We start from the raw sequence: 144,179 nt of genomic DNA, 5'->3' as shown, positions 1-144,179 counted from the left end.
GGCCGGCAAAACGGTACGTCAACAGGGACGTAAGCTTTACGTAAACGGAAAACTGACCAAAGTCTACATGAACAACAAGGTTATCGACCCGCCAGCCTTTATGATGCCTGTGAAAAACTAAGACAGTCAAGAACATATTCAAATTTTATCATGGAATGTCAACGGTCTCGTTAGAAAAATAAGTGATCCAGACTTCTTAGAAATCCTTAATCAATATGACATCATTTTGCTACAAGAAACATGGCTTAATAAAAATGTGCATTTTAATCTTGATATACAAGGGTATATAGGTGTCCACTTGCATGGAAATAAAACACGTAACATTACCAAAGGGAGATACAGTGGTGGACTTTCATTGTACTTTAAAAACATATTCAAAGATAAAATATCTGTGTTTCACCAACATCAAAATGGTATTATGTGGATAAAATTATGTAAAACTTTGTTTGATTTTGATGAAGACGTACTGATTTGTAACACATATATTGTACCTTCAAGTTCAAATGTTATTGACCAAGATAATTTTGATTTTTATGAAGAAATTGAATCTGATATAGAACGATTTAAACATAGAGGTAAAATATTAGTTTTAGGTGACCTAAATTCTAGAACTTCGACATGTAGCGATTTGTTAGATTTTGATAGATATCTAAATTTTGAAAATTTTGATACTTTTGATAATGTTTTTGACATTCCAACTCGTAATAATTGTGACCACGTCATTGACGCCCAAGGGCGACGTCTTATTGATTTATGTAAAAATACATCTTTGGTCATAGGTAATGGCCGGTTGCACTTCGATAAGCATGGAGAGTATACGTTCCATTCATTAAATGGCTCTAGCACTGTTGATTACCTTTTGCTCGATAAACAAGACTTTAAGCTTATATCATATTTTGAAATAGCTGAACCGAACGAATTTTCTGACCACTCTGGTTTACAATGTACTTTAATGTCTAAACAAATTTCAAATACATCCTCGTATGATGATACTTCAAATAAGCAATATATAAAATGGGATCCTACAAATGTGGATGATTTCTTAAATAGGCTAGATGAACAACATCTACAAAATGTCATATCGTCAATTGAAAATGAAGAAACTAATATAGATAATGTTGTCAAAGAGTTTGTTGATATAATACGTAAGCACTCTTTTGATGTGTTTGGCAAAACGAAAACGTTACACAATAAAACAAAACCAAATTGTAATAAACAAAAATGGTTTAATCACGAATGTTTTAATGCACGTAAACAATATAAAATTGAAAGAAATAAGTTTCTCCGAAACAAAACTCTAGAAAATAAACACATATTCTTAAGTGCTAAAAGTAACTATAACAAGATTAAAAATAAAGCAAAAAATGCATATAAAAAGCAAGAAAAAATAGAGTTACAAAGAATGGCCAAAGAAAAACCTAGGCAATTCTGGAAAAATATTAAACGGCAATACAAGAAAAAACCTACTGAGTCCGAAAATCTAAATATAGATGATTTGTTTGATCATTTCCAAAATTTATACGGTGAAGTACCGGAAATACACCAGGTAAATGTTGAAATTGATCAAATATATGACGATTATTTGGATGGAGAAATAAGCTATGATGAAATAAAGTTTGCTGTTTTATCACAAAATAATAATAAAAGTAGTGGAATAGATGAAATTTGCGCTGAAATTTATAAATGTTCATATAATAAGATTGCATTAGTATTACACTCACTTTTTAACAGACTGTTTAATAAAGGGGAGTACCCAGAAATATGGGGCAAGGGAATTATTGTACCAATTTTTAAAGGAGGGAACATAGATGATCCAAACAAATATAGGGGTATATGTCTTATAAATATACTAGGTAAAATATATTCGCAAGTATTATTAAATAGAGTCACAAAATGGTCGCAATTAAATGAAAAATTAAATGATCATCAATTTGGCTTCCAAAAGGGTAGAACAACTACGGATTGTATCTTTTTATTACACTCAGTCATCGCAAAATCATTCAGTTGTGGCAAAAAACTTTACACAGCTTTTGTAGATTATGAAAAATGTTTCGACAAAATAGATAGAACGTTTCTATGGCATAAACTTATTTCTGAAAATGTCAGTTCAAAAATTGTTAAAGCTATGCAATCTATGTATAGTGTAGTTAAACAATGTATTCGATATAAAAACCAATACTCAGACTTCTTCGAATCTCATATTGGGGTCAAACAAGGAGACCCAAGTTCTAGTCTAATGTTTTTATACTTTATAAATGATATCGTCGAAAATTTAAACACAGACATTGAAGGAATATTTACTCTAGACGAGCTAAAACTGTTCATTTTACTATTTGCCGATGATTCGGTACTTTTTGCAAACACTCAAAATGCACTTCAAGATTTACTAAACAAACTAGAAGCTTATTGTGATACTTGGGGCCTAAAAATAAACACCGACAAAACAAAAATAATGATTTTCGAAAGGGGCCGTCATACACAACATAATTTTATTTTATGTGAACAGCAATTAGAGGTTGTTAAATCCTTCAAATACTTAGGAACACACCTATTTAAAAATGGCTCTTGGTACAGAACGCAAAGCAGGATAGCACAGTACGCATCATATGCTTTACACAACTTGTTCATTATTTTCAACCAAATAGAATTAACCAATAAAGATAAATGTAATCTGTTCGATAGCCTAGTTGGATCAGTCCTAAATTATAATGCACCAATATGGGGAAATCACGAATCAAAAGCTATTGAGTTGATACATTGTAAATTTTTACGTAAGGTGCTTGGTGTAAAAAAATCTACAAATCTAGAAGGGCTATATGGTGAGGTTGGAAGAGTACCTATGAAAATATATAGAAAACTATTGATGATTAAATACTGGATTAAAATATTGACATCTACCAATGTATTAATAAGAAAGGTTTATTTTATGTTGTCAAATGATGCAAATCAAAATATTACATATAACAACATGAATTGGGCTTATCAGATAAAACATATTCTAGAGGAAGTAGGATTAGCTGATATATGGATTAATCAAACTAATATAGTCATCCCTTATTATTTCATCAAACAGAGAATCCTTGATATTTATAAACAATCTTGGTACACTAATATCAACAACTCTAACAGATTATCTTCATACTGTCTATTTAAACATACTTTTAATTTTGAAAAATATCTAGAATGTATAAATGAAAGAAAATATCAAATAGCATTATCTAAATTTAGATTGTCTTCTCATCAACTAGCTATCGAAACTGGAAGATACACAAATGTCGATCGACGACTTCGAATTTGCCAAGAATGTAATATGCGCATGATTGAAAATGAGTATCATTTTTTATTAGTATGCCCGAAATATAGTGAACTAAGAACCAAATATTTTAAACCATATTATTGTAGATGGCCATCAATCCAAAAGTTCATAACCCTTCTATCATGCGAATCCTCAAAAAGTATTACCAACGTTGCTAAATTCATATATTCTGCCTTTCAACTACGAAATACCAATAACAATGTTTAAATACACTGGCGATTTCTTTAGTATTTTATACTATCATACTATATAATGATCAAAGAAACGCAATTTTTATAGTTATTTTTTATTTACTGATCTAGTCACAGTTGAAAATTTGTATTGTTTTTTGAAAATTGACTGAATGTACATGTTATCAATATACTTATCCTTTTTGAATTGTTTGATCATGTTCTTCTGTTAAAAATTTCATGTCTGTACTTCTTGCATTGTAAATGGCTATGTATGTATGTAAACACATATTATGCTAATAAACTATATGTTATGTTAAACTATATGTTATGTTATGTTAACGTTACAAAAACAGTTATGTTAATATTAGTGTTCTATATTAAATTAGAAAAGACAATCTGAACAAAATGACAGGAACATTTCTAATTTCATGAGATCCGTAAGGGATTTATATTTTGCGGGTAGGTTTATTTAGCTGCTTAAATATTAAATGCCTAAATCATTATTTAATTAACTCACAACAGTTCAGCATATCTGGTCCGTAACGTGTTTTGTAATAATTTGGAAAATGAAAAACAAAATGTAGCAAAAAACAGCAGAAAGTAGTTAGGCCATGAATAATTGCCGATGGAAACTTTAAGATATACTCAGTCTGAAAAACTAGACAATAATGAAGGGATATTGAGCATGCCGAGCATAAACATGAATTGGTCTATAATGGGAGATAATTAAGTTTCTTTAAGTATTTCATATCATACGTGGCAACAAACTACAAAAAAGGGAAATAAATGAGCCTTAAGTAGACAAAAATGATTTTTTAGGTTTTGTTTTACAATGTCTTCCGATTTTAAGTATGATTCAGTTTTTACAGGTGGTTTTACAGGTAAGATATAATATATTTATCGTAGGATATCACATGACATGATAATATCTTTGTACACTGTATCGACAAAGAGAGTCACGTGATCTGGAAGGTAAACATCCCAAGTGCCCGAACACGATAACGTTTACATTAATCTGTCATAACAGGTTATTCAAGTTCATAAATTATTACGTGTCGCATTTTTATTGCAATATAGAAAAATAAAATGGAAATAGACTGATAAATTTGAGTAGCGTAGTGGTTAGAGAGTTCAGATTATGAAGATCTCAGGTTATGAACATGTTTTTTTTCGAGTTTAAATCAGCAACTGTGCACATATCTTGAGTATGTTTTTTTAACTTTCAAAATATATTTTCATAGTGAGTCACGTAACTTTTCATTTTCTCTTTTATAAAATTTTGCACACATTTTTAACAATGTTGGCTCATTTTTATACACCATATATATATATATATATATATATATTATTGTGTAATGTTCAATCACCTGCATGTGTTTCTTTTTCAGTATCCTACAAATCAACATTAACACCGTAATCAGTAGAACCTGATAGTTCTAGTACAGCAAAAAAAACATTCTATGTCTTGTCTTCTTGTACAAGTGTCTACATGTTTCTGTGGTCACACATTGTGTAAATTCCAGTGAATACATTGCGATAAAATCCCGCTTAAAGAACATTTGTTACATAAAATCGCAAGTATTCTGCATGAATAGAGTTTGACATATCAATTCGTCCACGAGCTTTAAAATCCTTCAACGTATTCATCAACCTTTGTACCATAAGCCGTCTCCGCTTAACTGCAATTCTTTTTCTACTGTACTTTTACTATTTCTTGTGGAGTATACATGACACGGTGACGCCCTTAATAATTACAACGAAGTATCCTCTTTAACTGACGAAGACAAAGACGTATGTTGTGTTGACAAAGCAGAAGTAAACAATTTCTGCGTTATTGAAGTCAGCATGAAAGTACTGCGTAATCACTTCTAACCAGGTTCTTCCGTTTCCAGATGGCAATAGGAATGACACAATTTACTGTTGGCACAGGAGTCACTTTCAATAAAATGATAAAGGCAAACATCAACGGGATATCCTTGAAGATACGACCTTAAAAGAAATAGAAAGAAATGAAGTATAGTGTTATAAAACAAAGAGCTGGGACTGTAAACATGTAATAGTATCATCCACCACCAAAAACTAAACATTATCGTTAGACAAACTGAGCCCCCTGACTAACAGAAATATTTCTGTCAGTTTGCCAACCAGAACAAAATGTAATGATAATCTTTCTCAACCGCTGTTTGTGACACCATGCAATCAATAAAATGTAAAGCGGCACCATATCTGGCGTCTTTGTTAAAACTAACATATCTTAATCGTTTCAACCGTTTGCATGAAAAATATATCAATCGAGATATAATAGTTAACGGAATGTTTAATGTATTATATAAAAATGGTAATTACCTGTAAGCAGCTACATCGAATTTGCCAGTTTTTCTTCGTGTAACAACCTTTTGCAAGAGACCGTTTAATTCAAATATTCGCTTCTTATGTATTCTGTTCTTAATTTTTAAGTATTAAGAATTAATTTTTATATATGAAAGGGACTCCACTGAGGTTTTTTGACACGATGGGACTGAAACTATTTTTTCAAGATACATGTACCATTTGATGTAGGCTTAGACCACTAATCTTTGTGCAAAAATTTCAGATAATTCGCGCACTTCGTTTTTCTAGGATAATTATTCAAATTGTAAAAAAATGACCCAAAATAAAAAGCGTTTAAACGCTTTTCACTCAAATCGGGCTAGGAAAGGCATAAAAATACGATTTTCAATGTATTTCAAAGTATATATTTTTTTAATATCTTTGCATATATTTCTGTTTAATGTGTCCCAGCTCATTTATGTAAGAAATTCAAATGTTATGTTTTTAGGCTTTAAAACCTCAGTGGAGTACCTTTAAGAATTAATTTTTAAATATTAAGAATTAAATAATAAGTTTTAAGTTTTAAATATTAATTTCAAATGTCACTCCAGGGCTTCCATAGCTAATTACATCATTTTCCTTTTTTTAATTTACACATTTTATAAAAATATGATAGTCTAAGCATAGACAAAGGTATAAATTCTGGGAAATCTTAGTAAGACATTTCAGTAAAATATTTGCCTGATAATATGTTGAAAGAGCCATTTATTTAGCTAAATGTGACATATAAGAAACTTGACTAGGATTTACACGCGGCTTTAAGTAGTAGTCCGTACATGCAGTACTAAAAATATCATAAACTATTTAAGTAGTCGCACATTAAGAGCGGAGCTTCAGAATAATGTAAAATTCTCACTGGGGGTCTAGAGGGGATTGTGGGGTATCGACCCCCCCCAGATGTTTAAAAATAACGTTTTTAAGGCCCATCATGCTTTTATTTGTTTTTCTTAAAAGATTTTTTTATTTTTTATTTTCTTCTATAATATCCAAAAACTGCACATTGGCCAATTACCTGAACACTCTTTTTCATCTGTTGCTTTTTGTCAATGATGAGTACAGTTATACTGAATTAGTATTTGATATAGAAGTCAAATACTACATTGTTTTGACTACTTTTATGACAAATAATTTCACATTTATCGCTACTTTATTCAGGTAAAAAGCATCTTACATTTCTATGATACCATTATTTTAACATTATAAAATTCATTTTTGCTTTAATTTTCTAAAGAAGTATGAAAGATTTCCCATTAAAAAAGTCTTTGGCGAACGGCTGTTACGGAGCTTACAAAAAATACTTAACTTTGTTGATAAGCTTAATACATGTAATGTTTTTGTAAAAATCACTATTAAAAGTCCGGTCGAAAAACTTGTTATTTCGCCAGAACATTGCAATAGAGTATATTTATAGTTCTTTGGAAAAAAATATTAACTGCATTTTATTTCATCCCCATCGTCTTTAAATGGGATTCAATATGGCACCAACAGTTATCAAGTAAATGACTGACAGAACGGGATATTTTCACAGCATCTTAATTTTAGGAATACATCCACAATTTATGTACTAGAGTACTTTGTTATATAAACACAATTCTTAGATATTTCAAGTGGTAGAATTAATGAAACATTTATCACTAAAGCATCAAACAAAGTATCGACCTCCATCTTGAACTCCACCTCAAATATTTCAATGTCGCAGATCGGAAATAAGTCAGTACTCAGTATTTAAGCAGAACTCTAATGACACCTTTAGACCTCTGGAACCCAAAGCGCGTTGATATGTAGCATATGAACGCACTTTGGGGTCAATTTCTCGATTTTGACCACAAAGTGCGTTGGACCCCAAAGTGCGATGCGAAGTTTAACGCACTTTGGGGTCGGAGTCCAACGTGCATTGGACCCCAAAGTGCGGTGTTACATAGCTATCCTAGTTACCCGAGCGTTGGCGTAAAGTTTGCGAACCACCTCAAATATTTTCATATTCTATTAACATCTGGCTATGAAACGAGTTGAAATTTTATACTCTTCATTGAGAGCAAAAAATGTCACTCTCTATAGGCCTATAACTGTAACATGGATTAAAAAAACAAAACATTTCGTCTCTTGTTGAACATTGTTAGGCTCTTTTACTATCAAGCACTGAGAATAGTCCAGCGTGATGTTCTTCTGGCAGCTCTTGTTTTTTAATAAAGGAAGAGGACCGAAAGCCTAAAAAACAAAAAAAACTTGGAAACCTTTCATATATCATATAGGGCACTTAGAACGGCAATCTATTAGAAAGGACACGAAGCAGAATGTGAAAATCGATATTGTTAAACACGTTTAAACGCTTTTATTTTGCACAATAGAGATGATTTATGTAGAATAACTGACTTAGCGAATGATTTGAAATTTTACAAACAAGTTATAAGTACAGACCGATATAAAATGTTTTCAATTTATCGAATAACTATTCCCCATTCCGCCATGTCAGTACTTAACACTTAAAAATAAAGTAGTGCACTTAAGAGCCGATAAGATACATTAAGTGTGTGCGCCCTTGAATTTGTTGAACAGATCATCATGGTCTAAAAACAATTTACCATTTACATTAGAAACTTCCACATCGAAAAAGTGTTGATATTTCCCGTACTTGTCCTTTGTTTGTGTCTAGCGCTGTTTCTGTTTAATTCTGTTTAATTTTGACCACTGTTTATTTGCGGTTGTTGTTTTCATTATATAAATGCATTTTCATCTGTACAATAATTTCAGTTCATCTCACTTCTTTCAGAAATTGAAAGGAACTTGAAGTTGTTATATATATTTGGTAAATGACGATTAAAAATTAATTGCTTTTGACCAAACATTACTCAGAAATAGCGAATGTGCAGGTTCTTGGCAGAGAAATTTCACACAAAACCTGTATAAAATATTTTAAGAAAGAAATCAAAGATATTCTTGAAATAAGAAGGGAAGTTCTTGCTATAATTCTAAAAAAGAGTTAAGGATACTTCTAACATGAAATGTAAAGGATCGATTTTGCCTTTAAAAAATGAAATGTAAAGATTTCTAATATAGAATGTACAGTATTTTTCTAACTGTCTAGTTCAATGGCTAAGATGTTTTAGTTTTGTTTGATTGTACATCCCATACAAAACATTTTACAATTCGTTGAGAATTTACTGAGATGATATTACATAAAAACTTCCGAAGATTTAAAGTTTCTTAAAAATAACTAGACCACCAAGAACGTTCGCGATCCTGTTAGTGTACTTTGAATATCGAAATAAAACACATACACACAAACTGACCTTATTAAGTACCCTTAGTTAATGATGTTCAATAAGTGTCCAATATCTAATATGATCATTGATATGTTCAGTTGATATGATATTTATAATTTTCATATATTTTTGTATGTAAATCAAGTTTTCTTTAAATATATATGTGCCTAGTACCTACGTAAATGTTGGTAGTGTTTGTGTTAGAAATTAGGTTCCCTTACCGAATCAAGATAGTTCATCTAAGAACACATACTATTACAGTGTTATATTTTTCATGATTAATAACCATTGATAAATCGTACCATTTATTATTATGTCAATTTTAACAAATTAAGTATTTTTACATAACCACGGTTTTTTTACATTGTCTTTTTTTCTGGATTTTCAGTGTGATATTTCCATCTGTACGTGTTTAAAAAATCGTGGATTTATTATACCAACACACTATCGAGTTAAAAATAAATGGTTCTATTTGTAAATGGAATTTAAACTTGGCGTTAGACCCCAAAAATTCACAAAATGTATATGTATGTTGTGGATCGGGCTATAAACCACTTTTAGGTCCACTTTTAGGTCAATCTCTAGTTATCAAAATTGGTTTTGCTTGTAAAACCAAGACCGATTCAAACAGTTTAACAGTGGTTCACAGTTTTCTTTTTCATCAAAGATGTTTGCTTTAAATAAAACATTAAACATTTATGAGTAGTTTTTTTTTATTTTTGTAGAGACATACATATTAATATGCTTATAATTTTGTGTTTAATTTTTCTTTTCTACAAGACATAATAATGTCATTGTTATGCAAACATTTTTCACATTTTGATTTCTATCGAAATCTTAGAAATAGCATATGTAAGTTAACAAGTTTTATTTTGGCCGAGTACTAGTATCATTTTAAGATACGTATTGTTATTTTTTATTTCTACTTCGCAAATATGATCAATAACCCACTTGACCCAGAGGAAATTATATAAGTATCCTCAAGAATATAGCTGTAATGAACAATGGATTGAAAAAAGTGGGACAGTCCTTTTATATTTTAGGCTTTTGACGATTTATCACTTGACATAGTAACCGTTTTTTCGAGATTGTGCAGTCTACTATGTTTGTCGTAACCAAGCCACCTGTCGGAAACCTAAGAGCATTCATGTCCGCGTACGCGTTCGAAAGTAGTTTCAATAGACAAATTTTTTTATAAAATTATTACGCATCGGAACTCCGCACTTTGCTGCTGTACTTATCAGGAAAAATTTATCGTTTTGATACGGTGTTCCGGTAGGACCAGTGCGTTTGTTCTGAGAACGAAAGCGCGAAGCAAGATGGTGACAGTACGACAGTATGATAGCGAAACACGACAGTACTATGGTGAATGTCCATCGTTTTGTCACAATAGTATTGCCGGATTGTTATAATCGTACTGTAGCGCATCACCATCGTACTGTCACGATCGTACTGTCGTACTATTGTGATCTCACATTGGAATTAAGCTGTAATTCACAAAACCATTTATTTGATATAAATTGCGTTAAAACACTATTATTTTCCTACTAACAGACATCCTTGTTAAATAATTTCCGGGAGACAAAGTTCATTTACGTTTTTTATTGAACGCATATTTATCTATTTTTATTTATTTATTTATTCAACAACATGTTTTGTGATGCGTGACAGTACGATGATGACAGTAAGATGGCGGTGCGCGACTGTACTGTGGTGGCAATACGACAATACGATGGTAAAGCACGACGGAATAATGTTGACGGAACGATGGTGACAGTACAATGGTGATTCGCGATAGTACGATGGAAGCACTACTAATATAATTAATAACTAATATTAAGCACTAATATTTATTTATTTATAATAGCTAAGTAGAGTTATGAGAAACACAATTGTAGGCATAAAGAATCATGGTACATTTCCTACATCCCCAAGAGCATGCACATGTATGATGCCGACTTGCGAGAGATTGATTGTCGTAACCGATAAACTATATGAATTGCACTCAAAACCGTAACAATGTTGTTTGAAATGGGCTTTAACTGACCGAACAATTTAATCTTGAAGTTTACTATACAATGATTTTATGAGGCAATAAAACATTTCTACCCTTCCGTCTGGACGGGTGTAGAAAATTAATTTGCTATTAAATTGCAGAAAACGAGGAAATAAAATAAACAAGCAAGAATAGCATTTATTGAGGAATAACATATTTTCCATCTCATTGCAGTAAGTAAACTTTGCTGTGTTTGTTTTGTTTTGTTCAATGATCACAAATAATTTTACTATTTTCTGTCGTCTGCAATTATTCAAGTGATGACTAACACAGTTCTTCCTTTTCATGAGAAAGAAGAATAATGTATTACAAATATAAATGTTTGACATCAAACGGAAAATAAAGTATTTGTATTTTTCGGTAAAATTATTATTGAAACTATGTCTGTCAATATTAATCAGTTTTAAAAAGCACACAGATGAACAATTAAAAACATATTCGAATTAATGACGACATGTAGACATTTCGTTCGTTCTGATAATAAGTGTACATGTAGAAACAAAGTTCTGTATAAATGTACTTAATTGAAATGGACTTTTACTCGATATATTGGGATAAACTTATTATTAATATTTTCAAGCATTACAAGTCATTACTATTTGTTTAGTCTCTTAGCGTAAGTTAAACTGAAATACCGTGTGTTCTAACTAGTTTGTTTGAGGTTCATAGATACAGAGGACATATTCGAACTTTGGCCCGGTCAAATTAATAAATAAGACAGACATTGTATTTTGAAGATACTTCATTTTTTCATTGAAATTCTTTGTAATTTATTTATAGGAATTGGTCCGTTCTTTTAGGTATTTAACCGAAGCTTAACATTTTGCCCAGCCAGCATGACCATATCGGGCCGACATAGTATTAATGTCGGTATGTCGGCAAAATATGCCGACTTTCGGCCGACGTCGGGCCGCTGCAGTACCGACATATTGAGTATTATGAAAAATTCTAAATGCAATAGCATTGTTTACTTAATAATGTGAATAAATTGTACTGTGTACGATTTCAATTACTAGAACCACACTAACCACATTTCGTGTTACATCAAAAAAGATACACCGGGTCTGCGTCGGGCCTACATGACCTATCAATGCAACTATTTTGTATATCGGATTGACGTCGGTACGATATTGTGTTTTCTGTTAAATTGATTATCATGCAGCAAATAATTGTACATTTTGATAATAATTTCTTAAATAATCATAGTTGAGTTTGGAAATGATATGTGGTTTGTAATTAAATTCAATATTTATGTTTTGAGTACATAAAAATCACTCTTTTATCATATTTTAAATGAAAAGCTTGCAAATATTCACTGCATTCACTGCATCTTATAGAACAGATTAAGCGCCAAAAAGAAAAGCTAACAAAGGAAGGTGATGAAAAGCATGTTTTTTTTAATGTAATGATGATTCAACAAATGTGTAAACGCTGTAAATAAGTTGATTTTTACACTTAAATTATTGGAAAATACAATTTATCTGTTTGTCTCTTTTTTAAATGTAAAATTAGGTTTGAAAATATTTGACACATGATTTCGCGACATGAATTATCATTGTAGTGATTAAAGTTAAATATTCGCCTTTATTATCTTATATTTTGTTAAATAATTATCTTTTATTTTGTGTGTTTGCAGGAGATGACAAATGCTTGTTGCTAGATGTCATCAACATGCTAGCACAAGAATCATACCTGGTCGATATATCTACTGTTGGCTGGCATCGCACCGCTATTGTTTTGATGTAGGCCCGATGTCGGCAAGAAATATCGGGCCTATGTCGTTAAGATATCGGCCCGATATTGTGCTGCCGATGTCGGGCCAACATCATTCCTATTTGCAGCCGAGGTTAAACCCGACATCGGGCCGTCATAGAAAAGCATTGTTACAACCAGTTTTGCAATAAAAACGAGTTTTGCAATAATTTTATTGCAAAACTGGTTGCGTTGACATGATTTTATTGCAATTTGATTACAACCGGTTTTGCAATAAAAAACGAGTTTTGCAATAAAATATTTTTTCTATTGGATTTTATTGACATTATGCAAAAGACATTATAAAATTTATCTATGTATATTAGGATTGGTGCAGGAATTATTTTCTGGGATAATGAGTGTATATGCATATGATCAAACATTAATTTACATTCTCAATTTCATTAGTCTTTTTCCTTTTAATATATATGATGAAAGGATGATCATCATGAAATATCAGGACATGTACATTTACAGCAACAACTGTATCTGCTCAAATTTCGGTGATATACTTACAAGAACTTTTAGTAAGGTCTTAACTTACCAGTTCTTTGATGAAAGAAAAAAAACGGGTTTTACAATAATTTTATTGCAAAACTGGTTGCGTTGACATGATTTTATTGTAATTTGATTACAACCGGTTTTGCAATAAAATATTTTTTCTATTGGATTTTATTGACATTATGCAAAAGACATTATAAAATTTATCTATGTATATTAGGATTGATGCAGGAATTATTTTCTGGGATAATGAGTGTATATGCATATGATCAAACATTAATTTACATTCTCAATTTCATTAGTCTTTTTCCTTTTAATATATATGATGAAAGGATGATCATCATGAAATATCAGGACATGTACATTTACAGCAACAACTGTATCTGCTCAAATTTCGGTGATATACATACAAGAACTTTTAGTAAGGTCTTAACTTACCAGTTCTTTGATGAAAGAAAAAAAACGAGTTTTGCAATAATTTTATTGCAAAACTGGTTGCGTTGACATGATTTTATTGTAATTTGATTACAACCGGTTTTGCAATAAAATATTTTTTCTATCGGATTTTATTGACATTATGCAAAAGACATTATAAAATTTATCTATGTATATTAGGATTGATGCAGGAATTATTTTCTGGGATAATGAGTGTATATGCATATGATCAAACATTAATTTACATTCTCAATTTCATAAGTCTTTTTCCTTTTAATATATATGATGAAAGGATGATCATCATGAAATATCAGGACATGTACATTTACAACAACAACTGCATCTGCTCAAATTTCGGTGATATACATACAAGAACTTTTAGTAAGGTCTTAACTTACCAGTTTTTTGATGAAAGAAAAAAAACGAGTTTTGCAATAATTTTATTGCAAAACTGGTTGCGATGACATGATTTTATTGCAATTTGATTACAACCGGTTTTGCAATAAAATATTTTTTTCTATCGGATTTTATTGACATTATGCAAAAGACATTATAAAATTTATCTATGTATATTAGGATTGACATGCAGGAATTATTTTCTGCGATAATGAGTGTATATGCATATGATCAAACATTAATTTACATTCTCAATTTCATTAGTCGTTTTCCTTTTAATATATATGATGAAAGGATGATCATCATGAAATATCAGGACATGTACATTTACAGCAACAACTGTATTTTCTCAAATTTCGGTCATATACATACAAGAACTTTTAGTAAGGTCTTAACTTACCAGTTCTTTGATGAAAGAAAAAAAAACGAGTTTTGTAATAATTTTATTGCAAAACTGGTTGCGTTGACATGATTTTATTGCAATTTGATTACAACCGGTTTTGCAATAAAAACGAGTTTTGCAATAAAATATTTTTTCTATCGGATTTTACTGACATTATACAAAAGACATTATAAAATTTATCTATGTATATTAGGATTGACATGCAGGAATTAATTCTGGGATAATGAGTGTATATGCATATGATCAAACATTAATTTACATTCTCAATTTCATTAGTCGTTTTCCTTTTAATATATATGATGAAAGGATGATCATCATGAAATATCAGAACATGTACATTTACAGCAACAACTGTATCTGCTCAAATTTCGGTGATATACATACAAGAAATTTTAGTAAGGTCTTAACTTACCAGTTCTTTGATGAAAGAAAAAAAACGAGTTTTGCAATAATTTTATTGCAAAACTGGTTGCGTTGACATGATTTTAACGCAATTTGATTACAACCGGTTTTGCAATAAAAACGAGTTTTGCAATAAAATATTTTTTTCTATCGGAAATTTACTGACATTATACAAAAGACATTATAAAATTTATCTATGTATATTAGGATTGACATGCAGGAATTATTTTCTGGGATAATGAGTGTATATGCATATGATCAAACATTAATTTACATTTCTCAATTTCATTAGTCGTTTTCCTTTTAATATATATGATGAAAGGATGATCATCATGAAATATCAGGACATGTACATTTACAGCAACAACTGTATTTGCTCAAATTTCGATGATATACATACAAGAACTTTTAGTAAGGTCTTAACTTACCAGTTCTTTGATGAAAGGAAAAAAAACGAGTTTTGCAATAATTTATTGCAAAACTGGTTGCGTTGACATGATTTTATTGCAATTTGATTACAACCGGTTTTGCAATAAAAACGAGTTTTGCAATAAAATATTTTTTCTATCGGATTTTACTGACATTATACAAAAGACATTATAAAATTTATCTATGTATATTAGGATTGACATGCAGGAATTATTTTCTGGGATAATGAGTGTATATGCATATGATCAAACATTAATTTACATTCTCAATTTCATTAGTCTTTTTCCTTTTATCATCATGAAATATCAGGACATGTACATTTACAGCAACAACTGTATCTGCTCAAATTTCGGTGATATACATACAAGAACTTTTAGTAAGGTCTTAACTTACCAGTTCTTTGATGAAAGAAAAAAAAAACGAGTTTTGCAATAATTTTATTGCAAAACTGGTTGCGTTGACATGATTTTATTGCAATTTGATTACAACCGGTTTTGCAATAAAAAACGTGTTTTGCAATAAAATATTTTTTCTATCGGATTTTATTGACATTATGCAAAAGACATTATAAAATTTATCTATGTATATTAGGATTGATGCAGGAATTATTTTTCTGGGATAATGAGTGTATATGCATATGATCAAACATTAATTTACATTCTCAATTTCATTTGTCTTCTTCCTTTTAATATATATGATGAAAGGATGATCATCATGAAATATCAGGACATGTACATTTACAGCAACAACTGTATCTGCGCAAATTTCGGTGATATACATACAAGAACTTTTAGTAAGGTCTTAACTTACCAGTTCTTTGATGAAAGAAAAAAAACGAGTTTTGCAATAATTTTATTGCAAAACTGGTTGCGTTGACATGATTTTATTGCAATTTGATTACAACCGGTTTTGCAATAAAAACGAGTTTTGCAATAAAATATTTTTTCTATCGGATTCTATTGACATTATACAAAAGACATTATAAAATTTATCTATGTATATTAGGATTGACAAGCAGGAATTAATTCTGGGATAATGAGTGTATATGCATATGATCAAACATTAATTTACATTCTCAATTTCATTAGTCGTTTTCCTTTTAATATATATGACGAAAGGATGATCATCATGAAATATCAGAACATGTACATTTACAGCAACAACTGTATTTGCTCAAATTTCGGTGATATACATACAAGAAATTTTTGTAAGTTCTTAACTTACCAGTTCTTTGATGAAAGAAAAAAAACGAGTTTTGCAATAATTTTATTGCAAAACTGGTTGCGTTGACATGATTTTATTGCAATTTGATTACATCCGGTTTTGCAATAAAAACGAGTTTTGCAATAAAATATTTTTTTCTATCGGATTTTATTGACATTATGCAAAAGACATTATAAAATTTATCTATGTATATTAGGAATGATGCAGGAATAATTTTCTGGATAATGAGTGTATATGCATATGATCAAACATTAATTTACATTCTCAATTTCATTAGTCTTTTTCCTTTTAATATATATGATGAAAGGATGATCATCATGAAATATCAGGACATGTACATTTACAGCAACAACTGTATTTGCTCAAATTTCGGTGATATACATACAAGAACTTTTAGTAAGGTCTAAACTTACCAGTTCTTTGATGAAAGAAAAAAAACGAGTTTTGCAATAATTTTATTGCAAAACTGGTTGCGTTGACATGATTTTATTGCAATTTGATTACAACCGGTTTTGCAATAAAAACGAGTTTTGTAATAAAATATTTTTTCTTTCGGATTTTATTGACATTATACAAAAGACATTATAAAATTTATATATGTATATTAGGATTGACATGCAGGAATTAATTCTGGGATAATGAGTGTATATGCATATGATCAAACAATAATTTACATTCTCAATTCCATTAGTCGTTTTCCTTTTAATATATATGATGAAAGGATGATCATCATGAAATATCAGGACATGTACATTTACAGCAACAACTGTATTTGCTCAAATTTCGGTGATATACATACAAGAACTTTAAGAAAGGTCTTAACTTACCAGTTCTTTGATGAAAGAAAAAAAACGAGTTTTGCAAAAATTTTATTGCAAAACTTGTTGCGTTGACATGATTTTATTGCAATTTGATTACAACCGGTTTTGCAATAAAAACGAATTTTGCAATAAATATTTTTTTCTTTCAGATTTTATTGACAATATACAAAAGACATTATAAAATTTATCTATGTATATTAGGATTAAAAGGCAGGGATTATATTCGGAAATAAATATAGTCTCGTTTCTTTTAATATATATGATGAAAGTGATATACATACATGACCTTAAAATAAGGTCTTACTTACCAGTACATTGAAGAAATAGACAAATACGACTTTTTATTACTTCAAAGCTTACAAGTAATTATACAAAAGTGTTTACAATATTATTACAAAACAAACTCGTTGCGATGACCTATTTTTGTATCATATTTTCACACCAACTTGTACAATAAAAACGATATTTGCAATAATAACCCGTTGCGTTGACATAATTTTATTGCAATTTATCCCAAGCAATTAAGCGCAAAAAAAACGAGTTTTGCAATAAAATATTTTTATATCGGATTTGATTGAGATTATACCGTTGACATTATAAATTTCTTATGTGTTAATAAGAACTTGCATGCAGGGCTTATATTCGGGAGTATTGTATACATGTATATGATTAAAACATTCTAAAAGTTGCTTTTTTTCTTTTAGTATTTTTGATGGAATAATGATCATCATGAAATATCAGGGCATTACATGTTCAACAACAACTGTTGATGATATTCTTACATGACCTTGTTATAAGGTTGAAACTTACAAGTGTTTTTCAGAATTTAATGATAACAATATTGCAAAACGCCTTGCGATGACATCATTATGTTGCAATTTTTCACACCCAGTTTTCAATAGAAACTAGTTTGGCAATAAAATATTCGCTATATCAGATTTTTTGAGATTATACTCTAGACATTATAATGTTTATCTTTGTCTATATGGATTCACATGCAGGGATTCAATTCAGAAATATGCACATAAAATCTATGGTTAAAAATATTTTTATTGCAAATATGATAATGGAATGATTTTTATTGAAAACGAGCGCATTTACATTATCTGAAACAACTGTGCTTTTGCAAACTCTTTGGAGCAAAACTCTGTGATATACATTCATGATATTGTTAAAGGGATATTCAGGCAACATAATGTCAAAAATATTAAAATGATCTAATGTACTCAAATCAAGCTAAAGTGACTTTTCTTGAAGTTTCAGCATGAATTTCTGTTTAAATTCTATATATTTTGGGTTAGAAGCATAAATATATCTATATAGGTTGAACAAAATTTAGACGTCAATAGAATCACCAAATAGTTTTAAACAAGTCTGGTGACTTGAACAAACCCTTGAAGTTACAATAACAGATATTCTGGATATTGTGTGATTGAAACAAGCCTAAGTCAATCATTTGACATTAAAAGGCACTTGTTCATGAAGAATATGACCTTATAATGCAACAATATCATTTTTTTATCAAATATTTGGTAATAAAACATATTTTTGTTTAATACGACAGATATATTTCAATCGTGTTCGTTTTCCGAATTGATTTAACACATATCAATCCTAATTGCAAAATTAAACTACATATAAGAGCTAATTAAAAAAAATATCATAACTTAAATATCTAAATATAAAGTAGTTTGTTACACATTATTTCATTGTATCGAGTTTTGCAAAAGTTAACACCTTTTTGAGAAAAATGTTGTAAGTTTCTAAATCAAAACGCAGACATGTTTGTACTTCGAATAGTTAGCGGCAAAACTTGACATTATGTTCCTTACCTTTTTCGCCACATATAAATCCTGATGTATAAATATATGTATACACTATAATATCTTCAGTACGGTGTAAACATAAAACATATAATTTTATTTCATTGCCAAACTTCATCGTTAAGAGTTTTGCAATAATGTTGTCAACACTTTTCAAAAGTACTTGTAAATTTCGACAATTTATAGGAAGACACAGGCAAAATTTTCATTTCTTAGTTTTGAATTTTTCATTCATTATTCTGTAAATGCCCTCAAAATAAATATATTAGACAGTCAACGGAACAAAACTTTTCTCTAAAGAATAAAATGGTGGTTTCCTAACTTGACCCACGTGGGTCAGGTTGGAGCGCTAGCATTTCACAATAGTTATCAAAGTGAACTCTTTAAAGAACATGTCAAATGAATGACTTACTAATAGGCTTGTTTCAATCACACAATATCGACACTGTCTGTTATTGTAACTTCAAGGGTTTGTTCAAGTCACCTGACTTGTTTAAAACTATTTGGTAATTCTATCGGCGTCTAAATTTTGTTCAACATATATAGATATATTTATGCATCAAACCAAAAATATATAGAATTTAAACAGAAATTCATGCTGAAACTTCAAGAAAAGTCATTTTAGCTTGATTTGAGTGCATTAGATCATTTTAATATTTTTGACATTATATTGCCTGAATATCATGAATGTATATCACAGAGTTTTGCTCCAAAAATTTGCAAAAGCACAGTTGTTTCAGATAATGTAAATGCGCTGGTTTTCAATAAACATCATTCCATTATCATATTTGCAATAAAAAATATTTTTAACCATAGATTTTATATGCATATTTCTGAATTGAATCCCTGCATGTGAATCCATATAGACAAAGATAAACATTATAATGTCTATGAGTATAATCTCAAAAAATCTGATATTATAGCGAATATTTTATTGCCAAACTAGTTTCTATTGAAAACTGGTTGTGAAAAAATTGCAACAAAATGATGTCATCGCAAGGCGTTTTGCAACAATGTTATCATTAAATTCTGAAAAACACTGGTAAGTTTCGACCTTGTAACAAGGTCATGTAAGAATATCATCAACAGTTGTTGTTGAACATGTAATGCCCTGATATTTCATGATGATCATTATTCCATCAAAAATATTAAAAGAAAATAAAGCAACTTTTAGAATGTTATAATCATATACATGTATACAATACTCCCGAATATAAGCCCTGCATGCAAGTTCTTATTTACACATAAGAAATTTATAATGTCAACGGTATAATCTCAATCAAATCCGATAGAAAAAATATTTTATTGCAAAACTCGTTTTTATTGCAAAACGGGTTGTAATCAAATTGCAATAAAATCATGTCAACGCAACCAGTTTTGCAATAAAATTATTACAAAACTCGTTTTTTTTTCTTTCATCAAAGAACTGGTAAGTTAAGACCTTACTAAAAGTTCTTGTATGTATATGACCGAAATTTGAGCAAATACAGTTGTTGCTGTAAATGTACATGTCCTGATATTTCATGATGATCATCCTTTCATCATATATATTAAAAGGAAAACGACTAATGAAATTGAGAATGTAAATTAATGTTTGATAATATGCATATACACTCATTATCCCAGAAAATAATTCCTGCATGTCAATCCTAATATACGTAGATAAATTTTATAATGTCTTTTGCATAATGTCAATAAAATCCGATAGAAAAAATATTTTATTGCAAAACCGGTTGTAATCAAATTGCAATAAAATCATGTCAACGCAACCAGTTTTGCAATAAAATTATTGCAAAACTCGTTTTTTTTCCTTTCATCAAAGAACTGGTACATGTAAGTTAAGACCTTACTAAAAGTTCTTGTATGTATATCACCGAAATTTGAGCAGATACAGTTGTTGCTGTAAATGTACATGTCCTGATATTTCATGATGATCATCCTTTCATCATATATATTAAAAGGAAAAAGACTAATGAAATTGAGAATGTAAATTAATGTTTGATCATATGCATATACACTCATTATCCCAGAAAATAATTCCTGCATCAATCCTAATATACATAGATAAATTTTATAATGTCTTTTGCATAATGTCAATAAAATCCGATAGAAAAAATATTTTATTGCAAAACTCGTTTTTTATTGCAAAACCGGTTGTAATCAAATTGCAATAAAATCATGTCAACGCAACCAGTTTTGCAATAAAATTATTGCAAAACTCGTTTTTTTTTCTTTTATCAAAGAACTGGTAAGTTAAGGATTACTAAAAGTTCTTGTATGTATATCACCGAAATTTGAGCAAATACAGTTGTTGCTGTAAATGTACATGTCCTGATATTTCATGATGATCATCCTTTCATCATATATATTAAAAGGAAAACGACTAATGAAATTGAGAATGTAAATTAATGTTTTATCATATGCATATACACTCATTATCCCAGAATTAATTCCTGCATGTCAATCCTAATATACATAGATAAATTTTATAATGTCTTTTGTATAATGTCAATAAAATCCGATAGAAAAAATACTTTATTGCAAAACTCGTTTTTATTGCAAAACTGGTTGTAATCAAATTGCAATAAAATCATGTCAACGCAACCAGTTTTGCAATAAAATTATTGCAAAACTCGTATTTTTTCTTTCATCAAAGAACTGGTAAGTTAAGACCTTACTAAAAGTTCGTGTATGTATATCACCGAAATTTGAGCAAATACAGTTGTTGCTGTAAATGTACATGTCCTGATATTTCATGATGATCATCCTTTCATCATATATATTAAAAGGAAAACGACTAATGAAATTGATAATGTAAATTAATGTTTTATCATATGCATATACACTCATTATCCCAGAATTAATTCCTGCATGTCAATCCTAATATACATAGATAAATTTTATAATGTCTTTTGTATAATGTCAATAAAATCCGAAAGAAAGAATATTTTATTGCAAAACTCGTTTTTATTGCAAAACCGGTTGTAATCAAATTGCAATAAAATCATGTCAACGCAACAAGTTTTGCAATAAAATTATTGTAAAACTCGTTTTTTTTCTTTCATCAAAGAACTGGTAAGTTAAGACCTTACTAAAAGTTCTTGTATGTATATCACCGAAATTTGAGCAAATACAGTTGTTGCTGTAAATGTATATGTCCTGATATTTCATGATGATCATCCTTTCATCATATATATTAAAAGGAAAACGACTAATGAAATTGAGAATGTAAATTAATGTTTGATCATATGCATATACACTCATTATCGCAGAAAATAATTCCTGCATGTCAATCCTAATATACATAGATAAATTTTATAACGTCTTTTGCATAATGTCAATAAAATCCGATAGAAAAAATATTTTATTGCAAAACCGGTTGTAATCAAATTGCAATAAAATCATGTCAACGCAACCAGTTTTGCAATAAAATTATTGCAAAACTCGTTTTTTTTTTCATCAAAGAACTGGAAAGTTAAGACCTTACTAAAAGTTTTTGTATGTATATCACCGAAATTTGAGCAGATACAGTTGTTGCTGTAAATGTACATGTCCTGATATTTCATGATGATCATCCTTTCATCATATATATTAAAAGGAAAAAGACTAATGAAATTGAGAATGTAAATTATTGTTTGATCATATGCATATACACTCATTATCCCAGAAAATAATTCCTGCATGTCAATCCTAATATACATAGATAAATTTTATAATGTCTTTTGTATAATGTCAGTAAAATCCGATAGAAAAAAATATTTTATTGCAAAACTCGTTTTTATTGCAAAACCGGTTGTAATCAAATTGCAATAAAATCATGTCAACGCAACCAGTTTTGCAATAAAATTATTGCAAAACTCGTTTTTTTCTTTCATCAAAGACCTGGTAAGTTAAGACCTTACAAAAAGTTCTTGTATGTATATCACCGAAATTTGAGCAAATACAGTTGTTGCTGTAAATGTACATGATCTGATATTTCATGATGATCATCCTTTCATCATATATAATAAAAGGAAAACGACTAATGAAATTGAGAATGTAAATTAATGTTTGATCATATGCATATACACTCATTATCCCAGAAAATAATTCCTGCATGTCAATCCTAATAGATAAATTTTATAATGTCTTTTGTATAATGTCAGTAAAATCCGATAGAAAAGATAGTTTATTGCAAAACTCGTTTTTATTGCAAAACCGGTTGTAATCAAATTACAATAAAATCATGTCAACGCAACCAGTTTTGCAATAAAATTATTGCAAAACTCGTTTTTTTTCTTTCATCAAAGAACTGGTAAGTTAAGACCTTACTAAAAGTTCTTGTATGTATATCACCGAAATTTGAGCAAATACAGTTGTTGCTGTAAATGTACATGTCCTGATATTTCATGATGATCATCCTTTCATCATATATATTAAAAGGAAAACGACTAATGAAATTGAGAATGTAAATTAATGTTTTATCATATGCATATACACTCATTATCCCAGAATTAATTCCTGCATGTCAATCCTAATATACATAGATAAATTTTATAATGTCTTTTGTATAATGTCAATAAAATCCGAAAGAAAAAATATTTTATTGCAAAACTCGTTTTTATTGCAAAACCGGTTGTAATCAAATTGCAATAAAACCATGTCAACGCAACCAGTTTTGCAATAAAATTATTGTAAAACTCGTTTTTTTTTCTTTCATCAAAGAACTGGTAAGTTAAGACCTTACTAAAAGTTCTTGTATGTATATCACCGAAATTTGAGCAAATACAGTTGTTGCTGTAAATGTACATGTCCTGATATTTCATGATGATCATCCTTTCATCATATATATTAAAAGGAAAACGACTAATGAAATTGAGAATGTAAATTAATGTTTGATCATATGCATATACACTCATTATCCCAGAAAATAATTCCTGCATGTCAATCCTAATATACATAGATAAATTTTATAACGTCTTTTGCATAATGTCAATAAAATCCGATAGAAAAAATATTTTATTGCAAAACCGGTTGTAATCAAATTGCAATAAAATCATGTCAACGCAACCAGTTTTGCAATAAAATTATTGCAAAACTCGTTTTTTTTTTTTTCATCAAAGAACTGGAAAGTTAAGACCTTACTAAAAGTTCTTGTATGTATATCACCGAAATTTGAGCAGATACAGTTGTTGCTGTAAATGTACATGTCCTGATATTTCATGATGATCATCCTTTCATCATATATATTAAAAGGAAAAAGACTAATGAAATTGAGAATGTAAATTATTGTTTGATCATATGCATATACACTCATTATCCCAGAAAATAATTCCTGCATGTCAATCATAATATACATAGATAAATTTTATGTCTTTTGTATAATGTCAGTAAAATCCGATAGAAAAAAATATTTTATTGCAAAACTCGCTTTTATTGCAAAACCGGTTGTAATCAAATTGCAATAAAATCATGTCAACGCAACCAGTTTTGCAATAAAATTATTGTAAAACTCGTTTTTTTTTCTTTCATCAAAGAACTGGTAAGTTAAGACCTTACTAAAAGTTCTTGTATGTATATCACCGAAATTTGAGCAAATACAGTTGTTGCTGTAAATGTACATGTCCTGATATTTCATGATGATCATCCTTTCATCATATATATTAAAAGGAAAACGACTAATGAAATTGAGAATGTAAATTAATGTTTGATCATATGCATATACACTCATTATCCGAGAAAATAATTCCTGCATGTCAATCCTAATATACATAGATAAATTTTATAATGTCTTTTGTATAATGTCAGTAAAATCCGATAGAAAAAATATTTTAATGCAAAACTCGTTTTTATTGCAAAACCGGTTGTAATCAAATTGCAATAAAATCATGTCAACGCAACCAGTTTTGCAATAAAATTATTGCAAAACTCGTTTTTTTTCTTTCATCAAAGAACTGGTAATTAAGAACTTACTAAAATTTCTTGTATGTATATCACCGAAATTTGAGCAAATACAGTTGTTGCTGTAAATGTACATGTTCTGATATTTCATGATGATCATCCTTTCATCATATATATTAAAAGGAAAACGACTAATGAAATTGAGAATGTAAATTAATGTTTGATCATATGCATATACACTCATTATCCCAGAATTAATTCCTGCATGTCAATCCTAATATACATAGATGAATTTTATAATGTCTTTTGTATAATGTCAATAAAATCCGATAGAAAAAATATTTTATTGCAAAACTCGTTTTTATTGCAAAACCGGTTGTAATCAAATTGCAATAAAATCATGTCAACGCAACCAGTTTTGCAATAAAATTATTACAAAACTCTTTTTTTTTTCTTTCATCAAAGAACTGGTAAGTTAAGACCTTACTAAAAGTTCTTGTATGTATATGACCGAAATTTGAGAAAATACAGTTGTTGCTGTAAATGTACATGTCCTGATATTTCATGATGATCATCCTTTCATCATATATATTAAAAGGAAAACGACTAATGAAATTGAGAATGTAAATTAATGTTTGATCATATGCATATACACTCATTATCGCAGAAAATAATTCCTGCATGTCAATCCTAATATACATAGATAAATTTTATAATGTCTTTTGCATAATGTCAATCAAATGCGATAGAAAATTTTTTTATTGCAAAACCGGTTGTAATCAAATTGCAATAAAATCATGTCAACGCAACCAGTTTTGCAATAAAATTATTGCAAAACTCGTTTTTTTTTTCTTTCATCAAAGAACTGGTAAGTTAAGACCTTACTAAAAGTTCTTGTATGTATATCACCGAAATTTGAGCAGATACAGTTGTTGCTGTAAATGTACATGTCCTGATATTTCATGATGATCATCCTTTCATCATATATATTAAAAGGAAAAAGACTAATGAAATTGAGAATGTAAATTAATGTTTGATCATATGCATATACACTCATTATCCCAGAAAATAATTCCTGCATCAATCCTAATATACATAGATAAATTTTATAATGTCTTTTGCATAATGTCAATAAAATCCAATAGAAAAAATATTTTATTGCAAAACTCGTTTTTTATTGCAAAACCGGTTGTAATCAAATTGCAATAAAATCATGTCAACGCAACCAGTTTTGCAATAAAATTATTGCAAAACTCGTTTTTATTGCAAAACTGGTTGTAACAAAGCATGTCGGTTTGATGTCGGGCCGATATAGAATGTTGGCTGGGTGGTAGCTCTGTATGTATTTGTGACTTCGAATGGATGTTTAAAAGATGAAAATTTGGCATTTACAATTTGCACTAAACAAATAAGAACTTTGGATAAATTTTGTGAAAAGAAATCTGAAAGTTAATTGGACATTTTTGAAATTGCAATTGAATGCACTGTGTGTAAGGGATACTTCTAAATGAATCGGGTAGAGTCTGGAGTATCCTGCATAAAGTATCATCAAGATGGCCCATATTGGTTCTTTATTTTTAGGAAAAATGTATGCAAACTGTAATTTTTTATTATTACCCCTCACTTTTTTCGTAATGTTAATTTCCCATAGGCCTCTGGCAGTTATTCATACTGCTAATGCAAGTGTACCACGTGACTACGAATTTTATACTGTTACATAGGTAACAGTATTTTTAACAGTATAAAATATGGTCAGGTGGTCTATTTTTTAAATAAAATGAAATAAAATGGCCGCCATTTTTTCTCTCGATTCTTTCTTATTTTCGACGATAGGGCATCGCCGAAGTAACTATTACTCTGATAAAATTTAGTTCTTTGCACCCTAGAGTCCCTTTCGCGTATTAAATATCTTTTTGTTGAATAGTCAACAGGAAACATCCGTTTTCAACGGAAGTAATTGTAATGTAAATAAGTTTGTGTCAAACTGGAACATGCAGACAATTAAAGCATGCAACAAAGGATAATTTAACAATTTTAACCAGTGAAACGTTACAGATACAGTTGGTGGACAGACATCTGTAGGACATCATCGTTATTTTCTAAATGCACTTTGTCAAAAACCATGCGAAGAATATTCTAGATGCAGAAGGATCAGATTTCACAGATCATAACCTTATAAATGGGTTAGTGTTTTGTTTTCTGAATAAAACACAGCTTATTTTATGTTTATGACTGGTAGATATCATCACTTGCCTAAAGAATAAAAGAAAAACAGCTTCTCAAGTAGGCCTACAGTGCACTTAAACTTGCAAGGTAAGGACAGATTAGTTATTGGTTCTCTTTGCTTATTTTTGCTACAGTTAGATTTAGTTGACAAATTCAGATCATCACAGTATTTGTTCGGGGTAATGAAATAAATAACACATGGGTTTGTGGGTAGCAGTAAAAATAGCATCCCTCGTATAAATACTGTTACCCTCGGCTACGCCTTGGGTAACAGTATTTTCCTCGGGATGATATTTTTACTGTTACCCACTAACCCATGTGTTATTTATATAATGTATGTCCTATATCATTGACTAATACTGTGCAACTGGTTATCTGCCTGTGTAAAAGATTTTGAAATATTTCGAATTGATGTTTTAGCATCAATTGCTTATTTTTAGGTAAACTGATCCCAACCCCACCTTATCCTATGTTTGACGGAACGGCCGAGAATAGCCTTTGCTGGGTTAATACTGATTGAAAGTACTTTTAACACATGCGTTTACATGTAAATGAAAACAGAGAGTGTAATCTTTGTAAGATATAACGAATGGACATTTGACATCCAGAGAAAAATAACGTCAGTGTTCCGATAGAACAATGACAGAAAATATTTCTGACACTCATCATTTAACAAATTACAACATTTTGACAAAATGTTATGCGTACTCCACGGGGTGCGACGTGGCGTTTTACTTGTTTTTCAAAAGAGGGTCATGCGTGAATTTATTGTGTGTGATTTTCACAAAAAGCAAACAAACAAAAACAAAACACGTAAAAAAAATATTCAAATAAAATTATAACTATTCTAAAACAAAATCCCGGTTTGGGTGTCATAACGCCTAGCTCCCATGGATACGTACATGTGATATTGATGTACAGGGGCAAAAGGCTAAGTTTTTGTTCATTTTCTCTTTATGAGATAACCGTGATATAATATATCTTAATTGATGTAAACTAGAACCCATCCAAACTTTTTGACAAGTTTTGAAGCTCCGCCAACAATATGTGGACACGCTACTGCAGTTTCTATAGCATATTCAGTAAAACTGTAGGTTAGGACACTCCCCTCTGCCGTGATTAAAAATTAGAATTATTTATTATGACGATTTACTTTATATATACTACTTTTATATAGCAATTCAACCCTTTTTTTAATTTCAAGTACAAATGTTGCAAATAGTTTCACACTGTTTTAATTCAACATGCAATTGAATAAAAGGCAATCCCTAAAGAACGTCCCAGACGGTAAAATTATAAATGTTCCAGGCTCGATTGGATTGGGTCTGTTTATTGCCAGAAGCTACCGTCTACCCGCCAACCCCCACCACAGCACCAACTTGTTGTGAACATCTGAAACAGATTGTTAGTTTGTCTGTGTGTTAATGCTGAATATACTAGCAAAATTTCCATTGTTGGTTAATGTATGGCTTTAAATAAAAATTGTACGAAAATCCCAACACTAGACGCCTATATTTTAAAGTTTGAGCATTTATAAGAATTGTAGGTGTCAAATTTTATTGTTAAATACATGCGCTTATATGATTTAAGCAATAATCATGGTTATAAATCTATTTAGCTGCATTATACATAAATCCTGCTATTGTAATTATTGCGGGGAAATATGGTTTAAATTTCCTCCTTTAAAGCTGCAAGCCTCCAGATTAATGCTATTTTCATGAAAATTATGAATATGTTTATAAAAGTCAAATTGTATGAAGCGAGCAAATACAGTTATATACACATTTTATACGACACTTCCAATCCATGTAAATTACCAACAAGACGTAAACATATACAACACAGCCCTTGCTCCGTTAGTCCATAGTCTGATATTTAAGAATCTGTAGAATCTATTACGATATTTCTGTTAAAATGTTAATCATTACTTAAATCTGGAATTATTTTATGTTTTTTTAAATTCTGTATTTTTCCTAAATATGTTTTTCAAATTTGATTTTCTTGAAATATTTTGGCTGTTCTGGAGGCATGCGGCTAAGTCACATAACAATATTATACCTAACATATATTTTATATGATCACGGAAATACATGTATCTACTTCAATAGTTTCATTATGTCAGCCAGTTTAAGAAGGGAACAGGAAAAAGCTTTTATCCTCATTTCATTGTTTGATAAGTGTCGAAACCGGAAACATTTATGATACATGCAATGATAATTAAAATGTCTTAAAGGATATATTTTCAATCTCACTCTCCTGTTGATCAGTTTGAAGTATGCCGCTATATATTTCTGAATATAGCTTCGTTTATGCTATGTACAATCATTTTAAAACATAATTTATATATATTGGATAAATCTGTACGAGAATATTAGTTTTATATTTTTCAAACATTATCTTATTACTGATATTAAACAGATACTTTTGTTTGACGCTGCAGGATCGCGTATGTTTTCTGTATCTGACTGCAGGATCCAATATATTTCTTGTATATTTTTTGAAATAGGTATCTGACTGCAGTTTCACGTGCATTTCTAGTATCTTACTGCAAGATCCAATATAATTTCAGTATTGAACGCTGCAGGATTGCCTATATTTCCTGTATTTGACTGCAGGATCCAATATATATTCTGTAGTTACGTTGCATGATCACACACATTTCTTGGATCTGACTGCAGGGGTCAATATAATTCCTTTAGTTCAGGCTGCAATATCATATAAATTAAACGCTGCATGATAAATTTTGTTTCCTGTATCTGCCTTCAGGATATATTTCCCTTATTCATCGTAGCAGGCTCAAATACGGTTCCTGTATTTGACTGCCGGATCACAAATATTTCTGTATTTGTCTGCAAGATACTTATACAATTCCTGTTTTTATCGCTGTGGGAACACTTATATGACAATGGTATTGAATTGGTCCTGACTGTCAAGGTCAAGTTATTGATTGTCCTTACTTTGTTATCGACTCACATATTACATTCATACTTCGACTAAAGAACTCGTGACAAAAGTGAATCATTCTTATATGAGTTTGACCTTTAATTGACATTGACCGTGAAGTTCAAAAAAGAAAGACATTTATATGTTACAGATAATGATGTTTTGTAGGAGAGGTCTTTACTAAAATATTCTTCCTCTCTTGTATTTTACTAAATAAATAAGAAAAAGTGGAGCGTGACCCCTGCTAGACGATGGCTCTTGTTAAATCATTGCAATAAATGAATACGTATTAGAAAGACTATTATTTTGTCTAAATGTTTTAATCATTATTACATGGCATAGTGGAAATCTTATTAAACGCACAGTTTTTATACATAAAACTAGGTTAATAAGGGAGTTAATATTTTTTATAATACAGGTTGATATCTCTTTAGTAGTTTATCAATGTTAAGGAAGAAAATGGATCTAAAAGTTGTGAAAATGAATTAAATCAGTAATATCTATGATGAACCTGTGCAAGATCATAGCATCTAGCATAATGGCCTGTTAAAAGATGAGAATGTGTAACCCTATTGTGTCATGTTGAACATCTCAGAAGACCAACCTGATCATGATGGTTTATAAGAGATAGAGATTGTGAGACGTTCGGTCAGTGGTTTATGTCATTTGTTCCAATTTGATTTCCCTTCAGATGATATAAGTCTATTTATTGAAGGTTAAAAGTCACAATTTTGGTAACAGTAAAGGTTGAGTTTTTTAAGGTTTCTTAAGACAAACTTTTCATTTCCTTGTACTCCTTCGTGGCCTTGGATCCAACATAATTTTACTGCCTTGGTTTTTAATATATCATGAAATCACAACAAGAGCTTCTTTATCATAATATTATCAAATTTTCTATTTTTGATTGATATTAAATAGCACGGAAAGTGAATCTGAAAAAGTTACAAATTATAAAAATGTTTGACAAGGCTAAATAAAAAGCTTTTTTGTTTCAGCAGTAAATATAGATACATTATCAGGTAGTCTCATTCATGATGTATAATGATTTTTATAGACAATGCACCTTGTTTGCAACAATCTTTGGAATCGTCTGTGTAAATATGAGTAAAATCTAGATATTCTTTGAAGTGTGAAAAATGTTCTTAAATAACATCAAGAGAAATGGATGACTTTTTAAAATTTGAAATACTAATTTGAACTTCTGGAGAATTTCAGTCCACAGAGAAACATCTACAACATTTCGAAGAATATACTTTGGGTCTACTTAAAGTTTTTCTTAACTACCTTTTAAACGAAGGGGCTAGCGTCCTTTAGTTTGATAAAATATTGTAGCTGTAATTTGGTTTAAGCAGGTCTTTTGGTGATACCCTAGCTGCATATTGAAAGGAAACTTTTCATCAGAAGTTGAACCAAGTCTTAATTCTGAATAAGCCGGTGCTAGGAGGCGTGGACGGTAGTTTGCCCTTTACAGTACCGTCTATGAACAGGCTCAATCAAACCGAGCCTGCAACATTTTTCAATTTTGCCGTGTTGGGCATTCTTATGGGATTCTTATTTCTCTCTATTTTACTTTAAAGTTTCTATCGACAAGAAAGGTAGAAATAAAGATTGGAAGTCTACAATTTAATCCTGCATCCTTTATATCTTAAAGAATACCATGTTTTTATGCTGTATCATAAGGTTTTACAAGATCAAATCAAATTGAAGCCGTGTGTTGTTTATTTATTAAAGATTTTCTTATAAAAATCGGGATGAATATGATGATTGTTTGTACTAAGTTGTTCACAGAAACATAACTGAAAGATAGAAATTATTGCTTTAACTTCTAAATGCCATACCAGGGGATTATTTACCATTCTATCAAATGTTTTGAATAAGAGGCTTGTAAGTGAAATTGGACGGTAATTTGCAAGGTCAGTGCTATCCCTTTCAGGTTTAGGAATTAGGATAACGAGAGCTCCTTTCGAACTTTTAGGGAAATTCACCAGATAACAAAATGTTTTAAATATGTTAATAAGGGCACAAAATGGCAGTAATTCAATAGATTGATGTGGAAGGTGTTAAAGAAATCGTAGTAAATGTCATCTGGACCTGCTGCTGTAGACTTTTGCTTTCTTGATCGAATCAACTAATTATAAAATCTTTTCTTGAGAAAAGAGAATTGTGAATTTTGTCCTTTGCTGAAGTAAAATTTATTTGTTCTCCTATAACTTTAAAAACTTAATGCTGTAGAAATACATTTGAAATGATTATTTGAAGAAAATGTTTTTTTTTGCAAATGGTTTCTTAATGACATTTTGCGTTTTTGCATCTTGGCAATAATTAGATTTCAATTGACTAAGTAGTGGGATATTGTTTTGATTTAAAAACTGCATCCCATACTTTTTTTATTTGCATTTATATCTGAAACATACGACGTGCATGACTTGCGCTCAGATGATGAATTGATTTACTAGCTTTGGCTCTTAGACTAAATATTTCATGATGTTTTAGGTTTGTTGATGTTGGACAATGCTCGAATTTTTTAAGATAAATTGTCTATTGACTTACGGCTTTTTAACGTTTATCATTGAACCATGGTTTCCTTATTTTGCAATACATTGTACGTAATTATTTTGGTGGCCGGAATACTCTTGTCAGCAATCTGATATATGCTGAAGAAAAGGTATCAGCTATTTTATCAGAATGAAAATCAAAATCAGTCTGATTTCTTTTTAAAAATCAGACTACAGTAAGAAATCAATAAAATCAGCAATTGAATCCGATCAACTTAAGAAAATTATGTCACAGGTACCAATGTAAAGGGATATATTTTTTGTGTTTATCATGATTTAACCTTTTACCTCATATAGACATGTTTTGACGGCTACTCTTTTTTCTTGAGGCCTCAAACAGTGAAAAATGCCTTAATTAGGCCCCAAATACTGTTTTTGGTATGAAAAATGTTGGTAAAAAAGTGAGCAGTTTAAAGGCGCCGCCCCCATCAAAATAGTGCATCAAGAGGTTGCCAGAAGGGGAATGTGTCCCCTTCTGTTCGGGGCAGACCCCCTCATCACCAAGAAAATTTTGGACATGTGAAAGGCTAAAATGACCTCAGGTCGATCTTAATGTAACGTGTAACCAATGCTGAAAAGCCTTTTACTCTATCTCGAGCCATTGAGAAGTTGCAGGACTTTGATGAGAAAAACAAAATAGTGAATTTTCGCAATTTTGAGATGTCCCGTCCCCTTTGCTATAAAAACAGGAAATTTAAGATTGAGCATGCAGTTACAGAGGCTATGGTCCAGTTAACATTTGTGCCAAGTTTCATCAGTATTGAAGCATTTTTCATAGTAGTTTGAACTTGTAACAGGAGGCCTTTGAAAACGGCCATTTTTCACCATATGTTCATGCGGCAAAAGGTTAAATATATAAAAATGAGAAATTATACTTATAATATACCATAAACTTGTTTACTAATGATTGTTTGATTTACATAATGGCTAATTTGAAGCACCAGTAAAAGTGAAACTTAGTTTTTGGTAATTAATTCGATTTTTCATACATTTTTTTCAACTATAAAATGGCTGAAAATTTGTTATTTTATCCTTTTTTTTTCATGAAAAATCAGTTCATTTAAAAAAGACAGTTCATTTTCAATATTTATATTTAAAAAAAATGATACGAATATCCTAATTTGGTAGTTTCAACATAAATATACGAGTATGTGAATATATAATAAAATTCAGCCGCCATTTTGGCGGCCATTTTAAATTATGGGAACCACATTGATTTTGAGCTTGAAATTTGATGGGTCAGATATCATACTTTTAACATACAAAGTGATTTGCTTGTAGAATTATCTGAACAATTCTTGTATTTTTCACTCGGATGGACTCTAACTATATAGGAGCCTCGTAAGCCGTTCGGCCAGGCTGTGACGGTGTTTATAAAAAGTTGAGGTACATTTAGCGATTGTCATTTGTACAAATACGGAAACAATCAGATCAAAGGAATGATCCATCGGAAGGAATGAAGAAACAAAATTACATCAAAAATGTAGACTCAGTTTGTTCATGAAGAATAATGGACAAGTGCAAAATGCCTAATGCCCTTAGCACTGTCTTAAATAGTATTCCATCTACTAAAACATATTTCATTAATTAAGTCATCTATTTAATAATGATATGTAACGATTTTATTCAGCAAAGCAAAGCAATAATGAAATTATAAAAGTAAAGATGAAGCTTGTTTTTATTTAAGTTTGTTTAGAAGATTAAATGCACCACTCCTTCAAAATATAAATATTAATGCTATTTATCTACAATTCTATACGTGTTTCATTTGCATACAGCTGAATCATTAGTTTGAGATTTTGTAAAATAAATGTATTAAAGGTATATAAGAATGAATGTTCGTTCTTTCTGACCATAATTTATTTCCGAACACATAACTTCGCATCAAGTGTGCTTACATTAAATTTGACACCATGCATCTGAACCATGAAGTCTGGACGATAATTCAACAGCAGTTGTTCTCATTGATGAATGGTGTTGTCTATATCACGGCCCGATGTTAACATAATCTAAGCCAATTATCAACCAACACGAAGCCCGATATCAATATAAACTATGCTGGATTTCAACATATTTATTTAAACTAAGACCGGTATCAACATAATTTAGCTCGATATGAACGTTAATTTAGCCCAATATTAGCATAAACTAAGCTCGAATTCAACATAAACTTAACCCGATATTAACATGAACTTAGCATGATGGACCCAATATCAGCATCAACTAAGTCTGATGAACCAGATAAAAAATAAACTTAGTCCCATGTCAACATAAACTAAGTCCGATGTCAACAAAAACTAAGTCTTATATCAACATAAACTAGACCCGATGGATCCGACATCAACATTAACTAAGTCCGATATCAACATAAAACAAGTCCCATACAACAGAAACATAGTCCGATATCAACATAAACTAAGTTCGATATCAACATAAACATAGTTCGATATCAACATAAACTTAGTCCGATATTAAAATATACTAATTTCGATATTATCATAGACTAAGTCCGATATCAACATAAAGTAAGTCCGATATCAACACAAACAAAGCCCGATATCAACATAAACTAAGCCCCATGTGAATATAAACTAAGTTTGATGTCAACATAAACTTAGTCCAATATCAACATAAACTAGACCTGAATGACCTAATTGACACGATATCAACATAAACTAAGTCCGATATTTACATAAACTAAGTCTGATATCAAGATAAAATAAGTCCGATATCAAAAAACTTAAGTCCGATATTATCATTAACTTAACACAATTGACCCAATATCAAAATAAACTAAGTCCGATATCACATAGATCTAGTCTGATATCACCATAAATCTATTCCGATTTCAACATCAATTAAGTCCGATATCAACATAAACTAAGTCCGATATCAACATAGACCGATGGACCCGATACATCAACAAAACAAAGTCTTATATCAAAATAAATTGAGTCCGATATCAAACAAGAACCAGTTGAACCGGGTTATGCTCCCCGAGAAGGTTTTGGACACAGGAAAGTATATAAAAATGAACAAAGGGCAAAAACTCCAAAATTAGGCAAGGCGAAGTTTTTTTTTGCACTGCACTTCTATTCAATGAGATCTATCTATCTATAAAGTTTTCCTGATGATATCTCTTATAGTTTCAGAGATATGTCCCGGGTAAAATTCAAAGTGTGAGAATGAACAGAGGGCAATAACTCAAAAATTAGACAAGGCTTTGTTTAGGTTCTTTAAGCATTGCAGTTCTATCCAATGATATCTGTCTAGCTACAAAGTTTCATGTTGATATCTCTAATAGTTTTAGAGTTATGTCACGCACAAAAGTCAAAAAGTAAAAGTAAACAAAGGGCAATAACTTCAAAATAATGCAAGGCAGCGATATGATTTTTAAGCACTGCACTTTTACCCCATGAGACATATCTATCTACAAAGTTTCATGTTGATAACTCTTAGAAGTTATGTCCCAGACAAAGTTCAAAGTGTCAAAATGAAAAAAGGGCAATAACTCCTAAATTAGGCAAGACAGAGTTACGGTTGTGCACTGCATACCTACTTAATGAGATATATCTACCTACAAAGTTTCATGTCGATACCTCTTATAGTTTTAGAGCTATGTCCCGGAAAAAGTTCAAAGTGTGAAAATAAACAAAGGGGAATAATTCAAAAATAAGGCAAGGCAGAGTTACGGTTCTTTTACACTGAACACCTTCTCAATGAGATCTATCTACCTACAAAGTTTCATCTGGGTACCTCTTATAGTTTTAGAGTTATGTCCCGGACAAAGTTCAAAGTGTAAAACAAACAAAGGGGGATAATTCAAAAATAAGGCAAGGCAGAGTTATGGATCTATCTACCAACGAAGTTTAATGTTGATACCTCTTATAGTTTTAGAGTTATGTCCCGGACAAAGTTCAAAGTGTAAAATAAACAAGGGGGATAATTCAAAAATTAGACAAGGCAGAGTTACGGTTCTTGTGCACTGCACACATACTCAATGAGATCCATCTACCTACAAAGTTTCATGTTGGTACCTCTTATAGTTTAAAAGTTATGTCCCGGACAAAGTCCAAAGTGTAAAATAAACAAAGGGGAATAATTCAAAAATAAGGCAAGGCAGAGTTACGGTTCTTTCGCACTGCTCACCTACTCAATAAGATCTATCTACCTACAAAGTTTCATGTTGGTACCTCTTATAGTTATAGAGTAATGTCCCGGACAAAGTTCAGATTGTAAAATAAACAAAGGGGGATAATTCCGAAATGAGGCAATGCAGAGTTACGGTTCTTGTGCACTGGACACATACTCAATGAGATCTATCTACCTACAAAGTTTCATGTTGATACCTCTTGTTGTTTCAAAGTTATGTCCTGGACAAGAAAAGCGGACAAACGGACGGACGGACGTTCCAACATTTTGGCTTCAGGGGCTATTTTCTTTGTTATTTTCTTTTTTCTTAAGGGCTACTAGCCCCTTAACCCTTTGATCACGAAATGAACCTATTGTTCTCTTTTTTTCTCTTTACTGTTCTATAGCCCCTAAACTAAAAATGTTTGCTCTGAAAGACGGACGGACGGACGGACAAGGCGGCTACTATATGCTCCCCCGAAATTTTTCGGGGAGCATAAGATACGTCCGATATCAACATCGACCAAGTCCGATATCAAGATAAACTAAGTCTGCATTGAAAACAAAGCAAGAAGTTTGAAATAATTTATAGGCTTGGATTTTCCCTTTTCCTATATCTATAAATTTTCAATTGTAATCATCATTGTAATCATTATTATTATCATCATCACTAAAGATATCCATCTCTCTGCTCGAAAAAGTTTCACGAAATTTCAAGATTTATAAACGCTATGCTGAACAATATGTAAAAATTTAAAATATCCGTCTAAAATTATGCTACATAAACATCCTAATTGTCTAAATATTTTAAAGCTTAAGTTTATTTATGTTTGTATACATTTAATTGTATTACGATGTTATACGTTCAGATAATTCAGATTATATATATGAAATATTTGCTTTCAATTATACTATTTATTTATATCTCACGTTCTTCTGCTCATGGTTTTTAATTTGCTGTTTGCTTGTATATTGCACATTTAAACAAGCTGTACAACAAAATGTACAAGTACTGCAAACACTTAATCATTAATAGGATCAGGCATGTGAATTTCTCGTTTAACCGTGCTTTTTATGTATTACAGATATTTTTCTATAATTTATTTTTTCTCTGTAATCATACAGTAACATATCGTACATAACATATAATAAACCTCTGTCCAGATAATACAAAAGCATGGTCACAAAGAGTTGGGTTTTTTTACACACAAACACACGCACATGCACGCACACAGATCCGCACCCATACACTCACATTCCAATTCATAAATACCAACAGGATTTATAACTATACATATTTTGAACATACTGCACACACAAAACAGCACACATACATTTCGGGTACTATCAGCAATACGATAGTCGTATTAGTGTAAACTAATATTTAAACAAAAACAAAAAGGGAAAGTAAAGAGGGTGAAAATTAATACAAAAGAACAAGAGAATAAAAAAAACAGAAGATACATTTACAGTTTTTGACTGCTTTTAAACATAATTGTTTTATATTTCATGTAATTAAGATATTTTCATATATTATATATTCGTATCTGAGAAAATTCTATTCCATTTTTGAAAATGAATTTCCAGTTTATCGCGATTAAATGCAATACATTTTTCAATACATAGTCTGCTCCGATAATAATGTAAAAATAAGTTAAATTGTGGTGTGCGTTTTCCAATTTTGCAACTATATATGTAATATATTGCCATCAAAAGAATAAAGTTTTTTGCATCTTTTTGTGTATCTGTGCTTGTAATTAAGTGGGATAATATTTTTAAGTTACTTTCTATACTTATATTTTTTGGAAATATTCTATCAAATCTCTCCAAAAAAAGTGGCGTGTAAGAACATTGCCAAAAGAGGTGTTCAATAGATTCAATATCCATTGCACAAAAATCACAAAGACTCGAGGAAGAAAGGTTTTGTTGTAGAAGACTTTTGTTTGTAGCAATTATTCTGTGTAGATATTTATATTGAAAATTTCTAAACTTAGTGGTTTCATTTGTTTTAATAAATGACGGTAAAATATTTTTATTAGGGGTATTGATATTGACGTTGTCTAGATTGATACCTGTTATGACGTCAGGATGTATATTTCTTATTAAAGTCAGATATTTGAGGTAATCTGCATCAGGGATTTGATAAATTATTTTAAACTTTTCAAAAGTGTAAAATTGATTAATTCTAAAGTCAAACAGATGTTCCAAATACACAATACCCTTTTCATACCAAGACTTATAAAATAATGATTTTTCATTTGATGTTATTTTCATATTATTCCAAATTATTTGTTTATTTGGGTTGTTACATTTTGGTATGACTTTTATTTGGTTCCAGGAGGGAATTATATCTCTTTAAAACGGATAACTTTTAAATTTGCTTTGTATAACTTTGTCATTTATTTCACATTCAAAAAGTAACTTTCCTCGGTATATGTCTAATTGAGATAAGTATATAGATTTTATTAAAGATGTCGAGTCATCATTTATATTTTTTTTTCACCCATCGGGCTTTTATGGATAATATATATTTTCTCAAATCAATCATTTTTATTCCCCAATTTTCATACTTTTTCTTCAATGTATCTCTTTTTATCTTTTCTGGTTTATTATCCCAAATGAAATCAAACATACATTTCTCTAAAGTTTTTATAATTTTTAAGCTAGGTAAAGGTCATACAGATAAAGCATAGATCAGTTTTGGTAGTTTTGAGCTAGGTAAAGGTAATACAGATAAAGCATAGATCAGTTTTGGTAAAGCAAAAGATTTGATGACAGAAACCTTTCAAAGAAGTGTAAGTTTTCGGTGTTGCCATTATTTTAAACAATTTTTAAAAGCATTAATTTTAAATTCTATTGGATAGTTAAAGAAGAGTTTGTACAAAATGTCATACCTAAAGATTTTGCATTGTCAGAAGTCCTTTGAAAATTTCGATTTCGGCAGTATTTAGTTTCGGAGTGTCTTCATGAGTCTACTTTTAATACGTTACATTTTTTTTCATTTAATTTAAGGCCTGATATTTTGTTAAATCATCGAGTATTGCAATTAATGTTTTGATAGATTCTTTTGACCCATCAGATACAAAGGTTGCATCATCCGCAAATAACACATTTTTAATCTCGATTCCATTTATGTTTATGCCTTTAATTTTTTCATGTTTACCTATACAGTTTGAAAGGAGTTCAATGCATACAATAAATACGAGTACATATAGAGAAAGTGGACATCCTTGATGTACACCTCTATGTATTTTAAAGAAATCTGACATGTGTCCGTTATTGATAACACAGCTTTGTGGGTCAATGTATAAAAGTTTTATCCATTGGGTTATTTAATAGCCAAAATTAAAAAAAACCAAAACTTGAAAAATAAAGTTATGGTTGATACTATCAAAGGCTTTTTCAAAGTCTGTGAAAAATAAAAGTGCATATAAAGATTTTTTATAGAAGCGCTTCTGCTCTTCTATTATTTCATTTTGTTTTCAGATTATTCGGCCACTAACTTCTATTTGAATCATATCTTTTTGTCAGAGTTTCTTTTTTCTAAACTTGCAAACATTTTACTATTTTTCGCATTATATTCAACATTTAACGCTTTTGATCTTAATATCATTCCATTTATCTTCTTATCCTTATCGTAGATTTTTTTATTTGTTTCTATTTCTGATTTTGTTTTATCAATATCACTGTTTAAGGAACAAGAACTCAAATTTTGTTCTAAGTTAATTAATTTGAAATTTATTTCTTTTTCCTTTTTTCATCATCTTGTTTGGTTTTACTTGCAAACTTTATAGTTTCGTTTCTAATATTTCCTTTCATTATTTCCCACATTGTATTTGGATTTGCACCTGCATTTATCATAGCAGTTTCTTTAATATTTTTTCGTATAACGTTTTGGTATATATGTTTTAGTAGTAAACTGTTATTAATTTTAAAGTACCCTTTTCCTTTTGTATGAATATGTGTGTTCATTGATACGGTAACTCTAGAGTGGTCCGATTTATATCCATTTTCAATTTTACATATGCAAACATTATTTAAAAGATTTTCTGAAATCAAGAAAAATTCAAGTCTGTTTATCATGTGAATGCCATATGAACTGGCGTTTATATGGGTTTTTAGTTCTCCAAATATCAAAAACGTTATATTTTTCAATTATGTCCTAAAGTTTTTGTCTGCATTTTTGTGGCCATCTTTTCTACCATTCTTGTTGTCTATTTCTGTATCTAAAACAGTGTTGATATCACCACCTATTATATTTTTTTCTCTTCATGTTCCAAAATAAATTGATCTAGCTGTTCAAAAATTGAGATATCATCATTATTTGGTCCATACATATTTATTACTATATACGTGTTCATTGTCGGTTCAAACTCAATTGCTATTAATCTACCACAAACTATTTCTGTATATGTTATGTTTTTGCAATCGAATTTGCTGTTAATTAAGAAGCATACGCCGGCACTATTATAAGTATTTCCACTGAAAAAAGCCTGTCCATCCTAATCTGATGTCCATTTAAGATATTGTTTTGTGTTTAAATGCGCTTCTTGTAAAAGACATATATCATACTTTTGTAAATTAAAAACTTGCTTTCTTTTCATATAATTTCTCAAACCTCTTACATTAAAAGTACAAAATTTCATACCCATTTCAATTTAATGTGAAACTTACGTTCCAAAATAGTAGATGATCTTATATAAAAAAAGCTTAAGAGACAAAATCATATTGTTGAATTTACAAATAAAGATCCATCATGTCGCAAAAAATAATAAAACAAAACATCAAAAGCATATATTTACTCACGCACGCACAAACGCACACGCACACGCACGCACACACACGCACACGCACGCACGCACGCACACACGCACACACGCACACACACACACATGTTTTCGAGAAAATCACGTTTCAAGATTGAAAGTTACATATCAAATCAGTTTTTTTACAACCTAGCGGAGCAACTTCACATATATTTAGATAATATTTAAATGTACATGCTCAAAAAGTTTGAAAGCTTATATATTACTAATAAGTGATAATTAATCAATTAATGCAAATGGTTCCTTTTTGCACTTATAAATATTTTAACTGACAAAGGCAAGAAGGTACCATATGATCGCTTGGCCCCTTTTTGCATTGTATGATTTTTAACATTTGCTGTAAAATGTATCACGATAAGGTACCATATGGCAGGTGACACCTTTTTGTCCCAACAATATTAACAAAAATCATTTGGTCACAGTGTTATTATACAATGATTTGCGAATATGATATGAAATTATTGTGTTTTCAGTAAATGTGTGATACAACTATCACCGGGCATGTTTTGAAAGTCTTCCTCTGTGACCGATCTTAATGCCAATGTCAAAATGTCTAACATATTGTTATTCACAATCAGAATCATTCTCGTCTGATTCCATCGTGACATAACCCTTTTCTTTCTTGTTTGTTGGTTAAGTGGCATACTAATAATAATAAAACTCTTTTGGGATAACTTCCTTTGCACACAAAGTAACCAAGTCATTTTTCTTTTGAATTGAAATTGGCGGTTTGGTATAATTACTTCATATCTTGTTCACTTTTTGGCCACTGAGACATAATTCCTTTCCCTCTCTAGGGGTTCTATATTCTGAACTTCTATTTCCTTAAAATCTTCAGCATTAAAGCTGTAATTTACAAATACTTACTCTGGATTTCCTTCGGTACCTGTATCGATTTCACCTGTAGGCAGTTTATTCTTTGTCCTTCAATGGATGTTTTGAAACTTGGACGCCGTTTTTTCATGAAGTCTTTGAAATCAATAACATGGTTATATTTATTTGGCGCAGCAATGTATGGCTATAATTTTCTGGCCAGTGATATAAGAGAACACAGTTGAAAAGTACATAATTATACAAGCCTTATTTTCTTCGCCCCTTCAATAGTCAAATTATCACTCCATCTGTGAGTGACCCAATACAAGAAATTTGTGGATGGATGATCAATCTTAAATTTGGAAGCTACAAATCAATTTCTGTTTTGTTCCCCGCATGAATCTGAAAAATATATGACTTATTTGACATTACCACTCTGGCAAATAGAGAAGGGTTTTTTATTAAGCAGGAAGCTATTTCACATGCCCCTCATTGCAGTTGGTTTTATCCCATACAATACATTTTTCTCTCCTAAGGAATATACTGTCAAGTTGTGTAGCAACAGAGTTTTCTTAAATAGTAAAGCTTACTCACTCATGAGCAAGGGGTTATTAAGACGGCCTTGAGATCAAAACATAAAACGCATGTGTCACTTTTTGCTTCAGCTTCAGCCTTTCCTTCTGATGATGTTCAATATATTTTTCCTTGAGCGTACCATCTAGTGTTCCTACTGCCTTCCTCTATTGTCCAGTGTACATAATAAACATTGATCTCTCTTGGGTTTGTAAAATGATAGATTGTAATTTTCACAAAAGATCTTCCTAACACTGGATTTATTTCCTTCTTTTCACATTCAATAGTTTACAGTTTCCAAATCTTTTTAATGATTAAGTCATGGAAAAGGTATTGTTTCTTTCAGTTTTTTTCTTGTATAATGAGATTACATTTTAGGAAATGACTCTTTATAGTGCTGTTTCACCGATTTAACTGAATCATAATCTAGTTTATTTGCAGATGTATGCTCGCCTGTCGTGTTTCCCCTTTCATATACATCACGTTTCTTGTTGGCAAGAGTATAGTCTCTTTACGTCCAATGTTTTTGTGATGAATTCATTTATACACTATCATTATCTTTACACTGTTATCATTACTAAATTTAAAACAGAAACAATACTATGTGATGCCCTTTTCAACATCTAGATTGTGTTTTCATTAAAAAGCTAAAAGGTACCGAGTAAACAATTTGCTTTATAAAATAATCATTAGGTTTGTAAATTCTTTGTGTGCAGAAAGGGACCATATGACACATAGTTCTTTATGCATTAAAATAACTGCACAAAACTTATATAGTCAATCAATGCAAAAAGGTACTTTGTGACACTTGATACCTTTTTGCTCAAACTGGTATGCATATAGTACCTTTTTGCATAACTTAATGGAAAAATATGTACATTGTACCTTTTACATAACCTTATATGTCTGTAAATAAACATGATACAACAGAGATATTTCTACAGATTAAAGATTACATTAAAATGTAATGATAAATGTTAAAAAGTCATTTTTGGCCAAAATGTTCAAAATGTTGCTTGGTACCTTTTTGCTTTAATGAGGCGATAAATGCATGTGTACCAGTAAAAGGTATTTACACATTAAGCACAAAAAAATCTTTCTTCAATGTATACAGTGAGTGAGAAAAAATGTGATCTGTACATTTTTCCGGATGTTTTATCAAATATTTTTGGAGAATTGCTTCTGGTTGGGTATAAGGCAAAAAGGTTTCTGTAAGTTATTTTTCTATTCAGCTTTCAATTTTGTAACTTTTAGCAAAGGTGAAAAAAGGACTTATCGCTATAATGCAAACAAAAATAACATTTTGGAACTTATCATTCATTGTTAAATTAAGTCAGTTTTGCTCGTAACATAAAGGAGTATTTTGGATAAGTACACAGCACATAAAAGCATGATTATATTCAGAAACAAAAAGGCATAACAACATTTATATGACACAACTTTACCTAAGATAGTTTAGCAAATGATATTTATTGATTTTCCCAACACAAAGACATCAAGTATAATGACAATATATTATTTTTAAACATAATGTGTTTATGTTTAAATGTGTTTGTGTTTGTGTTTTTTATTGTGTTAACTTAATCTGTAAAAAATATAGAAGAACAAACGACAGACAAAGGATTTAGTAATCATTGTTGACCAATTTCTCTCTCATTAATTAACAAAATTTTCAAATGAATAAGTGTAAAATATTAATTAAAAAGGGGAAAGAAGTCATCATTTCACCCTTATTCTTTATATATTGAAATTAATATATGTGTAACAGCTAAACCAACCATGACAGAAAAAAACATTCATATGTATTTTTGAGCAAGTACTTTTTATACACCCCCCCCCCCAAAAAAAAAAACAAAAAAAAAAAAAAAAAACAACAACAACAAAATAATATTCAGTGACAAAAAGGCAAATACATGTACATAACTCAATTTTTACCTAGGACAGTTTTTAGGTTTTTCTTGGAGAGATTATTCTGGTCATATTTCATATTATAAATTTTTGGTTCTGCCTTTTGGTCTTTCTTCAGTTTGTTATGTTTTTACAAAACTGACAAGGCCGCTTATCTCAAAGTGAAGGGATGAAGGCAAGTTTGTTACTATGTTTTTAGATGATGGTTTTTGTTGTAACAATTCTAGTGACGGCAGGATTTTTGTACCCGTAGAAAAAATGCTCAAGGTTAAAAATACAATAGCCGATATTTTTACGTCGCTTAAAGTACACAGACGCGTAGGCGTGATAAAATGAACACGCTTAGTAGGTCAAATTATTTCAATGTCAATCGTGATTGGTCACGTGACTCAGATAATGACACGTTGTTTAAGTATTGATATAGTACAGGCGTTTAGTTGGGATTCGTATATTACTTTATCAGAGGAAAGTTTGTCTCAGATTGATTTTTGGCAGAAGCATTTGGAATGTATAAATGGTAAAGATATTTATGAATCACACAAATGTACGAAAATTGTATATTCTGATGCAAGTAGTACTGGCTATGCTGGGTATATTGTAACAACAGCAGATGGTGTTTCTCATGGTATTTAATCTGTAGAGGAATCTGCTAAGTCCTCTACATGGTGCGAACTTGTCGCAGTCTATAGGATTCTTAAATGGTACATTTGCTTGCAAATCAGAGAGTAAAATGGTTTACAGACAATCAGGGCGTAGTTTCCATAGTTTCTAAAGGTTCTATGAAATCAGATCTTCAATCATTTGCAATGGTCATATATAAAATTTGCATGATAAATTCTGTTGTTTTGGATATCGAATGGATACCGCGTTATGAAAATGAGAAAGCTGATTTCTTGTCTAGAATTTTAGACTATGGTGACTGGGGTATTTCATCATCACTTGCGCTTGCAAAATGAATATGGTATTTTTGAAGTAGATTGGTTTGCTTCGGAGCATAATGCTAAAGTTTCTAAATTTTACTCTCGTTTCTGGAATCCTTCGTCTTATGGCATTGATGCTTTCACAGCATTTTGGGGTGATAGTTTCGGCCTGTATGTAAGCTGTAAAAATGGCAAAAGAATTTTTGGAAATATGAATCGTAAATTAAGAATGTTAGCATTATATGTTAATTTTACACATTAAGATCTATTGTTAGATTACACATGTATATAGTCAGGATCGCCAACAATCAGTATTGATAGCCGATCTGGTATCAGACGGCCGTTTTTGACATGCGTATCGCTAGTCAAGTGTTTATGTAAATATTTGTTTATAGACTGTTGTATTTTGATGACACATGTTTAATTTTTTTTCTCTTATAAAAATGTTTTTTCAGTGTCACAAAGATGATATAGAAGTCCTGGTGGGCAAAGCGGAACTACTCCCGGATATTATCTTATTGTCACGAGCACCTGGCACTAGTCAGAAGTGCGAGTATGGATTTAATCGATGGAGTAAGTGGGCTCTTAATAACGGTTTGGGGAGTGGGGATATTTTACCTGCCAGTGCATTTCCGGTTGCACTGTATCTAACATCTTTAATTCAGTCTGCAAATAGTGCATGTCCAGTGATTATTGCTTATAGGCGACGCCGGTGAGCGGCGTCGTCTCTTATGGAATGCTTTTTATTTTGGCCTATAGAAGGAGCTGTTGTTATTAGCAGTTAATGTCATGTTGTGTTAATTAGTTTTATTTTGATTCGTAAAAATCAAGTAAACAAATATGTTGTTATATTTGTATTTAATAACTTTATGTAAAAAGCATGTGCATTGTGATATTATTTTCTAACAAAATTGCAGGCTTCAGTTTAAACAGCTTGTCCCCTTAGTTTAGACAATACTAAAACCCGGATTTCGAATATCGTTGTGGTCTACATTGATATGCCGTATCCATTCATTCATCCATTTATATATTTTCAAAATGTTCCTACAAGAAGAAAGTTCACCTGCAAATGAGTATTAGGATAAGTAATGAACTGTTGTAAACGATTATCCTATTGATATTATCCATATAATGTTTATCTGTTGCACAGAATGGTCGTTTTTTAAACAAAGTGTACCAGTATCTGGATGTTGAAAGCTATCCGATTTTTCTGCAATTACTGCTGTCACATGGCCATCTATTTTTTTATGAACACTTTACCATTAATTTGCATGGATTAATAAAACTGAGCCTGCAACATTCCATAAATTTTGCTGTTTAGGCTGTTCTTTTGGTTTTCAAGATTTCTCTATTTTAAGGGGAAGTAACTCATGTTTACTAAAATTATTTGTTCTTTTCTGTCTATCTTAAGGTATTACTTACTATTTTTGTTGTATAAAATTTACCAGTTGTAAGGTCATCAAAAGCATGTTAATGTTAAATGTTAGGATTTCATATTTATTTAACAGAAACTGGGATCATTAATGCTATGTGCATACATGTATATCTTAGTTTATTGATATGATGAGACTATTTCTGAATTAAAAGAGTTACAGTTATGTCATTATTATCAAAGGGATGAGACTTTCATTTAAAGTTATAAATGATAATACATGTATTGATTGAAAATGTCTTTAAACTTGGATCAAGCAATATAATTAATAAAGTCTCAAAAAATCATATTCGAAATAGTTATTCTATTTTTTTTCTAACATGTGCATAGTTTTGAAAAGGACAGCTTCTGTCTTATCTATTTGTAATGGAGGGGGACAACGGTATCAACCTCCAGGTCTCCTGAGTCAACCCGACAACAGACTTTTCATAGAGTAGATTGTAACTTGCCCTTGAATAAATTTGTGTACTAAATTTTATAGTGGGTGGTTGTGCCACATGAAAACCGACATAGTACAAAAAGTAAAAACCGGGCGCCAGCTGGAAAAATGAAAATACAATCTACCACAAAGTGGTTCGTTTTCGTTGCATATTCATGTTTTCGCCCGGTGCTCTTGATGCAAAATACAAATCAGCCTTCATAAGATTTCTTATCATAGAAAAAAGGTTAGTTTTTTATATGTACAACAAAAAAGATATTGTACATGTATTAGCACAGTTATGTTCACTTTCAACCAATAAACTGTCTAAGCCCTTTTTAGTAAAAAAATATTAGAATAATATTTTAAATTGTTATTTTAATTAATAGACTATGAGTATGTAGGTTTTTTTTTTCTTATTTATTAATTAAGAAATTTAATTATCTGTTAATTTAAAAATCTAAAAGTATCTGTCACAGTTTAGATTTGTTCACCTATACAGGGGAGAAATGTGTAAGCAGCCAGATAGATCAATCGCTACAAGCTGCGGTGCATTATTCTGTGGGTCACAGGCTTGAGTTTGGTCAAGCTGAAAGTTGTTTTCATCATGTGACTGCATATAAGCATGAGTTCAATTCACTATGCTCTGTAAACATAAGAAATTCAAGGACACAAATCAATATAGTTTGGAAATATGTTGTGGTTAAGAACTGTTTCATTATTAAAAGAGAAAATGTGTAGCCAGCCGGATAGCTCAGTTGGTCTTCTGAAAGTCATGGGTTTGAGTCATGGTCAGGTATTTTCAGTCAGGGTTTAGAAAGTGGTTTTTCAACTGACACATGTTTGATTCATTTAACAGATTGCATTAAATTTGAAATGGACAAAGGCAGTATTGCATGATCCTTTTAGATCTACAAAGGGCATACGATACAGTTGATCACACTATACTGCATGAAGAAGTTCTTCATGAAACCTCAAGCATATGCCATATGTAATGACATTCTTACATGGTTTAAGTCTTATCTCTGATAGACAGCAGCTGGTGGATGTTGCTGGTACCCCTCATTCTACTACTGCTCTGAGTACCTATTGTGTCCCCTGATGTTCATTTTAGGTCCTCTTTTATGTCTAATATATGTCAATGGCATGACTGCAACCCTAAGCAATAAGCGTTTATTATATTTACAGGCACGAGTATCAGACCTGGAAGAACAAATATGACCAGATTGATAAAAGTAACCTGTGTTCATCTTAAAAGTGTCAAAACCAAAAAAATGTAAATAATGACCCCTTTTTAAAAAATATATTTTAAGTTAATAGTATATTTTTAAAGGGGGTTGTTTATTTACATTTTTGTTTTTGTTTTTATGAACACAGTTTTTTTATCAATCTGGTCATATTTTTTTCTTCCCAGGTCCGATACTCGTGCCTGTGATTATATGTATCTGGTAAAAAATAAAGCTGAGTCTGATAAGATTGATTAATTGACTATTAATTGTCTTTTGCATCTTGGCAAGACAGAGTCTATTGTTTTTTTTAAGTTTAAGTTTCAACTTAAACTGGCCCTAGCCTCCAGGTCACATGTAATGGTACTGCTATAAAGTACACATCTTTTGTTAAGTATTTAGGTGCAAATCTGGATCAAATTCTTTTGGCGTCGCCCTTTGATGCTTTGCATCAATGCTTTTCTTGTTTATATTTTAATTGTATGTACTTATTGGGTAAATAATGCCAAATTTAATGCAATATCAATAATAAAAATAATACGTTGAATTGTGTTTAAATTTTGCATACAAGTGTCCTTCAAGGCATATAACTGTCCTGTGTTGCCAATTTTACAGTTTCTTATAGTGTCATTTAGAGGTAGTAAAAGTTGAAAGTTGAAAATTGACCCTGTAATTATTTCAACCTAGAATGTTGATACAACAGCTAAACCAGCCATTGAAATTTCATCAGTTTTGGTTATTTTAACGATATCTACAATGTAAGATTAGCATAGGATACGATATGTTTACAGCAGAGAAACACTAGAAGGCTGGATTAACATGTTTTCAAAAGGCCGAAAGACAAGATCTAATAATGAATATGTGAAACAATGAATTCGTAATGAAAGTTTAGTTCAGACGGGTGTGTGCATAGTCACTCGGAGGTCATATCCGGACCCGCACCTTGATGTGCTCGTGTTTGTACCCAGTGAAAGCCCTCAACATGATTTTTTTTTTAAATTCCCAATTAATATCAAGTTGAAATAAATTACTTAAGACTTTGAAGGTAAGAGGATTTTTCTGTGTTTATTGTAAGTTTTCGGATTTATATTTTGTTATGCATGCGTTCTGGAATGCAAGAAAATCGTGAGAGTTATGTTGCACTGAGGAGTTTTTCCCCCTTAGCTTCACAATTATCATTCTTTAAAAGGTTGTTGTATTTAAAAAAGAAAAATATGACCTCAATATAATCGAACTATTGCATGTTTTCCTACAGAAGGTTACATTGTGGTACAATGAATAAAACGTTACTAAAATGTTTAAATGCAAATGGTAAAAAGAAAAATTGACCATTATAAATCATTTAACCTTGGAAAATATGTCATTTATTACACTTGATACTTTACAATCTCAAAATATTACTAACTTCAGTATATCAACGATTTGTTTCTTCAACATAATTTACGTGAAGATCTGTTTTATCCATACAACACATTGGGCTTAGTCAATGGATATTTTATACAGAAGCAACATAATTATATTTGTCCAATATGTAATTAATATGGCCATTAAAATTTATATAAGTCAATTAATGACATTTTTAAAACCATATCCTGCCAAATAATATAAAATGATAAATAATTATGTAACTGATTAGGAATTCAAAGAAATAATAATAGGCCCACAAAAGGGGAAGGGGACAGGAGACCGGGGGAAAGGGGGGGGGTGGGGGTTAATCAAGAAATACACATCAGAAAAAGAGAGCAATTTGTATGTTCTTATATGTAAAGGAAAGTTACCCTTCTCTTAAGTATGTCAAAGCAGGTTTTTTTGGCAATATACCGTACACAACTCGTATTTGAGAATATAAAAATAAACTTCTCCATAGTTGTCATTGTGTGAAAATGTGGGTTTTTTGACACTCACTTTTTCAAAATAGATCTACACGAATATCTTCATACATAAAAACATTCCATTAACAGTATGAAATTCACTTTCTACCTTTGTCATTACAAAAAGGACAAAGCCTTTCATTTACTGGTAGGCGTTCATATCTACCTGTCTCTATTTTTAGTGGTGCAGTTCCACATCTGAACTTAGCAAAAAGCGGACCTGTGGCAACGCGGAAGTATGATTTTGCAATATTCCTCAGTTCCAAAAGTTGTCTTAAACTGTCTATATGTGCGCAGTTTGTTGCCACCGACCCCGCTTCTTACTTCTTTCAGATGTAACATTAACATTCCACTTTGCAATAAAACTTTGCATTGTTCTAGATTGAACTTTTTCTAACATAGCTTTTTTTGATACTATATTATCAATATTACAAAATTCTGTACATTCAAGATCATTAAAAATTTGTTTTGTTCTGAAACACCAGTTTTTACATCTTGTACTACCAACTGAATTAGCATACCTAAAAAACTTTGTAGTTTATTCTGGACCTAGGCATCATACATAGTCTGTGCCAAAAATTAGAAACACTTATCATCTGTCTACTGAAAGTTGGTTGCCAGCCCATATCACCTATCAGGGCTGCTGACGGAGAGAAACGGGATGTCCCTAAGAAAAGACACATAGCACGGTGTTTTTAATTGAGTCAATACAGGAAAACGATTTTGTTTCCCCATATAGCTGCTCCATATGCTACCTACTGACCAAACCAACGAGTCAAATAACTTAGTGAAGACATTGTAAGGCATTCCCCCTAGAGACTTGTATTTAACTATTAAGAGACCTAAAGCTCGGCTGACTGACTGAGCAACAAACTTTGCTGTGACAGAGTAGTCTAAATTCTCTTGAAGTGTTAAACCTAAGTATACATATTTTGGAACACATTCAAGATTATCTGGTCCACATTTAAAGACAAAATTGGTCCTATTTACATTATTTGGTCTAAAATGCATTACATTGCTTTTTGTCGAATTAATTTTCATATGAGAGGCGCATGAATTGCATTCATACAGAACATCTAACATACTTTGCAAATCTTCTCCTCAGTTTCAGCAATGAAAACAATGTCATCAGCATAAAGAAGTATACAAAGCTTTTTTTTCGTTTCCAATGTCAACACCTAGGCCTAATGCCTTTAGTCTCACAGCAAGATCGTTAACATAGAAATTGAAAAGGATTGGTGACCAAGCCACAGCCCTGACGAAGGCCGTTGTTTACATTAAACCAATTTGTATGGCAAATTGTTTACCGTACACAAGCTGTTACATTAGAATAAATAGATTTTACAGCTAAGAACATTTTACCATTAACACCAAACATTGGCTAATTTCTTCCACAGAATGTTCCCTATTGACGGAGTCGTATGCCTTGCTAAAATCTATGTATGCTACAAAATGTTGATTTGCTTGGATTTCAAACGTGTTTCAACAATATTGGTCAAAGTTGACAATTGGTCAATTGTACTACAAACGTTTCCGAAAACCATTTTGTTCATCTTCAAGCTTGGCATTCGACTCTGCCCATGTTGACAAACGTTGGTTGAGAATACTACAATACAGTTTTTTACATTGTATTAGCTAATGGCAATACCTGCTTATATGAAATAGGGTCTTTCCCCTATCCCTTGAGTATTGACTTTGGGAAATCGGGTTGATGGATACATCTTTCCCCCAATCAGAAGGATAACCATACCTTTGGAATAACAAATATTAAAAAAGAATTTGGAGACAAGAGACTGAGGCGTCATTTCTAAAAACCTCATACGGCAAGGCATCACTAATCCCACTAGCCCTTGTTTATTTTTGGCCCGCTTAATTTAGCATTCCTGACTTCTTTTAAAACATCAACCTCCCTTTTCAAATTCTAAAACATGTTTTTTTGTCCAGGAGGTGTATCCTCAGCCCGGTCTACATGGTACAAAATTGTTTCTTATATTATTATTAAAACATTATACAAATTCTCAAAAAAGATGTTTTCCATTTATCAAGTACAGATGGAATATCGGATACAAATTCTCCATTTCATCATTTTACAATTTTGCATAGGAATAGTTTTTTGGAATTTAATGAGAAACAACACCAACTCTACCAATATTTTTCCCAAAATGACTGCGGGTCTTTTTAACCTCATTTAAAAACTGTTTTGTAAAATTGTACCCAAAAATACCCTTTTAGCCTTCTGTACAAGCCCTACTAAAAATTCTTCCTTTCCTGGCAGTAGGTCATGTCTCAGACGTTTCTTATTTTGGACATTTGGTGCAATTTACAATAACATTCTTTCAGCAAAACATACATTATTCCTTTTTAACAGTAAGGTCATCAAGACCACCATGGTTTTTATAGCATTTTCTACCTTTATTGTTATTTTGAAAATTAAGAAGTCTTTTGTTTCATCCTAGGGCAGGCTTAACAAACATTTCATTTTTAATGACATTGACACAACTCAAACATATGATCTATATCAGATTGAGCTCTGTAACTGGCTTTCTATAAGTAAGAAGGAAAAAGTTTTAATACAGTTTATCACATCCTTTTAGATAAAATCAGAATCATCAGTTTTTCAGGTATTTCTTAAACATATGGAAGCGAGTGCAGACTATGTAATGGTAAGAATCACGGTGAGTGTGTACATTAGGTTCACGAAATTATGCTTTTAGACAGCATTAATAAGTTTTCCATGTTAACCTGAGTGAAACTTGGCATGGATATATGGAGTAGAAAATTTATTGGACTAAGTCAGTACATTTAAAACAATCAGTAAAAAATCTATTAAATGCATCTATTGACTGGTCAAACCATAGTCAACAACCTGAGCAGCCGTGAGGTCTAACCACATGTGTTGTTCATTGGGGGCGCCATAGCCCCCATGTAATATACGATAATTCAGCTTACTACCTTCTGAACGGCGTTTAGGCTATCTTGCTGCGCTGAGCAAAAAAAATAGTTCCAACTATTTTACCATAATATTCAGATCATCATAATAACCTTATCTAATTTAAAACTTGACTGGTCATTTGATATTACTTAATTTTAAATCCTTTTATCACAAAATTACAATACCATTTGCTTTACGCGATTTGAATATTACTACGCTAAGCAGTCGATAAAAATGTTAATGAGAACCAGTTTATTTGTTCTAACTTCTGGTTCCCGATGCATGAGAGCCAAAGTACTTTACAAAAATTTGGTGCCAATTTTATCAAGTCATAAATTAACTAACTATCATAGAACACAATAATTCAGGAAGATGGAATACGATTTTCAAATTAGATAACTTACAACAGTTCAGCTTAAAATGGTTAAAAAGTGTGAATGACAGAGTAAATTTGTATGCGTATGAATACGAACTATTTTCCCACCTTGACGTCATTTTCCCCGAAATCGCCATCTTGGTCAGTTATTCCGAGTAAAGGTTGAGAAGATCTGCTATCTTACAATATAGGAAGTCACAGCTATTGCAGTTGATATTTTGGTTGCAATCAATTCCGTATGTATAATCAAGTTTTCTTCAAAATCTGGTAAAGCTATTGATATATTTCGCTTGATAGACTGCTAATTTTAGTGCATGTAGCGGCTGCGGCCCTAAAACGTACTCGGCCCCGTGTCAGCTTCGGCCTTTTTTCAACTCGGTCCACTTTTCAATTTATTAACATATTAGGTTTTTCTTATCATTTTTTATTGTTGAAACCACATAATTAATATCTGGACTTATTCAGAAAACCTGGAAAGATATTTTGTTAAATTATTATTTACATTTTTGACTACTTTTTGAACACATCTCTATCAGTCTATTACTCAATTTACTGTATTAGCTATCTAAGCTTAACAAGATAGGCCAAAACTTGTCATGATATACAGGTAAAATGTAATAATTGGTGAAAAATGATAGTTTTCAATTTTATGATCTTGATTTTTGCAAGCGACTGGAGGTACTGCCCAGACCTGTAATGAATAAAATCCTATCCTATGAGAGGTCCAAAATTTAAAGGACTAGTATAATAATTATAATTGTTAAATACAATATGACCCCTGCAGGACAGGGCAGACTGTGAGACAGGGCGGACCGTACCAGTGCGGACTGTGACTTGAGACTAGGCGGACGGTATTTTGGGACATCAAATAATTTAATACTTTTATTACATTAGTCCACATATAAATACTTTTTAAATCACGGTCCGCCTAATCTTGAGTCACAGTCCGCCCTGTCCGTAATTCAATATGACTTAAAATAAGATATACTTATTTCATACATGTAGATCTGATTTTCACAGTTTTGCCTTCATCAGATGTAGGATTTTCATGATATTCATGGTCAGTCCATAATTTTATAGATTTTTTTTATTTGTAAATTTATAGATATTTATATCTGAAAAAAGTAGTTGTATTAAAAATTCAAAAACCACAGGTCGATAATAATAAGAATTAAGATAACTGATTATATTATTAAATGTAACAGATTCCAGATAATGTGAATATTGGCATATTTTACGCTTTAAAATCAACTAAAAAACGTACAAGGTTTACCGTTAACAATTTGTTGCGTTCATTTACGCACTCTGTAAATTAATTACGCAAAGAATGTGAATTTGAAGTGTGTTTTTGGTGTGTACTTTCATTTTCGAAACAGCTGATTGACCGCTTCCATTTAACAGTTGAACTGTGTATCTAATTCCAATTAATACCTGTCAAGATACTTTCAACTATTTTTCTCTGTAAACCAGTCAAAGTACGTCTTTATTGCTTAACGTGCTTGATAAAATAATTGTTCTATTTTTCTTGATAATTGTAAGGATTTATTAATACACATGTTGTGCATGGTTTGCTTCAAAGGGCTAATCAAATTGACATTTTTTTCACACAACACTGTTGCCGGGGGAAACTTGATAAACTTACTTCATAACCTCAGATCCCTTTCAAAATACCATTTTATTTAGTTCCGCCCATTGTTTTCTCGTTTAGGGCACACGCATTTTTTTTACTTGGGGACCATATGCCGCTTTTCATGGAATGGCACTAACGTGTCACATTGAAGGTTCCATGATAACCGCCATATGAACACATCTGCGGATGTTTCAAAATTCTAAAATTTTAACCAGTTCATGTTAAATGTTGAATTCTGCTTAAGCCGGTGCTAGGGGGCGTGGACGGTAACTTGCACTTTCCAGTACCGTCCATGAACAGGCTCAATCAAACCGAGCCTGCAACATTTTCAATATTGCCGTGTTGGGCTTTCTTTAGGGATTCTGTATTTATCTATTTCATTACCCTCTGTTGATATAACAATCAATAAAAACAACTTGTCTTTAGCAGCGGAATTTTATATACATCATATTAAGTCATCATTACTTTTATTGTTTAACATCTATTTGATTATTATACTAATAGTATTCATGGAATTGGTAGAGGAATAGGCAGTGGCTAGCAGTATGAACCAGTATTGGCTGTATGCGAGTCAAATACGACTAGCACATACTCACTGTTGAGGCTAGCTGTACAGCATTTTAAAAATGAGTTGCCTAAAAACAATAATAATGCAAACTTGTTTTTTCTAAAAGAAGATTTTATTGAATATCATATACAATTTCAGTCAATGCGAAAGTAAAAAAAAATTCCACCCGCAAGGACTGGTATCCTTAGACTGATGATTTTTCCCACGCCCGGACTCTGACAGGTTTTTTTTTGTAGGTATGGGGGAGGGATATTGCCATAATTATAAAGAAAAATATTTAGCATATATGAATTATCAGACTCAACTATAAGATACTAAAGAAAAAAATATACAGAAACATATTGATAAAACATTAGTATAATTCACAAGAAAACAATACACAATCGCAACTACTCGGCCTTTCCGTCAGTCTTCGGATAAGGACTCGAACACAATAGTATGAATACACAGAACGGATGCGGTATTTCGGTCTAACCTACGCTAAGAAAATAAAACATGTAAACAAAAAGTAATTTAATGCTGGGCGTTGTTTTACAAGTTTATTTCCAATATATGTAGTAAACGATCACCTTAAATGAGTGATATTATAGGTACAAAAGCAAACAATTCATTATTTATATGTTTATATATTATGGTTGTAAAAACCGAAAGTACAAAAACCAACCTGTTGACATTTCGTCGGATTTGTTTAAAATTGAACATCAATAGGCATATCTAAATTACAAGTTTTCAAGCAAAAGAGTACCGGAACAGGCATTAGATGTCAAATATATACATTCGATTTACATTATCTCTGTTTTGTTTACATCTGAAACCACGTGGTAGAACTACTTTCAATCCGTATTGTTTCCGAGGTTAATATTGTAGATAATAGCCGAGGCAGTTCCGAATGAACAATACATGTACATCTTTCAAAAGGTTTAATTTTGAAGATTGGAGAAAAAATATGTTTTGGTAAAGAAATTAAAACCGAGACAAGATGGTGGCTTACATTACTTAGCAAAAACTGGTCGTATCCTGCGGTGATTTTGGTTATTTTGGTCTGTGAATACAAGCAAAAAATTAAAAAGATAGATTGATCTTTGAAGCTTTGCATATTTCAGAAGGCCAAAAATTGTTTCAAACTGGCTGAATTTTTATTCCGACATGACAACTGACTGTATCGAAATTTATGTCGACCCTACGATTTTTAGTTGGCGAGGTCCGAGGACCGACAGCCTTTCGCACAGACTGCAATTTACAGTTGGTATAGTAATTTGTAGTGTTTGATGATCAAAAGATTTTTTTTCCTTCTGAAAATCATGGAGTTGAATAATATAAATCTGTGTGAAAGCGCACAGAGAAAGAGACTGTAAATTAATTTATTATATTTTTATGGACATTATTATATAGATACATTTGTAATCAAACATGTGGGTCAATTTCCAACAGTAGTTGAATTATGACAAAAGTATTTTTAATAATTTTATTTCACTTTTAGCTACTTGAAAATTTCATGCTGGATGTTTGCTTACCATTACATTTTGCATAAGAGCTCTATGATTGACATTAAAGTTCCACGGGCCAATTCATTTCTCATATATTCTTTCCGATATCTTGTTATAATATAAAAGGCTGAACGTCATCGTAGAATTGTTAGGAAAAAATATATATGTTCATTTTTTGTAAAAATGTTAGAAGACTTGCAAGTTACCAATTTTATCATTGCATTTATTTATTATTGAAAAATGCTGAACGGCTATCCTCAACAGTGTGTATAGGCTAGAACTTTCAGTTTGCATTTAGGGTCAAAATATATTGTTACAGTCATGACAGCTTTCCCGTTGCTGTCAACAAACTTTAACCTTTCATAACTTTTCAGATCTTGGTGTATTGTCTTCATACTTGGCCACAACAACCCTTCAAATAGACCAGACTAAACTTGACCTCCATATAAACATTCAAGGTAAAATATTTAAATTTTCCTGATTTTTTGCTATTAGTGGCTATGACTTTGTTATTTTTGAATGGATTGTCTTCAAACTTGTACGCAACAAATCTTTCAGGATAGGACCTGATTCACTCATTAATGTCCGTGAAGCTTTTTTGTGATCAGAAGTTGTGTAGAATAATACAAATACAGAACAATTTCATTTACTTGGTTTTGCAATTTCTGAGACAATGGATTTTAAAGATAGTTGTTTTCTTAAAATTTAAGGACAGTATAGTAGATAGTAAAGACATTTAATACATACTGTATATACACTATAATTACTATAGTATACTATAAAAATCTTTGTTCTTGGACAATTTTGAACAAATTGTTTCTTAAACAGTGTAAGAAATTAGGATTTGAATCGACTAGCCTGGTCGGACTACCAGATTGGAATATTAACCAGCCCAAAAGACATTTCTCTGGCACGATTAATTTGTTCAAAACAGTTGTTTATATTGCCTCTTAAAATACAGTGGCTTGGTCAGGCCTGTTACTGTGAAAAGTTGGTAGCCCGAGGAGAAATTTAGTATTCAGGGGCTATAGGACTACTGCTTATTTCTAACACTGCTTAAATTATTGATTTGACTATTGATTTCAACTAACATAATTATTGGGATACTATATGTATATCTAATAATAATTAATATTTTATCTTTCCAACTTTCTGTTTCAGATGGTCGGCCTACATGTCAGATTTGTAAATGTGAACGGCACGATATTGATTTTAAGGATGCTTTAGGGTCAATGAGGATGAAATAAAATGTGAGACTGTCAATCTGACAAACCTTGCAGTGAATAAATGGTAAAATGTTTCTTTCAGTAGCATGGCATTTAAAGAAGCGGTACATGATAATTTAGAAGTGGTTTTATATGATATTTCTTAATTATTATATTCTAATAGCTTTTATTTCTTGACTTGTTTAAAGGCTGACACAGGATAGTCTATTTTAAGTCAGTGAGCTTCTGTCACTGGATAGACTATTGTCACAAAAATCCAAATTTATAAAAAGGAATTACAGTGAATTTAAATATCATCTTATAGAATAGAAATTAGGAACAAATTAATAACAAGAACAATTGTGACATGTAACATGTATTTAGGAATTCAGCTTTCCTTTCCTTTTCACCTCAGAAGAATTCACATTAATTTAAAATAATGAATATTCACAATAAGCACTCCGACATATCTGACATATATGATTTCACTTAGCTGTCTATAGCTTATCAGAATCACTCACATTTATAAATTTAAATGATTTTGAAAAAATTGCTGCTTGGCAAATAGATAAAATACTTGGGGTGTCTGTGGCGATTGGTTGACTTTAAACCTTTAAGCCTTTCACTGCTGTAGGTTCGTGCTCTGCAAGTGTTTACGGATCATTTCATGTGAGAAAGCTATCTAGCTCATTTATGGAACATTGATAGTACCCAGGTGCCTGAAATCATACACATAGGTGCACCAAGGTCTTCATCAAGCAGTAAAGCTGGAAATTGTGCTTTAAATTGCCCCACCCCCCTCCCCGAAAAAAAAACAACAAAAATAATGGAATTTTTTATTTTGCTGTAAACTTTTTCTAAACAAATATTTCAGGAAACAGTGGCGTTTGTATGATAGAACAGTAATAGCAGGAGTGATAAGGACAGATGCATGTAGATGTGTCTTCATGTCGGAAACACTAGAGAAATTGACACATTTGGTTTTTCAAAACTGAAAGAAATTGGAATACCAGGAGACTGCTTGCCATTTGCAATGTTGGAATGTGTGATGTCGAAAGCCTCATGAATATAGTAACTTGACTTAATCTAATAAGAAAAAGAAAAGACATTGAGGAGAAAACTAGTCACCAGTCTTTCACCTAGAACATGAGATAACTTTCCAATATTTGAAATATTATAATATGTATAGAACTTGAATGAGTGACATGATATGTATTGATATTGAATGAGCGACCAGTTTTTCACCAGGAAAATAAGATCACTTATCTATTTTTGAAATATGTATGAACAGAACTCTATCAACTTCAAGGTGAGAGTTTATCATGAAGAACATGAGATAACTTGTGTATGAACAGAACCACATTTGAATATAGAGGCGCCAGTTCATCACAAAGAAGATGAGCTAACTTATCAATGTTTGAAATCTGTTATACCCCTGCACAACAAAGTTGTAAGGGGGCTACACTGGAATCAGACCTGGGGTAATCATTAATTGTAATCATTGATTTTTTAATTGATTACATGATTATACTGTAATCATCATGTAATTGATTACCTTGCCCAAAAATGATTAATTTAATTGTAATTAATCAATTACAGCTAAAATTCAGTCAGTAATTATGATTACAATATGATTGACATTGATTACTTTCAGATTTTACAGGAAACTATTTTAATTCAAAGGATGCCTTTATTTTACATGATACAGTTTAACTTTTGTTTTACATTTATATAGTATAAAAAGCGCTTAAATAAGACCATCATCTGGACTGGACCAAAGTGGTCTTAATTGTGAATATTCTTATCATTGCTTACATACTTTATGACCATGGTCTGTTTTAGTCATTTTGTATAAAAAAAAACAATATGTGTCTTAAGCTACAAATACAATATAAAAGACACTATAAAAGTATGCTTTGATATCGGATGAGAGGAAAACATATTTCTGAAGAAATTTAACATAAAATTCTCTTTGGTCATATTTCAATATCAATTAATATATGATGTACATAAATCACCTTATTCCTATCAAATAAAAATTAATTCCTCACAAAATAAATTTGCTGAAACCAAAAATAAACCACTCTTAAATTTACATTCTCACCCTATTTCATACAATGACCCAATAATAACAGTTTTTCACACCTTTTGAAATTAAGTGTCATGCAAAGCATTCAAGCAGATCATAACAACAAATTTAAGATCTGGATAGGTGTTGACTTTAATATTAGTGGTCTCAATAGTTGGGTCAAAAAGAATTTGGACTGGATCAGGTGGTCTTAGAAGTGGATAAGCGGTTGTTCTTAATTCTGGATCATGTAACCATTGACATAGGGAACCTTGTAAAAAATAGTCTTATTAACAGTTGGTCTAAATTCAGGGGTGATCGTAAGTAGGGATTCTACTTTACATTGAATGTAATCAATTATCAATCAATTACTCTCTTAAAATAATTGTAATTCAATTGATTACAGAGGCAAGTGTGAGTAATCAATCTTAATCAATTACAATAAAATATGAAAGTAATTGTAATTAAATCAATTACTGGTCAATGTAATCATCCCCAGGTCTGACTGGAATCAGCTTGTCCGGCCGTCGGGCGTCCGTCGCTTTTTTCATGTCCGTCCATAAAATTAAGATTCCTTTGACCCACAGTCTTCATATTTGGCATGGAGGTAAGTCATGATTAGTAGATGACCTCCATTAATTTTGAGAACACCAAGTCAAAGGTCAAGGTCACAGGGGTCTTGACTGAAGAAAGCTTTTCTGCCCAATAACTTAAGAATCCTTCGACCCACAGTCTTCATATTTGGCATGGAGGTTAGTCATGATTAGTAGATGACCCCTATTTATTTTCAGGTCTAAGGTCATGGTCACAGGGGCCTTGGCTAATTAAAGCTTGTCCGCCCAATTACCTAAGAATCCTTAGACCCATAGTCTTAATATTTGGCATGGAGGTTAGTCAAGATTAGTAGAATACCCCTATTGATTTTGAGGTTACTGGGGCAAAGGTCACAGGAGCTTTTATTACAAAAAGCTTGTCTGCTCAAATGGTCTCATATATTCATCATAAAACACCTCCAGGCAAGGCTGCATGAAATGGGGGGGGGGGGTGTTATTGAAGTCATTCAATGGCAGTTTTAGTTTTGAGGTCAGTAGGTCCAAGGTAAAGTTCACTTTGAGCTTTTCTACTAAATCATGTAGAATATATAACTTAGCAATGCACTGGTTTACTTCCCTCAGATTTGGCTGAGCTGTAAATGACTACTGTTGATTCTGACAAATTGGTATGTGGGGGTATTCACGCCATGACAATGACAGTTCTAGTTTGTACAGAAAATATCAAGATGCAAGTTTCTTTTATTAAGAATAGACTTATTGATTAGATAACTTACAATATTTACAAACATTTATAATACCACAACCCATTTAAAGTATTTTCAGCTGAGAGTGTATTATCCAAAATACATGTATTGTTATAATGTACTTTATAGTATATTTATTGATATATTTATTGTAAATTTTGATTCTACTAAATTTTTAAAAACATTTAGATTTTACTAGATCTTGAAAATATTTTGTTCCATGCTCTTTCATTTAATTTTGAATAATGAATCCAATAAATACCCATAATAAGTATAGGATTAAAATTGATAATGTTTTCTATCTTTAACTTATATAAAAAAGTAATGTTTAAACTGCTGGTTAGATTTCAAACAGGACTAAACAGGGGTGTACAGTGCCATTCTTAATTGTGCACATTGTTGGCATGTTCTCATTGTCAGATACCCATGGCCGAACCATTAATATTCATCATTGATTGCATGTTATGTGACATGTTTATCAATTGTGGGTATCCAAAGATGGCAGCCATGTCCTGTTTCTCTCTGCACAAAATGGCCGAAGAGTTAAAAAAAGAAAAATCTATCACATGTACAACTGCCCAAAAATTCAAAAAGAGTGATCAGAACCATACACAGTTTTGGGAGACATGTTTTTGTGACAAAAGCCCTTCAAGTTCATATATGACCTTGACCTTTATTTGATATAAAATATCTTTGGAGTTAGCTGGAATTGTCATTACTTTGTTATTTTTTACAGATTTGAATCATGCTTGAACAAACAAACACAGAACCAACATGTTGAATTTTTTTGATATATTTTGACCTTTAAATGACCATTTACCTCCAAGGTTAAACAATTGAAATTCACTCACATTGTCATAACTTTGTTTTTTGTCTATGATTTGATTCATTCTTGGACAAAAGAACAATTATCATTCAACTATGACCTTTACTATTCAAATTTGAAATTTACTTTATACATTTATATTATGTTTTCTAGGAGTACTCAAATAGATATTACAATATTCTCCTACTGATGTGTTTGACTTTCAATATAAGAAAAAGCCAAAGCATGGCCCAAGCTAGATAGTGGCTCTTGTTTTCAATGCCAACTTGATTATATGTATCTTATTCCAATTTACATTCTCACATGTATTATCTATTGTGCTTGAAAGGTTTTCTACAAAAAATAAGTTTGTTCTTACAGTCCTGGTTTTATTTTAGAAATATTTTATAGACAGTTAAATTTTCTGTTTATTTTCTATCTGCATAATCATTTCTTGGAATAAATATAGTAAGTACACTGATTTTATGTGTTATACATTCACATAAGGAAGTACTTTACATGAAAATTGGTTAAGCAACTATAGTTTCCCAACAAAATCCAATGTCATAATTTTAAAAATGTTTATTCATGATATATATGATATCAATTATGCATTTTGCCTGGGTTTGTTAGTATGTTCTTGGTACATGATTTTCAATTTTTACAAGAGTTTGGAAGCGATACTATAATATTGTGTACAAAATGGGCACTTATTCAACTTTGAAAGAAGAATGATATCAGATTGGAACACCTAAAGTAGATTGCTATACAAATCTCGAATTTAGCACATATTGCGCCCCCATCAGTGCTTTCAGCACTTTGATTTTTAACTGTATTACGACCGTTGACAATACAAAAATTACAATCTATCAAAAAATCTATCATAGCTGAACCATACTCATTTACAATATGATCAACAACGCCTCTTTCAGGTAGACTATCAACACCCTCTATAAAATCATATAAACTCCCAACCCTTCCATTGAAATCACCACAAATATATATTGTACCTTGATTCTGAAATTCATATATATCAGAAAGAAGACAATCATAAAAAAGACCTACATCAATTTGTCTTGTTGAAAATTAAGGTGGCAAATAACAGACAGCCGCAAAAAGTGTATACGATTCAGTTTTCATACTTAATTTCAGCCAAAGAATCCCTTCATTATCACATTTGCAAACAGACACCTCAAAATCCTCAAGAACACCATTTTTAATGAAAAAACCTACACCCCCTGACCCATTTCTAGCGTTTTTATGGAGATAACCCCTATTATATCCAAACCATGTATATCCCTCTAAAAATAAAGTATCCTGATGTTTGAGGTGACTTTCTGCAATACCTAAAATATCTAACTGTAAAGCTCTAACTACATTTTCACGAAATAAATAATTGTCAGAGTTGCGATCACAGTTCCAGCCATTTACGTTCCAAAAACCTGCTGACAATCAGTTGTTTCCTCTTCTACCCCTCCAATTTTGACCTGAAGAATAACTATTGTGTGTTTTTTTTGTTTGTATTAACATTTTTATTATCAGACATATTCATTTTATTCCTTCCTGAAAAAAGAAGCACTGTTAGTTTGTGTTTGATTTCGACTTTGATGTTGGTGTTCATGTGAGTTGTCAGGACGATAATTACTTCCACGCGAATTGTCACGATAATTGCCTCTCCTGCTAGAAATACCACGAGCACTTTCATTCGAGTTATCACGACCACATGAACTGCCACGCCTTTGAACTGCCTCGTGATCACTTGGATTATTGTTCCTGCCATTTCCAGATCCATGGGGGTTATCAGGACGACCTGAATTATTTGTTGAATGATTGTATACCCTAGATCCTTTCATGGTAACATTTCTAAAGTTCCCATTTCTCATCGCTCTAACTAGAGTTCTAAGGTTGGCTTCTTGTTTTCTGACCGCAGCTGGCTCATCGGAATTCACATATACCTTTTCATAACGAGTTTGGTGAAATAGTCTTTTTTTGTTCCTCAATATAATATTTTTATCTTCTTCAGATTTACACTTAGCAACAATGACTCCATGTGTGTGCTCATGTTTACTTTCCTTTCTTGTTGCAGACAACACAGTTATATCAGGGATATGTAAGCCATCTTTAATTAAAGTATTTACCTTGTTCACGACGTTTTCATTTGCTGTACTTGGTAAATTCCTGATCACAATATTACGTGATATGTCAGTACTGTCACCATTTGCAGGGATATCATCTCTTTCCTTATTCTCATCAATTCTATCATCTAATCTATTTATATCTGCTTGTATATCCTGTCTGAGCTCATTAATTCTAGAGGTAAAGTCATTTTTAAGCTTTGCTGCCTCAGAGCTAACCCGTTTATCCACTGTTTTTGTAATTCTGTCTGCCAGACGTTTTTCTGACTCATTTATTTTACCTTCAATTGCTCCAAGTCTCTCATCGAAACTGTCACACATCTTTTGAAGTTTTGCGTAGCAAGCAATAGGGTTTTTCTTTGATAATGAAATTAAATAAAAAGGTTATTTTTTCTTTTTCGTGAAATATGGTATTTATTTTCACTCATCATGATAAAATGCCACATATTTTCACTCGCCGTCCCGGCTCGTGAAAATATGTGGCATTTTATCATGATGAGTGAAAATATATTCCATATTTCACTCAAACGAAAAAATATCCTCTTAATATTGAACGAATTTTAAATCTTCTTTGGGGACTCGCATATAGATGGTTAAAGACGAACAAGGTCATTATGACAGCCAGGTTTATTCTTGTTGTGTAAATTTCTAAGCTTGCGCAAGGTTTTGTTTTCTTTTCTTGCTGTTTTATTTAGTAATTTTTTGTTATTTCAGAAGATCGTAATTCAGTTAGATTTTTTATTATAATTCGTTTTATAGAAATTTTATTTTGCATTTTGACAGTATAATTTTTTTGTTCTCTAATTTTTCGTCTTCTGAAGATTTATGACTCTAGTGTTTCATTCATTACTTGGATATTGGTAATCTGTTTATTATCATTGATAGCGGTGTATTTAGGAGGCATCCGGTCTGGCTTCATATATCTTTTATATCTTACAACGTGCCAAGATATATAATCAACGTTAAATTTATTTTACCAGTGTGTGTGGCGTTCCATAAGGGACATTATATTTTTAGAAGCTTTGTTTATAGATTTCGACAACGTTCCGGCTATTCCAAGGGACATACTTATACCCTTATATTTGTGTACCATGGATATTTACTGTGTTTTATATTTTGTAGCTTCTACTCGGAGGATTTGCCCTCAATTTTGAATCACGCATGTGTTCAACATAGCGAAGATAGTGGAGATTGTGACGTAGCGACGCAGTCTTGGAGACAGTACAGAATCGATCTTTCTGTTGTGGATGGGTCACATCTCGAGCATCAGTGAATATTTGTTTTGAGTTTCGCCACCGGGAAAAAGTGCTATTCGACAGGACATTAGAAACTTGACACGGAACTTTTATTTATTTTATTTTCTTTTCATTCATTCATATCATTTACTTTCATTATAAATAATCATTTATTTTTGTAAAAAAATTGTTAAATAGTTTGTACTGAGTTTTGCTTTGTTTTTAGCTCGACTTTTCTATGAAAAGGGGAGCTATCCTACTCGCCCCGGCGTCGGCGTCGGCGTCGGCGTTGGCGTCACACCTTGGTTAAGTTTTTCGTACCACCCCACTTTATTTCAGAAGTATTACAAGTATGGCTTTGAAACTTACCATACTTGTTCACCATCATAACCTCCATCTACAGACAAGAGTACATAACTCTGTCAAGGTTTTTGACAGAATTATGGCCCTTTTTTGACTTAGAAAGTGTATTGAGCTTGGTTAAGTTTTTTGTACCACCTCACTTTATTTCAAAACCATTGGAGGTATTGCTTTGAAACTGACCATACTTGTTTACCATCACGACTTCATCAACAGACAAGAGGACATAACTCTGTCAAGGTTTTTGACAGAATTATGCCCCTTTTTGACTTAGAAAATACATTGAATATGGGTAAAATCCACTTATTGCCTTAACCCTTTGAGATATTGCTTTTGAAACTTTTAATGCTATTTCACATCATTACCCCCATCTGTACGCAAGAGAAGGTAACTCTGTCAAGGATTTGTTTTAAAAATTAAGGCCTTTTATCGACTTAGAATCTTGGTTAAGTTTTTAGTACCAGTCCACTTTTTGACTGAACTGTTTGAGATATTAATTTGAAAGTTGGAATACTTGTTTACAATCATGATTCCCAAACATGTCCAGGAGAAGGTAATTCTGTCAAAGATTTTATTTGAATTATGGCCCTTAACTGTCAATGTTTTGTATTATAGGCAAGCACTAAAAAACTTAAAAAATCTAAAAAAATTCATTCCTATCCACTTGTTCACTTTACCATAAATTATGTCATATAAACATTGCTGTAATATTCAAGGGTATCAAACAACTAGTTATTTTTCTCTTTTTGTACTTGAAATTAAAATCAGTAGTATATGCATATTTCACATTTTATCTCGCCTATTTGATTGGTGGACAAGTGACCAGCTACGGACAAGAACACATAGGCTCAACTCAGTTTTTTTTTCTTTCTTACCAGCCCTCTTTTGACTTAAACATTTCAAACTTTGCTGCAGTGTTCAAGGGTATCACACAATTCAGTAAAATAATTCTTCACTAAATATCTTAATGCTCATGGCCATTGTTCACTTTAAAAATACAGAGATTCTTGTATTGCCTTTTACTGCAAAAACTTTTTTTATTGGCAAGCAATAAAAAAGTCGAGCGCGCTGTCTTACGGACAGCTCTTGTTTATGGTAGTTGTGATCAGCCTGTGTTCCATCGTAGTCCATATTGTGACAAATATTAAGAGGATATTTTTTCTTTGAGTGAAATATGGAATATATTTTCACGAACATGATAAAATGCCACATATTTTCACGAGCCGGGACGGCGAGTGAAAATATATGGCATTTTGTCATGTTGAGTGAAAATATATACCATATTTCACGAAAAACGAAAAAATAACCTTTTTATTTAATTTTATTATCAAGGAAAATGGTTACGAACCCCATTGCTTGCTACGCAACTGCAACTGTACAGCGCGCAGTAATATATTATTGCGTTTTGTTTTACACGCGATATTTGGCGCTACATTGTGACGTCACGTAAACAACTCTTTAAACGTCTGTACAGCGTTAATTACTGAATTAAAGATATTGGTGTTCGGATTAATTTTCTTAGTTAGACCATTTTCTATCATGCTAGATAGTTTTCAAAACAAAATTCAAGAAAAAGTTGTTTGGTATTTATCAGATTTTTCAAACAAAACGGCGAAAGAAGTCCCTTAAGATAAATATGAGTTTTGACTCCGCCCACTTTCATATTTATATTTCATATTTATTTTTAAAAAATATGAAATATATTTGACTGATATAGCACCATATTTCATGGGTAAAATTAAATAAATCCTTTTATTCAATTTCAAAATAATCTTTTATATACAAAGCATAGGGCACCATACAAATAGCGTTCTTGAAATATGCGCGTAAAAACAACTCGTAGAAGTGTAATAAACCTGTAAAACCATTTTACAAATAATCTCCGAAACATTGAATATTTTGCCTAGAGCATGTTTATACTCACTTAAACCATTATATTAGTGTTCATTACAAAAACTGTAAAGCATTATACTCTTAACCTACTGGAACGGAAAGTCAAATACCTTTGCCACCGAAATACAGCCAAACCAGGGTGTTGCACCTTTTCATTATCCCTTTTGTACAGACTCAATCAAACCGAGTCTGCAATTTTCATGTAATTTTTTTGTTATTTATGCTTCCGAAGGATCACACTTTACCAAGGTTTTTATACATCACAACACAAGTATCAAATGCTGGTGGCAACTGTAAAAAGTTGCCGCGTACGCTCTTCACACTTCAGTGTTGTTATATTTTTCTGGTCCGTGATAATTGGTTCTAACGCTTTTAAGTGTTGAAAATTCAGTACCACTCAAGCGGGTGCTAGGGGGGGGGGGGCGTGAGGCATATTGCACTTTTTTATTATCCTTCATGTACAGACTCAATCAAACCGAGTCTGCAGTTTTCATGATAATTTTTTGTGATTAATGCTTCCGAGGGATAACGCTTTATACAGATTTTTTTTTACATATGTGTAATCTAAACAAGGTCCTGTGCTGTTGGTAGCTCATAATTTACATTAATTAAAATCCAAAATCTTCGGACTTTTCCAAATTTAAGGAAAGGCACGATCAGACGACTATAGCAGGCCAAAATCAAATACGATGTCACCGTTTGAAAACGTTTGCTTTCAAGTTGCGTTCGTTTGCTTACTAATTCACGACCAAATTCGAGTTTGCTTTAAATAATGATTTTCACAGAACAGCAAAGTTAAGATCCTGTCACCCCACATCCCTCTTTCGAGACAATTGTCATTTATTACATGTTTTTCGATGGTTTATAGAAATATATCAGTGATATAAAACTGGTAATTTCACTGTTTGAAACAGTGAAATTACAACTTTGATAATTTCACTGTTTTGAATTTAAGCCCCTTACGTTGTTTCAGTGAAATACCAGCGTGCACAGTACTGGGTACCAACTTAATGACGTGACGTCGTAAATGACGTCACGTTGTATTATTATTTGGCGCGCTTTTCATTCAGTATTAGGTTTAATGTCTTTTTTAAACGTTTCTTTGCTTTTAATAAAAAGAAAATGTGTTTAGTTTAGTGTAAGATCGAAATATATTTAATCTTGTGAACACCAGAAGTTCAAATTTCACTCGTAGCTGCGCCACTCGTGAAATATACCTTTTGGATTCTCACTCGGTGAAATATATTCCGATCTTACACTGAACTAAACAAATACCCTCTATGTCTTAGTAACTTTTATCAATATAACAAGAATTTTGCATCTGACCTAATCAATTCTATTTCCAGATAAATGTAAAATGTCATACACCTTCAACTTATGATACTTGATAGTATCTCTATACGATTTTGTTTCCTATTCTGTTTCCTATTCACGTGGAAAATTGAATCAAACCGAGTTGTGTTTACATGTAAATGTTAAAGGATACTAAAAGTTAATATTGGTCTCGCAAAGTGCGGTCAGGACCGTGTCAGTGATAATTTCTACATGCGAGGGATGATCCAGAATCACTTAGACGTTTGCAATATCTGTTATACAAGGCAAGGTTTTATATATACAATGTATGTAACATAACAGCAGGATGTATCACTTTCATGAAAGTTATGAAAATGTAATAAAAGTAAAACAATTATCGAGTCAATAAAGAAAGTACATGTGTGTAATTTACTTTTTACAGACTGCACTTTCCATCCACGTAAATTAAAATATATGTCAAAATATGCAAAATCCTTACATCGTTAATCGCGCAGTTAATATGGTCACACCGCACTAAAAACTGCGAAATTAGTCATTCCATGATTCAGGCATAATTATAACAATTAAATTGTTACTTGAATTATATTTTACTTTCGTTAAAAATCTATATACATTTTTCTTAATTTTGATTTTCTTAAATTGTTTTTGCTCAAAGGTTAGTCAGACATCACTAACATTACAGACAAACTGTGAGACGTATTTTCTGTCAGCTGATTAATCCGTGTACAGCGAGCAGCTCAAGACATTGCCTTAGAAATAATATTAAAAATCTGGTTTTGTCAATTTTTCATTTTGGCTCAGTATTTTATATAAACTGTGAATGTTACAAAGCTGGCGAATATTTCAGCACATGAATGCTTAAAAGGCGATGAATCGGTGTATTTCAACTTAGTACAGCACATTTAAAAATTGAATACCCATTTTTTTCTTTTAGTTTAAAATTGCAAACAATTTAAAGACGTGAAGATCTTAAATATTTTTTATCCAAGAGTCACTTTGTAAAAAGTAGTGTTAAGTTGGAAATATGAAAAGTACTTATTAATAGGATTTAAGCCAGTAAATAATTGCAAGCACAATGGTCCGTTGCAGTGTGGTTAATGCCGTTGACTGTTCACCAATTACCTCTCACAACTATGCGTTCACATCCTACCAGATACTAAACTTATTTGATGTGAAGCAGTTATCAAGATAATGGAACGTCAGTGGTTCTTCTCGGGTGCCTGCTTCTGTGTAAAATAATTCACAGAACGCCACTTGAGGTATTCCTGTACCAGTAAAGCTGAAAAGTCGCCTCTCATGATCTCTTCTGTTAGTGCGGCGTAAAACCCAAGTAAAAACTTCGTTCACATTGTCAATGGTTAACAAGACACCATTTACATTTCAGCTCTAGCCACCGCTGTATTACGCATACCAAGAAGTAATTGACTGCAAAATTGATACCGGACGACCACTTAGCAATGTAAGATACCAAGTGATTATTATGATGCAATCATTTGGTTACGAGATGTTAAAATGTTTTGTTACCTCGGAAAAGAAGGGCTTACCATTATAATACTAAATAACAGCATGGAAAATCAACTAAGAATGCTTCAAAGCATATTTACAGTTGATCATGTTAGTTTTTATGGAAAATGTTTCTCTCTATAACTCTTCCATTTTCAACTTCAAAACCTTTAGAAAAAAAAACATTTTTCAATCTGAATTTTTATATTTGCTTTTCAAGCAATTTTAAGTACGCTTCCAGATTTTAACCCATTACTTCATGAGCATTTTGTGAAAAATGGCTGTTTTCATTGAAAAGTCTCTCGTTACAAGTTCAAATTGCTATAATACAATAAAACTGCTTCAACACTAATCAAACTTGGCACAAATGTTGACTGGACCAATGCCCTTGCAACAACATGCTCAGACTTAAATTTTCTGTTACCATGGCAACGAGGGGACATCTCAAAATTGCCAAAAATCACTATTTTGCGTTGATTTTTTCCATCATAATTGATTTCAAAGTGCTGCAACTTCTCAATGGATTGAGATAGAGTCAAATGCTTTTCAGCGTTGGTTACACGTTACCTTATGATCAATCTGATGTCATTTATAGCCTCTCACAAGTCCAAAATTTTCTTGGCGATGAGGGGGACTCCGCCCCCCTTCAAACCCCCCAAACAGAAGGGGGCACATCCCCCTTCTGGCAACCCCCTGATGTATCTTTTGATTGGGGGGACACGCCGAAAAAGTGGTCACTTTTTTTAACAACATTTCTCAAACAAAAACAAGTGTTGGGGGCCTAAATAAGGCATTTTTTTACCATTTGAGACAACAAAAAGGGGGGGGGGTGAAAAAGGCGTTAAAAGGCGTGTATATGAAGTAATGGGTTAACTGTATTATCTTAAAATGAAAATAAAAACAAGTTATATTCTATGGTGTTTATTTCACATCATTGGACCCCCAAGTGTAAAGAAATGTCTTCGTTTTTACATAGGTCTTGCACATTATACAAATTGTGATGGACAGTTCAATGATTAAAGGATCATCCTTAATTATGCCTCAAAATATTTTTAATTTTTTGTCTCAAAAGCACTTTTTTCAAACAAGAGGGCCATGATGGCCCTGAGGTCGCTCACCTGTATATAGCAACCCCCGCACCCATAAGAAGATGTTTCATGCTAAACATCTAAGCTCTAGCTCATTGGGCTTTTTAAAAGAAGATTTTTTTAAGTTTTTACTATACACATATAGTTAAAAACAATGACACCCCTGGGGCGGGGCCAGTTTTGACCCCAGGGCTTTTATTTGAACAAACTTTGTAGACACTTACTAGAAGATGTTTCATGCTTAATATCTAAACTCTAGCTATTTGTGTTTTTTCAAAGAAGATTTTAAGTTTTTGCTATACACATATAAGGAAAATCAATGACCCCCTGGGCGGGTCCAATTTTGACCCCAGCGCTTTTATTTGAACAAACTTTGTAGACACTCACTAGAAGATGTTTCATGCTTAATATCTAAACTCTAGCTATTTGGGTTTTTTAAAAGAAGATTTTTTTAAGTTTTTACTATACACATATAGTTAAAAACAATGACACCCCTGGGGCGGGGCCAGTTTTGACCCCAGGGCTTTTATTTGAACAAACTTTGTAGACACTTACTAGAAGATATTTCATGCTTAATATCTAAACTCTAGCTATTTGGGTTTTTTCAAAGAAGATTTTTTAAGTTTTTGCTATACACATATAACGAAAATCAATGACCCCCAGGGCGGGGCCAATTTTGACCCCAGGGCTTTTATTTGAACAAACTTGGTAAACACCCATAAGAAGATGTTTCATGCTTATTATCTAAGCTCTAGCTCATTGGGCTTTTTAAAAGAAGATTTTTTTAAGTTTTTACTATACACATATAGTTAAAAACAATGACACCCCTGGGGCGGGGCCTGTTTTGACCCCAGGGCTTTTATTTGAACAAACTTTGTAGACACTTACTAGAAGATATTTCATGCTTAATATCTAAACTCTAGCTATTTGGGTTTTTTCAAAGAAGATTTTAAGTTTTTGCTATACACATATAAGGAAAATCAATGACCCCCAGGGCGGGGCCAATTTTGACCCCAGGTCTTTTATTTGAACAAACTTTGTAGACACTCACGAGAAGATGTTTCATGCATAATATCTAAACTCTAGCTATTTGGGTTTTTTCAAAGAAGATTTTTTAAGTTTTTGCTATACACATATAAGGAAAATCAATGACCCCCGGGGCGGGGCCAATTTTGACCCCAGGGCTTTTATTTGATCAAACTTGGTAGACACCTATTAGAACATGTTTGATGCTAAATATCTTAGCTCTAGCTCTTTGAGTTCTTTAAAAGAAGATTTTTTAAGTTTTTACTATATGCATATAGGGAAAATCAATGACCCCCTGGGGCGGGGCCAATTTTGACCCCAGGGCTTTTATTTGAACAAACTTGGTAGACACTCATTAGAACATGTTTCATGCTAAATATCTTAGCTCTAGCTCTTTGGGTTCTTTAAAAGAAGATTTTTAAAGCTTTTACTATATGCATATAAGGAAAATCAATGACCCCCTGGGGCGGGGCCAATTTTGACCCCAGGGCTTTTATTTGTCCAAACTTGGTAGACACTCACTAGAAGATGTTTCATGCCAAATATCTAAGCTCTAGCTCTTAGGGTTTTTTAAAAGAAGATATTTAAAGTTTTTCTTTCGGTTGCCATGGCAACCAGAGTTCTGCATGGAATTAAATTCTTTGAACAATTTTTAAAGGTGACCACCAAAGGAACATTCCTGTGAAGTTTGGATGAAATTGGCCTAGTGGTTTATGAGGAGATGTCATTTAAAGTAAAAGTTTACGGACGCCGGACGAAAAGCGATCACAAAAGCTCACCCTGTCACTTTGTGACAGGTGAGCTAAAAAGTTGCTTATTGGCCAAATAACAATCTGTTATTTCTGTTACCTTTTTTGCAATTAGCGCAGTTACAGTGTTGTATAAAAGTCAAAATATTACTTGTTTACATTTTGCTACTTTCATGACAAAACAATAGATAATTTTACCAACTTTCCTCAGGTAACAAGCATCTAAAATGCTTGTTATACATTATCTAAAGGTATACTTCTCATGTCTACTTAGTCTAAAGAAGTAAAAAATTAAATCGTTTTTGAGGCATAATGTGCGTTTTAAAAATCCTGTTTCACAATTTTTTAATGGTTTTTTATCATAAATTTAATTTATCAATATTGTAAGTTCCAAAAAGCATTATTTGTAAAGATATTACCGAATTTACATTTCAAGAAATATTTAGAAATAAATTATAATAATAATTATATAATTAGATTTTTTTCTTAAAAGAAATGAATGCATATATTTTAATGATTACATAATAATGTGGACCATTATTGCAGCACAAAGTTTACATATTCTATTCTTCAATGTTTGAAAATTGTTTTAGAAATATATATATAATTACAACATACAGGATCTTTAATAAGATGTTCAAAACATAATTAATAATATAATACATTTCACCCTATTATTATAGAAAGATATTTTAACATTTGTTAGGATAAATGTAAAACATTATTCAACTCATCTAAATACAGTAAATATAATTACAATCAAAGGCATACAAAAATCAAAGTCTGAATAATACATAGATAGCTATTTATAAAGCAAAATGTTCCATGCAGCCATAACTTTTAGTTTTTAATATAAAATATTGATTCATTATAACATATTTATTCATTAAAAACTTTATTTTTAACTACGTGTTTTTAAAATAGCTTTTTATGTTTATTCAAATGAACAATATAAAATGATTCCAACTGAAAACATTAAATTTGATATTCTTACAATTATCAACTAAAAAACTAGAAAATCTGCAAAAGAAAATAAAGTAATATACTCAGAAGTTAAGAGAAGATCAATAGTAAGTCAATCTTATGCCTGGTTTGAATGAAAGGCATTATATATTTTTTTTATTTATTTGCATACAAATGATTTTTCTGGTAAAATGTGATGAGGAAATGGTTAAAACTTGCACACAAGTTACTGGTTCTGACCTTCATCAGAAATGTATACAAACCACCGAAAATATTTCCTGCCCCGTAATGTAAAAAACAAGAGGGCCATGATGGCCCTGAGGTCGCTCACCTGTATATAGGCCCCCCACCCCCGGGCCAATTTTTACCCAAGGGCTTTTGTTTATTTGAACAGACTTGGTAGACACCCATAAGAAGATGTTTCATGCTAAACATCTAAGTTCTAGCTCATTGGCTTTTTTAAAAGAAGATTTTTAAAGTTTTTACTATACACATATAGTTAAAAACAATGTCACCCCTGGGGCAGGGCCAGTCTTGACCCCCGGGCGTTTATTTTAACAAACTTTGTAGATATTTACTTAAAGATGTTTCATGCTTAATATCTAAACTCTAGCTATTTGGGTTTTTCCAAAGAATTTTTAAGTTTTTGCTATACACATATAAGGAAAATCAATGACCCCCCCCCCCCCCCCCGGGCGGGGCCAGTTTTGACCCCAGGGCTTTTATTTGAAAATACTTGGTAGACACCCATTAGAACATGTTTCATGCTCAATACCTTAGCTCGAGCTCTTTGAGTTCTTTAAAAGAAGATTTTTAAGTTTTTACTATATGCATAAAGGGAAAATCAATGACCCCCTGGGGCGGGGCCAATTTTAACCCCAGAGCTTTTATTTGAACAAACTTGGTAGACACTCATTAGAAGATGTTTCATGCTAAATATCTTAGCTCTAGCTCTTTGGGTTCTTTAAAAGAAGATTTTTTAAGTTTTTACTATATGCATATAGGGAAAATCTATGACCCCCTGGGGCAGAGTCAATTTTGACCCCAGGGCTTTTATTTGAACAAACTTGGTAGACACTCACTAGAAGATGTTTCATGCCAAATATCTAAGCTCTAGCTCTTATGGTTCTTTAAAAGAAGATTTTTTAAGTTTTTACCATATGCATATAGGGAAAATCAATGACCCCCGGGGCGGGGCCAATTTTGACCCCAGGGCTTTAATTTGAACAAACTTGGTAGACACTCACTAGAAGATGTTTCATGCTTAATATCTTAGCTCTAGCTCTTTGGGTTCCTTTAAATAAGATTTTTTAAGTTTTTACTATATGCATATAGGGAAAATCAATGACCCCCTGGGTCGGGGCCAATTTTGACCCCAGGGCTTTTATTTGAACAAACTTGGTAGACATTCACTAGAAGATGTTTCATGCCAAATATCTAAGCTCTAGCTCTTACGGTTCTTTAAAAGAAGATTTTTTAAGTTTTTACTATATGCATATAGGGAAAATCAATGACCCCCAGGGGCGGGGCAAATTTTGACCCCAGGGCTTTTATTTGAACAAACTTGGTAGACACTCACTAGAAGATGTTTCATGCCAAATATCTAAGCTCTAGCTCTTATGGTTTTTTAAAAGAAAATATTTAAAGTTTTTTCTTTTGGTTGCCATGGCAACCAGAGTTCTGCATGGAATTAAATTCTTTGAACAATTTTTAAAGGTGACCACCAAAGGAACATTCCTGTGAAGTTTGAATGAAATTGGCTCAGTGGTTTATGAGGAGATGTCATTTAAAGCAAAAGTTTACGGACGGCCGGACGCCGCACGGTCGGACGCCGGACGAAAAGCGATCACAAAAGCTCACCCTGTCACTTTGTGACAGGTGAGCTAAAAAACAACAAAAAAACAGTGGGGTGCCTTTAATTTAAATGTTCAATAATGCTTTTAATGGTTTAAATCATTGCCAACTCTAAGCTGCATACCTTTGTGAGACATAAATATCATACTACTGTCATAGAAATAATCATTCTCTTGTAACAGACAAATATTTAAGGGATACATATACAAAATCATAATTATAATTCTAATCATACAAAATAAATTAGGATAAATAAACAGAATTATTCTGAAAATACTTATACAAAATCAATAAGGTGCTTAAAAATTCCGAGGGATGACTTTGTTACCAAATTTTTATTCTGCACAACAGCAGGTGATAAGTGCTGTGTGGCAGCTGTAAAAAGTTGCCCTGTACTTCACTTCAATGTTATATTTTTCTAGTGTTTTGGGATCATTGATACTAGCACTATTAAGTATTGCGATTTGAGTACCACTCAAGCTGGTGCTAGGGAGCGTGAGGGATGTTGCACTTATTCATCATCCCTCATGTACAGACTCAATTAAACTGAGTCTGCAATTTTCATGTAATGATGATCCATTTGTTTCCAGATTTTTCTTACCCTCTTATACATATGCACAAGAATAAAGGGCCCTGACAGACATAAAAATACTTGTTTTAAATACAAATCAAACAGAGATGGTGACATCAAACTATGTGGGTCTCACAGCTCTCAATGTATTCATATTCTCCAGAATTTCATTAATTAACATATCTACATGAACTTAAGGCAAATGTTATTATACTACTTTATAAAAACATGTTCTGTATCATACACAAATAAATGATATTTTTATTAAAGTTAATGTTAGAATTTAAATTATTAAAGTGACAATACGTTTGCTTGTTCATTGTCAAGCTGAGCCTAGGATACGTTTGCTGAGCCTCGGATCATAAGTAGAACTGAAATGGCTATACATGTATATTTAAAAAAGATTGACTCTGTTAATGGGGACTGACCAAAAATTTATCATAACAAGATAAGAATAAAATATAACAACTCTCTAAAATATTAAAAAACTGCCCCACTCTTTTTATACATTTAATGTTACCTATATATTCCAATGGATATTTATGGAATTTTGTGTAAGTCACATTGATTATTGATTATACACATGAATTTCACAAATGCAGTTATGGCATAACCTAAAATTATTTTGCCATTGTCCTTTACCAAACACCATTAACACTTTAATGGACATAATGTCCCTTTAAAATTTACATAACTTATGTTAAGCATCACAGATAAACAACGAGTCATAAAAAAACAAATCTATTTCATCCAATGTCATAATCTATCGTCTTCTTGAACGATGGGCGGAAAGGGCTGGTATATCATCAACAGTGACGCCCTTAATTTTCAGTTCGTCAGTCACTCTGTCTAGATATGTAGGGTCAGGATAACCAAATCTGTGAAATATAAAAAAATAGTGAACAATATCATTGCAATTTTACCCTTTTTATTACACTTTATTATACACATGCACAAGGTACAGAAGTAAAAAATAACCTATGTGTGCTAATATGGTAGGCAAAATTATGTTCGGCAAGGACTGAATTTCATCAACTTTAAACGAAAGATCCTAGCTTGATTATATATTTTTAGCTTTTTTTATTTGTCTGGGTTATGTTTTATTTTGTCTAGTTATACCTGTAAAGAAAGACCTATAAAGGTGCCCATTCCAGCGTTATTTCAGACACAAAGCTGCATCTTGGCAGAACTTTCAATGTTCTGTAACAATGGATACTATGTCTTCGCGCACCTGCAAAATTCCCCCAATCAAAGTTTTTGTGGGTTTTTTTGTTTTCTTTTTGGTAAATGTCACCTCGACATGAAGCTAAAATATATTTTTATTCTAGAAATCGTTAGACTATCAAAACAAAATAGTGTAGCACACCAAAGTTTGGCTTGATAACTTGTCGTTAAAAGACATTTAAAGTTTTACTGCCTAGTTAAGTCCTGAAAACAAAATAATTTTTTTTCAGAGATGAACTCGAAACAAAATTTATCATGTTTACAGGCTTGTATCAGACAGTAAAACTTGAAACGTTTTTCACAAATATATCCAACTTTTGTGCGCTACATTATTTTTGGTAATCTAAAGATTTCCTAAAATAAAAACATTTTATCTTCGAGTTGACAGGATATCAGTCCAATTGGGAGCATTTTGCAGGTGTGCGATGAGGTAGTATCCTACCATAGTCTTAGCTAGCTGGAAAGTTTCCTCACATGAAGGAAATCCAGACCCTGGAGGGATTCGAACCCACAGCAGTGAGGACAAGATTGTCTTAACAACTATGCAACAGACACCTCTAATATCAAACAGAAGGTACATGCAAGAAGAGAAGTATGATAAGGCAGATGGACAACAGATATAACTCAGTTTACTTATAAAAGTTTGTGTGCATATTGTATGATGTGGATACTGTATGGTGTGTTTTAAGCTACATTACAATTTCTTGCATTTTAGTAGATAATTTTTTGGATACATACTGTGTGTTTGGTTTTTGATCTGTTTTATGATGAATATCATTCCAAGTGATTACACCTTCAGCTCCAGTTGTGCGGGAGTTTCCAATTGTGAAAACCAGTTTTCTCTCAAAGGCAACCTGCAGCATTTCACAGATTTCCTGCCCTCTTCTGTTATTTGGTAGGTATGCTTTTCTTGTGATACCTTTGAACCTTGCATTTGGACGTGGATGGGTAGGCTGTGAATACAGATCATGAAAATCATTAAAAATTGTATTTAATTACAAACAATTCACATACACAAAAGGTATAATAATATTCATCAGATCTGCACTCTGAAATTTTGTAACCAGTAGGAATTGTTTTTCATTATGATAAATTATCTACTTATGGAATAATAACATAAATTAAAATACTGTTACTTCATAAAGTATATTACCCCTTGTGTTCCATCAGGAAATTTGTATGTTATTTCTATCCTACCACATCCTTCAAAACCAGCACATGAAGCCCTGTTATTAACAAACACATCCATGTCACCTGATGGTTGGTCACCTGAAAAAGTTCATTTGGTTATCATTAAATCAGCCCAACAATGAATCATTACTTCAGGATTCTTCTGTCAATTTAATTAGTATACCTTATATACAATAACGTTAAACGCAAAAAAAGATCAAACCTTTTTTGTGGATATTGTGAGAAAATATTTTCTCAGATAAAGTGATTCATTACTAACTGAAAATATCAAAACCAAAAGTTACATAAAATTGAGGTGATTACATCTAACTAAGGAATACAGAGATTTGTAAATTGAGGTGATTACATCTAACTAAGGAATACAGAGATTTGTAAATTGAGGTGATTACATCTAACTAAGGAATACAGAGATTTGTAAATTGAGGTGATTACATCTAACTAAGGAATACAGAGATTTGTAAATTGAGGTGATTACATCTAACTAAGGAATACAGAGATTTGTAAATTGAGGTGATTACATCTAACTAAGGAATACAGAGATTTGTAAATTGAGGTGATTACATCTAACTAAGGAATACAGAGATTTGTAAATTGAGGTGATTACATCTAACTAAGGAATACAGAGATTTGTAAATTGAGGTGATTACATCTAACTAAGGAATACAGAGATTTGTAAATTGAGGTGATTACATCTAACTAAGGAATACAGAGATTTGTAAATTGAGGTGATTACATCTAACTAAGGAATACAGAGATTTGTCAGACATTTTCCATACATGTTTCATTGACTTGAAGAAATCATTAAAAAATCCAACAACCCATGTTTTTCACTAATAAGATATTAGTATATTGAAGAGATTGTTTCAGTGATTACTGCTATAAATTAGAAAACGTTTGCATGACCTTTACTCTGAAATCCACTTTCAGTCATTAAACAACAACCAAACTTCAGATATTGAGGATATGTGGTAAAATACACCTTCTGTACTACATTTGCTGAATCTGCTTCATAATGAACTGATCTAAGGTTAAAGAATATACACCAGATGCATTCAATGTTACACTAACTTACCACACATTTTTTATCATATCAAATGAATTAATTAGTTATCCAAGGGAATAAATAGCTACAAGTCAAGCAACCACTAAAATACTAACCTGTTATTATTCCGCAAACCTTTCCACATGTTGGGCATGCTTCTTTATACGTAAACTGTGCCTCTATACATTCTGTACAAAACACATGTCCACATGAGAGCGTCTTTGGATTAGATATATCATCCATACAAATAACACATGTTTCAACTTCTTCCTCCCCATTATCTTCTTCCTCATCGGGTACAATTTCTGAGGGTGCATCATCATAGACCTCTTCTTCTTCATCATCATCATCATCAACAACATCTTCTTCATCATCTGTTTTATCAAAACTATCTTCTATACCGATAGGTTTTGCAACATTATTTTCTTTAGCCTCTCCAAATGTTTTACTACTAAGAGTATCAGTTGGTTTATTTTCTTGCTTATCTTTTGTCTCCTGAAATAAAATTAGCCATAAAAGTTTTATAAGATATGAATACAAGCTAAAATGAAATTAATTATATTCCTATTCTAAAGTCAAGATGAGCCAATTTAGCTACATGTCAAAAGATTGTCTATTTCAATGATGATTGACAAATTAATTATGAGGTCAAATGTTCAGTGTAAATTATAACAAGAACCACTGCCAAGTGTGTGGGAGGGATAATTAATCATCATATCAGTTTTGTCGTAAGTGTTCTTGTCATCCAAGAATGAATCAAATACATATATAACTAAGCAAGTTGACAATTTTAACAAAGTTCAATTATATAACCTTAGGTGAAAAGGTTATGGCAAATAATTATTATGAGCCAAAATCAAGTAAAATCAAACATGTCACTTTGAAGGTCTTGTCCAAACAATTGTTGTGTCCAAGGATGAAGGCAATCCATCGAGAAATAAAAAAATATAACCAACATTAAAGTTTTTGGATGGGAATGCAATGGCTACCGCAAAGTCACAAGCAACAAAACTGAAGAAAAGGTATTTTTCTTCAAAAAAAGCCTAGAGCTAAAAACTTAATAATAAATAACATGCAGCCCAATTCTTTTTTCACTTGAAAATAACCAAAAGATTCCTCATAACATTAGATTATTTTTTTATTTTATGCCAAGTAGAATCTCAAATTCGAAACTAATTGAAAGGATCAGTGAAAGAAGGTGTGCCTTAATTCATTTAAGGGTAAAACTTCAGTCAAGACCAAAAAAACAAGAGGGCTATGATGGCCCTGAAATTGCTTACCTGAATATAGAAACTTTCCATGACAAAGAACAAGTAACATTGTAAACTATAAACAAAGCTGATATAAAATCTAAGTCTTAAACTGATCATATTTGTATCTGAAATAGTGCATGTGTAAATACATAACTGGTTGTGTTTGCTAAAGAAAAACAAAAGTTCCAAAAGATGTGTTCATATCAGGAAAATCAATGACCCAGAGTCCGTGATGGGGCCAATTTTTACCCAAGGACTTTGATTTGAACAAACTTAGCAAACTTGGTAGACACTCACAAGCTAAATATCTATGCTCTAGCTCTTTGGGATTTTTAAAGTTTTTAAAGTTTTTACTTAACAACAAGAGCCAGGTGAACCGAGTGATGCTCCCCACACAGAAAAGTATATTTTTTGTAGTTTCAGAGTAATGTCAAGGCAGAGTTACTGTTCTCATTTATACTCCTTGTAGTTTCACAGTACTGTCCAGGACAAAGTTCAAAAAGAAATAATGAATAAAGGGCAATAACTCCAAAATTAGGCAAGGCAAATTCATGATTCTTTTTCACAGCTTATCTATGAAATGAGATCTAGCTCAAAAAAAGTTTCTTATTCATACCTCTTATAGTGTCAGAGTTATGTCCCGGACAAAGTTAAGTGTAAAAAAACAAGCAAATTCGTTGAATTTATATCCCCCGCCGAGTACTGGTTATTATTAACACAACAACTGAAGACATAAGGCTTTATTTATATATTAATCATGGCATAAACTGTAATATTCTTTGAACTTGAAGCCTTGTACCTTCAAACAAGAAGAATTTTTAAGTTTTCACTATATACATATAAGGAAAATCTATGACCCCCTGGAGTGGGGCCAATTTTGACCCCAGGGCTAAAATTTGAACAATTTTGGTAGAGGACCTATAGGTTATATCATATACCAAATATCAAAGCTCTAGGCCTTGTACTTTCAGACAAGATTTTTTAATTTTACATTTTTGAAATTCCTTTTCTGGCCCTGTGACCTACTTATGCAACAGACCGGAACCATTTGATCAACTTTGGCAGGGGACCACCCTAGGATCATTCCTGTAAAGGTTGGTTGCTGTGCAGTCATTTGTTTCTGAGGAGATGTTGTTTAAAGAAATTGCTGACGACGCACGACGACGGACGGTGGGGGATCACAATAGCTCACCTAGATGTAAAAACATCTTAATCTCCAGACTTCATTGCCATATTCAAGGCATCAAGAAGGATTCTCACTATTTTCAAATATTTTTAAATGTTATTGTAACAAATCATTTTAATTCTTCTTTAATAAAAACTAGAAATGTGTCCATAGGATACGGGTGCCCCCACTGCGCCACTGTTCTGTCAATCTTATGACTCAAGGTCAAATATTTTTTGAAAACTAAAAATCTTTTTACTAAGTAAAGGGCAAGAACTTTACAAATACTGAATAAATCCCCAAGCAAACCCCAAGTTGAAAATTGCAAATCTATACTACTGTAATTCAAGGGCAATAACTCTAACAAAACTGAAAAAAATCCACATGCAAAGTCCAAAGTTCATAGCTTCACAGTGAGGTGAATCATTATTCCTGTAATTTAGTGATGTTGATCATTATTCCTGTAAAGTTGGTCGATTCTAACTCAAGCACTCAAGGATCAAATAACATCATAATGAAATGGTTTTTACTAAGTCAAGGGAAATAACTCTACAAATACTGGATAAATCCACAAGCGAAACCCAAAGAACAAACTAAATATGCTGAGCAACTTTCCAATAAGGTTTAATGACTCTATGTCAAATCCTTTTTGAGTTACATGCGACATGTTGAAAATTGCAAACATTTTCTAAGTCAAGGGCAATAACTCTAAAAATACTAAATAAATCCAGACGAAAATACCCAGGTGCACAACTACACATGCTGATCAACATTCCTGTAAAGTATCATGACTCTAGGTCAAATACTTTTTGAGTTACATGCGACACAAGTTGAAAATTGCAAAATTTTACTAAGTCAAGGGCAATAACTCTAAAAATACAAAAATATCCAGACGAAAATACCCAGGTGCACAACTACACATACTGATCAACATTCCTGTAAAGTTTCATGACTCTAGGTCAAATACTTTTTGAGTTACATGCGACACAAATTGAAAATTGCAAAATTTTACTAAGTCAAGGGCAATAACTCTAAAAATACTAAAAATATCCAGACTAAAATACACAGGTGCACAACTACACATACTGATCAACATTCCTGTAAAGTTTCATGACTCTAGGTCAAATACTTTTTGAGTAACATGCGACACAAGTTGAAAATTGCAAAATTTTACTAAGTCAAGGGCAATAACTCTAAAAATACTTAAAATATCCAGACGAAAATACCCAGGTGCACAACTTCACATGCTGATCAACATTCCCATAAAGTTTCGTTGAATTCCAGCCATTAGTTGCAGAGAACTACTCCGGAAACAAAATTCGGACGGATTTTACTAAGTCAAGGGCAATAACTCTAAAAATACTAAAATTATCCAGACGAAAATACCCAGGTGCACAACTTCACATGCTGATCAACATTCCCATAAAGTTTCGTTGAATTCCAGCCATTAGTTGCAGAGAACTACTCCGGAAACGAAATTCGGACGGACGGATGGACGGACGGAAGGACGAACGGACAACGCCAAAACTATATCCCCCTCCCGATTCCATCGGCGGGGGATAATAACAAATATTTTCTACAATTATACTTTTTGTACGCCTCAGATTATAATTTTGTATTAGATTTCTCAAAAGTTCATAGGGTTGATTAAAAATTGTCAGGAAATATGTATTTTGTGTGCATGGAAATAGAACCTTTCAAATTACAAGATGGCCCTAGATCGCTCACCTGACCCATCAAACTCATCCAAACAATTACCTAGAAAAGCATTCTGACAAAGTTTCATGACAGGTGAGTCAAAAATGTGACCACTAGAGTGATAACAAGGATTATCCATGTTTGAGCATTGTGACCTAGTTTTTGACCCAAGGTGACCCATATTTGAACTTGACCTAGAAATCATCAAAACAAACTTTCAGATTTCCAGGATATTTGGATCAAAACAGTAGCCACTAGAGTATTAACAAGATTTTTCTATTTTTAGCTCCTGTGACCTAGTTTTTCATCCCAGATAACCCATGTTCAAAGTTATCCCAGCAATTACCAAGACAAGCATCCTGGCCAAGTTTGATGACAATTGAGTCATTTTTTTTAATTCGTTTATTTAAGGTCACCGCCGGAAAGCCCATATGGGCGACCGTACACTATAGTCGGGCCATCCTATAGCGTCCGGCCCAGATTTTTCGTCAATTTTTTTCCAGCTTTATTGGTGGAGGAAGACCCCAGGTGCCCCTCTGGGCATTATTTCAGGCACAAGCGGGCACCTGGGTAGAACCACCGACCTTCCATAAGCCAGCTGGATGGCTTCCTCACATGAAAGATTTCGACCCCAGTGAGGATTGAACCTACAGCGGTGAGGGACCTGTGATCTCAAATCAGCGACCTTAACCACTCGGCCACGGAGGCCCCTCCAATTGAGTAAAAAATGTGACCACTAAAGTGTTAACAAGGTTTTTCCATATTTGAAGTCAAAAACTAATTGTGTGACCTAGTTTTGACCCCAGATGACCCATATTAGCACGTGACCAATTTTCAAGATATTTGGATCAAAACTGTAACCATGAGTGTTAACAAGATTTTTCAATTTGTAGCATCTGTCACCTAGTATTTCATCCGAGATGACCCAATTGTTCGAACTCATTTGAGCAATTACCTAGACATGCATCCTGATCAAGATTGATGATAATTGAGTCAAACATTTCACCACTAGAGTGTTAATAAGGCATTTCCATATTTGGGCAGTGTGACCTAGTTTTTTACCTAAGGTGTCCCATATTAAAAACTGTATCTAGAAATCATCAAAACAAACCTTCAGACCAATTTCCAGGATATTTGGATCAAAACCGTAGCCACTCAAGTGTTAACAATATTTTTCTATTTTTAGCTCATGTGACCTAGTTTTTCATCAGAGATGAGCCATATCATTCAAACTCACCTAAGAAATATACTAGACAAGAATCCTGACCAAGTTTGATGACAATTGAGTCAAAAAGGTGACCACTAGAGTTTTAACAAGGTTTTTCTATTTTAAACTCCTATGACCTAGTTTTTAATCCGAGATGATCCATGTTCGAATTCATACGAGCAATTACCTAGACAAGCATCCTGACCAAGTTTGATCTCATCCAAGCAATTACCTAGACAAGCATCCTGACCAAGTTTGATGACAATTGAGTAAAAAAAAGGGATCACTAATGTGAACAAAGTTTTTCTATTTTATGCTTCAGTGACCTAATTTTTCATCTGAGATGACCAATGTTCGAACTTATCCAAGCAATTACCTAGACAAGAATCCTGACCAAGTTTGATGACAATTGTGTCAAAAATGAGACCACTAGAGTGTTAACAGTCATTCTTATTTTTAGCTCCTGTGACCTAGTTTTTCATCCGAGTTGACCCATGTTCAAACTTATCTGAGCAATTTAACCTAGAAAAGCATCCTGACCAAGTTTGATGATGATTGAGTCAAAATTGTGACCACTAAAGTGTTAACAAGGTTTTTCTATTTTTAGCTCCTGTGACCTAGTTTTTCATCCGAGATGACCCATGTTCGAGCTAATTCAAGCAATTACCTAGACAAGCATCCTGACTAAGTTTGATGATAATTTTGTCTACTATGTGACCACTAGAGTGTAAATAAGGTTTTGCTATTTTTAGCTCATGTCACCTAGTTTTTCATCCAAGATGACCAATGTTCGAACTCATTCAAGCAATTACCTAGACAAGCATCCTGACCAAGTTTGATGATAATTGAGTCAAAAATGTGACCACTAGAGTGTTAACAAGGTTTTTCTATTTTTAGCTCCTGTGACCTAGTTTTTCATTCGAGATTACCCATGTTCAAACGGTGTACGGACATAATCCCCTTCGAACAAAATCCCCTTCATGTATTTTTGTATATCTGGACATAATCCCCTCCATGGGTGGACATAATCCCCTTCATGTGTGAAATTTTGAAGTGGACAAAATCCCCTTCATAAAATTGCTACCTAGGACAAAATCCCCCTCAGATGAATTTTCGGTTTATAAAGTGGGTATGAGAGCGACATACTGCATTATGCTGTGTGGTAAATATCTTAATGTATAAATAAAAAGAAAATATTTCAGCAGAAAAGCACATTCAATTAGCACATTTTAATCACATTAAAATTGCTTTGTTAAAGCATTAATTCATAACAATCAAGTTGTGCAGTGATCTTGGTTTGATTAAATTATCACTCTTTCATCAATAGAAATTTTAACAATGGATAATATGTATCAATTAGAAGTATCAACTTATACAATCAATGAAACAATTATGGCTAATAAAAATGTTTTTCATACTTATTAATTTAAAACAATTAAAGAAATTGCCTAATCAAATATGTGTTATGCAGTTGATAATTTAAACTTCTAAACTAAATAAAGGTTAACTATTGATACATAATTATAAATAAAAAAACAAAAGTTCATTATTCATCAATTTTTAGGGAGTATAATGATACATTATTCATAAATTTTTATGGAGCATAATAATACATAAGAAACCTATGAAACAAGGGGATTTTGTCCGGGTAGTGAAGGGGATTTTGTCCAGCCTTGCAAAAACACGAAGGGGATTATGTCCACCCATGAAGGGGATTTTGTCCGGGTATGCGAAGGGGATTTTGTCCGAAGCTTCACCTAGGGAAGCATCCTGACAAAGTTTGGTAATGATTGAGGCAAATTTGTGACCACTAGAGTATTAACGAACAAGTGTGAACGGTTAACGGACATTTAATGATCCTAAAAGCGCACCCCGAGCTAGCTCAGGTGAGCTAAAAAAGACAACGGTTGTATAAATGAATAATAATACATTTAAGCAGGTATAAAATATATGTTTTGACATCTTTTTGTATGAAAGTATGTTTTTGTGGACGTAATCTAAATAATGGTTTACAAGCAAAATATATATTCTGATATATTAAAACAGTAAAGGCTTTCATTTGTTACCTTTGTACTTGTTAATTTAGTTATCAATAAATAGTCAATAAATAAAAGATTAATAACCAAATGTCAAAGAATTTTTGTTGAATTTACTTCAAATTTGTTAATAATTTTTTATTATACCTATTATCTCTCAGAACTTTACACATCTTTCTTGCAAAACATATTCTTGTATTTCAAAATATTTTAGAAATCTGACATGATTCTAAAGGTATATCCTTTTAAATCCATTTCGATACAAACCTCAAAAATTTTAAGATTTCCCTTTTTTTCCTTTGATAAATTACTGTGGACCGCTAAACTCTCAACTGCAGAATCAGGAATAGTTTCTGAACATGAGCTCTCATAAGGCCCATTTTCTCTCTCCTCATCTATTTTAATAGAACTGTCATTGCTTTCTCTTTCATCAATATCATCTGTATTAGCTTTAGGTTTTTCAACAACACCATCCAAATCTCTATCATATTCACTTTGCCCGCCTTTAAACTTTCTAGTGGTGGAACTACCATAGTTTAATTCCTCAACCCTTTCCTTATCTTGTAGGTTCTCATTTTCTGACTGATTCATAATTTGAGATGGTGTCATGTAACTTGAATGTCTTTCGTTTTGTTTATGTTTTTCTGAGCTGGTAATATGACCGCGCTTTTCAAAGACATTTGGACCTGCAGACTTAGGTCTAGCTCCATTTTCAAATCTTGTATTACCAGTATTTCGTTTTCTATGATTTGTAATAACTTGCAATGGACGTATATCTCGACAAGCTTTGCTAATTGTTTCTATAGCCTTCTCTGTGCTCTTTTTGTCATAGTGAACCAAGTGAACTTTTAAATCATACTCTTTATGGTAAGAGGAAAACTCACAAAGTGCTTCAAAGAATCTCTCTCCGTAGTAAACTGGATCAGCTTTGCCTTTACCTTGGAAAATTGATATCAAAAGTAAATAATTATGTTGACAGAAATTCATACTTAGAATATTTATCTACTTATACTAAGAATATATTTGTTCAAAAGTAAATGTTCTCAATGAGCATACTTATTAGATAGATTGATGAAACAAGTGAGTCATTATCACTCACCTGATATTCACATAAAAACAAACTAGGTAGCAATAGATTACCGAGTCAAACTCAAAATAAATAAATGTAAAATACTGTATAAGTACTATTTTCTGCGGGAACTTTATTTCTGCTATTTCTGCGGCTCATATCGACACTGCAGATTTAAAAACCGCTGAAAATTAAGCTCTGTATGTCTATGTCGGAATATGTCAACTACTGGTATTGTATAATTACAATACCATATACCGTTATCAGCTTTTGTAGAAGGGAATTTTTCTTATGTATCTGTCGTGAATAAAATATTAGAAAAAAATGTTACTTTGCTTGTTCTCTTTGCTTAAATAAGTATTATGTTTGTATGATTTTCGCTCACTCTTAGCTTGATTTTTTTTGTAAAATCGAACTATTTTAGTTTGACGGGTGAAATAAACATACCCTTTTGTATTTGTGTGTCAACGTTCGATTTTGGCATTGTTAATTATTCACACTTCATATTTATACACATACAGTATTAAAATTGTTATCATTGCACGTTTATTAACATGTATATACCGATACATGATAATTACGACGAAACACATAATCAGTCGTCTGCATGTTAACCGGAAGTAATGTTATATCAACATTAATCTTAAAATGTTGTCTGTTTGTGTAGGTTAATTTTGAAAAGAAGTATCTTAATTAAAATGTAGAATTAAAAAGCATCAAGGGGAGAATGATGACACCGCAGAAAACCCCTTATTTTAACAAAAATCGCAGAATATTAAGCCCGCAGAAATAAGTACTTATACGGTAAAGTTTTCACATGCTTGTGTTCAAGTGATTCTCATTATATCCTCCTTACTGACTTACTTTCTTTCTTAAATGCTTTTTGTATTATTGTACAAACAAGATTAATCAAAGCTCTACCCTTAACTGTTGACTATTTCATTTTTTTTCTCAAACAATAAACTAACATGCTCACATAACAAGAAATGACACAATACCACTAAGCAAGATTTTCAAAGATTTTTTTTTCACAGGAGTTTCATCATCAAGTGCCCCCAGGTGCACAATGTAGAACATTTGACAATTTGTTTACATATACATATATATATTATATATAGATGAATATTAAAGACAAAAAAACAACTTATTTTAGGATTTTTTTAACAAGCGGCTTTACAAACAAACCTAAACAAGAGCCACCGCCAGGCGGGGGCAACGCTCGACTTTTTACTTTCTCTAAAAGCAAACAAACAAATGTTTTAACAAAATCTTAACGTTTCCTTTTTATAAAATTAATCGGTCTGTCTTTTCACATCAGTTTTGTCTATATATTTTGTATATATACATATACTAAATTATATATATAAATAGAAACACGCAATTCTATAAATAGAAATTTCTATAAATAGAAACATGCAATTCTATAAACAAGCAATTCTATAAATAAACAATTCTATAAATAGATACACGTGGAGGAGTCACACATGGTTGACACGTTGTGGTGTCACGTGGTGAAGTCACATGGTGGAGTTACTTGGTAAAGTCAAGTGGTGAAGTCATGTGGTTAAGTCACATAGTAAAGTCACATGGTGGAGTCACGTGGTAAAGTCACTTCGTTTAGTCACATGGTAAGGACACGTGGTGAAGTCATGTGGTAAAGTCATGAGGTTGAGTTACGTGGTGGAGTCATGTGGTGGTGTCACGTGGTAAAGTCATGTGGTGGATTCACGTTGTAGTCACGTGGTGGAGTCACGAGGTAGTGTCATGTGGTAGTGTCACATGGTGGAGTCATGTGGTGGTGTCACATTGTGGTGTCACGTGGTGGAGTCACGTGACACCACCACGTGGTGGAGTCATGTGGTTGTGTCATGTGGTGGAGTCACGTTGTGGAGTCACGTGGTGGAGACACGTGGTGTCACATGGTGGAGTAATGTGGTTGAGTCATGTGGTGAAGTCACTCGGTGGAGTCACGTGGTGGAGTCATGTGGTGGAGTCACGTGGCGGAGTCATGTGGTGAAGTAACATGGTGATGTCACATGGTGGTGTCACGAGGTGAAGTCAGGATAAACAACAAGGTCTTGTCCTTAAGTATGTTCTGTTATAATATGAAGTTGATCCCTTCAATAAGACCAAGTTACAGCCAGTTACAGCCAAAACAATGAAAATTTCAATAATTTAAACTTCAAAGTCAAGGTCATTAATGAGTGAAGGTCAAGGTCTGTTTGGTTATTTTTAAGGGATATCCTTGAAGATTATTATGTTCAAGTTTAAAGACAATCCATTCAAAATTAACAAAGTTACAGCCAATAACAGCATGAACAAGCAAAATTTTGACTTTTAACCTTGAAGGTCAAGTTCATTTATGGATGAAGGTCAAGGTTAGTGTGGTCTACTGAAAGGTCTTGTCCCAAGGGTTGTTGTGGCCAAGTATGAAGACAATACACGGAGAAATAAAAAAGTTATGATCCTGGGATACAAGTTTGCGGACGGCAACACACAACGCCGCCGCGACTATAGCAATACCTCTACTTTTTTTTTTTCAAAAAAAAAAAAAAAAAAAAAAAAGTTGAGCTAAACAAGAGGGCGATGGCCCTGAGGTCGCTCACCTGTATATAGGCCCCCGGAGCGGGGCCAGTTTGAACCCCAGGGCTTTTATTTGAACAAACTTGGAAGACACCCATAAGAAGATGTTTTACATGATGTTAAGACTTTACTACACACTTATAATGAAAAACAATGATCTGCCCTCCCCCACCCCCTGCAGGGCCAATTTTAACCCGAGGCCTTTTATTTGAACAAACTTGGTAGACACCCTTAAGAAGATGTTTCATGCTAAACATCTAAGCTGTAGCTCATTGGATTTTTTAAAAGAAGATTTTTTAAGTTTTTACTATACACATATAGTTAAAAACAATGACACCCCTGGGGCGGGGCCAGTTTTGACCCCAGGGCTTTTATTTGAAAAAACTTTGTAGACACTTACTAGAACATGTTTCATGCTCAATATCTAAACTCTAGCTATTTGGGTTTTTTCAAAGAATACTTTTTAAGTTTTTGCTATACACATATAGAAGGAAAATCAATGATCCCCGGGGACCTCAGGGCTTTTATTTGAACAAACTTGGTAGACACCCATTAGAACATGTTTCATGCTAAATATCTTAGCTCTAGCTCTTTGAGTTCTGTAAAAGAAGATTTTTTAAGTTTTTACTATATGCATATAGGGAAAATCAATGACCCCCTGGTGAGGGGCCAATTTTGACCCCAGGGCTTTTATTTAAACAAACTTGGTACACACCCATTAGAAGATGTTTCATGCCAAATATCTTAGCTCTAGCTCTTTTGGTTCTTTAAAAGAAGATTTTTTAAGTTTTTACTATGTGCATATAGGGAAAATCAATGATCCCCTGGAGCGGGGTCAATTTTGACGCCAGGGCTTTTATTTGAACAAACTTGGTAGACACTCACTAGAAGATGTTTCATGCCAAATATCTAAGCTCTAGCTCTTTGGGTTTTTTAAAAGAAGATATTTAAAGTTTTTTCTTTTGGTTGCCATGGCAACCAGAGTTCTGGATGGAAACAAATTCTTTAAACAATTTTTAAAGGTGACCAAAGGAACATTCCTGTGAAGTTTGGATGACATTGGCTTAGTGATTTATGAGGAGATGTCATTTAAAGTAAAAGTTTACGGACGGACGCCGAACGAAAAGCGATCACAAAAATGTGACTAAACTGAATGTCAAATTTAACACAAAATTGACAACTTTCTTTTCATTTTTCAAATGTATTTTGGCATGAAACGATAAATTTTATAGAAGTATTATTAAAAGAAAAAAATAAATTCCTTTGACCCACAGTCTTCTTATTTGGTATTGAGATTGGTCAAAATTAGTAGATGACCCCTTTAGATTTTGAGATCACCAGATCAAAGGTCACAGGGGCTATGACTTAAAGACATTTTTGGTAGTTTTTAGTGCGCATCATTATGCGATTCCAAAAAAAATAATCACGGATAATTACTCTTCAAAAAGAAGGTGAAAGTGAATAGTACTCGGATAACTGTTTAAATTTCGGCTATACGCAAATAATGAGTAAATAATACAGAATAGATATTTCTAAATGTTCAGAAGGAGATTGGTTCAAAAGAATAAGAGCTCGTTTAAACAACATCAGATTAAGGATTTCTCCTAACATGAGTAAGACAGCATTGATGATGATTCTGCGCGTGTTACCCCACCTACTTGTGGTATAGTGACAAAAGTGCGTCGCCACTTGATTACTGTAAGACAAGTGGGCAAAGAAGTTTAAAATGATATATTTTAAAAATGTTGAATAAATAAAAAAAATAATCTATAAGAAATGTTCCAATTTTCATTATTTTCATTGTAAATTTCTGAATACTTGTGAAGAAATAATATAGCCTTATATAACTTGTTTTAAAAACATATTCAGTATCATTTACTTCAAATAACATAAACAAGAGGGCCATGATGGCCCTGAGGTCGCTCACCTATATATAGGCCCCCCCAACCCCCCCCCCCAAACGTTGCAGGGCCAATTTAACCAAAGGGCTTTTATTTGCACAAAACTTGGTAGACACCCATAAGAAGATGTTTCATGCTAAACATCTAAGCTCTAGCTCATTGGGCTATTTAAAAGAAGATTTTTTTAAAGTTTTTACTATACACATATAGTTAAAAACAATGACACCCCTGGGGCCGGGCTAGTTATGACCCCAGGGTTTTATTTGAACAAACTTTGTAGACACTTACTAGAATATGTTTCATGCTTAATATCTAAACTCTAGCTATTTGGGTTTTTTCAAAGAAGATTTTAAGTTTTTGCTATACACATATAAGGAAAATCAATGACCCCGGGGCGGGGCCAATTTTGACCCCAGGTCTTTTATTTGAACAAACTTTGTAGACACTCACTAAAAGATGTTTCATGCTTAATATCTTAACTCTAGCTATTTGGGGTTTTTTTTCAAAAAAGATTTTTTAAGTTTTTGCTATACACATATAAGGAAAATCAATGAACCCCGGGGCGGGGCCAATTTTGACCCCAGGGCTTTTATTTGAACAAACTTGGTAGACACCTATTAGAACATGTTTGATGCTAAATATCTTAACCATAGCTCTTTGAGTTCTTTAAAAGAAGATTTTTTAAGTTTTTACTATATGCATATAATAGGAAAATCAATGACCCCCCGGGGCGGGGTCAATTTTGATCCCAGGGCTTTTATTTGAACAAACTTGGTAGACACTTATTAGAACATGTTTCATGCTAAATATCTTAGCTCTAACTCTTTTGGTTCTTTAAAAGAAGATTTTTTAAGTTTTTACTATATGCATATAGGGAAAATCAATGACCCCCTGGGGCGGGGCCAATTTTGACCCCAGGGCTTTTCTTTGAACAAACTTGGTAGACACCTATTAGAACATGTTTGATGCTCAATATCTTAGCCATAGCTCTTTGAGTTCTTTAAAAGAAGATTTTTTAAGTTTTTACTATATGCATATAGGGAAAATCAATGACCCCCTGGGGCGGGGCCAATTTTGACCCCAGGGCTTTTCTTTGAACAAACTTGGTAGACACCTATTAGAACATGTTTGATGCTCAATATCTTAGCCATAGCTCTTTGAGTTCTTTAAAAGAAGATTTTTTAAGTTTTTACTATATGCATATAGGGAAAATCAATGACCCCCCGGGGCGGGGCCAATTTTGACCCCAGGGCTTTTATTTGAACAAACTTGGTAGACACTCACTAGAAGATGTTTCATGCCAAATATCTAAGCTCTAGCTCTTATGGTTTTTTAAAAGAAGATATTTAAAGTTTTTTCTTTCGGTTGCCATGGCAACCAGAGTTCTGCATGGAATTAAATTCTTTGAACAATTTTTAAAGGTGACCACCAAAGGAACATTCCTGTGAAGTTTGGATGAAATTGGCCTTGTGGTTTATGAGGAGATGTCATTTAAAGTAAAAGTTAACGGACGACGGACGCCGGACGGACGACGGACGACGGACGGACGCCGGACGAAAAGCGATCACAAAAGCTCACCCTGTCACTTTGTGACAGGTGAGCTAAAAAAATAGTAATTTATATTACAACATGTTTTTGTTGTATATATGACAATGCATTTAGTATAACAATGATATTTCTCAAGAAAGCGTGGTAATTTTTACTATTGGCATATGCGGTAACCATGGAAACTGCTCATTTACAAAACAACTAACATGTCAACATATATTTTATTTCTATTTTTGAATCCACCATAAAATTTTACTTCATATATCAAAAATGTAGAAAATTCTATGAAAGAAATTTTTTGATAGTTTTAATTCATAATTTACAGAATTCATGTTTAATTTCTCCTTTTTTGTTCAGTTAAGAAGCATAAAAAACTCAATCTTTTTAAAGAAATATGTTCAGATTATCGTTTGTTTCATATATTACCCTTAGATAAAGCAAGTTTTGTTTAAAATTATGCTTATTGTGTGTGTAATTAGCTGTTTTATACATTTTTATAACACAGCGTGGCTATTTTGACAATTTTGAGATATACGGTTTACCTGGAAACTGTCATTTTTTCAAATAACCCAACACGTCAACATTTATTTTTCTTTTTATTTTTGAATTCCTCATTCAATTTTACACAACATACAAAAAATTTGGAAAATTCTATTAAAGAAATTTTTCAATATCTTTAATTATTCACAGAATTTCGTGTTTATTTTTCTTATTTTTTGTTCATAGCATAGAAAACTCACTTTTAAAGACATATTATATATGTTCAGATTATCATTTGTTTCACACAGAATAATTGGATAAGGTTATCTTGCATAAAACAATGATAGTTCTGTGTATTAAGCTATCTTATACATTTTCTATTTGTTACAACACAGTTTGGCTATTTTGGCAGTTTTTAAGTATACGGTTACCATGGAAACTGCCATTTTACAAGAAATCCAACACGTCAACATATTTCTTGTTATCTTTGAATTTGCCATTTAATTTTACTGATCATAAATTTTTTTTAGAAAATTCTATGAAAGGATTAAAATTTCATAAAACAGTAGAAAATGTCTTTAAAACAAAAGGGTCAAGATGGACCTAGAGTGCTTACCTGACCCATCAAACTCATCTGTACAATTACTTAGACAAGCATTCTGACCAATTTTCATGACAGGTGAGTCAGAAATGTGACCACTTAGAGTGTTAACAAGGTTTATCCATATTTGAGTAGTGTGACCTAGTTTTTGACCCCAGGTGACACATATTTGAACTTGACCTAGAAATCATCAAAACAAACTTTCAGACCAATTTCCAGGATATATGGATCAAAACAGTAGCCACTTCAGTGTTAACAAGATTTTTCTATTTCTAGCTCCTGTGACCTAGTTTTACAACTGAGATGACCCATGTTTAAAGCTATCTATGAAATTACCTAGACAAGCATCCTGACCAAGTTTGATGACAATTGAGTCAACAAGAACTGTCGGAGGACAGTAGCGCTAGACTATTTGAAAAGTTGTCACAAGGGTGTTTCATTGAGTATAATAATGATTACCTATATGAATACATAAAATTGTCCGAAAAGGTACAAAGGCTTGTTATTAAGATGTTTGATCGAGTTATCACTGCTTTATTATTATGAATGCATAAAATTGTTCTTAACAAGAGCGATCAGTAATCACATGTGTCGCCTCATAATGGCCAATTTCATGTTAGGACAAATTTTGTAACAGACGGACAGACAGACGGACAGTGCACAACTAGACTTGGTACTGATCAATCATGTAAAGTTTGGATAAAATTGCACCAGTAGCTTATGAGGAGTAGTCCGGACAAGCTATTGTGTATCTGGCAACACACAGAAAAAAACACCTTTTTATCAAAGGGCCATAACTCAGCCAAAAATCATTCAACCGGAAAACCCGTGCAATATGCGCAAGGACTTGAGCTACAGATCAATCCTGTAAAGTTTCATTGAAATTGCATAAGTGGTATAAGAGAACTAGTCCGGACAAACTTTAAAAATAAAAACTATTAAAGGGCCATAACTCTAACAAAAATCATTGAACCGGAAAATGCTGACAATATGCACAACTAGACTTGGTACTGATCATTCCTGTAAAGTTTGGATGAAATTGCACCAGTAGTTTATGAGGAGTAGTCCGGACAAGCTATTGTGTATCTGGCAACACACAGAAACACCTTTTTATCAAAGGGCCATAACTCGGCCAAAAATCATTCAACCGGAAAACCCTTGCAATATGCGCAAGGACTTGAGCTACAGATCAATCCTGTAAAGTTTCATTGAAATTGCTTCAGTGGTATATAAGAGAAGTAGTCCGGACAAACTTTAAAATTAAAAATTTCTAAAGGGCCATAACTCTGACAAAAATCATTGAACCGGAAAATGCTGACAATATGCACAACTAGACTTGATACTGATAATTCCTGTAAAGTTTGGATGAAATTGCACCAGTAGTTTATGAGGGGTAGTCCGGACAAGTTTTGTGACGGACGGACAGACGGACAGACAGACGGACAGACAGACGACGGAGAAGTGATCCCTATATGTCGCCACTACTCCGTAGAGGCGACACAAAAAGGCACAAATCCTTCAGTAGTTATGGAGATACCAGCTTACAAGCAAAAACTTTACCAAGAATTTCTCATTCGAAAAAGGGGCATAATTATGCAAACAAGAGCCGGTTGAACCAGGTGATGCTCCCCGAATAGGTTTTGGACACAGGAAGGTACACCTGTAGTTGTGTCAGAGTTATGTCACAGACAAGGTTCAAAGTGTAAAAACAACCCAAATGTTTGGCATGACACCTTGTCTCAATATGGTGATCATTTCTGTGAAATAGTTGTAAAATCCGACTTTAAATAATGAAGTTATGGGCCAGACACAATTTTGCTGCAAGGTCATGCTGTGACCTTGACCTTTAAGGTAGCGACACTAATGTTGCATGTGACACGTCAATTCAATATGGTGATCATCTCTGTGAAATAGTTGTTAAATCTGACTTCAAGTAACAAAGTAATATCGGCCGTACACGATTTTGCTGCAAGACATGATATTGCTGCAAGGTCATGCTGTGACCTTGACCTTCAAGGTAGCGACCCAAATTAAGCGCGTGACATGTCGTCTTAATATGGTGATCATTTCTGTGAAACAGTTTTAGAATCCGACTTCAAATAATGAAGTTATGGGCCGAACACAATTTTGCTGCAAGGTCATGCTGTGACCTTGACCTACAAGGTAGCAACTCAAATGTTGCACCCAATACGTCGTCTCAATATGGTGATCATTTCTGTGAATTAGTTTGATAAATCCAACTTCAAATAACAAAGTTATGGGCCAAACACGAATTCGGGACGTAGGTACATCTTTTACGGACAGACTGGCGGACAAACGGACAACCCAACGACTATAATTATGCTCCCCCGAAATTTCCCCCATAAAAAGCAAATCAGAGTTATGGGACTTGTGCCAACCATCTTAGATCATCACAGAGAACAAGTGTGTGAAGTTTCAATCCATTCCCTTCAGTAGTTATGGAGATACCAGCTTACACGCAAAAACTTAACCACAGGGACGCCGACAAATGGGTGACTTTATTTAAGCTCGATTATTCTGCAATAAGTCGTGCTAAAAATGTGACCACTAAAGTGTTCACAAGGTTTTTCCATATTTAAGCGGTGTGACCTAGTTTTTGACCTAAGGTGACCCATATTTGAACTTGACCTAGAAATCATGAAAACAAGCTTGCAGGCTAATTTCCAGTATATTTAAATAATAATAGCCACTAGAGAATGAACAATATTTTTCTATTTTTAGCTCCTGTGACCTAGTTTTTCATCCAAAATGACCCATAATCGAACTCCTCCAAGCAATAAACTAGACAAGCATCCTGACCAAGTTTGATGACAATTGAGTAAATAATGTGTTAGAGTGTTAGCAAGGTTTTTCCATATTTGGGCAGTGTGGCCTTGTTTTTAATCACTGATCACCCATATTTAACCTTGACCCTTAACATCATCAAAAAAAAAATTTCAGGATATTTTGATTAAAACAGTAGCCACTAGAGTGTTAGCAAGATTTTTTCTATTTGATCAAGTTTTTGACCCGAGACAACCCATATTTGAACTTGCCTTCCTGACAATTTCCAAAAAATTTGGATCAAATTTGCAGCCAGTAGAGAGTGTTAACAAATGTTTTCAAGTTTTTAGTTCCTGTGACCTAGTTTTTGACCAGAAATGACCGATATTCAAACTTGACCTAGAAATCATCAAGAAAACCTTCCTGATCAATTTCAAGGATATATGGATCAAAACTGCAGCCACAAAGAGTTTTAACAAGATTTTTTTATTTTGAGCTCCTGTGACCTAGTTTTTGGCCAGAAATAACCCATATTCGAACTTGACCTAGAAATCATTAAAACGACCTTCCTTATTAATTTCCAGAATGTTTGAATCAAAACTGCAGCCTCTAGATTGTTAACTTTCTCAGCTCCTGTGACCTAGTTTTTTAGTTGGGATGGCCCATATTTAAACTTGACCTAGAAATCATCAAAACAACTTTTTCTGGTCAATTTCCAGGATATTTGGATGAAAACTGCAGACACTACAGTGTTAACAAGATTTTTTCTATTTTTAGCTCCTGTTACCTAGTTTTTGTCCCAAGATGACCCATATTCCAACCTGACCTATATAAATTTCATTGAGACAAACATTATGAAAAATTTGTGACTGCTAGATTGTTAACGCGATGGTCCCATCACTATACCTCACCTTGACCACTTGTCCACTTCGTGATCAGGTCAGCTAAAAAGCTTGTCAGCTCAATTGCTTTAGTATGCTGTGGTCAACAGTTTTCATATTTCACTTTTTAGACATATAATTATGTTCTCATGTATTCATCAGGCAAAGCTGCATAAACGAGGGGGGGGGGGGATTCAAGTTATGCAGTGGCAGTTTCAGTTAAAGGTCACTTTAACCTTTGCCACTAAAAACATGTAGTATACATAACTTAGCAATGCACTGGCTTAACATGTAACCCTCAGATTTGGTAGAAAATCAATGGCCCCCAGGGTTGGACCAATTATGACCCCAGGGCTCTCATTTGAACAAACTTTGTAGACACTAAATAGAAGATGTTTCATGCTATATATCTATGTTTTCTAGCTCTTTCAGTTTTTTCAAAGAAGATTTTTTTAAGTTTTTACTATATACATACATGTATAAGGAAAATCAATGACCCTCTAGGGCGGGGCCAATTTTACCCAAAGGACTTTATTTTAACAAACTTGGTAGACACTTGATAGAAGATGTTTCATGATTAATATCTAAGCTCTAGGTTTTTTTCTTTTTTTTTAAATTTAACTTTTTTTCTATCGGTTGCCATGGCAACAAGAGTTATGCATGGAAATAAATTATTTGAACAGTTTTCAAAGGTGACCACTAAAGAAACATTCCTGTGAAGTTTGGATGAAATTAGCTTAATGGTTTATTTGGAGATATCTTTTAAAGTAAAAGTTTACAGATGCCTGAAACAGAAGACAAACGAACGGACGTCGGATGAAAAGCGTTTACAAAAGGTCATCTTGTCACTTTGTGACAGGTGAGCTAAAAATAAATCAAGGCTAATAAATCCGCAAAAAATGTTCACTTAACACTGACAATATGCACCAGGGCTTAGTAATTTTATGATGATGCACATTGATGCTTCTGTACAATTTGGGTGAAATGCTCTTGACAAAAATTTTTCTTTTTCTGTACGAAATCTGCTGTGGTCATAGTATTATTTTTACAAAATTTTGTTTGCTGATCATGATCTTGCAACAACATAATTAGCTAAAGAAGCAGAAGCTTGTTTTGGTTGAGTCTATTATGTTCTGTTTAGGGGTGAATTGTCATACTCAAATTTACAAGTTATATGCATTTATCATTTTCCAATGATTTTTATTATTGTAAATAATATAACATTGTTTTATAAATTTATTTGTACATACAATTGTTATATGTCCGATAAACGGCATAATTTTAATCAAAATTAAATAAGCTCACACCTTAATGTGTGCTGGGATCACGTGATGGTTTAGCCAATGACAAAACATCAACATAGTCGGGCAGAGAAAAAGTTTGCAATTAGTAAATGATAATCTTTATGTAGCAAACAAACTTTGAATTTCAAGTATTAATTTCATATGTTTTCGGCAGAAGAAACTGTCTGAGGAGGGCCAGTCATTTTGTATCGTAAGATGGCTGCCGTTACAGTATCATGTGATTATCCCAAGCACTATCACGACTTAATGCGGGAATTATATATAAAGCTAACATGGGCGCGTCGCATAAAAGGAAATACCTTTTTATATTTATTTGTAATAAATCTTTTGGGTTTTATTGGATCAATCGATAACAAATAATGATGGTTTTTTTTGTAAATAAATAATATTTTCTCAAATCTGTGACTATGATTTTCAATGAAATTCTATACCTTTAATATATTTGAATGGTTTTTAATGCTCTGTAAGATAAAAAAAAGAAAGAAAAAAAATCATGTCCGTGTTAGGTATGTTTTTAATAAACCGGTGACCAGATTTAAGAGTTCAGAAACAAAGAAATATGCGGGGAAAAAAACGGGGTTTTATTGTTTATATTTCTATTTCTGTGGGTTTGCAAGATTTTCATATAGTCTGTTCAGTGGAAGATGTGTAATTTTGTGTTAATGTTTTAAACGCATGAAACTATAATATTATGATAATTTTTTTACATTCCATAAAAATGTTTAAAAATATGTTCAGAATATGTTCAGAATAGAAGTGTATTTTAATGTGCTTTTTTTTTAAAAAAAACTAACGGCCATAATTCTGTCAAAATTTTGAATGGCAATTTACAATATGTGTCAAGGCACTGAATGACAATGCTTCTGTTAAAGTTTGGCCAAAATTGCAAGAAAAGTAGCAGTTGTGAATGTGTATTACCTTTCTTCTTTGAAAACAACAACAAAGGGCAATTATTCTGCCAAAAATGTTTGAATAGCACAACACTCACAATATGCGCCAATGACACTTGATTAAATACTCTGTTAAAGTTTGGTCAAATATCTTAAGCAATGAAGAAGAAGTTAAGCGCAGAAGTGTATTTTTCTATTTCTAGAAAAACGAGCCACCGCCGGGCGGGACAACACTCAACTTTTTACTTTCTCTAAAAGCAAACAAAGAAATGTTTGAACAAAATCTTAACGTTTCCTTTTTATAAAATTAATCGATCTGTCTTGTCACATTAGTTTTATCTATATATTTTGTATATATAAATATACTAATTGATAAATATATATATAAATAGAAACAAGCAATTCTATGAATAGAAAATTCTATAAATAGAAACACACAATTCTATAAATAGAAAATTCTATAAATAGATACATGTGGTGGAGTCACGTGGTGAAGTCACGTGGTGAGTCACGTGGTGTAGTCACGTGGTGGAGTCATGTGGTGGTGACACTTGGTGGTGACACATGGTGGAGTCACGTGGTGGAGTCATGTGGTGGTGACGTGTGGTGGTGACGTGTGGTGGAGTCACGTGGTGGAGTCACATGGAGAAGTCACATGGTGGTGTCATGTGGTGGAGTCATGTGGTGAAGTCACCTGGTGTCATGTGGTGAAGCCACGTAGTGAAACATGATGAAGTCACATGGTGGTGTCACGTTGTGGTGTCATGTGGTGGTGTCATGTGATGACATGTTGCGAAGTCATGTGGTGTCACATGGTGAGGTTATGTGGTGTCACGTGGTGGTGTCACGTGGTGGAGTCACATTGTGGAGTCACATGGTGGTGTCACTTGGTGAAGTCACGTGGTGGTGTCACATGGTGTCACGATAAACAACAAGGTCTTGTCCTTAAGTATGTTCTGCTGTAATATGAAGTTGATCCCTTCAATAATAGCAAAGTTACAGCCAGTTACAGCCAAAACAATGAAAATTTCAATAATTTGAACTTCAAAGTCAAGGTCATTAATGCGTGAAGGTCAAGGTTTGCCTGGTTATTTTTAAGGGTTATCCTTTAAGATTATTATGTTCAAGTTTGAATACAATCCATTCAAAAATAACAAAGTTACAGCCAATAATAGCCAAAAAAAATGAAAATTTCAATAATTTGACCTTCAAAGTCAAGGTCATTAATGAGTGAAGGTCAAGGTCTGTCTGGATATTTTTAAGGGATATCCTTGAAGATTATTATGTTCAAGTTTGAAGACAATCCATTCAAAAATAACAAAGTTACAGCCAATAACAGCATGAACAAGCAAAATTTGGACTTTTAACCTTGAAGGTCAAGGTCATTTATGGGTGATGGTCAAGGTTAGTGTGGTCTACTGACAGGTCTTGTCCCAAGGGTTGTTATGGCCAAGTATGAAGACAATACACCAAGAAATAAAAAAAGTTATGGTCCAGGTACAAGTTTGCGCCGCGACTATACCAATACCTCTTCTTTTTTTTTCAAAAAAAAAATTTGAGCTAACAAAGGGCCAAAATTTTGCCAAAAATGTTTGCATTGCACAACAATGACTGTATGAGCTAGGGCACTTGATGAAAAAGCTTCTATGACAGTTTGAGGAATGAATGAGTTGCTCACAAAAGATTTTTCTGTGTGCTTTTCAAAAAACAAAGGGAAATAATTACACCAAAAACGTTTGAATCACAAAACACTGACAATATGCATCAGGGACTTCATGACATAGCTTCTGTGAAAGTTTGGTCAAAATCCCTTGAAAAATGTAGGATACCCCTAACCTGCTGACATAAACCATTCCGATAATCAGATTTTACCTCTGTAAAACCTGGTTTACAAGAATTTGCCATTGAGTAAATACCAACGTCCCCCGCCTCTGGCAAGTTTTATAAGAAGCATAAAATTGTGCAATTTCAAAAGATTGAGGTATGGATCTAAGTACTTTCAGTCCAAAATTATGATCAATTCTAGATCTGCAAATTCAACATTAAATTTATTAAAGAAATAAAAAGAAACACTGAATTTAAAAATCTATCATGTTAAGCTTTGACCTCTAAGTGTGACCTTGACCTTGAAGGTAGGGGTGCAGGTGTTATGCATGACATATTGTCTTATTATTGTAACTATTTGTACCAAGTATTTTCAAAATCCCTTGAACTATGAAGAAGTTATAGATGGGACATAAAATATACCCTCTAGTGACTGTTAATCTTTGACCTCTTACTGTGACCTTGGAGGTAGGGACCTATGTTTTGCACCTGACACGTTGTCTTATTATTGTGATTATTTGTGCAAAGTATTTTTAAAATCCCTTGATCTATGAAAAAGGTACGGACGGGACACAAAATATACCCTATAACAGACTATGTAAATCTTTGACCTCTACATGTGACCTTGACCTTGGAGGTAGGGACACTGGTGTTACGTATGACATATCATCTTATCATTGTGACTATTTGTGCCAAGTATTTTTAAAATCCCTTGATCTATGAAGAAGTTATGGACAGGGCACAAAATATACCATATAACAGACTCTGTTAACTTTTGACCTCTAAGTGTGGCCTTGACCTTGGAGGTAGGGGTGCAGGTGTTGTACTTGGGCCATCCTTAAAAAAATGTTTGTTTGCAGTAACGCGACCGACTCACAAAATTTGCCCCTACTCAAAAGTTTTTTTCATGGTCTGGATAAAAATTTATTTTTTTTGAATCAGAAAATTATGCCTTGTGCTTTGTTTTTGTTCTTTTAAAGGTTAATAGAAGAAATAAAATGTAGGTATTATTTAATTAGAATTCAGTTATCAATTTATTAATTGTTACCAGATTATCAAAGCATATATTGTCCAGCATTTTGAAATTCCATGTTTATTTGGGAGTACAGTTCAATAAAAAAAAAATAAAAAAAAATATAAAAAAATCGACCTACCTACCCACCTTGAAAATTCTGGGTCGGGTTACTGCAAACAAACATTTTTTTAAGGTTGGCCTTGACATATCGTCTTATTATTGTGACTATTTGTGCCAAGTATTTTCAAAATCCCTTGAATTATGAAGAAGTTCTAGATTGGACACAATATATGCCCTTTAACAGAATTTGTTAATTTTTTACCTCAAAATGTGACCTTGACCTTGGAGGTAGGGATGCAGGTTTTGCACATGACACATTGTCTTATTATAGTGACTATTTGTGCCAAGTATTTTCAAAATCCTTTGATATATTAAAAAGTTATGGACCGGACACAAAATATACTCTATAACAGACTATGTTAATCTTTGACCTCAAAGTATTACCTTGACCTTAGAGGTAGATGAGCGATTGTTGTGCATGACACATCATCTCATTATTGTGAAAAATTGTGGCAAGTATTTACAAAATCCCTTCAATTAAGTTATAGACCGGACACAACATATACCCTCAAATAGACAATGTTGACCTTGAATGAGCAAGTGCGTTCTTGACCCTGGAGGTAGGGGTCTGGTTGTTGCACATGACACATCCTCTTATTATAACAAACATTTGTGCCAAGTTATTTCAAAGTCCTTTGATAAATGACAAAGTTATGGACCGGAACACGAAATATACCCTGTAACAGACTATGTTAATCTTTGACCCCCAAGTGTGACCTTGACCTTAGAGATAGGTGACCGGTTGTTGAGCATGAAACATCTTCTCATTATTGTGAGCAACTATGGCAAGTATTTACAAAGTCTCTTCAAAGATAAAAAAGTTATGGACCGGACATGACATATACCCTCAAATTGACAATGTTGACCTTGAATGAGCAAGTGCGACCTTGACCCTGGAGGTAGGGGTCTGGTTGATGCGCATGACACATCATCTTATTATTACAAACATTTGTGCCAAATTATTTCAGATTCCTTTAATAAATGACAAAGTTATGGACCATACACGAAAGTGTGACTGACGTAGCCCATTTCTATATCCCCCTTTTTTCTTCGAAAAGGGGGGGGGGGACAAAAATTGCATACATACCAGTTCCTACCAATGGCAGAGCTATTGAATGGCAATTATATGATTTCATTGCAAGAAATATATTGCGAAGAGAAGATGTCACTTTGAATTCCCTATCATCTTTGCTGCAGTGAATCTTCTGGTGTAAAATGGTATGTGCAACCCATTTGAAGTTAGGTAGGTCACTTTTACATACAACTACATCCCCTTCTTTAGGTCTTGGAACAAACATTTTAGTCATTTCAGATTTATAAACATTACCACCTCTTTGTTGGATAGCATTTGCTAAATATCCTTTGGTTTTGCCTGTTGGGATATTACCACATGCTATCATATCTTTACGAGTTATATTGAGAATATCTACTGTATAAATATACAAATTTTGACCAGGTCCAATACAACAGGCAAATTCTTTCTTTGAATGTCCTGGTGGGTAATCCCTATGATAGTATGGATATATCACTAATCCAGATTGTCCTTTTTCAAATCTATGGAAGTCATCAGCATTGTTCTTGCCAGGAGTCTGGTCCTGCTTTCTTGGACTCAATTTTCTATCTGGAAATTAAAAGAGACTTTTGATGAACAAATATATTATTTAAAATGATTAAAGATATATTATGCTCAAATTTGATGTTAGAAAATATTGAAAATTGTTTCACAGTCTCTTTATAAATAAAATGTATAAAGTAAACATGTTTTGACTTTACACAAAGTAGATATGTTCTGTTTTATCTGTTTTAAACTCTACACAATATAGGTAGGTACAATATGAATTTATAGAATCATTAAAAAACAAGCAATTATCATAGTATTGCAAGCAATCCATAAGTCCCCTACCAGTTAGAACCCAAGCAACATTCTGATGGGCCATCGGCCATTCAATTTTACCAGTGAATGAATGACATGAATGAACTTAAATCTTTTGAGTTGTAAGTTTGTCTATATCACAGTAATGTGTTAAGTTTCCCTGCCTAGTAAGGAAATAATGTTTATACAACCTTGTCATATTATTACAATGTGGGATTTTAAAGTAAATCCTATAAGGAATAAAGAAGTTGGAGTGAAAAATACCAATTTCTCGAAAAAAAATCTAAGTTCAAGGGGGACATAATCCTGGAAATAGTCTTGCTAGAGTATTTAACCTTCTCAAAAATGTTGAGTGATAATAAGAAACATATATATGAAGTTTGAAGTAGATACATTTGGAAATAAAGAAGTTATTTAAAAAAGACAACATTTTTTTTCATAAAAATTCTAAGTTCAAGGGAGGTAATACTGATAATTTTTGTGCTAGAGTTGTAAACCTTGTCACATATGATGTGGTTGATGACCAGAAACTTATATTTAAAGTTTGAAGTAAACACCTTAAGAAATAAAGAACTTATAGTGAAAAAGCTGAAAAATTTAAATCAGAAATCTTGAAATTCAGGCTATTTGTTGCCATAGCAACCAGAATTTTTAACATAATTAGGAAGAAAAGAAAAAAGCTGTGCATAATCTCCAGACTGCCATCTACCCATATTTCAAGTTTCATAAAAATATTTTTAGTACTTTTTGAGTTATCACTGGATCCAGTTTATGTGTTAAATTTGCCATATTTTCAGACTATTAGTTGCAAAAGCAACCAGAATTTTCTACATAGGAAGAAAATAAAAAGACTTTCATAATCTCCATACTGCCATCTATCCATATATCAAGTTTCATAAAAATATTTTCAGTACTTTTTGCGTTATCGCGGGATCCAGTTTTGTGGACGGACGGACTGACGGACTGACAGACGGACGGACAGACGGACAGACGGACGGAGGGTAAACCTAAAGTCCCCTCCGGTTAAACCGGTAGGGGACTAAAAACTGGCAGTTTTTTTAAGAAAAGGCCAACTTTACTTGACCTGTAATAGGGAACACAACTACAAATACATAATTAATTTATTCATTCCTTTGTTCAAATTAGACATATTCAGTAAGAATCTTATAGATTTAAATAAATTTCCTTGATATAAATATTTTACTCAAAGATTAGCAAGTTAAGATTATTCTTTTAAGATGCCAGGTATGTCACATAAAAAACATGCTCTATATGCTAAATTGTTCATAGTAAAGCAAGAGTCTGCATGACTGGACTTTTAAAAACATTGATGTGATAATTCAGCAAAAATACATTGTACCATTAAGTTTCTTAGTTAAAAGGATATATTGAATAAGTTCTTCTGTTATAACTAAGTTATCTTAAAATAATGGTTAAATTGTATATCCATTTCAAAACAGAAAGTTAACTGGAGGGTGTGAGTATTAGATACCTGTACTCCAGTAATTGCAATGCCTGTTACAGAGTAAAACAAGAACATGTTTGGTCAACGCAAATGCCCTAAGCTAAGATTCTAGTCAGTTACAATTTTTCAAAAAAAAGATTACCCCATTCACTCAGTTATGGACAGAATAACTGCCAATAAAAACTGTAAACAATGTTATATAACCTAAAACAGTCATGATGTTTTGTGTTGTTCAGCAATATTGACCTGAGACTCATTAATGTTCAGTATTTTTTTGTGTTGGTTTCTGTTATTCATTAAGGTTTAATAACTGATCTTTAATGACAGGAAAGTTCTCAATACTTTATTTTAAATAAAGTCCCGATGGCCTAGTGGTAAGTAGGATATCATACCAATCCTGAAGTTGCAAGTTCAAATCCTCTATTTTTTTTCCAGATTTCTTTATTATTTGTTTTAACTTTATGCAGCATTAGTGGATGAATAATTTCTTGAATTTCTTTTCTTTGAAAAAAATCATAACTAAATTGATATAACTAGAACTGCCACTATCATGGCATGAATACCCCCGCATACCACTTTGTCAGAATCAACAGTGGCCATTTAGAGCTTAAGGACAACCTCCCTGCAAAATCTGAGGTTACTAAGCCAGTGCATTGCTAAGTTATGTAATCTACATGCTTCAAATGTGAAAATGTCAAAATCAATACATTGCGGACAGGACATTCTTTAGCAATTGAGAAGAAAAGCTTTTTTTGTCAAGGTCCCTGTGACCTTGACCTTTGACCCAGTGACCTCAAAATCAATAGGGGTCACCTTATAGTCATGATCAACATCCATGCCAAATATGAAGACTGTGGATCAAAGGAATCTTAAGTTACTGGGCAAACAAACTTTTTGAAGTCAAAGTCCCTGTGACCTTGACCTTTGACCTGATGACCTCAAAATCAAAAGGGGTCATCTACTTATCATGACTAACCTCCATGCCAAATATGAAGACTGTGAGTCAAAGGAATCTTAAGTTATAGGGCGGACAAGCTTTTTGAAGTCAATGCCCCTGTGACCTTGACCTTTGACCTGGTGACCTCAAAGTCAATAGGGGTCATCTACTTATCATGACTAGCCTCCATGCCAAATATGAAGACTGTGGGTCAAAGGAATCTTAAGTTATTGGGCGGACAAGCTTTTTGAAGTCAAGGCCCCTGTGACCTTGACTTTTGACCTGGTGACCTCAAAGTCAATAGGGGTCATCTACTAATCATGACTAACCTCAATGCCAAATATGAAGACTGTGGGTCAAAGGAATCTTAATTTATTGGGCGGACAAGCTTTTTGAAGTCAAGGCCCCTGTGACCTTGACCTTTGACCTGGTGACCTCAAAATCATTAAGGGTCATCTACTAATCATGAATAACCTCAATGCCAAATATGAAGACTGTGGGTCAAAGGAATCTTAAGTTATTGGGCGGACAAGCTTTTTGAAGTCAAGGCCCCTGCGACCTTGACCTTTGACCTCAAAATCAATAGGGGTCATCTACTAATCATGACTAACCTCTATGCCAAATATGACGACTGTAGGTCAAAGGAATCTTAAGTTATTGGGCGGACATGCTTTTTGAAGTCAAGGCCCCTGTGACCTTGACCTTTGACCTAGTGACCTCAAAATCAATTGGGGTCATCTACTAATCATGACTAACATCCATGCCAAATATGAAAACTAAGGGTCAAAGGAATCTTAAGTTTTTGGGCGGACAAGAAAAAACCGATGGACGGACGGATGGACGAGCTGATTCCTGTATACCCCAATAACTTGTTGTGCGGGGGTATAAAAATGTATATGTAAATTTTCATAATTTCAATTTGTACAGTCATATAATGGGTGATTTGCATGCACAAAAAAATTAGTAGTCAACCTTTGCAAAATATAACAAAAATACAAAAAAAATGCTTCATTAAGATTCGAATATGCAACCTTTAACTGGAATTTAAAAGTGTTAACTCCTTATCCTCGATGATAGCTAGGCAAGTATTGTTGGTAACTTGAAGATATACATAAACCATTTGTACTGCTTTGCAAAATTAATTATCTGAAGATGAAACTATAGGGTAGTGCAACTCAGGTTATTCAAGGATTTATTTTTATGCATGCAAATTACATTCAAGAAGTTGATTTACTGAAGAAGAGGTTCGGGCAGTCCCATTAAATCATTCATGCAAATATACAGGCCTAACTAAAACCTGCCCACTCTGAGTAATACTCTACACAGTATGAGAATTTATATAGACAAAATAAGAAGCCTATATCCATGGATTGGAGTATCTAGGCCGGTTTCAAAATAATTATGGACTGCTTTTAGTACCAGTCATTATAGACAAATATCCAGGAGAAATTCACAAGAGTTTGGCATGAGAACATGGCAGCCATAACTGGTTACTAGAGACTTTATGCAAAGTGTTATACCACAAACTGAACATCTTGGAGGTCGGACAGACTACAGAAGATTTAGATAGTTAAAGACCTAAGTGTAACTTCTCACCCTGGTAAGACAGAAGCAAGGAACTAAAATCACATGACACAGAAATCAGCACGCAAAATGTTTGATAACCAGGAAAAGTGTATTTTCTGCAGCCAATTTCACAATGCCAACGATTGTACAAAAGTACGGTACCTGATGTAAGAGCTTGAAAAGCCATTATAAGAAATAAACATTTATAATATATGTTTTAATTGTTTAAATATTCACAACCAAGTCATTAACAGTCGATCATACAACATGTGCTTTAAATGTAGAAGAAAACATCATACTAGCATATGTCAAAGTAGTCGAGATTCAAATCCAAATATCTGTACTAGAGAGTCAACCAAACCTTCAACCAACAAGAAATGTGTTGTCACGCCACAGACACCACCGCATGCAACCAAAATTTCAGATGTTACAATATTCAGTTCCAAATTTGTTTGCACAAACTATTTTTTTCATTTTAAGTGCAAAGTCCTTAAAACTATTCAATGTAAACACAAACCATTTTTAAACAAAATTTCAAGGCACTGAAACTATTCAGTGTTAACCTTTTGTAAATTGCATATTGAATATTTTAGCAAAAATAATGACTACATACATTTCCACAAAAGTATGAGTGCTGAAACTGAAAAATCAAAATTTTTCCAACATTCAAGAGAGATAACTTTGTCCAAAATCATTGAACCACGACCAAATTCCAACTTGAACTGCTTATTCCTAAGATGTATGTATATGTCAAATTTGAGTTGAATGTGAACACCATTGGGGAAACTAAAAAATTCAATTTTTTTTTTCAAAGTTCAAGAGGGATAACTCAGCTATCATTAAACCATGACCAAATTTAAACTTGAAAAAATTCTTATGACATATCCATACATTAAATGTGTATAACTATTGGGGAGATGATGAACGAAAATGAAAATTTCCTTTCTTATCAAAGTGAAAGGGGGCATAACTCTGCCCAAAATCATGGAACCATGACCAGATTCAAACTTGACCTGCGGATTCCTTTAACATATTGATATGTCAACTTTGAGTTGAATGTGTAATACTGTTGGGGAGATAATGAATGGAAACTAAAAAATTCATATTATTTTCAAAGTAAAAGGGGCATAACTCTGCCCAAAATCATCGAACCATGACCAAATTTGAACCTGACCTGTACATCCTTCGACATATCCATTTGTCAAATTTATGTTAAATATGTACAACTATTGGGGAGATAATGAATGGAGATAATGAACGGAAACTGAAAATTTCATATTATTTTCAAAGTGAAAGGGGCATAACTCTGTCAAAAATCATCGAACCATGATCAAATTCGTACTTGTATTTTCTCATGATATATCCATATGTCAAATTTGAGTTGAATGTGTGCAACCGTTACTGAGATAATGAACGGAAACTTATGATGACAGAATGATGGAGTGACGTAAGGACGGAACAGGATAACACTATATGCCCCAGCAATTTCTTTTCCCAAGAATCTTTGGGATTGGGCTCAAATGTATGTGCCGTGAAATAATGCCAAAGTATGTGTGTCCTTAGAGTAGTTACTTCCTATGTTTTGTAGTTTGAAACTTTAGTAGTATTGAATAGACGTATAAAACAAACACAATGTATTGAACATTATTTTTCCTAGCATAGTATTATCCTTAGATAAATTGATAATCATGTACTTTGTATTGATACCTATGTGTGGAAATTAGATGATATGAAGCCATTTATACAGACAGAACATATAATAAGATATAATATCCACCTTGTCATTTAGGTTAACCTCATATGGACAGACGAACATGCGACAGACGGACATGCAACCAAATAAGGGTAAAGGGCCATTTCTATTCTATATTTTTTTTTTTTATAGAGGGCCATTGGCCCCTTCATCTATTGTTACGGAATTAACTTTTTCTCTTTTGTTCTGAATTGAGCTTGATGCTCCCTTTTAAAAGATGAAACAAAATTGTAAAAACCTGGTACATAATATTATCTTACCCTTTCTATATGTAGCTACTGATTTCACATATCTCATCTTATTGTAGGATTTGGGAATGTGCTCATTGGGTATCATTGACTGAAATGTATTGTGCATGACCTGTACCATTTCCATATTTGTATCCACAAAGTGAATTTCCTTCAATGGTGATTTTGAACATCTACTATAGTCTACCACAGCTTTGGCATACTGGATACTACATAGATCAAGCGGACAGCCATAAATTCCTGCAACATAAACATGATTATACAGTGCAATACACCTGACATCACTAAATTTAAGTCAACATTAGTCTTGCGGTAAATATGTATTGCTATCCAGCTGGTGTATATCTTAGTCCAATAATTATAAACAAGAAGGCCATGATAGCCCTGAAATTGTTCACCTGAATATGAAAACTCTCCAAGACAAGGAACAAGTTATACTGTAAACTATAAACAAAATTAGATATAAAATCTAAATCTTTTGATCTTAAGAAATAAATTTTCAAATGATTACTATATAAATACTGGCATGCAAGCAGTTCCCGTACAAAAATCGTAGTTACTTATTTTTTATTACGCTCACACACCAAACAAGAGGGCCATGATGGCCCTGAGGTCGCTCACCTGTATATAGGCCCCCCCACCAACGGGCCAATTTTTACCCAAGGGCTTTTATTTGTTTATTTGAACAGACTTGATAAACACCCATAAGAAGATGTTTCATGCTAAATATCTAAGTTCTAGGGTTTTTTTAAAAGAAGATTTTTAAAGTTTTTACTATACACATATAGTTAAAAACAATGACACCCCTGGGGCAGGGCCAGTTTTGACCCCCGGGCTTTTATTTGAACAAACTTTGTAGATATTTACTTAAAGATGTTTCATGCTTAATATCTAAACTCTAGCTATTTGGGTTTTTTCAAAGAAGATTTTAAAGTTTTTGCTATACCCATATAAGGAAAATCAATGACCCCCCCCCCCCGGACGGGGCCAGTTTTGACCCCAGGGGCTTTTATTTGAACATACTTGGTAGACACCCATTAGAACATGTTTCATGCTAAATATCTTAGCTCTAGCTTATTGAGTTCTTTAAAAGAAGATTTTTTAAGTTTTTACTAATTATGCATATACTGGGAAAATCAATGACCCCCTGGGGTGGGGCCAATTTTGACCCCAGGGCTTTTATTTGAACAAACTTGGTAGACACTCATAAGAAGATGTTTCATGCTAAATATCTTAGCTCTAGCTCTTTGGGTTCTTTAAAAGAAGATTTTTTAAGTTTTTACTATACTGCTATATGCATATAGGGAAAATCTATGACCCCCTGGGGCGGGGTCAATTTTGACCCCAGGGCTTTTATTTGAACAAACTTGGTAGACATTCACTAGAAGATGTTTCATGCCAAATATCTAAGCTCTAGCTCTTAGGGTTTTTTAAAAGAAGATATTTAAAGATTTATCTTTCGGTTGCCATGGCAACCAGAGTTCTGCATGGAATTAAATTCTTTGAACAATTTTTAAAGGTGACCACCAAAGGAACATTCCTGTGAAGTTTGGATGAAATTGGCTCAGTGGTTTATGAGGAGATGTCATTTAAAGCAAAAGTTTACGGACGGACGATGAAGGGAAGGACGGACGCCGGACGAAAAGCGATCACAAAAGCTCACCTTGAGCTAAAAATTGAATGTTACAAATCAATATTCAGCTGTCACACAAATCATGGAAATTCCATAATTTTCTAAACATAGAATAACCCTATTTATGAGGCCTCATATGGGTTTCCGAAATTATTCATTATTTTGTATGAAGAGAAGTAGTTCCCGTACGTAAAATATAACCCATAATAATTATACAAATTTGTTATATCAGACCTATTTTTCTTTTATAATTGTTGAAGAGACCATTTCTCACAGGTAGGTAAATGTAATTAATGATATAGAGCGTAGACTTAACACTGGTATCTATTTCCCAGTACTCAGGTACCCCAACGCAATCACGTACAATGGCGTGCTAATAATTATAATAATGTATGCATGATATTTTTCTTCATTAAAACCATTAAATTATAAAATATAATAATATAGGTAATTAAACAGATTTTCATCGCATTGCCTACTTATTTGTACGCAGGTTGTATTTATGCAAAACCCTCACCTGTAAGTATTTTTTGCGCATGCGCGCAAGGACGGAATCCCCCAAAGGTTACAAGGTTATGTTTTCACAACACAGGTGAAAGTGATTTAAAATGAAAACTTTCTATACGAACTGCCGAACTGACACCTATATTTTCTCTCGTTTATGCATCTGCTTGATTAGAAATCAATTTTTGAAGTATGCAAGTAAAAATCAAGCGTTTAAACAAAAAATACGGGTACTGCTTCTGTACGGGAACTGCTCGCATGCCAGTACATGTATAAGGAAAATCAATAACCCCTGGGGTGTGGCCAATTTTGACCCCAGGGTTTTTATTTGAACATATTTGGTAGACACTCACTAGGAGATGATTCATGCTAATAGAAATATTTAAGCAGTTTTTAAAAGAAGATTTTTTAAGGTTTTACAATACATATACAGTATAAGGAGAATCAATAACATCCTTGGGCTGGGAAACTTTGAAACCAACTTGCTTTGATTTGAATAAACTTGGTACACACCCACTAGAGGATTAATAATATCTAAGGTCTAGCTCTAGCTCTTTGGGTTTTTTAAAATAAGATTTTTTAAGTTTTTTTCAATATTATAACATACAGTGCACTCCGGATACAATGAGATCGTCGGGACTTCGGATGATTCCTCGTTATAACCGGGTCTCGTTATAACTGGGAAAGAACAAATTGAGAAATCTGACACCGTCGAGCATCATTTATTTCTACTTTTGCGTGCATCCTTTTTGAAGAGTATATAATGGGAGGTAATTCTTTGCAATCAGAAGTTTTTGTTTTATTTAAATATACATGTATATAGATATATCTAGCTATCAAAGAATTTAAACAAAACATGAAAACACAACCTACGTCTAACTGCGTGTGTTTTTTTATTAATATGTACATTTTAAAATTTGTTTTCAAAAGTCACGCAGTGCATTTCTCACAAACACCAAATAACACTGCAAGAAATTAGCTGCTTCCTTTGTGCTAATCACTCAATGAAATTGTTTTGTTAAGACATTTCGTCACCTTAACGGCAATTTAGCCCAGAGTGCTGACAAAACAAGGCTGACAGACTTGATCGCTAATTGCTCGAACCATTATCTTGTCCCGCGTCAATAATTTCTTCCTTAATTGACCTTTATTATTGGTCATCATTTTTTTTCTCAAGGTGACAAACTGATGCAGACGAAGTGCAAATGAAGTGACCTCGTTAAAATTCTGAAAAATACGCATGGGACGGCGAAATTATGTACGTTGTAACCGATATCTTGCTAGAACTGATCTTGTTAAAAACGATAAAAAATGAAAGGAAAATAGAAGGAAAAAGGCCAGGACACAGTAGAATGTATGTTGTAAGCTATACCTCATTAAAATCGATCGCGTTATATATAAGTGGTGTAGACTGTATATAGAAAATCAATGACCCCTGTGGCAGGGCCAAATTTGAACAAACTTTGACCCCCGGGGATTTATTTGAACACGCCCACTAGAAGATGTCTCCTGCTAAATATCTTAGCTCTAGCTCCTTGATTTATTTAAAAGAAGATTTTTTTTTTGTTTTACTATATACAATATATAATATGTATAGATACATATATACATGTATAAGGATAATCAATGACCCTCTGGAGCAGGGCAAAATTTGACCCCAAGGCTTTTAATTGAACAATATTGGTAGACTCTCACTAGAAGAAATTTCATGATAAATATCTAAGCTCTTAAGCTCCATGGAAGATTTTTTTAATTTTTACTATATACACATAAGAAAAATCAATAACCTCCCGGGATAGGGCCAATTGTGACCCCTGGGCTTTTATTTAAATAAACTTGGTAGTCACTCACTAGAAGATGATTCATGCTAAATATCTAGGCTCAAGATCTTTGGAGTTTTTAAAATAACATTTTTTAAGTTTTATTAAGCACATTTTAGGAAAATTAATGACCACATTAGCGTGGGGCCAATTTTGACCCCAGGACTTTTATTTGAAAAAACTTAGTAGACACTCACAAGAAGATGATTTGTGCCAAATATCTAAGCTCTATATTAAGCTCTTTGGGTATTTTTAAAGAAGATTTTTTTTTAAAGTTTTTTCTGTCTGTTACGATGTCAACCTGAGTTCTGCATTGAATCAATTTTTAAAGATCAGCAAAGTAAAAATTACTTTGAAGTTTGGATGGAGATGTCGTTTTAAGTTTAATAATAAACAGACGACAAATGTAGGGATGACAGAGGGATGGACATGTGACTAAATTGAGAAAAAGGGTCATTTCGACGGATAGAAGATGAACAAATTGTGATTACAAGAGCTCGTCTTGTCACTTTGTAGCGAAAAATAAGATCATCTTTAAAATCATGCAGTTTTCCCAAAAATCTGAACTCAAGCCTTATTTTTTTTCTTTTTCTTTTTTTTCTTTTTATTCACTCAAACCTAATTTTTTACTTTTTAAATTAGCAATTTTAGCGGCATTTTTTCCCAAAATCAAGTGGCTAAGGCCTCTTCCTAATTAAGTGAGAAAAAATTACTGGGACCACTGGCTAGGAGCCTAGCAGGACACCAAATACAAACTTGACAGGGCACAAGGCAAAGCACAGACATGTGATTTCTATAATAATACATAAGGGGTAATGATAAACCTTTTATGACAAACCTTTTTTTCTACCCCTAAAAACAAAATTTTCAACAAAAAAATGTCACACATCAGAGAAATAAAAGATTTTTCTTATGTATGTGAAAGGATGTCTAAACCTCTGTTTAAAATTCATCTTTTCATTCTTTAATGTTCCCATTGTCTATTAAAAATTCAAGTGAACTTTTACTAAAATGCTTTTATTACATGTACATTATTCTGAGACTTGATAAAACTTTAAATAAAGGTACAGTGGGTCAAAAAGTAGAACTCTCCATTTTATTTGACTGAAGCAGAAGTAGTTTGTTACTTCAAAACAGACATTTTAAACAGTGTCTAAACATATAGAAGGATAGAATATTGCAGTAAAGAAGATTCCTAGAAAACATCATTTTCTTTGACAAATTACAATTAAAATTTCCTATTTGACCTTGAAAGTCAAGATTGCTTATTATATCAAAATCATACTTAAATTATTCAACATTTTGGTGTTGCCATAACAAATCTGTCCATTATAATTCATAAATTAATCTAAATTTAACAATATGACCTTGAAGGTCAAAGTCATTCAAAAGCCAAAGTCGCATTTAATTAACCATTATATCAGTTTTGTCATAATATTTATTGTGTCCAAGAATAAATCAAATCCATAAATAAGTAAGTTAATTAAAATAAATGAAGAAAAATACTTAAATTCAACCTTGATAGTCAAGGTTACTAAAAGGTCAAGGTCATAATTAAATCATATAAAATGCTGGTTTTGACTAAACATAAACTAGAACTATCACTAAATGTGATTTATACCCCCGTAGGACTGCCTCGGTAATGGGGAAGTTACTAGTAACAGAATACCTTGCAAAAGAATTGAAATAGAGTTATGGTTTTGGGCAATTAAAGATAGTTGTGGTTCTTAAATGTTGCATTTCCTTTCAATGTGGTTGACCATTGATTAAGTTTTATTTAATCACATGTACTCTGTTATAAGTCCATAAAGAGTTACCCTTCCTCTCATTGCACTTGACCATTGAATGAAATTGTTTTGAATTCCAACCAGTAGTTTTCAACTTTATAATGCTCCGGACAAGGAAAAGAAACAAAGGGCAAAACTCTGTAATTAGTCAAGATTGAGTTATGATTCTTGTGCACTGCACTTCCTCGCAATGTGCTTGACCATTGTATGAAGTTATATTGAATTCCAACCATTAGTCTTTTGTTATGCTCCGGACAAAAAAAGTAATGGAAAAGTAACAAAAGGCAATAACTCTGTAATTACTTAAGATAGAGTTATGGTTCTTGTGCACTGCACTTCTCTTTATTGTGCTTGACCATTGTCTGAAATTGTTTTGAATTCCAACAAGTAGTTTTCAAGTTATGCTCCGGACATGGAAAAGTAACTAAGGGCAATAACTCTGTAACTATTGAAGATGGAGTTATGGTTCTTGTGCACTGCACTTCCTCTCAATGAGCTTGAACATTGTATGAAGTTGCATTGAATTCCAGCAATTAGTCTTTAAGTTATGCTCCGGACAAGGAAAATGCAAACCAACCGACTGACCACCAAGTGACTCCTATATACCCCCCCCCCCCCACACAAACTTCTTTTCGGGGGTAAAATAACAAAGTTATGACAATTAAATCAAATTTCAATAATTTCATTTCAACATATGAGTCAATGTCATATTAATATAAAGCAACATATTGGATTTGTCATATGTATTCTTTTGTCCAAAGATACATTAGATCATTCTCTAAATAAAGAAGTTTCATTTAAGAAAATTTAAGAAAATTTTGATGATTTGTACTAAAAGGATGGTCAGATTGGATCGCTTTAATCATGTACGTTTCTTGTCCAAATATAAATCAAATCTGTGATGATATTAAAAATTTAGATAATTCAAGAACCTTTCCTATTTTGGTCATTTACAGGTCCATACAAAAATTTTCATGAACTTATGTCTTGTGTGATGGATTGTTATGCTGAGGTATGAAGACATACAAAGACTTAAGTTATAGCCAATTATAGCAAAACAAAGGTCAAGGTAATTATGATTCAAGGTTAAATTGAGTTTGAATTTCTTTGAGATATTGCCCTTAAGGTAGTTACGTGCAAGTTTGAAAACAATCCATTCATAAAAAAAGTTTTAGCCAACTAGCAAAAAACAAGCAAAATTAAAAAATTAGACATTGAGGGTCTTGGTCATTTATGAGACTAGGTCAAGTTCAGTTTGGTTTACTTAAATGTCTTCTCCAAGGCTTGTGTCCAGGTATAAAGAAAAAATATTAAGAAACAAAACAATATGACTAATGTTAAAGATTTTGCACAGCAAAGGTAACTGAAACAACAACCTAACTGTAGCAATCACGCGAAAATTTTCTTATAAAAAGACGAGCTTACAAAATGTGTATATTCTGTTTTCACTGCAGTAATATATTTTGTTTTAACTGTATCGGTACATCATTTTTGTAATAAAGTGATAGCTAATAATTATACCTGAACTAATAGAAGACACTGCAATTGTCGCCATTTTCAATTTTTCTGCCTCAGATAAACTGTTTATCACGGCATTGTATAAATCTGTTTCACATCTCTCAACATCTCTCTGTAAAACATATCAAATATTTGGAAAGTGATTCAACAATATGTGCACATACATGCAATGATATATTCAAACAAGCAATTATCATAGTATTGCAAGCAATCCATAAGTCCCCTACCAGTTAGAACCCCAGCAACATTCTGATGGGCCATTGGCCATTCAATTTTACCAGTGAATGAATGACATGAATGAACTTAAATCTTTTGAGTTCTAAGTTTGTCTATATCACAGCAATGTGTTAAGTTTCCCTGCCTAGTAAGGAAATTATGTTTATACAACATTGTCATATTTTTACGATGTGGGATTTTAAAGTAAATCCTATAAGGAATGAAGAAGTTGGAGTAAAAAATACCAATTTCTCTAAAAATCTAAGTTCAAGGGGGACATAATTCTGGAAATAGTCTTGCTAGAGTATTTAACCTTCTCAAAAATGTCGAGTGATAATAAGAAACATATATATGAAGTTTGAAGTAGATACATTAGGAAATAAAGATGTTATTTAAAAAAAGACAGCATTTTTTTTCATAAAAATTCTAAGTTCAAGGGAGGTAATACAGTGAAATTTGAGAAAACCGGACGCTGAGAAAATCGGAACTCTCTAAATACTGGACGAATAAGTCAGTCCCAAATTTTCCCTTCTTTAAACTATTGTATTAAACATTGACAATACCGGAATCTGTAAAAACCGAATATCGGACGGTTGAAAGGGGACTACAAAGTCCATTATATAGACAATTACCCTGACAATACCGGACGACAAAGGTGTGAATAACCTTGTGTACTTATCAATTGGTTGTGTCTTATACGCTAACTGGGCGGTAATGGAACAATGATTATCTGATTTGTTATTACAGTTTGATTCATTGTAAGGTATAGATGTTATCGTTTTATATAAATGCCGAAATGCACGAGAAATTGATAAGTTAAAATCAGAATGAATGAAAAATAGAATATTATTATACTGCATTGCTTTTTGTATATTCATTTTCCGAAATGACAACGCAACGGAAACGACATTTATCAGCGCTAAGTTCTATTCCATGGCCTAAAAGAATCGACGAGAGCTGTCTTTAAGTGACAAATTTAAATTAGTTAAAGACAGTGAAACTTTGCCGAGACCTACATCTGACAAATATGGTATAAGCAATATTTACAATTGGGGCATTATTATAAACAAACAAAGTAAACTATGTTCGATAAATCATTATCCATTACCCAAATGTAAACATATGCGGGTGTAATCGGACTTTATCGTTATGAGGTAACTGCAGCTGTTCGTTTAAATCCAAAATTTTATTGTATTTATATGCAATAATGGGACATCATTTCTTTATTAAGCATTATACCTACTCATGATCATGAAAATGCAAATATACGTACATTCAGCACTCTTTGTAAGTTATTGCTCGGTTTATAGGATCCTGAATAGCTGAAGGGGACATTGAGAATACCCGACCGCTGAGAAAACCGGACAAAACCCTCGGTCCGAAAGCCGTCCGGTTTTCTCAACTTTCACTGTACTAATAATTTTTGTGCTAGAGTTGTAAACCTTGTCACATATGATGTGGTTGATGACCAGAAACTTATATTTAAAGTTTGAAGTAAACACCTTAAGAAATAAAGAACTTATAGTGAAAAAGCTGAAAAATTTAAATAAGAAATCTTGAAATTCAGGCTATTTGTTGCCATAGCAACCAATATTTTCAACAAAAAAGAAAAAGATGTGCATAATCTCCAGACTGCCATCTATCCATATTTTAAGTTTCATAAAAATATTTTCAGTACTTTTTGAGTTATCACTGGATCCAGTTTATGTTTTAAATTTGCCACATTGTCAGACTATTTGTTGCCATAGCAACCAGAATTTTTTAACATAGGAACAAAAGAAAAAGACGTGCATAATTTCCATACTGCCATCTATCCATATATCAAGTTTCATAAAAATATTTTTAGTACTTTTTGCGTTATCACGGGATCCAGTTTTGTGAATGGACGGATTGACAGACTGACAGATAGAGGGACGGCCGGACAGACAGACGGACGGACGGAGGGTAAACCTAATGTCCCCTCCGGTTAAACCGGTAGGGGACTAATAAATCTAAAGTCCCCTCCGGTTAAACCAGTAGGGAACTAATTAATGTAAATGCAAACAGAGACACTAAAGATCAATAATCAACAAGAGTTGTCAGTAGGACAGCCTGCTCGACTCTTTTGGGTGCTTAATAGCAAAACAAGAACCCAGATTATGTAAAATTTTTAGTTTATCCCTTTACCTCATATACTGACTTGTTTTGACTGCTTTTTATCCCCCTTTTTAACGACTCAGTGAAAAAATGCCCTATTTAGGCCCCAAACACAGTTCTTTTTGTTTGAGAAATGTTGATAAAAAAAGTTATCACTTTTTCGGCGCCACCACCTATCAAAAAAGTACATCAAGTGGTTGCCAGAAGGGGAATGTGCCCCCTTCTGTTTCGGGGTTTGAAGGGGGCAACAGTCCCCTTCTGCCTCATTGCCAAGAAAATTTTGGACATGTGACAGGCTAAAAGGTAACTTGTAACCAACGCTGAAATGCCTTTTACTCTATCTCAATCCATTGAGAAGTTGCAGCACTTTGAAATCAGTTTTGATGGGAAAAAAAAACAATGCAAGATAGTGATTTTTGGCAATTTTGAGACGTCCCCCATTGCCATGGTAATAGGAAATTTAAGATCAGTCTGTTACAGAATCTATGGTCAAGTCAACATTTGTGCCAAGATTCATCAATATCATCATGAAGCATTTTTCATAGTTTTATAGCAGTTTAAAGTTGTAAAGTTAGGAGGCTTTTCAATGAAAACGGCCATTTTTCACAATATGCTCATGCAGTAAATGATTAAACAAGAGCACCGCTAGGCGGAGCATTATATGCCCGAAAGTGATTTTTTTTTTGTAAAGATGAAGCATTTGTAAGACATTGGAGTAAAATAAAGTATTACCTCCTTCAAATAACAATCCTCCTTTGAAGTTTCAATATTGTGGTCCAAATGGAACTTTAAATTATGCTCAAGAAACTGTTTTCAATTTCTAAGTAATAGTGACCTTGACCTTTGACCTTGTGACCCCAAAATCAATAGGGGTCTTCTACCCAATATGGACAATCATCCTATGAAGTTTGATCACTGTGGGCCAAATGGAACTTAAGTTATGCTCCGGAAACTGTTTTAAGTTTTAAGGTCATAGTGACCTTCACCTTTGACCTTGTGACCCCAAAATCAATAGGGGTCTTCTACCCAATATGGACAATCATCCTATGAAGTTTGAACACTGTGGGCCAAATGGAACTTAAGTTATGCTCCGGAAACTGTTTTCAGTTTTAAGGTCATAGTAACCTTGACCTTTGACCTTGTGACCCCAAAATCAATAGGGGTCTTCTACCCAATATGGACAATCATCCTATGAAGTTTGAACACTGTAGGCCAAATGGAACTTAAGTTATGCTCCGGAAACTGTTTTCAGTTTTAAGGTCATGGTGACCTTGACCTTTGACCTTATGACCCCAAAATCAATAGGGGTCTTCTACCGAATATGGACAATCATCCTATGAAGTTTGAATATTGTGGGCCAAATGGAACTTAAGTTATGCTCCGGAAACCAAATTGCTAACGGACGGACGGACGCCAGGGTGTATAACATAATATGTCCGAAATTCTTTCGGGCATATAAAAATGGCAGTGATTCTGTCATATTGTTACAGTTATGGGCTTTGACCTATAATTATGCTCTCAAATTAGTGTGTGAGGTTTCAACCCATTCCCTTGAGAAGTTATGAACTTTACCAAAGTATGCTGCCGGTGCTGATGCCTTGGTGAGTATTTTTCTTTGACTAGTCAAGCTAACAATGGGCAAGATGAACCAGACAAAGTAATTCAATCTGCCTAAATTAACAGCATGAACCAAAAGAATTCAAGAAGTGAATCCATCATTCTTCCATAAACTAAACTGATAGATTAATGTAATGAATGAGCATTACAATTTTAATACAGTCTAACTTGCCCATGAGACCACGTGTATTAAGCGACTTTTGTCTTAAGCCACCACTTTAAATCCCCCCGATCATTTTCTCTCTATATCTTTAATGTATTAAGAGACTTTTGCTCAACGCGACCAGTGACCGCCAATTAGTTACATAATTGAGATCAGTCTTTTCTTTAAACGACCACTTTTACCTGTCAAGTAATTGTGTTTTTAGAGAACACCACCTCGTAATGTCACAAGTGTCAACACTCAAAGCACAACAAATAAATGTGTAAAAAACTCTATTTCCCAAACTGTTTTAGCGTATGCAAATGAAGTTAAGTATATTCGAGATGTGTATTATCCAATAAAATCGGATAAACAATGCAACGCTCCACCCCTACTGAGATGGTGTATACGCTTCGCTTGTTGACATTCACTGCGAAAAAAATACTGATATACGGGAATATACGGTCCCGTATTTTTGACATATACGGGCGTGTACGGGATGTATTTGTCGAATATACGGACCTAGTATACGAGTCCGTATAGGGAACACCGGGTATACGGGAAGTCCGTATATGCATCAGGCATATACGGAATTCCGTATTTGCACCATATACATGTACGTATATTTGTTCGTATGTTTGAAGTATACGGAGAATAAAATCCCGTATACGGACTTTATCAAGGTTGTTATCCCTAGTATACTATAAATATACCAAGGATATACAAGACGGTATTTTCTACATGTACAGAGGATATACGGACTCGTATTTTCTATGTATACAGGGGATATACGGAACCGTATATTCTACATATACAGATGATATACGGACTCGTATTTTCCACATATACAGATGATATACGGAATCGTATTTTCCACATATACAGAAGATATACGAATCGTATTTTCTACATATACAGGGGATATACGGAATCGTATTTTCAATATATACAGGGGATATACGGAATTGCATTTTTTAGTTGTACACAGGGTATACAGAACTGTATTATCGAGATAAAAGAAGGTACAGATACTATCAAAAGCATGCATTTACATATAAGTAACACGTATACATGACCGAAATGCAGGCTTGTACAATAGAACATGTTTGATTACACATTGTGAATTGGAACTGTAAAGTCATATGCTTAAGAACTTTATCTTCACAATTGGAGTATTTCAAATAATAAAGTAAAAACCAAATCGAGTCACTCTTAAATATTTATTATTTCATAAACATATATTCAATATGTATACATATATATAACAAAATAAACATGTCTTCGCTACAATAGTCATATATTGTTGTAAGCCTTATTCCAGAGGGACACATTAATGTAGCGTTGCAACGGAACGGCGATATACCGGTATGTTGCAATACAGAGTCATGAAATACGTATCACGGTGCAGAACATCCGCACCGCGATATTTTCTTCAGAGATCGAATTATACATGTACATTTTTCGATATTTTCAAGCCGTAACCTTTATGAATTGCATGTTGTTTAAATCTAGAACAAACTATGCTAACTTGAAGTTCTTTTCGATTTATCTTAACAATGATTCATATGAGCCACTTATATTACACCCATAAAACATTTTAAAGATATTCATATCATTTGCTCGTGTTAACATTCACATGTTATTTTAGGAAAATGAGTCCATGGCACAAATTGATAATTACAGAAAGTTTTGATAATAAGCATTAAAATTAAAAATCCGTAATTACAAAAATTCGTCATTCAAACACTGTTCTTAAAAACACTTAAAAATATCAATCATCTATAGGCCAGTGTGGCGGTGTCTATTTCGTGACGTAGGAAATGTATGTTTTCTCCAGATATTACAATCTTCTTCGGCATGTGTGTATCTGAAAAAAAGATAGTTTAAAATCCTGTTTAAATAGTGTCATGAAATAGTTATCACAACTTTCAAAAAGTCTTTACGCAAGCATTTTTTTAAGCGTATACATATATACAATTTTTTTTCTTACGCAAATTTCAAAATTATCTTATATCATTAGGATAAAGATGTCATTTATAAGCAACCATTTACACGGGATTTAAATGAAATGATTAATCTTTGACGGATGATAAGTTATATGTTTTTGTTATGAAACTTTTACGAATATATTATTTCACACTTGTAAAAGGAAAAATTGGGAAAAAGTGCTGACATAATCATTTTGATCGTTTTACGATGTATATATGTATCGTTAGTAGGAGTCAATTCGTTTGAAAAAAATGGTTTAAAATGTACAGATATTTGCAACTCAGATGTAGATCCGTGTTTGCACAATGATAAGTTAAGTAAAAAGCGGAATACCCAGCTATACTTCTCATTTATATAAAAAAAGTAAATCTTAACAAATTTGGTTTTCAGTTTCAATTGTTTCAAAAACTATCTCATCACAACTTCACAGCAACGAATGAATACAATAGTGTAGATTAATATTTTTTTTATTGTTAAGACTGTTTAACTAGGTCAGTTGGCAAAAGAATCTCTTACAGTGTGCCATCACTAAAAATAAAGTGATAATTCTCACAAAAATTATAAATCAAAATATCCTCCCTTGCCTATAGCATTAATCTGATAGTATGAAATCAAATTCAGAAAATAAAATATACGTATCATATGTGACAATTGCATAAAATAACATAGGAAATATTTTAGTTAATACATGCGAATGCGACAGTATTACGTGCGCACGTGAAACATTTACGTATCAACGCCATATCATGATATGTTTCACGTGCGCACAAGTACTGTGCGTTTAGTATAATAATTAATTGACGAGGTGGTCAAGTCCACCATCCAGGTGTAAAACAGCTATCATATTGTGTTTATTATCTTCAAACAGGCTAGCTATATAAATTAAATTATCAACAAATTTACCAACTCTCAGCGTAATGCAGTAGGTAAGGTTGTGGTAAATATCAATGCAAGACAGCTAGGCTCGGATTGCACCTTTTTCCCAAAAGTATTGCTTTATAATTATCAATCAAGTAAAAAGTTTTGTATCATTTATTGCAAAGATTATAAATGCTGTGCTATTTTCTATTAACTTCTCATTTTGTTTTAAATATGGCTATATTTAGCCCTATTTAGCAAGTTGGTGCAAATTTATACGGAATGCATGATACTGTACAACTAAAGTTAAGTTTGCACGAAATACTCCTGCACTGCAAAAGTACTATGACTTCTACATACTACACACTATACAGGATAAAAATCACTATCATCCGTGCATGTATATCTAAATTATTAAATATCATAACAAAACCACCTTTCTATTCCAATTCATTTTTCTAATGTAAAATTAAAAAAAAATATATGGTAAGAAAAACGCAAAAAAGTGAGACAACTTGTGAGGCTCGAACTCGTGATAAAATTTAATGTGTATGAAATTCGAATGACTTTACTAACTTTGCCATCAAGACATTTCAAATTCGGTTTCTTATCTTACATTATATTCGCTTCTGAAAACCCTGTTATACCTATTCAGACAAAGGTTGTTATAGTCTGATTTTATTGACCTGTCAATTATGAATACATTAATAGCACTCATTTAAATATTCGATCACATTTCGGTTTCGTCCGTGTAGTTACGAGAATTAATGTGGAGTATATAACTAATGTTTTGAAAAAGTCACACTAGCTTAATGTACGTTCGTTGTCACATCTGCGATAGCACAATCAGTTAAGCGTTTGCCTTATATTCGAGAGATCTGTGGTTCGATCCCTACTGTTACCATTATTTTTAAACCTATTATTTCTATATTTTGATGTTTATTTATACGGAAATGGCCAATTGTTTGCAAAATTGTCTACACGGATTAAAGCAAATAAGAAACATTGTTTTCTTTCGATTTGTATTGCGTTTTATGGCACTGAAATGACATTTATCAATTTCAATTGGAATGAATATAAATTATTAATTCATACAACATGTTATTCAAAAAGTGTATAGACTTTACCAAAATAAATGCAAAACATATTTTAAAAAAAGAACATCATAAAAAACAATCAGATTTCAATAATGTTGAAACTATCAATGAGAAAAAAACACATTGACATACGCGGTCTCGAACTTACAGCAGGTAGGTCATTTAAATATTATAAACCAGTAGTTCACCCGAGTGCGCTATAAAGGTCAGTATAGCTATTTCACAGACACAAATTAAATTCAATCACAACTTACTGCGTACATCTCACGAAACTTACCGAATATATGTCGGAAATTAATATATTGTGTGCATAGACCGTGTAATCAGTATGCATTTGACAGGTTAATAAAATCAAACAATAACTTTAGTGTACATGCACAAAAGAAAATGTAGAGTCACTCTCACATTATCAAAGCGGCGTACTAATATCGCTTACGCACGTAGTAACTAAAAAATAAATACTATCATTAACATATATAAAAGTGATTAAACTGTGAAGAAATACATATTTTTTTGATACAGTAATATGTTTAAGAAAAGAAAACTAATTTAATAAAATAAAGTCGCATGCACAGTGCATCTATATCAAACAATTGTGTGTGTTGGAGTTGTATATATTTTATATATTTGATTTTTGCATATTAAAAGCAAGGATGTTTTAGCATTTTCAAATGCGCTGCAAAATGCTTATATGCCTTAATTGACATCATTTTATGACATCATTCCGCCAACAAGATATAAAAGAGAACCAATGTATTTATAACTAACCACATTTATTCATGTCAAAATAAATGCGTGTAATTAAGGAAATTTGACTTTTCCTTGAGAAAGATTAAAACACATGATGTCAGTACGGATGGGAATATATGAGTCTGTGTAACTCTTCTTTACAGACAGTACGTCCGTGTAATTGTCTTATTTTATTCACAAAATACAACAATGTATATACGTGAACTTACATCTATATTACTTGCTACCATACTTTGCTTCATCTATAATTGCTGTTAAGAGGGCACAGCTGCATTTCTGGAAGATTTAAACACGCTGTACACTGTCCTGAAAAAATCATAATATAACTTCATCATAAACTGATAAAGAGCACATTGAAAATATTTCATAAGTGATCACATGTGCGAAAGTGTTAATACTGTAGGAACGTGTTCACTTTTATGTGCATGTGTAGTTATGTATGTTTGTGTGTTCGTGCGTGCGTGCGTGTGTTACCATATCGCTTTATGTGAAATATAAGTCAAAATATGGAATGTCGAAAAAAATTGTGATGTACAAAGGCTCTATACAGTTAATTTATGTATAACGAAATATTAAATAACTGTTTCCTCAAACAGGCGCGTGTTTGTGACTGACCCATGCGATATCACCTTATGCGTAATGTTTATCTTAAAAACTAAACAAAATGTTTTAATTATAATAAGAAACAAATATTTAAATTTTAATTATTTGTCCAATAAAAAATCCAATATAAATGTTGAAAACTCAGTTCATGTATATACAATTTAAAATCTGTGCTATCCTGAACAACGTAGATAAATAACCAAGAATATCGAATGAAAAAAGTTGTCTGTCCTGAATTGCGAGTAAACTCGATATTATGCTAAAACAATACAAACAAAACCGTTTTAAAACTTCTGGTTCGTTGCTATATTTTATATGCACGAGTTTTAAAATTCTTACACCGACACTAAGCTTCGTATCAATGTAAATATAAGCATATCTTTTGACATCAAGGGTATTTATCTGTCATTCTTTGTATTAATGTAAATAAAAAATTCTGACAAATATTTTCTTTTTTATTCATCTAAAGGTATGATGATATAAATGAAAAAAGAAATATTGGTATGCTATTTTTGTTTCAGATTAGTATTAATTTATATATAGTTAATATAAATAAGAAATATATAGAAACATGTGTACAGAAACTTAAAAAAAGTGAATAAAAATGAAAACAGCGGAGTCTTTAAAGTGACTTATATTTGCATCAAATAATGGGGATTTGTATAAAAATAAAACCTGTGAATATAAAACAAGTATTCTGCTCGTTGACTGAGAAAGACGATTTTATCTAAAAAAATTATAAACATATTTTTTTAGAAGTACTAAGCAATTTTCTTTTAAAATATGTTAATCTGTTAAATCTCATAATTTTTGTTATTATATTGAATAGATAAAAAAAAACCTATTTTTCGGCTATCTATTTCATAAAGTACTATTAAAACAAATAGAATTTGAGTGTGTCTTTTCAGCTTGCTTGATTGCGCATTGACTCGCACCCCTGATTTTAAGTGATAATTGAGATCGCTCAAGATTATTATAAAGTCCAATCAGTTGACCAATCAAGCATACATAGGTCGTGTCACACACACTGATTAATCCTTTTGTACTACCATGTCCAGGGGCTGTAATACCTTGACATCTTCGATGTTTAAATGTCGTAATTTTTAACGTGGTGTCTTTTTTACCCTAAAGGGAAGTTATGATTAACGTATTTTAGAAATAACCTTTTCTTTTTTTTTGTTTTTGCATTTTTCAAACAAATTATTTATTAAACAAGATACAGTTTAGAAATCAAAATCAAACTCGTAACCTCAGAGTCTAAATTTGGGGATATAATCCTGCTTTAATTATCTAATCCGGCGGCCATATTGAATAGCGAAACAGATTAAAAAGTGTTAAAGTTTTCTAAAAACAAATCAGTTTAACCCTGAAATAAGCTGTTGTTCACAAAATGCAACTATTTTATTGATCGCATATTGATATTACAACGATAAAAAATAACTTTTAACCTACCTTGTTTTGCAATATTCTGAATTTTATTAACCATCCATTTCCAATCGCGTTTTTTTCTTTTTTCATTTCGCCCGCGCTATTTCTGATTGGTTGATAGGATTCACGTGATACAAAACCAACGCTTTAAACTCATTGGCTGTTTTGAAAACGCGTGATATGCCTAGATACCGTTTGTACAATAAAGCATTTAGCATTAATAAAGCCACGGATTTATATTAAGGTCCGTGATAATCATACTAAGTCAAAATAATGCAATATTAAATAGGAAATTTCATGTATCCATAAACGATAACTTTGCATACATGTATAACATAAGAATTGATACTTTTAAATAGGCAAAACTTTAATTCTAATGCTTAATCAGTTATTTATTTTGTAATAATAATAATAATAATAATAATAATAATAATAATAGTAAAATTTATCATATATTTTAGTTTGACAACTGTAATTAAGTAAATGTATGTGTGTTGAAAGCTCAGTACTTATATTAAAAATAACTTTTTATTCATTATCTGCTCTAATGGAATAACTGTTCTGTTTGGGACTTTATTCATATTATGTCCCAGTTTCTATTATGCAGCAGACACGTTATTTCATTCAAATAGGCTTTAAAGCCAATGAGGACACAAAACATACAAAATAACCAACAGTGTATGACTTCAACATATATACATTATATCAACAATCATCAAATGTTTGGAGATGATCGATTTGATTGATAAAGAAACTACCTGCCAATTTTTCACGTAGGTACACATATAATATCAAAATTAATATATAACTTACAAGTCTCTTACCAGGTACATTACACTCAAAGTTATTTCTCTTAAAAACAAAAAACTCTTCAGTATCACAATTTTGACTGATATGATTTACACACTGCCAAAGAATGTTGACGTATAGTAATAACAATCTTAACACTTACAAAATAACATTCACATATTCACATGTATTATGTATTATCTTAAAACTTACAAAATAATATATACATATTCACATGTAATTCTGCAACTGTTATCATAATTGATATATACATATATACATTACATGTAATACTCATTGAAAATTGTAATTATTATTGACTTTAGTACATGAACAATATTGACAGATGTGTCAAGGTTCAGAACAGTTCACTATTTAGAGGAGAAAATGGTCGGATAGCACCATGGCTGCATAAAGCTTAAGAGTTTTAGTTCGCATATTGCTTGTAAAATCTGTGAATTTTAATAAAGCAGGGGATTATGCCACTGTTCAGGAAAAGATTTGTAAGCGGCCGAATAGCTCAATCGGTTTCGGTCAGACTGCACATTTATCTCACTCTATGAAATACGACAAAGCATTTATAGATACAGTTATAGAATAAATCACATATCTTATGAACTATTTATTACACGATGATTATATACAATACTTCTATTACGTTATATCTACGATTTTTACAAATGAGTTTGTTTATAATGAGCCGCGTCATGACAAAAACCAACTTAATGGGTTTGCGACCAGCATGGGTCCAGACCAGCCTGCGCATCCATCTGCGCAGTCTGATCAGGATCCATGCTGTTCGCTTACCAACCCTATTACAAGAGGAGAAACTGACAGCGAACAGCATGGATCCTGATCAGACTGCGCGGAGGCGCAGTCTGGTCTGGATCCATGCTAGTCGCAAACCCATTATGTTGGTTTTGTCATGACACGGCTCATATAATCACTTATGAGATCACTTACGGGAGATGATAGTGATATTTTTCAAGAAATGCTATTTCGAATAATTTGACATCATCTATCAACAATACATGTACATACACCCCAGTGACATCCATCTGATTCTAGCTTGTTAACTTAAATAAATTGGACCTGGCAGCAGGGTACTTCAAAATTTACTTTAAGATAAATCTTAATTGTGTCTTGTATAAATGACAAATTCCGCCAGATAAAATGATAACAACAACACGACATTGCAAAAACATTTGAAAGAATACAGCAGCTATGTCTGTTTCATTTTAACATGTCAGGTTAGAGTCTTTATAATATCTGGATCAACCTGGGACATACGATAAGTTATCGTATATCCCAGGATCAACAAAATCACATAGAGACTCGATTATGAGATCACAATTTAATTCCTTTATTTCGTACATGAATTATATTAGAAATAAACAGTAAAAATTACCGTTAAGACATTCAACACCAATTGCGCTAACTTACGTAATCAGAGAAAACCGACACTCGTTATACCCTGCTGCGTTTATGATCAATATCCGGATCAATATCCGGCTTAATCAGTATTGGCTTCGATTATCGCAAAACAGCACGTGGCTATTACACAATATTATATCATAAATGAGACCGCGCGGAAAGAATCAAAATTGGGAAATTCGGAACTTCATAAGATTTCTATGCAAAAACGCAGATCTTTATGTTTCCTGAAATAAAAGATTGAATAAATAAATAAATAAATATAAGAATATATGAGTGATGAATGAATGTGTGAATAAATGATTGGTTGATTGATTCAGTGAATGAATGAATGATGGATGGATGGATGGATGAATGAATGAATGGTGAATGAATGAATGAATGATGAATGAATGAATAAATAAATGAATGAATGATTGGTTGATTGATTCAGTGAATGAATGATGAATGGATGAATGAATGATAAATGAATGAATGAATGAATAAATGAATGAATGATTGGTTGATTGATTCAGTGAATGAATGAATGATGGATGAATGAATGAATAAATGAATGATGACTGAATGAATGAATGAATGTAATGTAGGAGATATATCAACGTAAAATTTAAATGCTGTGTGGACAATCCCGAATTTATCTTCATGATTTCACAATTATTTTAACTTTCACGATTTCAACCTTACAGATTCACGATTTTAATATAATTAATTCATGTTTTGAACTTCACAATTTCAAATTTATCATTTTCTCATGTTTGGCTCTTCATTATAAAATATTATAATGATAATGAAAAAGAAATTACAAAATAACATGATTCACCATAGATGCAAAATACAAAAACGTACTATCTAATCGTCAATCGCAATTGTAAAGTATTCGCTATTACACAGCGGTATTGAGCTACATTACCGCGTCTGCATGCTACAGGTGGATGGATGTCTTACACGTTCTGCTGTGCACTGACGGTATAATTCGCTATTTCTATATACAGAATCCTTATTTGCACGAATACGGAATTTCGTATTTTAGTAATATACGGACTTGTCATAAAAATTCCGTATATTAGTAAAATACGGACTTCGTACATCAAAATTCCCGTATATTACGAGTGTACGGAGTTCGTATACTAGTCATATACGGACTGATATAATATACGGCCCTGTACATTTCCGTATTTCAAGTTTCCCGTATTCTTACACGTATATTAATGATATACGGAATTCCGTACACTTCCGTATATCCATGTCTTTTTCGCAGTGATTTAGACTGCATTGAATTGACCTTGAACTTGATCAGCAATTAAATTATTCATAACAATTAGATGTTGTTTGTTAATTTCAAATGAAAAAAATGCACAACAGAAAACATTCTCACTAATAGGGTTTTAGTGTTGGAAAAAGGAAAAACAATGGAGAAGTTAAAAAAAATCTTGAAAAATGTCAAACATGTCTATATAATGGAGCAACTTAAACTGTTTTGTCAATAAATATCAGAAAGTAATTTTTTACATAAGCATCCATTCAGATTATCGGAGCATACTAATTATTCAAAATTTATATAAATTAAATAAAGTTGAAAAACATTCCCACTGCAAAAGAAAGATGTCATTATAAATTTTGACTTTTTATATCATGCTTTGTCTTAAGAGACTGTTTCATTAAGCAATTGTTTAGGGTGTTTCCCTTTCGTGGTCGCTAAATACAAGTTTGACTGTATTTGATTACAAAATCCTCAAAATAGTTATAATAAAGTGACATTATGCCAAACAAAGTGTAAATGGCCAGTCAAAATAACCTTACAACGTGCTGTACTTGTGTTAAATTTTATATTTTAATATGGAAAAAAAATCAACAATCCATGTGACCCACAGAAATTTCTATAATACCATAAGTATTGCGATGTAACATTCAATTTTTAAAAAAGAGTGGGACAGTATTTTAAATAATTTTAATAACCTTTAACATAGTCAAATACCATTATAACAGTCAATCATTTTAAAATATGTAAATTATTCAGCTCTACTTAATAGAAAACAAGGCCAATGTCACAATTTACACCTGTCACAGAAGCTTTTGACAGAAATGTGGGCATATAGGAGATATGCTCTTGGCAATATCTAGAAAATATCTGGATATATTATCATCTCTAAAGATTCTTTTATCTGAACTTTGACCCGTATGTTTTTACCATGACCTGGACCACAGGGACCTAAATTTGGCGCATGACACTCCAACTCACAATAGTTAACATTATTTTGTGCCAAGTTATATTAAAATCCCTTTATGCATGTAGAAGTTTTGCTCCAGACAAACGTTTTTCAATTACCTCTAAGTGTGACCTTGACCTTTGACCTAGAGGCCTGGTTCATGCAGGCTACACAGATTTTGATAATGGTGAACATTTCTATGAAGTGTCATTTAAATTCCTCCATGGGTGTAGGATGCTCCAGACAAAAATTTGACGCCGCCCGCCCAGCCACCCGCCAAGGGGGAAACTATAATACGACCAGTTTTTTAAACAGCATAATTATCAAAATGGGCAAAATTAAGCATAATGTAAGTTTAAAGAAGTAAATTACCTCAGAATAAGGTTTATAGTCATCCCAGCAAGGCCCAACAGCATGAATTACATAATTATAAGACATCTTTCCAGCACCAGTATGGCAAACCTTTCCAACTCTTAATTTCCCATGTTGCTTCAAATAATCGCGACCCTCTTTTGTGAGATCTTTTCCTGCGGCATTAGCTATGGCTCTTGCTATTCCTCCACCATGTTTCAAATCTACATTAGCAGCATTAACAATGCAGTCAACAGGCACGCATAAAATATCTGAAGAGTAAACTTTTACTGTTATTTTCTCTTTTGTTTCAAAAACATATAATGCTTTTGCACGTGTTGACCATGAAAACTGTCTGCTGAATCCAGGAGTCTTTAGGTTGGAGCCTGCATCTTTTGTATCCTTTGGGCTGTTCTGTTCAGAATGACCTCTAGGGGGCAGAAGTCTGACAACTTTATCTTTTGCATCTTTTACATCTTGCCATAGTTTTCCAAAGAAACTCACCGATGTTCCATTGTTACTGACACTACACTTTACCTTTGAACTTTTTTCTATTTCTTTAACTTTTTTCCTCACATCATCCTGGCTGAACTTCCCCTGAGTAAGGTCAAGTAAGTCATAAGTTGGATATTCTTTCTGCATATTCATCAAAGCCTTAGTGATCTCAGATTTTCCTATGGCACATACCTCTGATGTAAACTTAATAATAAGTTCATCTTTTGTGAATGAAACATCACAATCAGATTTTTTAAGCCTGCCTATTACATCAGCACAACACATCTCAATGAATTCTATTGTATATCCTTTTGGTAAGGGGAACCTGCACTCTACTTTAGGTGATCCAACTTGAGAACCTGGGTTTGGAATGTTAAAATGTGATGTTCGTATTGAGCCTGAATGACGTATCTCACTGGATGAAACTGTAACTGAAATATATTAAATGTAATAAATAATAACATACATAGAACATGCTTTTTAAGGAATATTTAGTGGTGGCAAATCAAAACAAATGTTTCAAAATATATTTTGGACGCTTAAAAAGTTTAATATTGAATAATGTTTAAAGAATAAAATAGGCCTGAGTGATAAATTGCAAATCATTTGAACAATAAACCAAGCATTATTATAGTACAATGTAAGAAAAGTTAATATGTATTACCTCTATAACATTCTCATAAAAAAAGAGATCTGATAAAAATATGCTGAACTACAAAGAGCATAGAAGTAATTTTCCTGATGTCATTTGGTTTATTGACATCATATTTGACGTCATATAACGCGTAAACATTTGTCTTTTGTGCCGTGCTTATATTGTGTAATAATGCACTTGACAGTCCAATCTGTTTGATAGGGGAAAAATTAGGAGGCTTGTTAGTATAAACAATTGAACATACCATATTTCTTCAATGCTCGCTCAAATTCCTGAAAAAAGTGAAATAGTCACTAAAGTAATTAGGTGTTTCATTAATCAATTATGGTGCTAAATATCATAGAACAAACTTATTTAATAGAAATTGCGGATAAAATAATTTATCATTGACACTCATTTTCTAAATCTTTCCATGTTTTGTTTTGTTCTTTTAAAGTGGATGGTGGACGGGCACAATGAAATGGTATGCAAAATAAGAGGACATCATAACAAATGCAAATTTTAGGCAATTTTTTCACAACACTAGAGCAATTTGTCATTTTGTTGCATTGTCTCTTACTGCAACAAGTTATGCAAACTTAAATTTTAATAGCTTACCCTTTAAAACAAAAATGTGTTCTCTACAGTAAAAAGCAACATAACAGCAATTGTCTTAAGAAATTACAGATAACAAAAACAAGAGCCAGTTGAACCCGGTGATGTTCCCCGACTAGGTTTTGGACACAGAAAATATCAGAGTGTGATAATTACAAACTTAGGCAAGGCAGGGTTACTGTTCTTTGCACTGCACTTAAACTACCCAATGAGATCTATCTACCAACTTAAGCGCTACACATCGTCTCAATTTGGTGATCATTTTTGTGAAATATTTGTGAAATCTCACTTCAAATAACAAAGTTGTGCGCCAGACACAATTTTGCTGCAAGTTCATGCTGTGACCTTGACCTTCAAGGAAGCGACCCAAATGTTGCATGTGACACATCATCTCAATATGGTGATCATTTGTGTGAAATAGTTGTAAAATCTGGCTTCAAATAACGAAGTTATGGGCCGGACATGATTTTGCTGCAAGACCTGCAAGGTCATGCTGTGACCTTGACCTTCAAGGTAGTGACCTAAATGTTCCACGCAACATGTATCTCAATATGGTGAGCATTTCTGTGAAATAGTTGTAAAATCCGACATCAAATAACAAAGTTATGGGCCGACACGATTTTGCTCATGGTCATGCTGTGACCTTGACCTTAATTTAAAGGTAGTGACCCAAATGTTGCGTGCAACACGTCATCTCAATATGGTGATCATTTCTGTGAAATAGTTTTAAAATCCGACTTCAATAAATGAAGTTATGGGCTGGACAAGATTTTGCTGCAAAGTCATGATGTGACTTGACCTTCAAGGCAGCGACCAAAATTTTGCATGTGACACGTCGTCTCAATATGGTGATCATTTCTGTGAAATAGTTTTAAAATCCGACTTCAAATAATGAAGTTATGGGCAGGACATGGTTTTGCTGCAAGGTCATGCTGTGACCTTGAGCTTCAAGGTAGGGACCCAAATTTTCCGTGTCATCTCAATATGGTGATCATTTCTGTGAAATAGTTGTAAAGTCTGACTTAAAAAAAACGAAGTTATTATCAGGGCCGGACATGATTTTGCTGCAAGGTCATACTGTGACCTTGACCTTAAAGGTAGTGACCAAAATTTGCACGCAACACAACGTCTCAATATGGTGATCATTTCTGTGAAAAACTTCTAAAATCCGACTTCAAATAATGAAGTTATGGGCCGGACCTGAATACGGGACGTACGGATGGACTGTCGGACGTCCAGCCAAATTGGAATAAGGGGCAATTTCTATTCTTATTTTCTTTTGTTTAACAGAGGGCCAATGGCCCCTTACTCTATTGTTACCGAATTAACTCTACTGGGATCCTACATATTACCTGACAAAATATGAAGTTTTTTATCTGTAACTTTTATTTCAAATAATAAAAAAGAATGGAATTTTACCCAAATAATTGTGGGTTCTTAATGCACGTAAACATTTTTTTATCAAACATGAAATTAAACATTTGACTGTAGAAATGTGTCTTTAAAGTAGGCCATTATAAGAGGAAAAAAAATCAAGCAAACAACTCAATTTACCAGACATTGTTTCAAACATTTTTGAAGTCGTGAATTAAAATTAATATTTAAACAATCAGCAAGGAAACTACAACTGTTGAATGACAAGGTTAAGATATTTTAAAAACCCAGTATGTCACTAGAAATAGACATGGCAGCCATGCCTGTTATGAAGAGGCCAATATATGGTGTAATTGAAATTAACACTATTAACTCAATTAGCGTATTGATTCTTCATGATCCTTAAACGTATGAAACATTTTAATATTCAAATGGAATTCTGTTCTTTGTCATACAGTTTCCTTTTGGTCATCATGTAGTATGTTAAACAAGCCATAAAATCTATTTTATTTACATTTCATGTAGAGTTTCCTCCCATGGGTGTAACCCGTTTCCTTATATGTTTCTAATTTACACTTCTTTGTAAAAATAAACAACGAGATACTGTTAAGATTAAATTTAAAATAACTTTTTATCATTAAAATATGTTACGATTGTATCTTAGGTAACGTTGAAAAGAATTAAAAGTAAAACCTATCTAAACTAGAACTATCACTAAATGTGATTAATGACCCCCCCCCCCCCAACAAGAACTATCACTAAATGTGATTAATACCCCCCCTCCCCACCTGCAAGACTGCTTCGAATATGAGGAAGTTACAAGTAACAGAATACCTTGTAAAAGAATTGAAATAGAGTTATGGTTGTGGGCAATTAAAGATAGTTGTGGTTTTTGTATGTTGCATTTCCTTACAATATGGTTGACCATTGATGAAGTTTTATTGAATTACTCTGTAATAAATCCAGAAAGAATTATGCTTCTTGAGCACTGCACTTCCCCTCATTGAGCTTGACCATTGTATGAAGTTGCATTGAATTCTAAACATTAGTTTTAAGTTATGCACTGGACAAGGAAAAGGAACAAAGATCAATAACTCTACAAATACTGAAGACAGAGTTATGGTTATTGTACACTGCACTTCATTTCGCTTGACCATTGTATGAAGTTGTATTGAATTCCAAGTTCTAGTTTTCATGTTATGCACTGGACAAAAAAGTAACAAAGGGCAATAACTGTAATGAGTCAAAATAGAGTTATAATGCTTCTTCTACACTGCAGTTCATCTCACAGCCCTTGACCATTGTATGAAGTTTCATTGAATTCCAAACATAATTTTCAAGTTTTGCACTGGACATTAAAAAGTAACAAAAGGCAAACACTCTTAAATGAGTCAAGAAAGAGTTATGGTTTCTGTGCACTGCCCTTCCTCTCAATATTCTTGACCATTGTATGAAATTGTATTGAATTCCAAACAGTACTTTTCAGTGCTCTAGACAAGAAAAAAGCAATGGAAAAGTAACAAAGGGCAGTAACTCAATAATTACTCCAGACAGAGTTATGGTTCTTGTGCACTGCACTTCCTCTTAATGTGCTTGATGATTGTATGAAGTTGTATTGAATTCTAACTACTAGTTTTCCAGTTATGTTCCAGACAAAAATAAGCAATGGAAAAGTAACATGTTATGGTCCAGACAACGAAAAGTAACAAAGGGCAATAACTCTGTAATAAATCAAGATAAAGTTATGGTTACTGTACACTGCACTTCCTCTCAATGTGCTCTATCATTGTATTAAGTTGTATTGAATTCCAACCATTAGTCTTCCAGTTATGCTCCAGACAAAAATAAGCAATGGAAAAGTAACAAAGGGCAATAACTCTGTAATTAATTTAGATAAAGTTATGGTTCTTATGTCCTGCACTTCCTCTTATTGTGCTTGAGAATTGTATGAAGTTGTTTGGATTCCAAGCAGTAGTTTTCAAGTTATGCCCAAGTAACTTCCTCTCAATGTGTTTGACCATTGTTTGAAGTTATATTGAATTCCCATATTAGTCTTCAAGTGATGGTCCAGACAAAAGAAAGCAATGGAAAAGTAACAAAGGGCAAGAACTCTGAAATTACTTTAGACAGAGTTATGAATCTTATGCACTGCACTTCCCCTTATTGTGCTTGACCATTGTATGAAGTTGCTTTGAATTGCAACCAGTAGTTTTCAAGTTATGCTTCGAACAAGGAAAAGTAACAAAGGGCAATAACTCTGTAATTAGTCAAGATAGAGCTATGGTTCTTGTGCACTGCTCTTCCTCTCAATGTGCTTGACCATTGTATGAAGTAATATTAAATTCCAACCATTAGTCTACAAGTTATGGTACGGACAAAAGAAAGCAATGGAAAAGTAATAAAGGGAAAGAACTCTGAAATTACTTTAGATAGAGATATGATTCTTGTGCAATGCACTTCCCCTTATTGTGCTTGACCATTGTATGAAGTTGTTTTGAATTGCAACCAGTAGTTTTCAAGTTATGCTCCGGACAAGGAAAAGTAACAAAGGGCAATAACTCTGTAATTAGTGAAGATAGAGTTATGGTTCTTGTGCACTGCACTTCCTCTCAATGTGCTTGACCATTGTATGCAGTTGTATTGAATTCCAACCATTAGTCTACAAGTTATGCCCTGGACAAGGAAAATGCAACGGACGTCTGGACCGGCCGACCGACCAACCGACCACCGGGTGACTCCTTTATACCACCCCCCCAAACTTTGTTTTTGGGGGTATAAAAAAAACCATTAATGGTCACTATATTCGGGCCTGCCCAGAACAGATTATTCCCCCGCATGACCAGGTCATGAAATAACTAGTAAACAAAAGATGTTAGTAGATAAAGAACAGAATCAACAATATTTACCTGAGAGTGGTTTTGATGTTATTTACTTAGAAATAGAAAGTGTGTGTACAATTCTGACTGATTTTTTAATAGAAGCAAAAAATAAAGCACTATTTAGCAGTAATAGCTTTTGTCAGGTAAACTGATTGTCTGGTAAATATGTAGGATCCCTGTGAGTATTGTTTTCTTTTGTTCTGTTTACAGTTAGATAGCCCTAACCTATTCCTTAGTGCTAACAGACTGACGGACGGACGGACAGATGGACGGATGTTCCTACAAATAGACATTTATTGGGTGCTTCTTTTGTTTAAAAGTATCCAATAAGAGAACAAAAGTACCCAACAACACTGACGGAATGAATAGAATTAAACAAGTGTCCTCTCATGTACCGGAGGTTCCCAACAAGTGTCCTCTTGTGTGCCATACCCGGCAACTATATGCTCCTATGAAATTTTTCGGGGAGCATAAAAACAAAGTCCTAATATTAAGTTGTACTATTCTTTGATGAGGCATCAGGAGGAATCAAATGAATAAAACTTTGAGACAGAATCAAATTATACGTATATGTGTATCAATGATCTTGGAAAAGTATTGTTTGACATGGATTAAGTCTTAGTAATGCACATTAATTAATATGTGAAAATTGCTTGTATGTAATGGGTAGCTATGGGGTATGAAGACTCATCATGTGTATAACTTAATATTATTCCAAAACTTAACTTCATCCCAACACTTGCTGAATAAATTAGATATAGTTTTCACTTAATGTTTTAAGAAAACATTCATACCACTGAATTTATTAAAGTTTCTTTTTATTAGTGAGACACTGGGTTTTATGCATATTTGCATTTTTGTCTAAATGGCATACTTTTCTATCCAAATATCACTATTTCACTAGAATTTTAACAGTTACTTCGAATTTACTGAATACAAACTCAAATAACTTTTGCTTTTGCAGTATTATTTGTTGTTTTGATGACATTTGCAGTGCTTACTACACTTATAAAGCATATTAAAATAAAACGATAATTTTTTTGCTTATTGTAAACATGCTACACTTTATATATAACACAATGAAGTGAGAAAATATCAATATTTTCAGGATTTTCTCACTTCTCAGTGTGATAAAAATATATCATATTCACTCAAAACAAACAAATAATCTCTATATATTGCTCTCAGACTTTATGCATACATGTTAACAAAATATTTTTCTCATGTTTCGGCTACATGTCTTTTTAAAATATCATATACATGTTTATCACACACCTGTGCCGATTTTGCGACTCCGTAAATATGGTATTGCACGGCCGTGCATATATTTTGACGTGACGTCATAAGCGTTATACAAACATGGTGTAAAGACGCGCTAAATGTTAGCGTTATACTATAGGCGCGTCAATGAAAAATGACTCTTATTTCACTTTTAAACGGTCTTTATTTTTGGTATGTGATAAATAGAATATTAAATTCATGTAAGTTCATTACTGAATT

General features: G+C 32.6%; 2 protein-coding genes and 2 long non-coding RNA genes across 5 annotated transcripts; 2 read left to right on the top strand and 2 right to left on the bottom strand.

The window, feature by feature from the left end:
- Window positions 1–418: 418 nt before the first annotated feature.
- LOC132752304 (uncharacterized) lies at window positions 419–12,924 on the top strand. The gene is made up of 2 exons (XM_060742618.1): window positions 419–1,853; window positions 12,815–12,924. The coding sequence occupies exons 1-2, from the start codon at window positions 419–421 to the stop codon at window positions 12,922–12,924; spliced, it is 1,545 nt and encodes a 514-aa protein (XP_060598601.1).
- Window positions 12,925–54,529: 41,605 nt separating this feature from the next.
- Window positions 54,530–60,752, top strand: LOC132752339 (uncharacterized). 2 transcript variants are annotated; one of them, XR_009628810.1, is made up of 4 exons: window positions 54,530–54,630; window positions 58,454–58,537; window positions 59,241–59,369; window positions 60,159–60,752. It is a non-coding gene; the product is annotated as an uncharacterized LOC132752339 (long non-coding RNA). The 2 variants fall into 2 exon arrangements; XR_009628808.1 differs by lacking the exon at window positions 54,530–54,630 and having other exon boundaries at window positions 58,325–58,537.
- A 12,047-nt stretch (window positions 60,753–72,799) lies between these two features.
- LOC132752332 (uncharacterized) lies at window positions 72,800–138,106 on the bottom strand. The gene is made up of 10 exons (XM_060742643.1): window positions 138,077–138,106; window positions 136,704–137,608; window positions 121,069–121,177; window positions 113,816–114,043; window positions 107,049–107,582; window positions 89,229–89,899; window positions 81,719–82,097; window positions 80,523–80,638; window positions 80,108–80,322; window positions 72,800–79,023 (listed from the first exon to the last, which is right to left on the bottom strand). The coding sequence occupies exons 2-10, from the start codon at window positions 137,460–137,462 to the stop codon at window positions 78,909–78,911; spliced, it is 3,126 nt and encodes a 1,041-aa protein (XP_060598626.1). The 5' UTR covers window positions 137,463–137,608; window positions 138,077–138,106; the 3' UTR covers window positions 72,800–78,908.
- LOC132752324 (uncharacterized) lies at window positions 127,000–132,204 on the bottom strand. The gene is made up of 3 exons (XR_009628807.1): window positions 131,926–132,204; window positions 130,080–130,176; window positions 127,000–127,043 (listed from the first exon to the last, which is right to left on the bottom strand). It is a non-coding gene; the product is annotated as an uncharacterized LOC132752324 (long non-coding RNA).
- Window positions 138,107–144,179: the final 6,073 nt, after the last annotated feature.

This window comes from Ruditapes philippinarum, unplaced genomic scaffold (genome assembly GCF_026571515.1).
Source record: "Ruditapes philippinarum isolate M1 unplaced genomic scaffold, ASM2657151v2 ctg1550_1_1_1_1, whole genome shotgun sequence".
NCBI lineage: Eukaryota > Metazoa > Mollusca > Bivalvia > Venerida > Veneridae > Ruditapes > Ruditapes philippinarum.
This window is presented reverse-complemented; position numbering and strand designations above follow the sequence as displayed.

Excerpts from the sequence above, each read along its gene's own strand:
- LOC132752304 (XM_060742618.1), top strand. The coding sequence starts at position 419 with ATGTGGATAAAATTATGTAAAACTTTGTTTGATTTTGATGAAGACGTA. Across the intron at positions 1,854-12,814 it reads ATGTCTTATAAATATACTAG|GAGATGACAAATGCTTGTTG; the intron begins GTAAAATATATT and ends GTGTGTTTGCAG.
- LOC132752332 (XM_060742643.1), bottom strand. The coding sequence starts at position 137,462 with ATGTGTTGTGCTGATGTAATAGGCAGGCTTAAAAAATCTGATTGTGAT. Across the intron at positions 80,639-81,718 it reads GGTTTGCGGAATAATAACAG|GTGACCAACCATCAGGTGAC; the intron begins GTTAGTATTTTA and ends GAACTTTTTCAG. Across the intron at positions 80,323-80,522 it reads TTCCTGATGGAACACAAGGG|CCTACCCATCCACGTCCAAA; the intron begins GTAATATACTTT and ends CTGTATTCACAG.